Below are 114,841 nucleotides of genomic sequence, written 5' to 3' on the forward strand. Positions count from 1 at the left end.
CTTTCAGACGTGATTAAGGGCTATACAAATAAATATGACTTTGTTTTGATATTTCATAAAAAGCTGTCTCCGATTTTTTTCTTGGAAACGAGTATTTGCAAGAATTATAGCTATATATAAGTTCACCTGTTGTTTACTAAACAATGGTAAAAGTGAGAAACCTACTTATTTTCTAATGAAATAGGGTTCAGGCTTTTTTTTTGTATTTGTCCTATGCCTATATACAGGGTTTCAAAAGCCTAAGGCAAGTTAAATTTAAGACTTCTAAAGACACTTTTAATGCCTTTTGAAATCAAATATAAGACCAAGTCCACAATAACAAAAACACAATGAAAACAAACAAAGCAGAAATACACTAATATTTCTTGCACACAATACATTGTGCCTAGACAGCTTTTAGCCATGGCGAAAAACGTTGGTCGGACAGCCACTTTTCGTTAAATGTACAGTTTCCCATGGTACAAAGTAAACGTCTCTGTCCGAAGTTGCGAAGTTGTTGTAGGTAGACTTAAAACGTGTCTGCTCTGAAAGGCTCGACTGAAACCACGCCACCGTTATTGTGGTCATACCGTGTTGCCACCAAAGTAAATCGATGAAATATAAAAAGACAATAAATGTGACTAAATCTTTTTAGTTCAAACAAATATAAACCGTGTTCATGAGTTCACATTCTTAAGACATTATAAATTGAATTTAAGATATTTTATTGCCAATTAGGGCCTAATTTTTAGAATAATGAATTTTTGAGGATCGGCGTGAATCCTGTATATAGTTACAGAACTACATTTTCTTCCAGGTCTTCAAAAATTGGTCAAAATGGCAAAAAAGTGTCTGGCACCTTCTTTTCACATTTGAGAGAAAGGTCTGGCATTGAATACGTAAACATGCATATCCGTCTTGAAATAAATATGCATCAGGGGTTGTATTTTCAATTTTGCATAATCAAGCATCACCACAATTTAAAACACGATTAGATACATATTTTTTTATTTTTTTATATGAGGAAAAGACCGCGCAAAATTCTACATGTATCTATTTTTTCATGGTTGAAGTCAGGGCACAGAATCACAATTGCAGATTAAGTGAATGGCATTTTAATGATAAAGATATCTCCCACTGAGTTGGAAGCTGCAGTCTCAAGGTCTTTCCGGATAAGAGGCCTTCAACTTTGATTCTGCAATCACTGTCAGAATTGTGGAGGGCCGGCATGAAAGCAAAATGATTAAAATCTGCGCTCTGATTGAACTTTGCCGACCTTGCTCGAACAAGCATCTTTTTATAAGGTGCGATAAATGTCAAACTATTCCCTTTTCTTCCACTGGAACGGCTGAAGGGTCCAGTCCACAATGTTTCATCTGAACTGCGATGTCAAACAAGTAGTCATAGCATTCGCACCTAAAAAAAAAAGTGACAACAAACGTCATTCAAACATATGCATTTATTAGAAGTAAGATCTTAAGCCCAAGTCGGGCCTAAATGTCAATCATTACGTTCAGGTTTAGGACGGGCTCCTCTCTTGCTGCCTTTTTTTGGTAATTATGCACCCGTCATTGTTTTTTTGTATCACGTATGTCTGTGGCCCTGCGCGAGACGGGGACTGAATCCAAAGCGCGGATCCTCCACCGCGCAACTCGAATAAAAACAATGACAGGTGGATAATTTATTAAAAAAAGTAAAAACAATCAAAAAGTCTGCCAGAGCAGCTTGTCCCGGCCCTCAAAAAAAAAAAAAAAAAAAAATCGTGGGCCTGGGTCAGGCTGAATGTTTTAGTCCCGATGTTACCTCGAGCTCTAATAAAGAGAATTGAAGGTACGGCCAGAAATTAGCTTTTCACATTCTTAAAATCGGGGATGTCGCACATTTATACCTTTAAAATGACAGTGTGCAATATTTGACCACCAGATGTTGCTGTAGTGCAACCAAAGCAGAAAATTACAAACTATGGAAACTAAAAGTGAGCAAATCGCACAATATTTTCTTATTGTTTTGCCCAGGTTTTAGTGGTTTTTTTGGGCTTCGCTTAGCAGCAAGATGGCAGCGAATGTTATGGCAAATGAATACAAATTTCTCAACCTACGAGAAGATAAAAATGCATGTTTATACGACAGTTCAAATATATTTGATTATTATTCAAATCAAGAGTTTTTAATAATAAATTCAGGTTTTTCTTCAACCTATGGGAGGCGATAAATAACACAGTGTCCCTTTAAGGCCAAAGGCATAATGTATTCTTTAACGCATACTTGGGCACGCTGGTCCTCGAGGGCAACACGTCCTCCATGATTTTGGAAGCTTTCTCTTCTCCAACTCAGGTGATACAAAGTTATTAAAGATCCAGTGTCAGAGCAGAGAAACCTCACAAATCAAGCAGGACATGCGTCCCTCAAGGACCGGTGCACCCAGGTCTGCTGTAACGGGTTAAAATTATGGATGACCAATCCTGACATATGTAAAAATAGATGCATGAAAAAATAAACGTCTATATTTATACAATATAAATAAACTAATGCATACATAAATCATTTAAAAATTAAATATAAGTCATAAACACATGTCATGTCAAACATATATGCATTTTATCATGTATTTATTTGGGTATTGTTTTGTCGTGTATTTGATCCCAACAAATTGTTAATCATATGAGGGGCAGGTCAAACTGGCCGAGCCTTTCACTTATAGCAGTGTCTGACATAACGTCTGCCCGTGCGTGCATCTTTTACGTCGGGCGTGCAACTTACAAAACGTCTCCGCCCCAGTATCCGACAACTTCTTCAAGGGGGGAAAAAAAATAAAGAAAAATTTAAATCGAACGTTTGCTTTATTCCGATTTAGAAATCTTCGTTCGGTTTGGAAATTTCTAAATTTTGGTTGGTTTGGCAATTTGCATACTCGGCAGCCAATCAGAAGCCCGCATCGAATAACTTCGTGCTTCCGGACTTTCCCGAGCGTTATAAGGTCGTGCATTTGGATATCATTTTCCAAAGTAAACGCACAGAGAACACAAGAAAAATGGATACGTGGTTAGGAATCAAGCCAAAACCTCAGCCTCAGAAGAAAGAAGCTAACAAAATTGATGACACTACAAAACGTAAACATACATTAAAAGCATCGTGGAAAGAGGAGTTCACGTGGCTTGTAACAGACGAAAGCAACGCAAACATCGATTGAATGAAGATGGGTAAATACAGTACATACTGATGGCAGATGCAAAACAGCAATGTCATATACATGTAATTAATGTTTTAAGTAAATTTATAATAAACTTAATTTTAAATTGTTGTTCTGTTATATATTCTGATTATCAATCCTTAATACTTTGCAACAATGTTTTGTTTTGTTTTTTGCGACGAGTCGTCTTATTGTGTTTCAAGTTATGAAAAATGCAAATTTTCAGAGTTGTCTGCCGTGGTGTCCGGTAACCCTTTGTCCTGGGTTTCAGACACTGCTTATAGCAAATTCGTTCATCACTGATTAACTGATAGATGGAAAGCTCAGGCAATTAGCCTATAACAAAATACATGACAAAACAAATGCCAGAATATAAATAATTGAATACATAGCTTTTATGTCATTTTTTTAGGTAGTTCATGACTTGAGAATCGCTATATAAATGCAGACCATTTATGTTTTCATTTATTGATATATTAGTAGCCATGTGTTTTATTTTCTACATATAGCAACATCAGTCCTCAATATATTTCTAAAACATTCTGTACTTACATTGTTTTGGCTTTTTCCCACGACTCACCCCACACATACACCCCATGTCTTCGGACAAGGACGGCGCACGAGTCGGGGTATTCTTCCATGGCCTGAGCCATGCGATCTTTTAGGTCTTTCTCTTCTGGAGTGTTTTCGATAATAGGCACCACGAGAGTGTCGTCGTAGCTGCGGTATAAAGAGAGACATTACCTGCCAAACAATCATGTAACAAATAGCAAACAGGCTCAAGCATACAAAAAGATTGCATTCTTAGTCATGTCTGTGTGTGTAACATTTGACCCTTGACACCCGCCGAGATCTTTATCGATTTTCTGATTGTTCCGTTTTCATCCCCAGTGTCCACTTGTGGTCAAAGCCACAAGGAGAAAATGTCATTGTCCCTTTACCTCATATCATTAATAAGGATTCAAAAACCTTTATCATGGCCAAATTCAAGCACTTTCGAAGACAATTTTCCAAACTTCTCCAGTACCATTAAAGGAAGAAACTGTGAATCATGTATTTTGTAGAGCCAGAAATTTATCTGCGAATTACATTCGCGATTTATGAAGACATTATTTTTAGATCATGGGTAAATTGTGAATATATTTATTTTTCAGACGAATCCCTCACCATATAAGTGTTAGGTAAAATGACAGTAATATGTAGCATACATTTTCAGTTGCAGGAAGTTTTTCCCTATACAATTCATAACTGGGAAATGCTACCTTAATTTTTTGCATGGCGCATAATAGATACGTAATCTAATATAAATTTCCATAGTGCCCTCTTTAGGTGTAGCATGCATCTTTCCTCTTGATAAGATAAAAACAAATACACAGGTATGCCTTTTGCTTTACTCTCTGCCCCTTGAAACATATGCCACCCTCTCCTGGCTTCAAGTCATGATTGCAGCTTGTATAGACACGTTCCAATAAACTCTTCCTTTTGAGGGGTTCAGGATAGCGTTTGGACTTTACAAGAAGCAGACCTTTTCTTACCATTTTTGCGCTCCACTAACAAATAGAAAGTAAAAAAATACAAATTAAACTGGAGGGACGAGCATGACTTCTCTCTGCAGCGATTTCCCAGCCCCCCTTCCGGCCTGAACGGGTCTGACAAAAGTAACATAAAACCAGATAGGGGGAATGGAAAATAAAGCATAAGGGCTCTTTGAACTCTGCTGGGCGTTGTTAACACATAATTAATAGAGAAAATATTGAATTTCAACTTTTTAAGGAAACATCAAACAACACACCCCACTTAACAAAAACAAAGAAAATCAAATTGAACTGCGATTATTTGTAGGGGTTCCATACCGATAGTTGGTGCCACTGGTGCCTTTACGGATACCCTTTATCATCTCCTGGTGAGTTATTCTGAACTCCTTTCCAGGATACAGCAGGGTTGTCATGACAGCAGCTTTGGAGTGAGTATGGATAACTGCCTGAGCCCCTGCATTTTTCAAAAACAAAACACACTTTTTTTGATTTAAGTTTGTCAACAATAAAGGATGCTACGACCTGATGGAACATTTATTGATAAGCAGTGTTGGGAAAAAGGTGTGAACTTGTTCCTGGAACACAATTCTTTTTCCTGGTATTAAGTGCGGTAACGCGTTATTTAGAAAATGTTGTAACTTAGTCATTCCTAAATGGTGCAGTACAGCATTATTTAAGACCTTTATTTATTGCAGATCATAAATTACACAGTCTTTTGATTGTGGATCACTCCTGCATTACTCACATAGTCACGTATAAGCATTGATCCACCAGCCACACGCTACATGGGGTGGGCATGATTATATTTACCTACAAAAATTCAGCAAAATACAGTTATAGTGGCGCAGTCTCAAGCAGTATGAAGTTTTCCCTTATGGTAATATTCTCCCTACCACGTATACTTGCATCCAAGCCGAATTAAGAACTATAAAAAAAACCTGATATTAGAAGGGTCGGTTTATATGGACATATTTGGTTGTGTGTCACCGGTAGCGAACTGTAAGCAGCGCATGAGAAAGACAGCGTGGCTTGTAGAAGAACGACAAACCAACGGGATACCAATTGGGCAACCGGGAGCATGGGACAACAGAATTTATGGTAAAAGTGAGCAGAAATTTGATATTTTTTGGAGTTAATTGTGTTTTTAATACACCATGCCTGAAGAAAAGGAAAATGTCTGTCCTATAATGCTGACTAAAAGTGATAATGGCCGCTGAAGAAACAAGCAACAAAGAGGCAGAAACAAAGTTAGGATTGGATTAAAATGTAAGACAATGGAAAAGGGATACAATGGACAATAGCGGGAAATGGAGAAGGAGATCTTTGAGTGGTTTGAAGCCCAGGGACAAAATGGATATGGAGTGTCTCGGCTAAGTGGTCGTCTGCAAGCGCTCAAGATAGCTCAAGACAAGAAATATGAGGGTTTCACTGCTTCTTCAGAATGGTTAACACAGGGGGCTCCAACCCTTTTCAAGCTGAGAATGGCTTGTTGTTACTAATTAGCACAAAGGGCACCCAGCTTGAAATGCATGTCTAAAATCACAACCAATCACGTTCTTACTATTTAATTACCAGATTAATTTTCGGATTAAGGTTATATAGGCTCAATAAACCACAAAAAAAAATTGCAACAAAATCACAATAACCTAGCACCTGTGAGCCATTTTCAGAACAGGTCCTCCGGCACCAAAGCTTTCCTTAGGGAGGGACTCTGGTGCCCACGAGCACCACACTGGAGACCCATGGTGTACAGCATTACATTGGTTATCGTGCTTAATGGATGTCAGGACCCCCCGCAAAAATCCATGAAGTAAAAACTTGATTTATTTATTTATTTGTGACTCAAGAACAAAACCAATTCACAGTCTCTAGTTTTTAACAAAGTAATGCATCTCATACAAATAACTTTTTTTACGATCAAATTATAATTTCAGTAATAATGTAGCTGTTTTATTGCGAAACCTTATTATTTAAGGACTCAATCCACTTTACCTTCATCATGTGGACGTTATGAAAAACTGTTTTTACCTTCGGATTCTGTCCTACAGAAACCATATCCATTTTCAAACATTTTGAAAAAGCGCCAGGGAGCCACGAGAACTGCATGTGGCTCCTGAGCAGGTTTAGCGGGTGTAGAGGTCCAACTTTGTTGGTGATAGAAAACATCTTCCTCTGTTTAGCCTATCAGAATGCAGAACACAACGCACGATGAGAATTTGAAAAGCAGTGAACCAGAGATAACTGAAACGCAAAGTAGCAAAGTGTCTCTGTAGACCTTTGCCTCTAATTCTTTTAGCATGTGGCTATTTTAAGCAGTTTAAGGGCTCTGCCTCTATGCGAGAATAGATGGTCATTTGTAACTAAATAGTTTTGTTCAGAGTAACGCACTACATTTTGGTGTCGATAATACGGGCAGTAAATGATTTAATTTTTTAAATGAATCTACTAGTAATGGTAACTAATTACTGTTTTTCAGTAACACACCCGACACTGCTAATAAGTATGAACAAAGTTCCGCAACCTTACCAGACTGCATAGATTGGAGAAAACGTTTTTTTTATTAGTTCATTATTATTATTTCATTAGAAGTTTTAGCTAGATTATATCACTGTATGCATGAAAAAAATGTCACCTCTCATTGTATAAGCGTTCATAAAAAGAGGAGTGCATTGACTCTTCTTTAATTTCTTCCAAGCAGGCGGACAGCTGAGGTCTCTCTCCTCCGCGTCACACACAAACATGTCTTCTGGCTGGGTGAAACAAAAATAAAACACATACACTATAATCTGCAGTAAAGAGTAGCCAACCTTTTTCAGGCTGTAAACAAATTATTTGTTATAGTAGGGCTGTAACCAACGATTACTTGAAAAAATCTGAGAATAATTCATCGATTAATCGATGCAACGGATCTTCCTAAAACACATTTTTAATGAATTCTTTTGGATGGATAGAAAAATAGTGCATAAGACTGCAGAATCTTCTATAATATAAAACAATAGAAAAATCAAGTGTTTGTTAAATAGACTTTCAATAAACAATGTCCGAAGGACTGCATGCTCTCCACCTGCAAATATGTAAGACATTTTTTTATAAAGATCAAACAAAAGAGAGGCACGATAAATGAGAGTACTTCGTCAGATGTCATCTCATTGTACATTGAATGTTTTGATACAGTATTTTGAGTTGCATTTCTCTATCTGAATTGTGCAATATAAATTTGGATTTGGAATAAGATCAGTGTTTCTCGACAGGTCGCGGACCCGTTTTCGATGGGTTACCTGCCTTTGCCTTGTCAAAATAATACTAATAAAATAATAACTGAGGGTCATTTATACCTCTTAAGAATAGATGCGAGAGTGAAAATGATGTGGTGAATAATTCCAAATACCAGTTAAAAAACAGATCGTGCTAGCCTAGAAAACCTTCTATGAATCTGTGGCATTTATTTATATTTTTACCTGAATTCTCTCTTTCTGGACCCCCGACGGTGCAATGTAGATGTGCTCTCTGTAAGTCACAGAACATACGAACCATTAAATAACAGCTGAAAATAATATTTCAGAATGTATAAGGAGAATTCTCAGATTTTAAAAACGTTTTCTCTGTAGCATTTATTTGTAATATATTTCACTACTAAGTGTCGCATTGTGTAGTCCACCGAAAGAGTACAAAGTACTAGGAAGAATAAAAACCGCAATATTTTTCTTCTCATATATTTGCCCAGCTTTCCACAATGTTTTTGGGGGGTATTCTTGACAACAAAATTGCAGACAGTCACGCCAGCTCCTTCAAAGTGAGCCTCATTTTATGTAAAATAAATACAAATTTAGTATTTAAGAAATGCACATTTATCAGAAAGTTCATGTATCGTTTCAAGAAAACTAGCAATAAATGTAGTAAAAGCAAAAGTTATGGTATTTGGGAAATCCCCAAAAACTATCAAAATACAAACTAAGATAGTTAATGTTCAAATAAAAAAAGTGTTTAAGTTTCGCTTTAGTGATTATTAATCATGTTATAGCTGCATATCACATATAAATAGTAAACAATCCAAATTAGCAAAGGACATTTCAGTGATGAGTAGATACAGGCATATAATGTATAGTTGATACACTTTACCTTATTTAAGTTGTTGTATAAAGATGTGGAAAAATACATGAAAGAGTAATATAGAAACGCCTATTCTATAACAGAAAGAAGCCCTAAGGATTGTGCATACGCTGGGTATAAAGAATATTTACTGTTCTAAAATCCAACATGTTAAAACTTGAACGTATAGAGAAACCTAAATATCTTGGTAGAACACAAAACAAGAATCAATTCACAATAAACATCAAACTGTTGATTCTCTACAGAGTAGACTCATCATCTAAGGGAAAGCCATAAATAACAACAAGGTCAAATATTCAAGTACATAGAAAAGCCACTGTGCCAAATGAAAAGGTATTCATCTCATGGAACGATTTAAATGACCACCGCAGCCAAGTGGTTAGCGTGTCCACGGCACAGTTACTAGGTTCTGTGTTCAAATCCAGCTACCAGCCTTCCCCGTACCTGCGTGGGTTTCCTCCAGGCACTCTGGTTTCCGCCCACGTTCTAAAAACATGCATGGCAGGGTAATTAGTGACGCCAAATTGTCCCTAGGTATGAGTGAGCATATGAATGGTTGTCTGCCTCTGTGAGCCCAGCGACTGGCTGGCAATCTGACCAAAGGTAGCCGGGCTCCAGTGCCCCCACCGAGGATAAGCGGTGCAGATAATGGATGGGTACTGTATTTTAGATAAATGTGCTAAAGATGATTAATACACTGCAAAAGACAGGGTCTAGGAAAGATCACAAGTTTTGGGGGCCACAAACTGGTGACTTGGTGCTAATGCTTCACTGGCAGAAGACATAAAACAATTCTTTGTTGCCAGGCCGCCAGCAGCCGCACCAAAGCCACCAGCAGAACTCTGGTACTTCAAGAGTGAGACATGAGCTGAAAACTGCAAACCCCAGGAAGGCAACTGGCCCGTAGGGAAAGTGCTGAGGGACGACGCAGACCAGCTGGCTGGGGTCTTTGTCAACAACTTCAACCGGTCCCTGTCACAAGCTACCATTCCACCCTGAGTCAAGACCTTCACCATCATCCCCATCCCACCATCCAAAGATACTGCAGAAATGCTACAAAAATATGACCGCAGAAATGTGACAAAAATAATTCGACAGTAATACTACAAAAATACTACAACAGAATTACTGTAATACAGAATTACTTATGAATAAATACTACTGAGGAAATACTATAACACAAAAAATCTACAAAAATCAGATTGTTAAAATACAAAAGAAATACAACTACATCAATACTATAAAACTTAATACCAAATTAAGTGCTTAAAACAGGGACCTAATATATTATTTTGCTTTAATTTTGAGCGTTTCAAAACCAAATTTATGACACGTATTTAGTAAAAAAATATCCATAAAGAAATACAACATGGAGATGTCTGCATTCTTATCTATTTATGAATAAAAAAATGTGATAGGTCTCCAGTATCTGCCCCTTGGCCAATTTTCTTAACCCAACGCAGGCCACCACTCCAAATAGTGGGCAACTATTTGGAGTGGCAGCCCTGGCCTACTCCCTTTGGACACATGTTTATGTATAATACTATTGTATTGTGCAGCTGTTTTTTGTGCAAATATTTTGCTGTTTCTTTCAGTTTATTAACGGTTCATGTTGCTTGTGTTTGGAATTAAAAAGCCTCAAACACAAAATATCTCAATGTTTTTTGCTATTACCACAAGGAAGCGCTAAAACATGTGGTTATTAGACAATGAAGAAAATGCTTTGACTGCAAAAGTCTAGAAAAACGCACCCAAATGACCAAGAATAAATCAACATTGTCGATACAAAAATTATCATAGCTTGAAATATTTCTCTAATTTTGTCATTTTTATATAAATGCAACATTTTGCATTCTTTCTAAAAACTGTAAACAAGAGGGAAGATTCATTCATTGTATTTGGTAGCCCTGAATTAATATTGGAAAAACTGATAGCGCAGATCCAACATTAGGCTGTTGGCTCTGCAGTGGATATCAAACATGAACCACCAAAACACTATGAGTGACTATTCTTGCTTTAAAATGTGCTTAATGGCGTGTGTGGAATAACTCGCCACTCACACTGGCAACCGTGTATATTAGTCCATCGGAGGTAATAATAGCTGTGCAGGGATTTATACGCTTGTCCCTTTCAGTCAAAACTCACCCAAGCGGGTCACTGCTGTGTCTGGAAAGCGCATTTGCTCAGAGATGACATGCATAGGTGATTTGACAAATAGAGATGTGTTTTTGTTTCATTGTGTGACCATGCTCGAAGCTCAAAATACTCGCTCCTCAAATTATCTTTTTCCATTGCAATGAATGTCATTAGTCTGTTCCGACCTTCCTCACCAAAATAACGTTTTTTTTTAAAGCACAAAATTATATATAGTCATCCCTTGATTATTGCAAATAATGGGGACTCATGAAACCCATTGCTTATCTCCCGAAGCCGCCTTTGTCCCCCCCTTAAACCAGATAATAATCCACTGAGCACCCACTAGTGATCACCATTTCTTCGCGCTCTTCTGACTTTCCTTAGAGTCCAATTTAATTCATGAATCTCGCTTCAATGTCACGAACCGTCAAAAGCTTGCTGTCGGCATGCTTCACTGTTTGTTTTGCTGGCCACATCTGCTTGTGCTCCCGCCCAATTGTTAGACTGACAGCATAAACCAGCTTATCAGTCGCGCACAGAGACAGTCACGCCCACCCAACACACACATACAACTTGCCCCTGTGATAGATTCTTCGTCTCCTGCAGAACACAATGCACAATACGTTGATATCAATGACATTAAAGACAATTCAAATAAAAATCTGCCGAGCAGTGACCCAGCAATAACTGAAGTGCTAAGAAGCAAGGGTTTACTGTATATATATATATATATATATATATATATATATATATTTCACTGCAATTAAATATTATACTGTATTCCTTTGTGCTATAAGTCCAGACATGGGCATACTACTGCCCGCACACGGGCCCGATAAGATTGTTGAAATATTGTTAAAAACGTACTAATATTTTTTTCCTTTTGCTGCAATGCCCACATTTCCCCAAGACAACACACTCAATCCACATTAAACGTTGTTGAAAGTGTTGGATTATAAAAATAGGTCACCGAGTACGCTGTCACTATCGCATGAGTTTTCCAGCTATATTTATATTTAAAGAATGACCTCAAATGTAGGATTGTGAGTATATTGACTGTCTACAAATAATGTAAATATTTTTTGAATATTTCTTTGGAAATTACCACAAAGCAACACATTTGTGAGTCACTGTTTAGCATTTCGCATTGTCTGTTGGCATAAAGCTTATGTGACTTGGCTATGTGATTGATTAAAACATACAATTCTCTTTATTTTTTTGGGTTTAACAACAACTTTATGTGACATTTTGCATATTGACGGTTTTTATTTTTACAATAATCTTTGGCAAGATACCACTCTTAGTGAAAAGAGCTCGGGAATTATAACATAGATGGCCGGTAAGCCTCGCCTAAGGACTGATACGAATGCAATGCAAGACATTGCATCACTTTTCTCATTTTGTACTGTTCCAAGGGAATACACTAGAATTGTGTAAGGCAATTCAATGGTTGTTTAGTGTGGCATTTTTGTATCTTTGTTTTTAAGTTGTAACAGGCATTAAAGCCTGTTCATGAAAATACTATTTACTTTTCTAATATTTCCGTTTTAACTCAATTATTTTTACCATGACTTGATTATGCAGAGCATATTGGAAACAAGAATTATTATGAATTTAGATATTTGATCAAATAAAACATGCTCCACAAACACAACAACACATTTAGGAGTTGTAAATATAGTAAAAATATTATCCAGAGTGCCACATAACCTGTTGTTGAAACATGTTTATCAGGCTGGTACAGAACTGAACAAAGATAATGGGTTTAATGGAAAAAGTGGTTCATTTCCTGAGAGCTGTAATTACCACTGCCAAGTTCAGAAGCGGAAAGGTCAAAAACAAACCAAAAAATACCCTACATAATGAAATGCTACAAACAGTTCAGATTAGACTTTACAGACGCTGCCCAATTCACGAACAAGATATACTTTGTATGTTTTAAGGTTTATATAAGTATGTTTAAGGCTTGTATAAGTAACCTGGATTGTTTGTACTAAAATAATAAACATTTCATAAAACATTATGCTCTATAAAGATAAATAAAGTTAAGAGTAACTTACTTTTGGAAAATAAGCTTCAAGAGGTCCTCCACCGTGTTAGAGAGTGGCCGAAAAAAACGATCCAACCATTTTCTCAATCGCATCAGGCTTTCTTATTTCATTTTAGTTTCAAAAGAAACGTCTCGCCTCCTCTTTACATCAACCATATTGAATGGATGCACGAGATATTGAACAATAAAAATGTCAAAGTGCGCTGGGGATAGTTTAGACAGACAGGATAGAATGTTTACACACGGACTAGGAAGAAAAAGCATATTTTATTTATTTCAGTGGATGCTGGGTGACCTCTCACAGCGCGACACGCCGGTAGCGTCGGAAAGAAGCACTACAGTAATTTCATGTACTCGGAAAAAGGTGCACACAACACAAAATCCAAATTACAGCAATGTCCGGATATTTTTCGACATCCCGAAAAAAATGATCGTATCTACCGTTTTACATAAGTCGAATGGTCGTAAGTAGGGGAGCGCCTGTACTTTTTATTGTCATAAAGGTGGGATCAATTATTTCAAATCAAATTAATTAAGAACTGCTACACATGCCATTTCATCTGTCACACCAAGCAAAAGAGCAAACACACTTGATCAAAAATGCACTTTTGGCAATTTATTGTCCCAACATGAATGTAACGTCTCTGTATTTGTAGTGCATTGGACCACACTCCTAGTTTGGTATACAGGGACACCTCGCTACTTGGCGCGTCGGTTATAGCTGATTCTCAGCTTCGCAAATTTTTAATTGAATTGTTTTTATTGTCATTGATGAACGTATCGGTCATTGTGTTCTGCAGCAAACAGCACACAGCAAATGCTATCACGGGCGCAGGTTACATGCCGTGTTGGGTGGGCGTGACTGTGTGCGTGACTGAAACAGACTGGTGAATGCTGTCAGTGGGCGCAAATGTAAATGTGTCCACCCAAAACAAAGTCAGAAGAGCGCAAAAAACTGATCAAATGCAGGTGCCATGTGGATTATTATAAGGTTTGAGAAGAAACTGAGGCAGCGTCCGGAGAGAAGGCATTAGTGGCGCTGCAGGTCCGGCCTACCACGGCTAGGCTACTTAACAACTCTCACAAGCTACCCCTCCCGAGTCTTGATCTCATCAATGCCAGCTCCAATACTTGTAAATCGACAAGCTACAACTCATGGGAAACGGATATGGCTAGGGATATGGCTCATCCAAGGACATCCGATGCTAGCGTGCAGCTAGCCAGTCCCTCTTTAAATCGCTTTCTTACACTGAAAGGAGAAGCCCTCCAAGTCCGCTGTACTTTTGTAAAATTACAATAAAGACCATTAGCTTTCTCTTTTGACGCCGCCTCAGTCAATTCCCGGACACGATAACAATCCACGGAACACCTGCTGGTGATCAGAATTTCTTTGCGGTCTTCTGACTTTGCTTAGAGTCCTGCAATCACACTATCGCTATAGCGATTAGATTTCAGTTAAACGTACCGTAATTCCTAGTCGGTAAGGACGTCATCTCAAGGTAAATTTGACCCTTGGGGGCTTTTATCAACTACTTCACGGATTGGCCGGGGAGTTCTGGTCCCCATTAACCCATTCAGTGTCAGATGTTTCTCTCAAAACAAGAAGTGCTGGTGCCAGACGATTTTTGTAATTTTGACTCGTTTTTAGAGGCCTACTGAATATTTACTTCTGTAGATAATTAAGCACGGGACACATCAAAAGAAAGATTGCACCCTCAGCCTTATTGGAAAATAAATTACCGTATTTTCCGCACTATAAGGTGCACCTAAAAGTCTTATTTTTTTTCAAAAGCTGACCATGCGCCTTATATATGGCTCAATATTAAGTTGCAAGGTCTTGCAATTTACGCAACAGCCGCCGACTCGATTTTCCCCCGAACGTGGAGTAATCCGCGGTGTATGCTGGGATTTATATACCGGCGTTTCATTGGCTAACCAATGTGTCGATCATCATTTGAATCGATCGCTATTGGCTGAAGTTATTCGGAGCCTCGGATAGGCTAGAGGGCCAAAACAAACCCTGCAATTGGCCGAAAAAGATGACTGAATAGCAAGCTTGCTAAACTACGCCATAAAGAAACATGTTTCATTAGTCTGTATTTGTAAACATTTTACTCTCCTGGATTTACTACACTCACGGTTGTAAGAAGACCATGATTGCGTATCATTATTGAACGTGAGAACTTAGGTGAGTTATGCGGCTTTATATTTTCCCGGTATCTTGTTTTAGAACGATCTTGATGTTGCTGTGATGAGTTGAGTGAATTAAACTCAATTCCAAGTGTTTATTGTCATATGCACAGTAAAGTTGCGAGCGAAAAAGAAAATAGAAACTAAGGAGTGGTTGGCATTTCTTGAATCCCAAGACTTTAACCTTCCGAATGATATTTGGAACGATGCATTTGAGTGACATCGTACGGACACCCAATCCGCACGTGTCTACGACACGTATTTGCTTCTTTACAAGCTTTGGGAATGTTAAGGGGTAATAAGTTGGACTGAATCATCTGACTGTTTTGTCGACGTTCCCATTGTAGCGCCTTATAATCCGGTGCGCCTTATCTATGGAAGATATAGGACCAAAAACTATTTTTGGGGGGTGCGCCCTATAACCCGGTGCGCCCTATAGTGCGGAAAATACGGTATGCTTCTTTTTGTGAAAGGATGCATTTCAAGCAGAATTTTGGACTAAATGGGCCTTTTACTTGCAACATAACATTTTATTGCAAGAACACTAAAGTTGTGCATAATCGATGCATGAACTTTGCAAGAACTTTTGAGCGCCCATTTTGTTTCCCAGTGAAGTGATCACCTGATTTTTGGTCACCATGGCGATGGTGGACAAAACATGCACAAGACGTCATCCCTCTGTCCCAACGACTTCATCATCATTTTTAGAAAGAATAAAGCATTGTAGCTTTAACTATCTGTACGTTTAGCTTTGCTTTTCTCAATACAATGCTTATCTGCATCTATCTTATCTGCATATGGGCTGCCTTATATGCTGATTAACAAGGGAGTTGGGATGCGTCCCTTTATGAATAAAAGTCTGATCAGTCATTCCTGCCATCTAGTGGTGTTATATCATACAGACATCATTACCAGAGGGTTCATACTGATGGACAAGCAACACCTTTGTAATAGTTTTGTATAACATAACCATACAAAACAAAAAAAATTTTTTACATTTTAGAAATTAGGGACAATGCTTCTAAGACGTATTGTTACTAATTAATTGAGTTAACAATGATGACCCAGGGTTTGCTTGTTTGAGGAATTTTATTTTAGGCATGTGTCTTCTTTCGTGCACAAAAATAGCGGAGGGAAATATAATGTTCACTGCTTTAGATAATATAGACGAGGCATGGGAAAACTGCGGGCTGCATATTGATTCAGGCTGTCAAACAAAAATAGTAAAACGATATTGTAAAAAAGGTACTAATAACAATTTTTCCACTTTTGCAGCAAAGCCCACATTTTCCCAAAAGGTGACACACTCAAACCACATTGAACTTTGTAGTAAACCATCCGTTTCCACCGGAACTATACTAAAAGTCCCATGAATTGAGCAAATAATGCCGCTAAAGCTTCTTTTTTTTTAGTTTTTTTTTTTTTAATTGACGTTCATGCCCTTTATGAAAAATGAGCAGATGAAAGGGAATGCAAAATGAACAGTCCACCAACAATATTGGAGGGGTGACAGAATGATCGGGATGGGGATTAGCAATTGCGATGCACGTAACTTCAAATATGTTTTAAGAGTGCCAAGTATTTGATGGCACACAAGCTTTGTCCCCATTAATGGGATTAAACAAGCTCATAAATAAATCATGCTTATTTGTTGATGACATAAGTTACTTTGTCGCATTTTTAGCAAGCACAAGCCTGTTAATGACATAGGTGTAATTCTTGTCTTCAGAGTCCCATTGCGAACCCTCCCTGCCCCCATAGAAACTTAGTCTTTATAAAGTATCTTAGATACACATCAAAGTTAACTGTCTCAAGGTTTCATCATTTTTCTCATGTTGAAGTTTTTGATTTTTTTTTTCCTTGCCTTCATATAGGTTTTAGATCACAGGATGGTGTAATAATGGTCTGTAATTTTGCAATAATACAGCGTAAATCATGTAATTTGCAGAACCATAAATATATCTGCAATTTAAAAATACACATTTTTAATCTTGCATATGCATTTATCAAAACATATGATTTTTTTTTTATCTAGAGTAAATCGCAAATATATTTTGAGACAAATGTATCCCCGTATAGGTGTTGGGTAACAATTAGACTTATGTGTAACTTATCTCCATTACAATTTACCTGGGAAACACTAATTAAATTTTTTGCATGGCCCAGAATAAATTTCTATAATAGATACATAATGCTTACACTAATACACATATAATATTGCCCTGTTTAGGTGTCCACTTGTGCCCGACCTATTGGGGGAGAGAACTCTTCGTAGGACAATGCCATACAAATTAATGCCAGCTGCCGTTAGACGCAAGGGAATAAGATAAGCAATGATAAAGCGAAGCTACCAGTGAGAAATGTGTAATTTTCACGCAGAATTGTTGAGAATTTCACGCATTTATAAGCATTTTACACAAAATTCAAGCACTTTTCAATCCTTGAATACACAACATTAAAATTCATGCATTTTCAAATATGAAAGGCATACTTAAAATAGTAAAAAAAATATATATATATATGATTTGGCTTTGTTCTTTCAGTTTCAAAATCAATTTTATGACATGTATCAGATCCATACACTACTGGCGTATATTTAAAATCAAATCAATCAATCAAATTTTAGAACCGGATGTGGCCATCGTGTCAAAAAGTTTGCCCAACTGTGCTAGACACTCGTGCATCACTGATGCATGTATTCCTCTCGGATTAATACGGTGAAGCAATATATAATATAAAAGTGATCTGGATTGTTGATGTGTCCTTGGGCAAGACACTGAATTCCTAATGCCCCCGATAAGAAGGTAGTTGCCATGGCTGACAATGCTATCCGTGTGTGAGCGTGTGTGAATGGGTAAGTGTCAAGCACATTGTAAAGCACTTTGGGAGGTCTTCTGTGACTAGAAAAGTGCAATATAAATGCAGACCATTTACATTTACATCTACATCTACTACTAAAATGAGGGAGGCAAATGGAAGGATGATCACTTGCTCTTTCTGCAAAAAACAAATGAAATGAAATGATCTGCATTTATATAGCGCTTTTCAAGTGAAGACTTCCCAAAGCGCTTTACAGTGTGCTTCACATTTCCCAATAGCGGCCGTGCAGCCATGTAAGGCGCTAACCTGCTTATTGGTGGTATTAGGGGTTAAGTGTCTTACCCAAGGACACTTCGACATGTAACACGGAGGAGCCGGGATTCAAACTGCGATCTCTTGATCCTAAGACGAGCGCTCTACCTCATGAGCCACTAAAAGGTCCCAAAAAATAGTTCAATTAATAGTTGTTGTAGCACTATTCACCACTAGATGGCAGTTACTAGAACCTTGCCCTTCTCCCAGCCATAAACTGCATCTAATGACAAATACAATAAAGAAATACAACAACACTGTTTGTAATTATATGAATGAATATAAAAATTATACAAACATTTGTTACACCGATGTCACCTTTATCTACAATTACAATTATTAAAAATCTGGCAAAAAGTCATAACCATATTACAACAAAAGTAGAATTATAGCCAAGTCATGCTATACGAACCCTTTTTTGAGACTGATTCCTCCGCCTGTCCCTGTAACCCATCCCAGTTGGTAGAAAAGCCGGCAGAGCTCAGGAATCAGTACACGAGGATGTTCCTTGTCCTGGAACAAAAGCAATAGATACTTTTTGATCTTCTGGTAGCTCAAAAAGAAAAAAAAAGAATTGATCGACATATCAAAATCATGCAAAATGTTATTATGTGTGTGTGTGTCTTTAAAACAGTACTTTTTAACCTGGGTTTGATCGAACCATAGAGGTTCGGTGGAGCCCCTCCCATGGAGTTTAAGACACACGGACTTATTATGCCTTTATGAGAAAAAAACAAACACTTCTAGAGGTGATGGCAAGTCCTTGTCGGTCACCATTGGCTGCAGATGATCGCGTGACATTGCTTGGCCAATCAACACGGGGAATTTAGCACGCTTAGCAGCAATACGTGTGAATATTTGTAGAAATTGTGAACAAGAAGGATTGATCATATCACTCCAATGTAAGCTAACTTGCTTAAGACTTTAAGGGTCAGTCTGTTACCAACATACAAAGGTTTGCATGGACTTTCCCTCTCTTATCTTTCTGATTTTATTTCACCCTGTGTTCCTGCCGACCTCATACTTTTCTTTTCCCATCCTTACCGGCTGTCTGTCTGGTGGCGAAGTGAGGAAGGAAAAATTGGGATGAGCCAGCGAACCAGCACCTCAACGTGAAGCATGTGATCATGTTTGGACCAGCTGGCACTGCCTTGGACTTCTTGAACCATTTTACATATTACCCATGTTCATTGTTGTTGTTGACTACGTTTTGTATATTGTTACCCAATGCAACATTGATTGCAGCCTGGTTATCCGGAAAGGTTTTTACCTCAAGGTTTCTTATTTTCCTCATGTTGAGGTTTTTGAGTTTTTACTTGTCAGCGTGCCGGCTCCAGATCAGGGGATGGTGCATCTGGAGCCTATGCAGTCCTTTGAGACATTTTGTGATTAAGGGCTATACAAATAAATGTGAATTGACTTTTGTTGACTTGTGTAATTTTTCCTACTGTAATAATAACTTACTAAGTTAAGAACGTCAGCATCCTATCTGCATGATTAGCAATTCAAAGTTGAGGAATTGGAGCCTTGCACTGACAAAATTCAAAGAACACTTAGATAAGCTGCATGGAGTCGGGGAATATAAAAAAAACGCATATTGAATTCAAGGTGAAGAGTGCATGACTCGAAGAGGGCCACTCATCCTCCTTTTGTACCTATGAACAAAGCGATCCTCATAGCCTCGTAAAAAGTTGCGTACTCTATCGCAAAGCAGGGCAAGCCACACACCGTCTGCGAAACAATTGTGAAACCAGCTGCGTCAAAGACGGCAAATTCGATACTTGAAACAGCGGCTGAAGGTCAATTAAGCAGAGTTCTTTCTTCAAACGACACCATCAGCGACAGAATAGATGAAAGGGGTAAAGACATCTTGGCTCAAGTCGTCACAGATTTCAAGCCCGGAAAAATCCAGCCTTCAACTCGACGAGACCATAGACGTTGCTAATTTACAATATACATTTCCAAAAGCTTTCAAATGAATATTCAGTTGAATGTAAAGCTGGAGGTAGTCCAACTTCCACATTTTTCCCTCTCAAAACTTAACTCGATGCTCTGGCTTCGCTCCATGTTTTGCAGAGGAAACCTTTCTCACTCGGAAAAGAACATACTATGACAGCCATTCCATCTCAAATATACAGCTCTTTTCTTCATATTTTGGCCTGGTGAGTGGATTTGTCACTGCCCGTTTGTTTTGCCATGATAAAGTTTTTGCATTTGCATCTCTTAATTCTGCTAGAGTGGCTAGACATTTGTTAGCTTGCTAACCTGTATATGTGCGTGACGCATTTAGCTTGGACAATACAAAAACAATGTAAATGCTATTACTGGCTGCGTATCGCAAGTTAACCTTATCCATCATTGGCTGGAATTGGACACCTATCACTCACCAAGCTATCACCGTAATGAATGTGTTTATTTATTTAGTTTTTTAATGTGTATTTCATGCACTGCATAGATTTTCTTGTGTACATGGATGTCAGACCACTGTGCAATTGCAAAGATGCGCAGGTTAGAGGGAACATTTATATAGAACTTGAAAGAAAACAAACAATTTTATATTACATTTCTATAGGGGTTAGGTGAATGCCCATATGAAACTAACTACAGTAGGGTTACGAACCATTGATTTAAAAAATAAAGTGTTATGATGAAATTGTATTTGTTCTAATTGTACTACGAGACTACACACTATCCTTTGGCGTTTATGCATATATGGCTTTTAATGTATGACACATACCTATGTTAAGCATGCATTTTATGCACTTCAATGGCCAACAAGTTTTACTCTTTGATTGTTGTCTATATTTCTACAACTGATTCAGGGTATTTTGGTACGGTTGAAAATAGCATTGGTTTCTCTGCATCAGGTCAGGTTTGTGTGCTAAGCAGATTTGAATATAAAAAATACACATCATCCTTCGTCACTATATAAGTAAGGTTTTTAAGAAAAACATGTTTGGCCAACAATATATATTGATTACCCGATGGAAACCTTTGATTACTGGAAAATGAATAATCGAAATTGATAGAAGTAAATGTAAATTGCATGTTATATCCCCCATGTTCAAACTTCAAGGCTTCTGCTAGAATCCTTCACACATGCGTGTATGTGAACAAAACCTCAATATGCCAATATGTGCCCGTATTACCATAACTGGACCTGACAAAGCAAACCCAATGTGATTTCTGGATCTAGCACATCCGATTCAGCCTTGATCAACTGAAAGAATGTAGATATAGAATTAGTTGTTGACCTGGGTTAACTTGCGTTTCAGCTAGATAATTCTTAATAATATTACCAATTAATTTTGGGCTTTAGAAGGTGACACATAAAAGGGAACATGAAAGAGCTTATGACAAATTATAATGTGGCAGACAATTATTTAGAAGCTGATTTTTTTAAAGAACCTGTAGAGCGAAGCAACAATAAGAATGTCTTCATACAGACTTTTTTAAGAGGAATTAGAAAAGATGATTCATTCTTTTAACAACGTCCTCTGTTGAACAACCCCACAAAGGTCATTTTTACTGTGTCAAAAATATATTTAAGACCTAATCCCTTCCTATTTTTATGGGGTTTAAGTTATATTCACCTCTTTGTCTGCCCAGTCTTCACCTGCACCTTCGTCACAATTGTTGGTGCCACAGAATGATGACATTTCCTGTTGGAAAATATTTACATTCGGTATACGTTTTATATACAGTATACATATATATGTAAACACACACATAAACACAGGTATTAATAATAACATTTGTCATATTTATATTTACAGATTAGTGCTACAAATGGGAATATAATCTCCAGGTGAGATTGGTCTAACGCAGTGTTTCTCAACTGGTGGGGCGCAACCCAAAAGTAGGTTTCTCGGTGGGTCATAGGCCTTTACGTTGGCAAAAAAAAATGCTAAGAAAAAATAACAGTCCGTTAAGGAGTTTTACAGTGGATGGAGATGATTCCGAGCAACCCATTTCATGTTTAGCATAGCCAAACCCAGATAGAAAAGAGACTATTGACGCTTTGCACATGAAACGTTGCCTTCCCCCAAGGAATGAGGGCCATGACGGACGACAATAGCTCCAAGCGGTCAGCACTTGAACAGGTATTTCAGTTAAAACAAATATCAATCACGACAACAGAAGAATATAGCTACGACTTCTTATGATGGGGATTTATTGCTGTACAGTAGGCTGTGCGAACTGTCAAGTCCAACTTGACGTTTTATGGTATCATGTTTGATCAAGATAGGTGACGACGATGTTGATCTGCTGTCAAACCAGGATTTGCGGCGAGCATTTTTTACCAAGTAGGTTTGTTGTATTTCCGATCAATTTTATGGTGAGTAGGTAAGAGTTACTTTAAAGACACTCAATATATCTACAAATATGTTAGTTAGTGCTAACTAGCTAACATTAGTGTCTTACTTTTGCCATTTCTTACCGATTTCTAATTGATGGATACAAAAAACAACAGATTTTATTGCAATTAAACATTTATTCAAAACAGTAATCTTCCAGATATCACATGTATTGAAAACGTATGTGCGCTACCATAAAACCTTTTATGCCGCAAAGAACTGTCAAATTTTAAACACAAAACTGGACACAAACGTGCAGAAGATATAGTGTTATTTCGGCAAAGTAAATATTTTCAACATGCTGAAAAGTAATTTCTATACAAAAGCCCTGTTCTTTACTGTTCTATTACATTTCCTAAAAATTCAAATACAAAGTAATTTTAGTGAGGTTTGCGCAAGGAGGGACATTTCACGCCGGGAGTACACTTGTTGGCATAACACCGATAAGAACTGGTAAGCATCCAGACTTTTATTAGCCTTCAATACCGCTCTTTGCGCTTCCCAATGAAGTAAACAACCTCATCCGACAGCCTCACAATATTTGTTTAACTAGTCATTGACAATGATGTTGAATATCATAGCTTGTTTTTGTTGTCTACTGTTGACTGGTCTTACCCACTGTTTACTACAGTCTATGACCGTCCGTCATGGTGTCATCACATGATTAGGTCACGTGTGTGCAAAGGGTCAATACGATATATGGATTTTATTATCTTGAAGAAAAAAACAAAGTGAAGCGTTTTGGATTTCATTAAAAATACAGATAATTGAACATTAATGGTAACATTATTTTAAGTTGTTTTGGCATTAATGGTCTTCTTATGTGTAATTATTATCCCTATTATATATATATATATATATATATATATATATATATATAAAATTGCACAATCTTTTAATTCAGTAAATTTGAGAAGTGGATAATATTTCTTTAATAGCGTTGTTTACTATAATCAGGGTGGGTTGGTGGGTTTCCTGAAGTCAGACTAGTTGAAAACCACTTGTCGAATGATTTAGCTGCATTTTTTCCCTACATATTAGAGCTCCTCATCAACGACTAATTTAGTCATCAATTATTTCAGTGTTTTTTCAGCAAGTGTGATGGGGCACACCATTGTGCCGTGAGACCTTGTCTAGTGTGCCGTAGGGAATAGCAATTTTATCTTTCCAAAAAAGCATACCATTATTTGTTTTCTTCTGGTGATTTGCCAAGTAGCTGTAAAATTCATGCATAACAAAAGGTGGCAGCAGATATCCTTTTTTTTCTTTTATAAACAAAATATCCGGTAAAGAGTTAGTACAGGGAAATGTAGTTAAAACTTTTTTGTTTGATGGTGCTGTTAAAGATTGCAGTAGGGAATAGAATCCAAACACATGATGTGGATTAATGTATTGTTCAAAAAAGGAAAGAAACATGTTGGGATGTATTTAAAATATTTTGTTTCACTGGCAGATCATTTTAAGTATTTATTTTTGTGATTTTACTGAAAAAAGACAGAAATACTCAAATCTAAAAAACAGGTTAAAAATAGGAGCACGCCTGCGACTGAGTGGTTAGCATGTCCCCCGGCCCCAAAGCTCAGGGACCCAGGGTACCAGCCTCCTTGTGCCGAGTTTGCATGTTCTCTTAAAAATAGAAATAGATAAAGTTGAAGAGTTTGAGTTTCTCAGAGTGATTTTTAGCAATTATTTTAGCTGGAGGTCCCATATAAATAACATACAATCCAAATTAGCAAAGAGCATTGCCATTATGAGTAGATGCAGACCTATGTTTAACCAAAAGCCCAAGTACAGTTCATTAGGTTTACCTTATTTAAGTTATCGTAGAAAGATTTGGGGAAATACATATAAAAACAATACAGACTTGCTTTTTCGAATACAGAAGAAAGCTATGAGGATTATGGATAATGCTGGATATGAAGAACATACAAATAAACTGTTTATAAAATCCAACACGTTAAAATTTGAAGAGAGGGAAACTGGAATCCCTATCATTAGTATACCGAGCCAGTAAGCACCAACTTCAAACAGATATTCAACAGTTGTTTACCTACATAGTAGACACTCATTACCTCCGGCCAATCCATAACTTCAAAAGGTCCAGTATTCTCACACCACATTGAAAAGCTATTCATTGGATTAGATGATGACCATAATTGCATGATTATATTTTTCACATTAACAATTACAAAAAAAATTAAAATCATATACTATAGGGATTTTGGATAAATGTAATCATTCACGCAACAATATTAGCAATCTGCGATGACATTGTTTGGCACTGTTAGAGTGTTAAATCCAATGCTCAGTATTTTTACATTTAATTCTGAGATTCAGAGTAGGTAAATAATGTTCTTTTTTGTAGACTGTACACTTAAGCGTGTTTTTTTTATTATGAGGGAAAATCTTGAACTTTTTTAAATAACTTAAATAACAATACTAATAATGCAAACTAAAACATATAGCTAATAGAAAAATGTGAATGTTTATTCCAGTGTTTCTCAACCTTTTTTGAGCCAGGGCATACTTTTTATCATTAAAAAATCTCGAGGCACACTTCCAGTGGAAAATGTTTAAAAATGTACTCCTGGCACCAGTTTTAAGTTGTTGTTTTTCAAGCTTAATTTATCATGTTGAATAAATTGATAGTATGTTTTTCTTAGTATTAGTGAAATGAAATGATCTGCATTTATATAGCGCTTTTCAAGTCAACGACTTCCCAAAGCGCTTTACAATGTGCTTCACATTTCCCAATAGCGGCCTTGTATTGCAGCCATGTAAGACGCTAACCTGCTTAATGGTGGTATTAGGGGTTCAGTGTCTTACCCAAGGACACTTTGACATGTAACACAGACAAGCTGGGATTCGAACTGGGATCCCTTGATCCCAAGACGAGCGCTCTACTTCTTGAGCTACTGCCGCCCCATAGTGGTTATTATGGCTCAGAAGAGAATATATTTTATTCATTTAGGATTTTACAATATTTTTCCCGGTTTTTAAGTTTTCTCAAGAGTTTTATGGGGCACAGTATTATGTTATGCGAGTCACCGGTAATACTCTCACATGTTTCCAGGAGTAGGCTTCCTTTCTTTCTTTCTTGCAGGGAAGGTCTATTCAAAACTAAAACTGAGAACAAAATTTTACCTGACACAGAAAAATTAGAAGGCAAAGAAATGACATTTCAAACGTATAATGGTATTGCTAGTGACTCGTATAGCATATAATATCATAAGAAAATCGTAATATATTTATCTTCTGTAGAATATTATTCCAGAATACATATAAGATTTTTTTAGACTGATATGAATAAGTGACATTTTAAGTCATCATTTAACTCGTTCAATAGATCAATGACTTTTTGGGTAGTACAGCTTTTTAATGTGCGAATATATTTGACGTTAAGTTGGATAACGAGTGTCTACTCTGTTAGGAAACAATTATTGTTGGTAGTTAGTGCTTACTTGGTTTGCATACTAATAATGGGAATAATAATTAAATAATAGTAATAATTCTCTTTGAATTCTACCATGATGATTTTTTGCATCAAGCGTTATGTACAATCCTGTTTTTCTGTAACGATTCTATATTGCTTGTAGTAGCACGGCGGCGCAGTGGTTAGCACGTGTGTTGCACAGTTATGAGGTCAAGAGATCGAACCTCCTGTGTGGAGTTTGCATGTTCTCCCCGTGCTTGTGTGGGTTTCCTCCCACATCCCAAAAACATGCACGTCAGGTTAATTGCCCGGTCCAAATTGTCCTTAGGTGTGAATGAGCGAGTGAGTTGTCTTTCTCTGTGTGCCCTGCGACTGGCTGGCCACCAATTCAGGATGTCCCCTGCCCACTGCCCTAAGATACCTAAGATTGGGCTCCAGCACCCCCGCAACCCTACTGAGGATAAGCGGTGCAGATAAGGAATGGATGGATAAATGTAATATTTCACTTTGAATTTTACCCTGTTGATTTTTATAAACAATTTGTTCTTTACATCCAGCGTTATGCACAATTCTAATATTCTATTGTGGTTTTTTCTGTAACCGAATAAGCGATTCTATATAGTTTATATGTTCATGTATATATTTCCACAAATCTCTATACAGCAACCTACATGAGGCAACTTAATGAACTGTGCATTATTTGAAGGATTTCTGGTCAATTACAAGTCTACATCTACCCATAAATGCACTGTTCTTTGGCTTGTTTGCTATTTATATGGGGTCTCCAGCTCATATCATAGCTAATAATCATTTCGAGAAACTCTTTCACTTTTACTATTTAAACCTCATCTATCTTTTTTTGTATTTCAATGTCTTTATTGGATTTCCCAAGTATCATTGTTTTTTTATACATTTAATGATAGTTTGTTTTTGTTACTTATACTTTGTAAAGTTCCTCGGTAATTTCAACTTGGAACTAATGTAGATTTGTGCCCGTGGCTAATGTAGTTTCGTCAGCAAATAGATTACATGATTTTAAAATCTGTTTACGTCTCAAGTGTGTACATTTTACTAATTTGATGATGTCATGTTACTACGCGAGGTAAACAAGTGCACGGTAGAAAGAAACAACATTTACGTCATATAAGGTAAAACATTTCAAAAAACATCAACAAAAAAAAAAACATCAATCGTTTAGTCTTTTCCTCAAAGCTTACCAGTTTGGAGTCGCTCAAACTCGAGAGATATTGAGTTTGATGGATCGAGATGCGCATGCGTCAAATCGTCTTGTTTGTGTACATTTTTGGCAGCTTTAGACTGCTCGTGGCTCAGTGCTATCTCCTGCAGGTTAGTATTAAAAAGTACTGCTTGAGTTTATTCGTGTTAGGAATTCCGGTGTTCTACCAAAACGTTCTCCACTCTCCAGTTTTCAAACAGCTCTTCAGATTGTTTTTGTTGCTTTAACCAATATATTTCCAACTTTTACTGCATTAATTATGCACGAAATTATTTTTATTTTATTTTGAGAGAGGGCCATACCACATATTTTAATAAGAAATTCAGTAGGGTGGTCCTTATTTTTCGACTTTTAAAATTTCATGCTCTGACCCCTTGAATATGTTCCAATATATACAAAACGTAATTAGGCAAAGTTTCATCAAAATCAAAGGATATTTAGAGGTCGCTCAAGGCCTCTGAAATTTTGGTATGAAAAATAAGGATTTTTCGCACATTATATCAGACCTAGTGTACAAAGTTACTTGTAACTTTTCTTGTGTTACAATTATAAGCAATGGACTGAAATTGGATGTTCTAAAACGCCGTACACATAGGGTTAAGATTTCCGTTTTTTCTCGAAAATTGCCAAAATTTTACCATTTTGGGAAATTTCAAAGTCGTTGAGCTACCTCTAAATATTATCCAAATTGTTAAAAATTGCACACAGTGTGTTTTTATCGATATAAGAACATATGCGGGGGGTCAGAGCCCAATATTTCAAAAAAAAAAATTTCGACCCCCATTAAGGACCACCCTAAAATTCAGCAAAACCGCTCTCTGTACAAAAGCTAATTTTTAGCGCATTTTCTTTTCTCTGCGTGACGTTCGAAGAGTTGATCAAATTTATTTAATAATAAGAATGCCAAAGTCTTTATCCCATATCAACAAATATGCCACTTTATACTTGCATACCTGTCAACCTGTACATTTTTGCCGTTCAAAGTATGTCTATTATGCATTTTAAGACGTGTACGACGTACAAGAAAATCTGTACGGAAAAACGCAAATTTGTCAATCATGGGTACCATCCGGTATACACCGACTATCACGAAACGGCAAATCAATCAAACGAGGTAGCCTCTATCTCGGTTTCGTTTTTTTCATTGTAAACGAAGCGAGCGATTTAATGCTACTGTGCGCATGCGTCTGCCGCCTGGGGATTTCCCATCATGCATCATTCCGATCACACGTGAACAGAGCGAAAGCAGAGCAGTAGGCCTACATTACAACATAGTTTTGAATTTTCTTTGGATACAATCATCAAGTCACAATGGCTGAACCTGAATTAAAACGCCTTGAGTTAAATAGAAGAGGCAAGCATCGCAAAGAGTGGGAGCAAATTTAGGACGATACGAGGGATTGATACAAGCTTCGATGAAAGGTGTGGAATATTCGTATTGTGTTGCTTGCAAAAAAATACGTAAAAGTAGCTGCCTTGTAAAGAAAATCAACACAGAATACAGAAAGAGCATGTCAAAAGACACACTTTTTGCCTACTTGCAAGTGAAGATGAATTACCCTGGCAATTGTTGTGACCTTCAACCATCAAAAGATATGCTCATGTCAGCAAAGAAGGCAACAGTGGCATACAATAGAGAACACTGTAGTAATTAAGCAACACTTGTAATTTCATGATTTATTAAGAATATGTACAGAATGATGTACAATATAACATGTTAAACTACGTCAATAAACATGTTTGAATACAAAATATGGTGTAATATTATTTTGTATTTTGCAAGGGAAAATACGACAGTTTGTAAGGCCGTGGAGCCGTGGAGGTTGACGGGTATGTACTTGTCTCCCTACCACAGCTAACTAAAAACATTGAGGCTCATTTCAACCTCCATTTTTTTGTAGAAAATGCTTTGAATATTGACAATTTTAATGTCACCCAGAGTGACTCAGTCAAAATGCAAGTGTCACATTTGACTCCAATCTGTTCTTCCAAACACACGTTAAGAATATTACTAGAACAGCTTTTTTCCATCTTCACAATATTGCAAAACTTTGCTGTCCCAGTCTGATGCTGAGATTATCATCCATGCGTCCGTTACCTCCCGTCTCCATTACTCCAATGTACTACGCTTCGATCTTCCGAAGTCCATCATTAAGAGCCTGCATCTGGTATAAAAGGCTGCAATGAGGCTTTTGACTAAGACAATACAGTTTGATTTCCCTGATTTTAGCTAACCTATTTTGGCTCCCTCTTACCTTAAGATGTGATTTTAAGGTTCTGTTGGTATTATACAAAATCATGCATGGACTTGCCCCCTCATATCTTTCAGATTTAATTTCCCCCTATGTTCCGGTCCGGAGAATTCGCTCTGAAAAATGCTGGTCTACTCATCCCAAATGTCAAGGAGAGATCCGGAGGTTCGAGAGCATTCTCCGTTTGGGCCCCGGTGCTGTGGAATGCCCTGCCCCCTGATCTGCAACCTCAGTGGAACTATTTAAATCTAGGTTAAAACACACTTATTTTCTATAGGTTATGAATGACCCATATTTCCTGTTGACAATATCTGTGCATTATTTTTTATTACAACATCCGTTGCAGCCTGGTCATCTTGGAAGGTGGATTACTTCATGTGTGGTCCCTTCTCAAAGTTTCTTCATTTTCCTCATCCTGGGGTCTTTTAGTTTTTCATTGCCCCTGGTGTAAACAAAATAATCTCAAAACCTTCAACAGTACAAAAAATGCAGCTACTATAACTGTTACAGATCAAAAGTCAAGAAAGTAAAACTAAAGTAAAACACTGTAACTAACAAACCATTTTGTTTACAGAATTTTGCCCAGGAACAGTAACATGCTTACATTTTTGGTTGCAGTTTGTTGCTCTCTGTATACAAATCCCCTCTCAGTATTCAAAAGCAAACTTTCAAAGCAGTCTTTTCTATCTTTCTGAAAATATTAAACAAAACAGAGCTTCATTTAAAGTTTTAGATGTGGCCATCCTTACAACAAAATAACTGCAATACCACTTTACGCTTGCTGGCCTGTGTTTGGGTTGTGGCAAAGTAAGCAGAACCCCATTCCTTGATTTTGTCGGCCCAATAATTTTTCGGTCCTCTTCTCCTGCCCCTTTGTGTTGTGCTTTGGAGAATTATCTTGGTCAGTCCTGATGATCTTGTGACCTGACCATCCCACTGAAGATTTCCTCAGAGCATAGTTGACAACAGTTGATTTTAAGGTCCAATGTGGCCACTAACAGTGTTGCGCACCGTTTTGTTTGTCACATGGGCTATGTAGCTGATGCCTAGAAGTTTCCTGTCACATCAGAGCTCCACCGCCTGGATTTTCCATTTCAGCTTTGCCGTCAGAGTCCATGTCTTGCAAGCGTTGAGATAGATGGAAGTACTCAGTGCTTGCATGAGTCTGTTATTTGATTTTATTGTTCTGTCCTTGTCCCCCCGAATAGGTTTAAGTCTGGCAAGTGTGGCTGTGGTTGAGCTATTTTGACAATGATTTCTGGTTCTGACCCCTTTTCTGATATGATAGCTCCAATACATTTGAATTTGGTGACAGGTTCAAGCGTTTGGTGGCTGATGGTAATGTTTGTGGTGATACCTTGGCAGTTGTTGGGCATTACTTTTGTTATTTCTGTGATAATTTCTATCCCATACTGGGTTAATGCTTTGTGCAGGTGAATGACCAGATCTCTGGGTTCCTGTTCTTCTCCCACCAGTCCGGCAATAACATCATCAAAACACAGTGGCGGGCGGAAGATTTACAACTATGTCTTCAGCTCCATACCAAATTAGTGATGTGTCATTGCCAACGATTTCACAAAAACAACGAATTTTTCCAGAGATGTTTTAAGTCTTGACTCAGCCAAGCCTTGAATCTGTGGGCACCCAACCTCAAGACTGCTGAGGTGGTCCCTGACCACCGCGTTACATGACACACAGGGCGCACTACACGATAGGCTGCGCCGTACAATTTAACAAAAATATAAGACTTTTACTGTGAGCCATATGGTCCTGAAAATACAGAATATGATATCGTTAAATGTTTTGGATGGATAGAAAAATAGTGCACAAACCCACAGAATACAAACTTATATATAATTCCCTAGTTGTGTGTCTGTGCATTTGTATGTGACTTATAGGCTCCGAAAGTGCTGAACTGATTGTGTAAAAATTTACACTGTTGTATTTGAGGCTTATGGTAAACTTTTTAGCCAGGGTTTGTGTCAAAGGCATCCCAAAACAAAATCAATGAACATCTGCTTTCATGTACAAGTGGCTCTTGAGCTGCATGCGGCAATGAGGCTATATGTTACCCCTTAGTGGCTCCCAGGCACTTTTTCAACCATCCAAAGCTCCAACAACCTCTCCCAGGTAAAATACCCAGCAACGCCAGGATTTTATGGTTGTAGACAGTATAAAACAGTGAAAAATCCAAACCTATGTCAAATAGCTTTACAAAAATAATGATGATAAAAATACATTGTACTTCGAAGCACCTTTCAGGACACACAAAATCCCTGTACATACAGTGCATTCGGAAAGTATTCACAGCGCTTCACTTTTTCCACATTTTGTTATGTTACAGCCTCATTCCAAATTGTATTAATTTAATCTCTTATCTCAAAATTCTACACAAAATACTCCATTATGACAATGTGAAAAAGTTTTTTTTTTTTTAACTTTTTTTTAATTTATTAAAAATAGAAAACTAAGAAATCACATTTACATAAGTATTCACAGCCTTTGCTTAATACTTTGTTGATCCACCGTTGGCAGGAAATACAGCCTCAAGTCTTTTTGAATATGATCCCACAAGTTTAGCACACCTATCTTTAGGCAGTTTTGCCCATTCTTCTTTGCAATAAGTCTCAAGCCCAATCGGGTTGGATGGGAGACGTTTGTGCACGGACATTTTCAGATCTCTCCATAGATGTTCGATCGGATTCATGTCTGGACTCTGGCTGGGCCACTCCAGGACATTCACAGAGTGGTTCCGAAGCCAATCTTTTGAGATCTTGGCTGTGTGCTTTGGGTCGTTGTCCTGCTGAAAAATGAACCTTCGCCCCAGCCTGAGGTCAAGAGCGCTCTGGAGCAGGTTTTCATCCAGGATATCTCTATATATTGCTGCATTAATTTTTCCTTCTATCCTGACTAGTCTGACAGTTCCTGCTGCTGAAAAATATCCCCACAGCATGATGCTGCCACCACCATGCTTCACTGTAGGGATGGTATTGGCCTGGTAATGAGCGGTGCCTGGTTCCCTCCAAACATGGCGCCTGGCATTCACACCAAAGAGTACAATCTTTGTCTCATCAGACCAGAGAATTTTGTTTCTCATGGTCTGAGAGTCATTCAGGTGCTTTTTGGCAAATTCCAGACAGGTTTCCATGTTCCTTTTACTAAGGAGTGGCTTTCGTCTGGCCACTCTACCATACAGGCCTGATTGGTGGATTGCTGCAGAGATGGTTGTCCTTCTGGAAGGCTCTCCTCTCTCCACAGAGGAACGCTGGAGCTCTGACAGAGTGACCATCGGGTTCTTGGTCACCTCCCTGACTAAGGCCCTTCTTCCCCAATCGCTCCGCTCGGCCAGCTGTAGTAAGAGTCCTGGTGGTTCCAAATGTCTTCCATTTACGAATAATGGAGGCCACTGTGCTCATTGGGAGCTTCAAAGCAGCAGAAAATTTTCTGCATCCTTCCCCAGATTTGTGCCTCAAGACAATCCTGTCTCGCAGGTCTACAGACAGTTCTTTGGACTTCATGCTTGGTGTTTGTGCTCTGACATGCACACTCAACTGTGGGACCTTATACAGACAGGTGTGTGCCTTTCCAAATCATGTCCAATCAACTGAATTTACTGCAGGTGGACTCCAATTAAGCTGTAGAAAGATCTCAAGGATGATCAGTGGAAAAAAGATGCACCTGAGCTCAACTTTGAGCTCCATGGCAAAGGCCGTGAAAACTTATGTAAATGTAATTTCTTAGTTTTCTATTTTTAATAAATTCAAAAAAAGTTTTAAAAAAAAATTCACATTCTCATAATGGAGTATTTTGTGTAGAATTTGGAGGTAAGAGATGAAATTAATACAATATGGAATGAGGCTGTAACATAACAAAATGTGGAAAAAGTGAAGCGCTGTGAATACTTTCCGGATGCACTGTACAGTAGGACACAAAAATAAAGCAAGAATCAAACAAATAAAAATACATAAAAATGTCTGCTATTCATCTGCACTTATGTAAGATAAGTTTTTATATAAAAGGCACCCTCTGCAGGACCAATGTGCTACTATAAATTTGTCGCCAGATCAAGAAGAAATTCAATGCATTCTCTTTTCTGCATTGAATTAAGTGCTAAGTGACACAAAAACTCCGCGACACAACAAATCGATGATTAAATCAATTTCCAACGCTTTTAATAATCAATTTTAGCTATTCGTTGTTGCAGCCCCGAGCCTAAAATCACACCTTAGTGGTTATACACTTTTAGTCGTCAGCGAAACTTTAATCCTGAGAACATGAAGCCACTTTGGTCTTGAAATGTGCAGTACTTGTCGAAACATGTTTGAATGCGAGTTAAAGGAATCCTTTGATTGTGATTCCTCACAAAGATGTATTGAATGTAATGCATTTTCCTTTCTGTTTTTGAGTCAATGCTGTTTGCAAAACTTTGTGAAATTGGTTCTCTTGTAACAGTTCATGTAATAGAAATGCTAATGACTTTTTGTAGAGGATCCTTGAATAAGAGTAACAGAAGTTTATGAGGTGAAAGAAATTGAATATTCTCACCATGCTTGTATTGTTTAGCACCATAAGCGTCAGTTTGTAATTCTTATATATTACACTTGGTAATTTAAAAATACAATTTTCTGACAAGTGATTTTTCAGCCTTATTTTCCCAGGTTTAATACATAAGAATTTTTGTGCCACCATAATGTCATTTTCCTAGACACCTAGTGGTGGAAATTGGGTTCGCATACGTTTTGTGTTCTATTTTGACCTTCCTGTCTTGCAGTAGCCAACTTTTAGACAACAAGAAAAAAATCTGTATAAAATCAAATAGCAATCAATCATTTCTCACAGCAGGCTCCATGCTTAATATCCATTTTGAAAAACTTGGAAGGTCTCAGCTTGTAAGTTTACTTAAATTATTCAGGCATTCGGATACTTAAACACATTGTTTGTTGGGTTTAAGAGTGCTTTAGGAAGATATTTGTGTTTGATGGAAGCAAAATACTAACAGCACTTTGTTTATTTCGATGCTGAACAGGTCACATGATAAACGTCCATGTTTTCTGTATTTGTTCATGTAACTACTTACATATTTATGTAGTATGTAGATATATCCACCAGCTCGGTGAACTTGGGGGTATGGCGCTCGCCCCGAGACTGGGAGGTTGTGGTTCAAGCCTCGGCCGAGTCATACCTAAGACTTAAACCCGTTGCCTTCCTGCTTGGCGTTCAGCATTAGTGTTTGGAATTGGGGGGTTTGGTCAGCAAATGACTCCCAACACCTCAGTTGGGTTGAGCGAGGGGGCTGGGAATCCCCTCCTCTGAATCAATCTCCCAAAAAGAGTCAGAAATGACTCTAGCCACCTCCCACTAGGGGGATATGGCTGTAATATATAAAAAAAGATATATCCATCCATCCATTATCTGGACCGCTTATCTACAGAAGGGTCTCGGGGGTGCTGAAACCCATTCCAGCTGTCTTTGGGCAATGGACAGGGGGGACACTGGGCTAGTTTCCAGCCAGTTACAGGGCACACAGAGACGGACAATTAACTCGCACATTCACACCTAGGGACAATTTGGATCGGCCAATTAACCTGACAAGCTTGTTTTTAGAATGTGGAAGTGTGCCCCGAGGAAACCCACGCAAACACGGAGCGAACCTGCAAACTCCACACAGTATGGTTCGATCTCAGGACCTCAGAACTGTGTCGCACAAGCGCTAACCACTGCGCCACCGTGCTGCCCGTATGTAGATATATGCTGAATGTAAAATGTTTGTTTGTGTTTACGTTTACAGTTTGACAATGATAAAACCGGAGTGCCCGGCGGAAACCCACACAGGCCCGGAGAGAACATGCAAACCCCACATCCGGTAGTTGGACTTTAACCCTAAACCTCTGCACCGTGAGGCTTCCCGCTGACGACCAACTATAGTCTCCCAATTTTTCCCAATTGTCAATGAATTGGGTTTCCTGTATTCTTGTTCAAAATGTGGTTCTCTCCATTACAAATACTTCCTCCACTGTGCACACCCACTGTGCCATTATCTTATTATTACTTTTTTACTAGCTGTCAGTAAAATTTTAACCAGGTACTCATACATTCTCTGTAATACTTCTGTTAAATGGTGCAAACTGAGCACCTTGATTGTTTAGTGTATCCCATATCCCAACATATCCTTTAAAACCAATCATATTCTTTCCCAGTGATCTTGTATTCTTGGGCTAAGCCATCTACCACTCCACATGTTCTCCAGCATAATTGCAGAACCTCAGAAAAACCTCTCCTAATTTTGGAGGTAGTAAAAAAATCTGACGACATTCTTCTGGTTGAATTCCCTCAGATTCCGGGACCTAGTGGATGTGCGTTGTATTTTACATATAATCCACCACTCGTTTTCTGTTATTTTTAAATTCATCTCCTCTTCTCATTTTATTTTAATGCATGCTATTAAACTTTCATAGGACATTGCTTTAAAATGTTTATCTTTATAGGTTCTTTCAAAAATATTGATGACCTTATGACTACTCCCCAGTTTTATTTCTTTGTGATAGTCATCTTTTAATTGAAGGTACTAAAAATAGTCACTTATTTGTAACCCTTTTTTTTTTTTTTCAAATCCTCAAAACTCAGCTTGACATTTTCAACTGTCCTTCATATAGCTGTAATATTTTTGCATGCCCGTCGTTATCATTTTGTCCGGGAATAAATCTGCCTTCGAAGACACACCAGCTCAGAATTCTTGCCTCCCTTTCCAAATTGTATTTTCTAACCATCTTATTCCACATTCCCAATGTATTCTTAGTTAGTTCTCCCAGCTGGTTACATACATTTTTGAACAATTTTTATTTGCTATCAAATTTTGTACCGCCATGTTTGCCATCCATAATTCTTTTCCTTTCCATTTTGCAACCAAACTATCTTTACACCAATAAATCGGTGGTCTAATTTGTGCCTCCATCTTTGGGCTGCAGAGTCTTGTATCGAATTCTGGGTTTATCCGATTCCATTTTTGAAGTAACCCCCACATCTCTGTTTATAAGACAGTGACTCATAACAACTTTGCTTTTGCAAACTGTGACTGCCTTGTGACCTTTTAATGTTTTGTTGAAAATGTTTTGCTTGATAGATGATATTGCAGCATTCGTTCATTGTTACAAAGTGATGGCAGGATTGGACATGTGCTCTCCCGCGCTTGTTGAGCAATTCCAAGAAACGTGGCCAGTGCTGATAGAGCCTGACCCAAAACCGCACACATGCCAATTTTGAACATCAGTCACTATTACATTACAGAAACTAACAGAGGAGAAAATAGTTCCAGACATATAATTCATCTTTTGCTTTTAAGCAGGGTGTTAAACTCATTTGAGCTTGAGGGCCACATGGTAGTAAACCAGCAGATTACAGAAAAAGAGAGAAATAGAGAAAGAGGAAGGAAGGAAGGTAGGATGGGAGGGAGGGAGGAAGAAAGGAAAGAAGGAAGGAAGGATGAAAAATAGATAGGGAGTGATTAAAATAAAAAAAATATATTGAAAGATTGAGAGGGAGAGAGAAAGAGAGAGAGAAAGGAAACACAGAAAGCTAATGAGAGAAAGCTTAAAAGAGAGAGAAAGAGAGAAGGAGAGAGGAAACAGAGAAAGCTAATGAGAGAAATAGAGACAGCTATAGAAAGAGAGAGGGGTGAGAAGGGTGAGAGGGGTGAAAAGAGAGAGAGAGAGAAATAAAGAGAGATCGAAAGAAAAATAGAGATTAAAAAACATTGAAAGATTGAGAGAAACAGAGAGAAAGGAAACAGAGAAAGCTAATGAGAGAAAGACAGATAGATACAAAAAGAGAGAGAGTGTGAGAGGGGTGAGAGGGGGGGGAAAGAAAGCGAGCGAGAGAGAGAAATAAAGAGAGATCGAAAGAGACATAGAGATTAAAAAACATTGAAAGATTGAAAGAAAGAGAGAAAGGAAACAGAAAGCTATTGAGAGAATGAGAGATAGATAAAAAAAGAGAGAGAGAGTGTGAGAAGGGTGAGAGGGTGGGAAGAGAGAGAGAGAGAGAGAGAGAAAGAAAAATAAATAAAGAAAGTGAAAGAAAGAGAGAAGGAAAAAAGAGAAAGAGATAAAATATTTTTCTCTCTCTTTCGCTTCTCTGAACTGTATTACAGTGATAATGACTGATGACGTTTGTAAACTGAATAATTTTGCCACCTGTTTGTACCTACGAGCATAGCGTGAGTCAACATTCTGATTGTTACTTAGATCAAAATTGATACATAAATATCATTGATGGACACTCAGTGAGTTGCTGTTGACTAGAACTAACTTTTCAGGTTACTGGCTTACTGGGTTATACTTGACCAGTTGATGTCTCTGTATTGTGTAATGCAACCAAAAACGAGTGCTACAAAGCACAACAAAGAACGCAAACTACAGAGACTCCAAGCAAAGCCTTTCGTAAGATTTTTTTTTTTGCTACCCGTGGTTTCAAAATGCACTTTTTTGGTAGTTTAGCATGAAAATTGTAAACAAAAAAAAGAAAAGGTCTGTCTCAAACAAGCATGATGGCCCATGACTAATCCAGTAGAGAGTAACACAATTTCTGGACAGTATCTGTAAACTAATGTTGTCTTATTCTTAACTGTTCTGTCTTATTTGTCGGTAAAGAAAAAGTAAATATTGAAGCGTGTTTATCTGCTCGCTTATCTAAACCTTTATTCAAAATTTGTGTGATCAAACATCTAACATTGTATTACCCTGCTCTCCGGTCTTCCCTAAAAGAACTTTGCCAGCTTGCAGCTACTACAATATTTTACCAGCACAGGTTTGATTATAAGGTGCTTTTACTAGTTTATAAATGTTTTATTGGTTTTGGGCCATATTACCTGCCTGTTATGCTTTCATTATATCCAGTGTTGGGAATAACTGTCATTTTATTTAGTAAAAGGGTAATCTAGCGAAATATTTTTGTGGTGGTGTTCTGTGTTTCATCATCCATCCATTATCTGGGTGTTGGAGCCCAGCTGTCCTCGAGCAGTGGGCAGGGGACACCCTGAACTGGTCGCAGGGCACTCACACTTAACATGCCAATTAACCTGACATGCACATTTTGGGAATGTGGAAGGGAATCAGAGTGCCAGGAAGAAACCCACTCAAGAATGGGGAGAACATGCAAACTTCGCACAGGAAGGATAGTCGCTGGATTTGATCAGAACTGTGCCGCAGACACGCTAACCACTCAGCCGCCGTGCCGCTGGATTCTAAAATTATTTTGTATTTTATCTTTTGCTTTGTAGATTTATAAATATTTTTAATTTTACTTCCTCTATTTTTCAGTTTTTAAAATTTTATATAACATATACATTTTCTTATTTTTTCTGCTTTTATCCATCCCCCCTTCGTTATTGTATGCTTTTCTTTTGTTTCTTTTTAGATTTTTGAGTTTTTTTCTCTTTATCTTTTCCCTTTTAAATAATTCCGTGCCTAATGTTACATAATAATCCGCACTGTATGAAATCAAGCAACAAAAACAACCTGATGAGGACCTGAAGGGCCGGCTCTATTCAACCGACTCAAATACTGGTCAGAAAACTTCAAATTGTTTGACAACTTACTTTTAAAGTAAGGTAAATAATGTCTTTCCCTGGTAACAAGTTACTTTCACTATAGAGTAGTTCACTTACTCACTCAGTTAGTTTTGGGAAGAAGTAGTGAGGAACTATAAGAAATTATTTTTTTTAAATAAAGTTCACAACACTTATTATATCCTCCCTCTAGGCCCCTGAGGTCCTCTGAGAGGGGGCCCACGCGGGTAGAGTGGTGTTGAATGGCTGAAAATGCTGAGGCGATTTTCTGCAGGGTGGATAAGCCCCCCTCAGGAGGGGATTGTATTTTTTATTGTACAGTGAATGTTTTGATACAGCAGTTTGAGTGCAATTTATTGCCTCGAACAGCTTTACTACTAAATTTGAATTGATTAAATATTGAGTAATACACATGTGCCCTGCCTTATGCGTCACAGATATTTCACAATTTTGATAATTATGTCAGTGAATAATTGGTGGAAAAGGGACATGGGAGGGGGTCAAAACTCAATGGGCTGACATGGAACGTAAATCCTTAGAAAATATTTTGCTTGCAAATAAAATAAGCCCATTCTTTCTTAACGTCTTTCTTTGTCCCTTGGAGGGAACCAGTATTTCTGCAGCTTGCACAAAACGATGATTACTAAATGATTACTAAAGGAAATTCTACACTCCAGCAAATCAACGTTACAGTTTGCTCTTTACAAAGAGGAAATGAGCACATGGGAGATTTTTGAGGAAATGGGTGTGTTCACAGGTGTGCCAGCCATTGTTGTACTCACACATCACTAACCTGCTGTTTATAAGAAGCCAAGTTGTTAATTGTTATAGTGAAAAGGTCGGATCACAGGGTGCTCAAAATTCTAAGGGGCACTGAAAGAAAAAGTTTCAGTTCTCAGCACAAGGATGATGACTTCTCGTCTTTTGGGGATTTTTATCGGACCTTGGGCCGTGTTCTGTATCACTCTGGTCAATTGTAAGTGGCTAATTAAGGTGCTGTTTTTTGCTCTTCTTTTATTATGAATTTAATTGATTGAACTAAGAATTCATACAACTGTATGATACAGTTGTATGAATTTTAGTATGGTTTCACATCTTATGTTAATTTTCATTTGAGTTGACTCGGTTGATTTTTGTCATTCCCAGTCGTTTTCTTTTCTTACCTAATGAGTCATTACATCCAGTGCTAGTGATTTTAATCTTTCACACTTCCTCAAGGACCCAAGCGTTATGTGTAACTATAAATTAGTGGCTCAAGAAGGCCCCTGTTAAAAAAGACCTCATATTATGGTCTCGAAAAGAGGAAACCTACGAAAAAAACTTCTCTGAGTATCTCATGAGAAGCATTAGAATACTATGAGACTAACACAAAGTAAACGTACTGTAAAATTGCTGGAAAGTTGTTTATAAAACAATATGATACATTAATCCGATTTACTGATTTTGAATCACCTTCTGTATTTGAATTACAGTCTTAAGGTATGACAAATGTTGATTAACTGAAGCGCCAGTGAAACTTCCTCTCAACCCACACGCATATGAGTAATCACTCATAGAGGTTAATCATTACTGCCACACCTTTACAAAGGAGACGACACAAGTTTATACAAGAATTGAAGGCTGAGCATGCGCTCCTCTAAGGTCACAGATTACTTTGAAGGCAAAAACTTTCCACGTCAAGTCTAGTAGGTAAATATTTGTGGTGATTGTTGTATTTTTCCAACTCTTTCTCCAGCTCTGACCCAAATTCCTGTAAAACCTGAGGAAGATGTGCTCAGAGAGGCTGCGAGGGATGGCTTCCTTGTTGAACAATTTCTCCCTCCTTCACTCAAGCCCGAACTTCTGCATGAAAACGTCCCCACTCTACAGTCCGACCCAACACTCTCCGGCGGAAAGGATAGTCGCAATCAAACTTTTTTGACGGGCATCGCCGAGGGCAACAGGCTCTCCCAGCCCAGGGAAGAAAATTATACAAGCAGAAATGAATCAGAATTGTCGAGTCCAGACTCATTTATCACTTTTAATCCTCTCTATAACCGGAACTCATTGTCAAAGTCAAGCAACATAACCGAGTCTACTGTGCTCTCTCCGATGGAAGATACTGAGAGTTTTTATTCAGGATCTGGGAGTAACAAAATCCCTGACCAATATTCAAATGCACCAACAACCGTGACCTACATCGGAGGGGATGAGCCAATACCAACTATCATTAACACACAACAGGAGGCTCGAGAAGATGACGATTCGGGCTCTGGATCAGGATTTGGAATGCCTAAGGATAAAGGAAAAGCAAGAATCCTTGAGCTTCCATCTTACGAAGGTGAACGCCTTTACAGTACACATTAGGCTACACTGTATTTTCAAACCTATACTTTTCTCTTGAGTTTAAGTTGCACTAAACCAATACTAGGGGATATACTCCGACTCATTTTTCATGAATTGGCTGTTCCAAATATATATATACTCCAAAGTGAACCATACATTAAAAAAGTATGAATTTTTCAAATTTCACACACGGCCTAGGGATCACTCTACCACAAGGTAATCAATCGGCTTATTGGGATAGGAATTGGTTACATTTTAATGGCCGACACAGGTTTTAGTTTCGTAAAAGATTAACAAAATGAAAAGACATATACTGTCAATATTCTTTGTAAGGATGACTCAAACTACACTGCCAGATATAGAATGAAGGGTTGGGTTTTTTTTTGTGAGATAGTAAGTACAGGTGGGGTCAGCAAAAGTTGCAGGGCTCCACATACAATCTATTCATGTATATCTTTCAAACCTACATTTTTGTGCTAAAGCCAAATATGTTCCTTTAATCCCACTTGTGAATAAGTCATACTTTCTGACATTTTTTTTGTAACTATGCAGAAGATTTAAAAAAAAAAAAAAAAAAAAACAATCTTTAGTGCAGAAGAGGCTAATTTTCAGCTTACAGTATGTCACAAAATTGAGTACACCTCTCGCATTTCTTTAGGGATTTCATCATAATGTTTAATTGAACAACACTGAAGAAACTTCGCTTTGACACAACGAAAGGTAGTCCGTGTAAAGCTTATACAACTGTGTATATTTATTTACCCCCCCAAAAACTCAAAATGTAGCCATTAGTCGGTCACAAATTAAAATTTTCTGAAGTTCAATATTTCGTGTGGCCACGATGATTTTGCAGAACCACATTAATCCTCTTGACCAAGGTTTCACCAGAGCCTCATAAATTGCCATTGGAATACTCTTCAATGACAACATGACTGCTAGGGGATGTTTGAGATCTTGTGCTTCTCCACCTTCCGCTTGAGGATGCCCCAAAGATGTTCTATTGGGTTTAGATCTGGAGAATGCTTGGCCAGTCCACCCTCTTTACTCTTTGCCCCTTTAGCCAAGCCTTGGTCATCTTAAAGGTGTATTTGGGGTCATTGTCAGGCTGGAACATTGCACTGCGACCCAGTTTCTGGAGGAAGGGGATCATTCTCTGCTCCAGTATTCCACAGGACATGATTGAGCCTGTTTTTCCCTTAATGAAATGCAACACTCAAATTCCAGCCCCAAACCATGATATTCCCAACACCATGCTTGACTTTAGGCACGACACAAACATGTTTGTACTCCTCACATGGTTGCCGCCACATATGCTTTACACCATTTGAGCCAAATAAATTAACCATTGTCCCATCAGACCAGAGGATATCTTTCAAGTAACCCACGGCCTTTGTTTACATACTTCTTTTCATTGAATCAAAGCGATGTTTCTTCAGTGATGTTCTGTTAAACATTGTAATGAAATTCCTGCAGAATCATGAGTGATGTACTCACTTTTGTAACATACTGTAAAAGGAGGAAATGGCAGCAATCCAAACCTAAAACAACGGTAGTTTTCCACAAATGAGGCAGTTTCTGAGATACAAGAAGCTCACTCTTAGTTGTCAAAGGATGCTCATTTTTTACTCAACACACATGAACGTGTGTCTGTGACATGTCATGTTATTTTTGTGATGCATAAGTCACTCTGGACTTTACATTGCAGCAACAAAGTATGAAAAGGGTCTTATAGTCCAGTGGTTGGCAATTCGTTCTGTACCACGAACCAGTTCAATGTCTATTATTTTCACAACCCAGCCCACTAATAAGATCGTAATAATGACAATCACAATATGCACAAAATGACTTTGTTATCACTGGATCATCAGAGATCTATAGTCCACAATATATTGTAATTGACATAATTTTACTGTCATCATAAAAGTGATTCAAATGTTTTAATATTCTCTTATCTACTTTTTCGTATCACAGGTGGAGAATTTTACCAAGTACCTCAATCTAATAGTCCTGAAACAAACGAACATCACAAAGGGCATGTGACACCAGGTGATGCCCAAAGTCTAAATTACTGCAGGCTCTTAGAATCCGAACCAATCGTAATTTATTCTGACTCTGTTTTCAGATTGGATCATCATCTTGGGTTTTATTGCAGGGGTTGCAGCACTGGTGTTGCTTTGTCTTGCTATCGCTACCAGAGACAAGTGAGAACTATAACACCGTAGAGAGTTTAAATCCAAATGTCTTAGGTATCATTGTAAAAACCAACTATCTTTTTTTTCAAGGTGGAATGGTCCCAGGCAAGCATTAAGTCCACAAAACCGAGTCGAGTTCTTGCAGCAGGAGAAGACAAAGAACGAAGCCTTCCTGAGGGAAGACACTCGTGAGGAAATCGAAAAAGCGGCTGGGTACACCGCTATTCCATTGGATGAACTTTCAGAAAATCCCTCACACTCGGACAAACATTTCCTTCCATAAACGTACTTTGCGTAAAAATTGCCTTCTAACATTTATAAATATGTTGCCCATTAGTACTTATCAAGTCTTCTTAACGACCAATTTTAGAGTTAATGAAGAAGTTATAATAATTCTTCAATACCACCACGTATTCCTTAATATCATTCTCAGGAGTGTTCATTTTTATATTTTTTTCGAAGTATAATTTCATTGCAGTGTAATTTGTTTGCGCTTTATTTCACTACATGATTTTTGCATGTTTACTTTTATTATTGTTTTTACTTGAAATGTGTAAAATGCTATCCTGATGACTTTCCCCTGAATATGAAATCACTGAATCTACTTTTGAGATGTTGCCATTCTGTATTGTATGTTGGATGATCTGAGAAGAATGCTGAGGAACTCAGAAATAATTTATTTGTACATATGATATTTTCATATACACATTAAAACAGTACACAAAAATTGACAAAAGTGTTTTTTCTTGACAAAGCTTCGTCCCTGATTTTGTTTTACATGCTTGAAGATTCAGAGATTCGAGGTCAAAAGACAATACAATCAATGTTGGACACAAACGATAAAGGAAATACAAAATATATAGTATTTTGATTAGAATTTACTAAATATTTAAACTTTAAAGGACAAAAAATCACTACCATGTAAATAAAAGAAGGAAATACAAAAGAAAAGTAGTGATTTTAGAATGTCACACTTTCATTTTTAACTGTAATGGATTAGTCCTTCAATGACAGTTGTGTTAGTCAGATGTTGAACAAAATTCATACATGCACAATGGAGTGGTGAGTTCACGCTTCACCCTATCAACCAAATAACATAATCCAGTCTCACTTGACCCTTGTGTACCCAAAGGTTTGCACCCTAAAAGAATGTCAATAAAAGGATGTGTGATACATGTAGTCATTTGATACACAGCTAAATCCTGAGTGTTGAATGAACACTAGAAAGTGTTGGATTACTCACGTAGCTGCCACCAACTTTTTCCAACATATGAAACTGTCTCCCATTGTTCATGACATTAAACCAAACATATATACAGTGGCCCCTCTGCATACGGACTACTTTAGTTACGAGAATTTCAAAATACACGTGGTCCTTGAGCAAAAATCTTGCCTGATATACAAGAGAAAATCCAAGTTACAACCACTAAAAGGCTCGAATGCTCGAGATCGCTCACTACTAGCATCATCTCTTTCCGCGCAATTGTGTTGCATTTTCTTTCTATGGATCTCTTTCAGGGCAGCACGGCGGCACAGTTCTGAGGTCATGAGATCGAACCTTCCTGTGTGGAGTTTGCATGTTCTCCCCGTGCTTGTGTGGGTTTCCTCCGGGCACTCCTGTTTCCTCCCACATTCCGAAAACATCCAGTTCAGGTTAATTGGCCTGTCCAAATTGTCCTTAAGTGTGAATGAGCAAGCGAGTTGTCTGTCCCTGTGTGCCCTGCGATTGGCTGGCAACCAGTTCAGGGTGTCCCCTGCCCACTCCCCAAAGACAGCTGGGATTTTCCGTTCAATTTCTATTTGAATGCATTTTTAGTGATCAGAAAGATGTATTTCATAGCTATTTTGGGTTTAACTGCATGATTGTGGGAGGACGGGAAAGGATTAATTGGTTTTCAGTTGTTTCTTATGGAGGAAGCTTGAGATATAAGAAGTTCAAGATACAAATTCAACCCAGGAACTAATTAATCTCATATGTAGAGGGGCCACTGTACAACAAAATTATTACGGCAATCTGTCTCTAAGATCCTAAAATGGAGCACAGTTCATACTCTAAAAATATTTTCATAATAAAAGCTCTCAAACCAATTAAATACTACCTTTCTTACACTTGTAGTGTTTCTAACTATTATACAAAGCATAACAAAAAGTTCCGAGCACTATACAAGTTGTACACGTTTAACTAAAGAGAGCATATTTACACAAAGTGCAAGGAGGCACTATAAGCAAGTATATATGTATATGTACATATATATATATATATATATGTATTTCTTTTTACATTGGCCGTTACTTTATGAACAAAAATGGAGTTGGAGATATGACAACGTTTATTAAGTAACGCATGCGATGATTACACTGACCAAACCGATAAAACAAATTTCTCTCGGGGCGGAACTCAAGTGTTTGCGGATAAGGACGGCACAGCCATCATTTCGCCTTTACGATGGAGGAAAAATAATCTCCTAATTTCACGTGAGTCCCAGCATTGACTAGGAGTTACAGATTTCTCAAAACCATGCATTGTTCAGATGATTTTTTCAAGGCAAGTAAAAAAAAAAGAAAAAAAAGAAAAGAAAAATAGAAACACATAAGAAGTCATTGACTTTAGTAGTCTTATCTGCCATGTTTCCCTTTCCTTTTACGAGAGAAACAACACTACATGAACGCATACATTCTGAGATTTTTCCGAGCAGAAAAATCAATGTTTCAAACATTACAAAAACATTTATAAAACATGAAAAAAATATCTTTTAGTACATCTTCCCGCTCTTGTTTCACAACAACACATCATGTGCTGGCCGCAATTACAGGCCACACCTTCTCCGCTTTATGGTCTAAGACGAAAGCTTTCGGCTTAGGTTTGACGTGTGTGGGCGACATTGGGCTGTAATCCTATTAGTCAAAAAGTAAAAGGTATTGCCTGTCTTCGTTTTGAACTATTGACTTATAGACGCTTTATGTTACCTCGGTTTCATTAATCATGGGTGCACATTAAAAAAAGAAAATCCCCATTTGCTAGCTCTTAACGTAGCAACATCTCGTTGCTGAAGGTAAATATTTGTCAACGAAAACTATTGTTAATCAGTGACCTTGAGATTAGTATCGAGCTCAATTTGTTCTTCCTGTTTATTTGCGGCTCTCTATGCACGTCAAAGATGTTGAATACAAAATCTAATAGAAATGAGAGGTTATAAAAAGTTGACGCTTGTGAAGTTTGCGGCAGCACCAAGTAAGGCCCTGAGTCTTTTCGACCAAACGTCGTTGGAACTTGTGTTTGTTTTTTGCAAATACACAATCAATCTGAGGTGACAATACAATAACTGATTTTTTTAAGGGCAAAACACTGATTTTTTTGAAGGGCAACCTCCTGATCATTTTCCAGTACAGTCTGTGTGGTTAACGTTTCTCGTTTTTTCATCAGAATGTAGAGCTCGTGGAACTCGGGGTAAGGCGCAGCAGCAGCAGCAGCAGCTTCTGGTTCTGCTTTACTCGCATTTCCAAGGTTCCTCTTCAACAAGACAGAAACCTGCAGTCTTGCCGTTTTTGCCCATGGTGACCTGAAAGCAATTACCAAGAGTTCCTAATTGAGGGCCCAAGGCACCATAATAGCAAACCATTAGTGGTTGGAGCAGAGAAGCCAAGCTTTTGACTTTCAGGCTCTTGTCCTCAAGGTGGGAATTGATTTGGAATTTTACAACATATATGCTGTACAGAGTGTTCTAAAAGTCCAGAGCACATTTGACTTTGAATATCTCAAAAATTGTTAAGAATACAAAACACTTCTGATAAATTCAGGAAGTTTGTAGTCATAATTTTTAAATGGAATTTTCAAAGATGTTCAATGAGAGCACCACGAGACACATCAAGTCAAATTCTTGCCAGCCTTGCATTGTCAATAGCATCTGTTAATCAGCTCATCCACGTCTCTTGTAATAGGTGGCACAAAAAGAGTTCACATGGTGTGAGATCTGGGTGGCCAGGACATGAGATCTTCATTATTCTGCCCAGACCGCCCAAAAAATCTGTCTGGCAGTGTTGTGTTCAGAAACTGTCAAACCCTGAGGCTCCAGCGTGGTGGTGCCCCATCTTGATGGAAAATTTGTGTCACCAGACTCTTTCATACTCAATTATTCCATGAACCAATTTTCCAGTATGTCGAGGAATGTCCCACCATTGACTGATTATCTTTTAGAGAAGCATGGTACGTAGACAGCTTTTTTGAACAGAGCACAAAACAGTAAAACACGAATAACAGAAGCTGTTGCAACCATTCACAATGCAATGCTTTGACGCGTTTGGCAAGAATTTGACGATCAGCTTGATGTGTGTCATGTAACCAAAGGAGCTCACATTTAAACGTGCATCTATCTAAACATTCCATGTCAAAATTGAGATTACATGCTCTCTGAATTTACTAGAAGTGTTTTTATAACCTTAATAATTTCCGAGATATTCAATGTCAAAAGTTTTATGGTTACAGAAATACATCCAAATGGGGTTAATGCATTTAAGTGTTGGCCATGTATATCATGGATTCTCTGCCCAACCTAATTTTGTTATACTTGTAAATCATGTACAGTGCAATATCAAAATAAGGTTTATTATCATTAATTTTTGAATTAATCATAGTGAAATAGCAGTTTTTATGTCATACCAGATTCATCATTTGCATTTCTTATTCAAAATGTGATGTCAATTTACAGGCTTGTCTGGTTGGGGCTGCCTTGAATACATAAATACATGTCCAATTAACAAAAATTCTGAGTGATATCAGACAACTATGCATAAATGAATTATATGCGTGGACAATATGATGTACTAGAAATGAAACAAACATCCATTCATTTGGATATAACACAACCGGGTTAACCTGGTACCACAAAACTGCTTTTCCATTAGATTAACAGGGAAATGCAAACAAAAGAATTGTCCAACAGATATTTACACATACACCACCAACTTTTCAAAAAAGTCCAGACCAAACAAAAACACAAAGCATGGGGAATCTCCTCTACATACAAGTCTCTATATCTGTTAACGTGAAATGTACCTTGCAGTCATCTATCAGGATTGAATTGTGGTGGGCGTACACATTCTGGTTGGTGTTGTTTTCAAAAAAGGACCTCGATTTAGTCATCTCAAAATCGTCCATGCGGGTTTGTTGGGCATCGAAGGAGTCAAGCTCATCTTTGGAGAGGTGATAGACGATTCCAGCTCCATACGAGTCGCCAACCACATTGACTGATGTTCGGAAGCGATCCCTGCATGTTGACAAGTTTGAAGTAAGTCCAGTTAGAGGGACAGGAAAGACATTTGACAAAGGTTATCTTTAACGCATCCATCTATTCTGGAGTCAATCCCAACTATCTTCGGGCAGTGGGTAGGGGACACCCTGAACTGGTTGCCAGCCAGTCGCAGAGCACACAGAGACAGACAACTTACTTGCTCATTCACACCTAGGGACAATTTGGACCTGCCAATTAACCTAAAATGCATGTTTTAGGAATGTGGGAGGAAAACAGAGTGCCCGAAGAAAACCCACGCAAGGTCCGGGAAGAACATGCAAACTTCACATGGCCTTGAACCCTGAACCTCTGCACTCTGGGGCTGCGCGCAAACCACCCAGCCAGAATGCCGCAATCAGAGGCAAGTTTTAATAATAGCACAAGCCTATAAACGCAATTCAAAATTGTGAGCTTATTGAGTGTCAACAAACGAGAAGGAAACAAAGCTTGCACCAAAGAAGGGCGGTGCATCACTTGCTTGGACCTATTAGCACAATGTCTGACCATTTCCTTTTTCTGCACTATGATGTCTATGTTTGCACCAATGCATATGCTGACTATTTTTTTTTGCACTATGATGACCTTGCACCAAATGCAATATTGCACAACCCTTACGATGCCAAAGGTATCACGATAACACTGTATGTAACATCCCACATGCCGACATTTCTTGTGTAAATACCATGTAAATTATAACTATAGCCTTATCCCCCTTGTTTTATAACCTTATCTTCTCTGTTCCTTTATCTTCTTGGCTCATACCTCACTGTGAATGTGTAAAACTGGAGTGTCATGCCCAATTTCGTTGTCACAATATGTTAACCCATTTTGTAACAATGACAATAAAGGTATATTCTATTCTATTCTATTAACGCGGATTCCAAGGGGGCGCCAGCCTGCAAAAGTTTGGGAGCCACTGGTTTAGACTAAGGGGCCGGTCACACAGCCGGTTGCGGCTGAATCACGGCTAAAATTTTGCGGTTTTTTTTTTTTTGCCCGTGGTTGCCCGCGATGGAAAATGCGCAAAATTGGCCAACCCGCTGTTTATCGGTGGTATGCCCCCGAAACAGACGCCGGCGACTGTTCCGCTTCCTCATCGCGTCATTTCTGCGTCATTTTCTCGTGTGGACCACGGGTATAAAAGCTCCCGAGCCGGTGTTGTGCCCAAATCTGACTCCTACGCAACACCCCGACCCCCCACCCCCTCGCGTGAACGCACATTCTGCTGCGATCGCTCTTGACTTTTTCATCCGCGTTAACAAGCGCATTTTGTAGAATACGATCGCACTTTATTGTTTAAATAAACCCGTTATATAGACTAGGATCTCCCAATTGTTATAATAAGCTCGCTTTATTGTTTTAATAAGCGTTTTATATAGAATACGATCGCTTTTGTTGGAAGCGCAGCAGAATGCGCGTTCACGCGAGGGGGGGAGGATTTACCGTTCGATTACGTTCACAACAAAAACAAAGACGGAATGGTTTAAGTTGTATTACATTCCCAACAAATGCAAGACGAAGTGGTTTTGGTTATATGTTCGCCATTACATTCCCTAAAAGTGAGATAAAACTAGGTAAAAGTGGTTGTAGTAGCGAGGGGATGCAAATCTCGGCAGGGATGCATTTCTCGGAAAACACCGGGCTGTAGAAATCATAACCACTCAAGTCACAGTCCAGTGAAGATCAAGATTTCAAGCTATGGCATCATTTTTATTTTATTATCTTGAAAAGAAATGTCAAGAAATAAAAATGGATTAAGACGAGGTCACTACACTGACGGGGATCCATGTTCACCCCCTTGACATCTCGAGCACAACTGACGTGTGCTCGGCAAATCGCGCTGTATATACGCGGAGAAAGGCGTTTGACTGTCACACGCGTAACACGCTAATTTCACGTAATAACACCGCGATACAGGCGCAGAACATGCTATTACCATGCTCCACCCACGATTACCCGCTGAAATTTCCCCTCCTACCCATGTGTAACCACGCCCTGGCCGCGGCCAGAGCATGTCGTTCCGCGTCATTTCCGCGTCATTACCTCGTGTTGACCACGTGTGCGGCACGCGGTTTAACACGTGCTCAAAGTTTTGAGCAGCTCAAAACTTTTTCGCGCGGCCAACCGCGTGTGAATTTCCGACCGCGAGTAAAGCACTGCTGTATCTCGTCTATATGGCGGTCTCAAAACGTCCAACAGCGCCCAACAGTGTCTGCTTCACGGCCAGAAATTTCTGGCCATAATTCAGCCTCGATACGCTCGTGAAAGGCTGTGTACCCGCGCTCTGAAGAATTAAGCAGCGCAAAACTTTTTCGCGCTGCCACCCGCGCGCGAATTTCCGACCGCGTGTTAAGCACTGCTGTATCTCGTCTGTATGGCGCTCTCAAAGCGTCCAATAGCGTCCGCCTCACAGGCAGAAATTTCTGGCCGTGATTCAGCCGCAAATGTCTGTGTGACCGGCCCCTTATATTGCATCCCAAAATAAGGATTTTGAAAGATTATTAACAACAAATCTTACCCAAAACATGTTTAGTTCAGCAACATTTGATTGTATAAAAAATGTCCTTTGAAAAAATGTTCTTAAAAGAAAACCTAAACATTCATCCCGTACAAAATTTAGCAATTAATAAATATAAAAAAACAACTTGCAATAATGTAAAATATCCACTGTTTTTCAGCTATTGATAAATATTTGGCACCATCTTTGAGTCATTCAAATTAAACCCTTAGATCCAATACCTGGATTTTACGATTAAGCAGACTTTCAGAAAGTAAATTTTAAAATGATCAAACCAAATCTATATTATTGCCCAGTCCTTGATTGGGTAGAAACAGGATACTTTTTTGGGGGGGGGGGTTCTTTCTTGGCGTTTGTTTTTTTCTATATTCTAAGGCCGGAAGTAATTTTTATATTCAGGAATGACAAATAAAGTGAAACAAAAGACGCCATTAATACCCCACACTAATTTATGGTCTGGAAAATCCAATCCTCAGGTTAAAGTCTTTATTATGAGAATTTGGTAGTTCACAAGGCAGCATGGCAGTGCAGTGGTTAGCGCGTGTGCGGCACAGTTCTGAGGTCATTGGATCAAATCCAGCTACCAGCCTTCCTGTGCGGAGTTTGCATGTTCTCCAGGCACTCCGGTTCCCCCCACATTCCACAAACATGCATTTCAGGTTGATTGGCCGGTTCAAATTGTCCCTAGGTGTGAACGAGCAAGTTACTTGTCTGTCCCTGTGTGCCCTGCGAATGGTTGGCAACCAGTTCAGGGTGTCCCCTGCCCACTACCCGAAGATAGCTGGGATGGGCTCCAGCACCCCCGCGACCCTACTGAAGATAAGCACTGCATGTTTTTACTGATGTCTTGACCTATAGCGCTTGATGATCTTCGAATACATCGTGTATGTAAAAATAACTATCTAGCCTTACTATTCAAAACGTTTTTCTCATGAAATCAAAAAAATGAACTTCTCCCCAAAAATATGAGTCATTTTGAGAAATTAGACGAGTTTGCTTGAGGCTGCAATTCTAAACTGTGTGAAACTTTAGAGGAGGTTGACAGAGATTTTAATGATGCCTGTTGAGAATTCAAAACTTTTGTCAACTGTCATTTGAAATGTCGGCGTTTGGTGCAGCATGAGTAAATAGTTCCGGTAAAAAAGGCTGTTTCCTTAAAGGTACAGTGTGTATTATTTTCAAAAACTTAATCAGGAAAACAAATATAATATTGGTTTGAATAATAAGCGAAAATATATGCTTGTAACTATGCCTTTTTCTTTTAATATTTGGCGGTCGAGAAATTTACATTTTTTTGACAATCCTCACCTAGAGAGAGCTGACAAGACTGTTGATCATCTTGCCGCCAAGGCTACCCTCAAAAATCTGTTTTTTCTTTTCTTTCTTTTAAAGATAATTTTATTTACAGCAAATGCTGAAAAAAATGTTCCATAGTGAGCTAATTTTTGATCATAATATGTAGTATTTCTATAATTTTTCTTGTTTGCTCTCTTATTTTTTCTTCTTTCATTCTTTTTTCCCCTTGTCATTTTCATATTTTCTTCTTTTTTTCCCCTTTTTTCTGGCTTTTTCCTGTTTTTCTTCTCATTTATTCATTTTTATTTCTCATTTCCCTTTTATTCTTTCTTTTTCTTTCTTTCTTTTTGTGTTTTTCTCTCTTTTACCTTTTTGATTTTTATCCTTTTTCCTTTCCCTTTTTTTTTTTTTTTCTTTCTTTGTGAAAGGCTAGGCAAAAAGTGAGGGGAAATAATGCTCTGTCTTGGTCACTAAAGAGTTTCTTTAGTTTGTATTCCTTATTCTGCCCTTAAACACTAGTTTTTGGTTGCAACACCAAAAAGAGACATGTAGCGCTCAAATATTACAAGTTGAACCTTTACCAGTCCAGAAAAAAAGTTATTGACAGAAGTTGATAAGCAAAATAATGATTATGGTGTGTTTATAATATTGTTTACAAAACATTTTACTCACAAAAGCCAGTCGACAGCAACAAGAAGGCTGATGTCCTGTGTGGGCAGCCCCACTGCTGTTAGAATGAGCAGCATGGTTACAAGTCCTGCACTCGGGATGCTGGCTGCTCCAACGCTTGCTAGGGTTGCTGTCATGCTGTAAAGGATTCACATTTGAGCCTCAAGGGAAAAGGGCAGGTATGTCTCTTTTCAATTGGAAAAGTGTTCTGTACAAATGCTATTTTTAGTCAGGGCCTGCAGCAAGGCCTTCTCTGCCAGGCTAAAAATAGATGATTCATGTGATGTTAATTCCATTTTTTTCATAAATACTTATTGAATAATTTCAAATCGTCTGTCAGCTTCCTTTCGTTGCTTATACTCCGGTTGAGCTGCTTTCAGACGTGTGCTTTCACATTTAAGCATTGAGCCGATCACATTTCAGCCATTACTTGTTTTTTGGGGTCCGAAAACTACCAGATCTCCCTTACAATCAGCTATGCAGCCCCTGAGGCTTAAAATAAGTTAAGATTAAGCTGCTGGTTTAGCCAATCAGATTCTGAGTTGGAGAGCCAACGACTGTTAAGAGGCGTAAATAACTGTCATGGCTTTCACAAACTATGATTGGCTAGGGGGCGGTTACAGAAGAATTACAACAGAAATGTAACGAAAAAAATCCCTGTGTCCACTGCTTCTGTCAGACCTAAATCGAATAAAAATATATGACAAGACAAGCTCAACTTTTAGCATAAGCTTTTGATGTTCATAGCAGAGAAGTTCTGTACAACAAATCTTCTGCTGTAGTAAATGTTTTATAGCCATAAAATAGTTGTTGAGGGTTGGATCCAGACTTAGCACTACTGAAGGCGTGAGGGAGTTTAGACTGGAATGGGCACAACAGTAGGGTGCTCTCAGGTGACCCATGTCAGTTGTAGAACGATATCATCTGTAAGCCATCGCTCCGCACAAAAAATATATATAAATACAAATGGACACTCAACAGTCAAAATAATAGGACAACCAGATATGAAAGGATAGGCATATGGTTTGATGGCATGTTATGACTGGAGAGATAGTAAGCTGAGGCAAAAGACAGGCAACAAGAGGAATTCGCTATTAGCAAACTTAACAGTCCTTCTCGTTCTGTTGGCAGCATTTAGCATTGGCTGCGCCCACTTCATGAATATTAATTGGGTATAGTGACAAAACTGAAAAAGAAAGCAATAAAATGTACGCTAAGAAACAGGAAAAACATTAAGACGACCAGATATGACAGACAAGGCAAAGGGTTCAGTGGAATGATTACTGCTAGTGTTTGCCATTGATTTCCACAGAGATCGCTCGTGCAGGATCCTCACCTTACGGTGACTATCTGGCCCCAGTCGAGAACGATCCCATTCATCTGAGCAATGAAAATGGCAGCCACGGCTTCGTACAGCGCTGTGCCGTCCATGTTGATGGTGGCCCCAACAGGGAGGACGAAACGCGTTACTCGTTTGTCAATTTTCAGGTTTTCTTCCAAGCATCGGAATGTGACAGGCAAGGTTCCGGCACTAGAGAAAGATCGGAATCAATAAATAAGAGTTTGTGTTGCAATAAAAATCTCAACAATCCCATCCAATGTTTTATTTTGTGAAACTAGAAACGCCATGTGATGTAATGGTGAGTGAGTGGTCTTTGAGGTTTGAATACACAGAAGACTCACAATAAATCGCGGGAATCTTGATTATTTTCAGTCATGCGCCACACCGAGGGAAGAAATATCAATCCAGTATTGGTTTTGATTATTGTTTGCCTTTTTGAGTTAATCTTGTATTTCTATCTTTTATTATATGTAATCTTCTTTGCATATAGTTCCCTAGTTTCTATTTTTACGCTGGCAACTGTGTAGACAGCAGAGTAAGAATTTCATTGTGCAGGGAAACGTTGTTTTGTACTGTGCATATGACAATAAACACTTTGAATCTTGAACATTAGCTCATATTCTTGTTACCATTAACGGCAAAACCCGCCGACCTGTTCTGTAAATAGCTCACCAGTGCTGGGTCATTCTGATTTTCTAGTCAAATTATTTTTTTTGCGTTTAACTTGTCATGATTACTCATAGCCCTCACCTGTGCCCGCTCGTTTGTCGCCAGCTGCTGCTCGTTGCCTGATTGATTCACCTCCTATTTAAACTAAGTACTCCAGTCACTCCTGGTCAGTCCGTCAGCGAGGCAAGCACTTTGACTCTGGCTCCCGTCTGACCCATCTTCATCCGTATCCTGCTAGTCTGTTCCTGATTTCCCGATCGTCTCCGGTTATTGACCCATTTTTCCCCTGACCACGCTCCGATCTCCCGCCCCGTCAAAACCACTCACTTCCGCATTCCGATGACGCTCCGATCCCGTGAGCTGCTTGCTCCTCCTGTCCAGCGATCACCGGATCGCTGGCGTTTGTTTCCTCGCACCTGACTTCCTCGGTATCCCAATAAACGTTTGGGTGAAACGTTACGCTTTTGGATCTACCATCTTTTCCGGTTTTGACATGACGAAGTCTTTTCAGCCCTACTCCCAATAATTAACCGGAACGCAAAGTCCTAAACCGGATAAAGAGCTTATGAGCCTTTGATATATCACAAAAGCAACGGCCGTATTCGCCACAAGGTTTGTTATTCAACAAAAATATGAAATCTATAAGTGATGCAATACGTATATTACAATGTGATAAATAATTTCTCCACAGTATTTCGGGATATACGCTGTGTTGCAATGCCAAGGTCTGGCTCATCTCTGAAGAGCGGGATGGCGATCTACACCAAAAATCAACGGCAACCAGATGATGAAAGTGCTGTATCTGAATCAGATCACTGGTAACCATAGAAACCAGTACTAACAGTTTCCAAAACTTGTGATGTTCAATCATCATTATTTTGTCATTCAAAACTTATATAGACTACTAATTAGACAAACGTGATTCAAGTTAGGACGCGGAAAGAGTAAAAATGTAGGGTGTAATTGAACAGCTGCAATGTTTGTTTTGTCTGACAATTAGTACTTCTTGTAGACGGTGGAGGAACGAGCTGGCACGAACTTAAAAGGACTGAGCTCACCTCAGGAGGGGAATGAGGACATCTCATGTCATTAATTAAACAGAGTAAATGAAAAATATCCCGCATGGAAACAAAGTTGGAAGTTGCTGCTGGCATGAATATTTTAGTTAACACTTTAAATAAAACCTTCCGTTGTTATCCTGTGTCACTTTGGAAACAAGGCTAAATGTACAAGCAATACAGTAATCCCTTGCTGTATCGCTGTTTTGACATGTTGCGAATTTTCACCGTGCATGGAGTTCTGTATTCCGATTGCATAAACAGAAGAAGACGCTTTCTATCTCCAACATAGTTGGACCTCTCCACTTTGCTAAACTTGCTCTGGAGCCACATGTGAATTTTTGCCGCTCCCTGGCGCTTTTTCAGAAATGTTTTCTGTAACGTCCGCATGATAGTAGCAATGTATCATGGAAATTAAAGTTGATCAGATCCTTAATCCATAGTTGTGCAATAAAACAACAAGATTATCTTTAAAACCATAATTTGACGATACATTTTAAAAATACTGTATTTGTATTTGTTAAACAATTACACGAGACTGTTAATTGGGTTGGTTATTTAGAATAAATAAACAATTAAATAATGCCTCACTGTTGTATGTTGTTTTGACTATTGCATCAATGTCGCTATCGGTAAATCATAATGCTGTTCTTTGATACCCACGCCATTTAGGGCTGAGATGTTTTTTGTAACCTTGAAGATTTCATCAAAAGAGGGGGCTCAGAGGAGGGCTTTAAGTGATGTCAATGTCCTTCCTGTCCTCCTTACAAGTTAAAAATCCATTGCTGTCTTTTCTCCTTATTTTGAGTGTTTACTAAAGTTAGAATGGAGTAAATCGTATTGAAGGTTTATTGTGGGCAAAGTTTATCTATAAAGACAAAAGTAGCTAGTATAATGACAATAATAATAAACATAAGAAACAACTAAACTGGAAGCTTTCACACAAATATTCAACTATGTCCGCTAAAGTTTAAACTTATCAGTCTGTCCTTCGAACCAGATCCTATTATTTCTACTAAAGCGGGACATTTTTAATGCAACCCCCGCAAAACATGAGGGATTACTTCATTTGTATCCCAAAAAAAAAATGTCACATATCGGTTTTTAAAATCAAAGTGACATAAATACCTCGATGCCGTCCCAAGTGCTGTGACCCAAGCCTGGAATACTCCCATGAAGAACTTGAAAGGATTTTGTCTGACTATCACAAAATATATCAAAGGAAGGAAGATGCCTCCGTGGATGATGAGCCCCACGATGACGGTGATCATGTACATCCCAAGCTGCCGGGCAACCACCTCCAAGTCAGCAATGGAGATGATTTTCCCACAAATCAGGCAAGCGATTCCAACAGGGGAATACCTGAAAAACAAGAAGAAGTAACATTTCAGTTATTGGCAGCTGCTGTATGTGGCGATATCCATACATATACATACATATATACTGTATATATATTATATACATTTAATTTATAAATGTGATTTTTAATCTTGCATTTACGGTTGCAGAAGGTTCTTCCCATCACAATTGACAACTGGAAATGCTTATTTTTTTTGCATGGCCCGTAATCAATGTCCATAATTGATACGTAATCCTTGCACTATTACACATTTAATTATGTTTGTTTAGGTGTAGCATGCACCTGCCCTCTTGAGCATGACCTGTCGTGGGCAATGATGCTTCATAGGACAATGCCATACAAACCAATGCCAGCTGCCGTTAATCATCAGGCACAAAGGAACGCAATGGCAAAGCAAAGCTTCTGTGATGTTTTTGGTTTTTGTTTGTGTTTTGTGCTTCTCTGTATTCCTGTTATGATGAGACACACCTGCCACTAATCAGCTCATCAGCGTCCTTAAGATTTGCTTCAGGATTCTGCCCAGCCCGCTCCCTGCCCGCACCGCTTGCACTGCCAGCGTCACCTGCACCGCCTACACCGCCTGCATTCATCTTGTGATAAACTCTAACAGTTCTCCTCTCTCTGGTCTTTGCATTTCGGGGCCTAGCCGTTTAGAATAGATAACAGCTTCCAGACAGCAGTGTCGGCATCATTTGTAGATGACTTAAGAAACATGGCAACAATTTCAAGCATTTATTAGCACATCACCCAAAATGTAAGCACTTTTCAACCCTTGGAAACACATCATTCAAATTCAAGCACCCGTACGAACTCTATATTTTGTTAACTACATAACTATCAAAGCAGTGGCAGTAAACTCAAGCCAAGTTGGTGTGAGGTGCACACACAAAAATCTAAACGGTGTAAGTGCAAGGTCTGTATCATTGATATTTTCGCTGCCACCTTTTTCTCGGTTTTGTTTGTGGTTGCCGTCTTCTACCATTTCTTCTTTGTGGCCACTTAAAACATTTTCATTTTCTTTCTCTGCTCAACCGGTCAACCTCGCACAATTATTAGGAGTCATGAGAAGGTAGCAAATCACTCCTCAATTGAAAGACCAACAGTTCGATGTTCTGCTTACATTAAATTGTTCAAATGTCAATTTTCTGTTGGGAAAATTGTTGTTAGCGGGTCCATTTTGTTTAACTCAAACCTGACCACCGAAAAGAAAGAAGTATCGCTCAACGTAGTTAGTACTAACAAACATAACAAACATTACATGCATCGCCATCACCATATATTCCTATTGTCATTTTATTTTCTGCCCCATTAATTATTACATTGTATAACCTTGAAACAGTTCACCCGAGACCCGAACACCACATAAGGGTTAAAAAAGAAAACAGTGCTGGCGTTAACTGTTCCATTTCTGTTTTTTAGGAGTGTAACACTTACCACATAATTGCACTAACAATCCTCATGATGATCTCATTCAAGACGTTGAAGAATTCGAGCATGAGTTTGGCCTTCTCCCCCATTTTCCCCATAATGACACCGAAAGCAACAAAGAAGCCAATCAAACCTTGAAGGCAAAACATAAGTACAGATTGAAAGGTCATGTCAGAATTCTTTTAAAATAACAGGGTTTTTTTTCCATATTAAAGGAATAAAAGCACGAGCCTACCAAGGACATTCATCCCGCCTTTGAACTGAAGTGACCGCTTGATGGTGTACTGTGGGGGTGCTTTGGTTCTGTTTGTAGGTACTTGCACTTTTGTGGTCACAGTTTGGATCTTCAAAAGAAAGACAGACCAAAAAACAAGAATTATTAAGAGACAAAATATCCATTGATTGTCGTAGCTTCGTGGTACAGGGAAGCAAATGAACTTGTTCGATGCCAGAAGTTTCTTTCAAATGGAAAAAGCCAATCTTTGCCATTTTGACTCATTTTTGAAGGCCTACAGAAATTTTGTCCTGTTGCTTTATAGGCATGGGACATATACAAAGAAAGCCTTAACTATCAAACTATCAATGTGTAGAGTTTGTCCAGACCTAAAAATACTTGGGTGTGCAGCTGGACAATAAACTGGACTGGACTGCCAACACAGAAGCTCTGTGCAGGAAAGGACAAAGCTGACTGTACTTCCTCAGAAGGCTGGCGTCTTTCAACATTTGCAAAAATCTCCTGCAAATGTTCTATGAAACTGTTGTGGCAAGCGCCCTCTTCTATGCGGCATTGTGTTGGGTAGGCAGCAGTAAGAAGATGGATGCCTCTCGTCTTAATAAACTGTTGACGAAGGCGGGCTCTGTTGTGGGCACAGAGCTGGACAGCCTGAAGACTGTAGCTGAGAGACGGGTACTGAACAAGCTGCTGTCAATCATGGACGATTCATCACATCCACTACACAGCATCATCTCCAAACAGAAGAGCAGGTTCAGCAACAGACTGCTGTCACAGTCTTGTTCCATGGACAGACTGAAGAGATCATTTCTTCCTCATGCCATGAGGTTCTTCAACTCCACCCGGGGGAGTAAAAACCCACATTAAACCCCACCCCCACACTTGCATATTACCCTACTCTTATTACAGTGTGTATTTTCCGTAGCGCTATTGAAATACTCTATATCAACACGTTATATTAGGTATTTTTGTATTCTATATTTTTTATTTTATTATTTTATTTTTCAACACAAGGATACTGCTGGAAGTGTGAATTTCCCTACGGGGATGAATAAAGTATCTATCTATCTATCTATCTATCTATCTATCTATCTATCTATCTATCTATCTATCATAAGAAACATAAATAGGTGTTTAGCTTTCACCATTGTGTAGTGAACAAAAGTTGAAGATTGCTACATTTCTTGAAAACACTTGTTTCCAAGAGAACAACTTTTGTGAAAGGATGCATTTCAAGCATCGTGCTTTTTTCTTACTTGTTATACCTCCAATATCTAAACAATGCTTTCACGAACACAATGGCACTTCACTAGCAAAATAACATTTAATTGCAAGAACACTAAGTGTTTGAATAAACAATGCATAACTTTGCAGAAACCTTGGATTTTTTTCGCTGACGTGATCACATGATTTCAGTCAGCATAATGATCATGTTCTTGCGGAAGTGCAAAAAACGTCAATCTCTCTCCGCCCGACGATGACGAAGGGACTTACTTATCTTTTGTAGAAAGGAAAGCTCTGTGGAAGCTTTGAATACTTGTCCATATCTTTGCTTTTCTCACCACACTGCTTCACTACGCCTACTACCTATATGGGCCGCCTTCACACGCTCAATCGCTGGGTACAGGAAGCATAACCGGGGGCTTCCTCGATGTGTGACCAAAGGTTTGATCAAAGACACTCCCGCCATCTAATGTCAAGTCCTGTTTATTTGTATAGCCCTTAATCAAATCATAAAAGGTGATTTTTTTTTCATCCTGAAATAATACCCAGTGGCTTGATACTTACTGATGAGGTTGCTCCGTATTTTTTTTTTAATAAAACAACAACAAAAGGGTATTTTCACGTGTCAGCACTCAGAGACAATGCTTCTGAAACCATACTCATATGTTATGGCATTGAATGAGTTAAACCTCAGGTGTCGGCAACATACCTGTTGGAAGCAGGCTTGAACCAGGTTTTCCGGAAATAGATTTCGGATGAGATCAAATAACGCGTCCATACTCGAGACGTCGTCGTTCTTCTTGCCCTGTCCGAGATTAGCCCTTAGCTTGGGGTTGCCGGGATGAATGAGCAGCACTAAGATCACCCCCAAGACAGCCGCAATTACTGTGGTGGTCATGTAGTACACCATTGCTCTGGTGCCCAATCGCCCACTTGACTTTGCATCCAAGCCAGCCAGTCCTGTTACAGAACACATTTCACAAAAAACATATGCTCCATTTTATTTGGATGGAGTCAATTTGATAAAATTGAAGAAATGCAATAAAGAAATACGATTTTTGATGTCATTTTCATTATGAGAATTCGAAAAACAAAATGAAATGAGCATAAACGTTTAGTTTGATTTCTGTGCAAATGTCAAAAAAGTAAGTGCATGGGTGAAACACCGCAGCAGAATCTTTTCTCTCTGTCTCGATACTAAAAGCGGCCATCCTGGGGCCTGGGCAACAACATAAAAATTTCTGGATTTTGCTTTTTTGTTTATCTCTCTCACAGTGGACATGCACCTACGATCAAAATTTCCGACCCTTCCATGATTTCTAAGTTGGAGAAATAGAAAAACAGCTGGGTGATCAAATACTTGTTTTTCTTCACTGTACATAATATTCCCAAGTGTCATTCAGATTATATACTGAAAAAAAATAGAAATTACTGAATAAAAATAGCTATTTTGTTACAAAAAAGTGCTTTTGGCAGCATTGTCCGCTTATCTGTTTAATGTTACTCCTGTGTTGAAATTAGGAGTGCAGCATTAAATTGCGACGCTTTAAAAGAGGCTCTAACAGGAGAGAGGATACAAGCGAAGGAGCTGATTTCCCTGTCATGTCGTAAAATAGTTATGTAGTAACACCCAGAGTTAAAATATAATGTCTATTCTACACATTTTTACAGCATTTGGATAATGTTAGTTAGTGTCATGTTTGTCCGCCTATATTATTTCCAATACACTATGCCAGGAAGAGAAAGAAAATGTCCTGTGCAGGACCTAGAAATGGGTAAGTAAATCTTCGAGTGGTCTGAAGCCTAAATTGATATGAAGTGTCTCAGTTAAATGTTAGTTTGCAAGCTCTCAAGGTTCGACAAGCCAACCAAAGAAATATGAAGGTCTGTGTGCAGATTTTCTTTCGTTTCTTTTATTATAAGGCTATTTTAAAGCAGTTTCAGGAGGTCGGTATCAATGCGAGTATATACGGTAATTCGTAACTAGGCAGTTTCTTTCAGAGTAATGCGCTACTACTACTAATCTGGGGCGTAATTGATTTAATTTCTAAATGGAGTTGCTAGAAACTGTAACTAATTACTTTTTCCCAATGACCCACCACTGCCCAGGGCATGGTGTGAGTTCTGACAGAATTTCCAAATGGACCCAGCCAGATGTTCCCTGCAAAACTCCCTTCTGGGTCTCTTTCCCGCTCAAACTGGGACCACACACCACCAGGTGGGGATGAGTTGAAAGCAAAGACTGACATTCATCCTGCCTGTTGGCTGCAGTTCCAACACAAATTTGATGATCTAATGGTGGCCTCCTTTGTAGATGATTTAATACTTGCCATAGATTCCCGAATTTGTCAAAAAAGAAGCGAGTTTCTTGGTCATTTCTACCTTAAGTATCGGATCTGTATTGATCGAGACTCCCATGTATTTACTTGAGTTGGATTGATACGACAATTCCCAGTATCACCAACCCCCAGTTTTACTTAAATTGATAAGCCTTTGAGGTATTTATTGTAGGTAAATTATCTGAAAAATGTTGATTTTGACAGCAAAACATGCTTGGGAAAAAACATAATCAGCATTTTTAAGCTAGCCTCAACTCCATGCCTTCAGGTTTGCCATAATCATGCTTTTAAAAACAGTGTCATCTCAAGCTCTTTATCCCAGTGTTTGCTGTTTCACCTGGAGGCTCCCGACTCGAGGCTGCCTACCTTCGTCGGGAACAGAAAACGCACAAATTGGATGTCGCGTTTGCATCCGCTACTTTCTTTTACCCACCTGTGACCAGACTTGAAACAACGAGAGGCAAAATAAGCATCTTCAACATCCTCATTAGGATTTCCCCTGGGAAGGCTATGATCATAATAACATCAGGAGGCAGAGGCGATATGTGCCGCAGCAGCATCCCGGCGATGGAACCCAGAAAGACACCTGCATCAAGCAAATAGGACAAACAAATGGAAAATGTGTGCCCTGTTAGCGCTATGAATATCGTCTTGTTTTGTTTGTTTGTTTGTAGCTTTGTAACTACATAAAATATTGATTAACAAAAGGAAGCAATAAATGATTTGCACACAAATAGCTATACAATACAATAATACAGTAAACGTATTCTGAAAGGGAGTAGGCCGAAGCCAAAGCTTTGAAGTCCCTAGGCCTGTTCCATTTTTTACCTTTGGAGGGAAGACAAATTCAAAACCAAAACAAGGAAACAGAATTTCGCCCCGCTGAGGGAAATAAGATTTCAAACTTGTAATAGTATTGCCAGTGAATTATATAACATATAATGCCCAAAGAAACACTTAATCGATCACTCCGCTTTAGTATATGTATCCAAAACGTGTATAGTATATGATTTTTTTTAAGTGACGAAAAATAAAAGACATTTTTAAGGTCGTTATCTAAATCAGAGGTGGGCAACTATTTGGAGTGGCGGGCAGCATCGGGTTAAAATATTTAGCCAAGGGGCGATCCTGGAGACCTATCTATTTTTTTAAATTTATGACTAAATATACATGCAGACATCTACATGTTATATACCTATATATTTGTTCTTTAAATAGATTAGTTGAAACAAATTGGTTTTAAAACACTTACAATTAAAGCTAAATAATATATTTTTAGGCACTAAATCTGATATTTAGTTGTGTAGTATTACTGTAAATGTATTCTTTTTATTCGGATTATTGTAGTATGTTTGTAGTATTTTTGTATTTCAGTATTACTGAAGGATTATTTTTGTAGTATTGCTGCAGTAGTTTTTTGTAATATTTCTAGAGTACTCCATTGTGGTATTTTTGTAGTATTTCTTTAATATTTTTGTAATATTACAGTAGATAGAGTTTTTAGTATTTTTGTTGTAATGATTCTGTAGTACTATTTCTACATTAAAGTATTACTGCAGGAGTATTTTTGTGGTATTTTGATAGTACTGCTTTTTCTTTTCAGGATTAAAGTAAAATAATATATCAGGTCCCTGTGTTTAAAGCACTAAATTTGATATTTAGTTTAGTAGTAATCATAGAATTTCTGTAGTACTATGTTTTTGTATACACACAGTACTTTTATGTATTTTAATTATATTTTGACCATTTTTGTTTGGTGGATAGGATGAAAAAGCCTAATGGGCCACAATGAGGCCCATGAGCCATAGTTTGCCCAACACCGAACAAAATCGTTTGATAAATGAACACCTTTATGGTATAGAACATTTAAGTCTCATCATTAAAAAGGATATGCTTGAATTTTGAGGATACATTACATAAGTCATTTATAAACCATAAAAACAAAAAAGGTCCTTATACAGACCCTTGAGGGACTCCACAGCTAATGTTCATAAGACTTGAATTGCTATCACCAATCTGTACGTATTGAGATCTATTTGAGTGATTTGAATTTGTGTGTTTGTGTGTTTCTTTGGCAACTGGAGGCCGATCTAGTTTAAACTCACCAAGAATAGTCAGCGTAAGAACCATGTTCTTCATAATTTTATCACATATGATGTTACATGTGCCTTCACTTGTTTCCACCGTGGGCTCCAAGTGGCCCTCATCTATCCTGACTTCCACTTGTTTCTGCATCTTGTTGGCACTGCAGCAAAACAAACAAGGAGAAGCATTTCTTACAACAGGATGAAAGCAATTTGATTTCCACTTTAACTTTATTGTCAAATATGCTATATGTACAACATACAGCACAAATTAAATGACTTCTTCTTTTCTTTCCCGCATGCAAACATGCAATAAATAGGCACAATACGAATAAAAAATAGCAGCAAGGTTAAAAAAAAAAAAAAATAATAAAAAATTATAAAAAAGTATAGCCGGAATCTAAACATGTCACGGTCGCCGTGACAACCAGTCTGCCGCGCCCCCGAACTCAAGCTGTAGCAGATCAGCTGATTGCTGGTCTGCTACGTAAGGCTGGGTTGTGGGTTTGGCGGGGGCTGGCTCATTACACATTCCCCGGTCTGTTATGCCTTATCCTGTTTTAGTTTTAAACATTGTCCGTTCTGTTATGCCTTGTCCTGTTTAGTTGAGTTGGAAGAAACGACTGTTTGTTTTGTCATGTCCCAGAGTTTTGGACAACTTTTATTTTGGTGAATAAAAGTTTTGGATCATTACGCAATTGAGTTCTCCCTTCCTGCCTCCTGCCTCCGTTCTGGTCCGGTCACCCCTTCCACTCCACCACGCCTCGTGACAGCCCCCTTCCCTTCCACTTCGTGACAGAATGAGCCAGCCACGACAAGAACTCAGCGAACGATCCCAGCGCGACTTGGGGAGAGCTGGAGAACGCAGTTTGGCAAGCGCCCACTGAGGTAACCTTCCCTGCCCGTTCGAACCACGGCCCCGCCCGTCGTGGCCATTGCTGTGCCTCGAATGGGGTCCCGGGAAGAATTGACGCCTGCCTGTTCGACTCTCATGCCTGCCTGCCCGACTCCCGTGCCGATTGCCTGCTATTCCGTCTCCCCTGCGTGCCAGTCCGACTCCGACTCCGCTGCCCGCCGGGCCGACTCCGACTCCGCTGCCCGCCGGGCCGACTCCGACTCCGCTGCCTGCCGGGCCGACTCCGACTCCGCTGCCTGCCAGTCCGACTCTGCTGCCTGCCAGTCCGACTCCGACTCCGCTGCCCGTTGGGCCGACTCCGACTCCGCTGCCCGTCGGGCCGACTCGACTCCGCTGCCCGTCGGGCCGACTCCGACTCCGACGCCTGCCGGGCCGACTCCGACTCCGCTGCCTGCCGGGCCGACTCCGACTCTGCTGCCTGCCGGGCCGACTCCGACTCCGCTGCCTGCCGGGCCGACTCCGACTCCGCTGCCTGCCGGGCCGACTCCGACTCCGCTGCCTGCCGGGCCGACTCCGACTCCGCTGCCTGCCGGGCCGACTCCGCTGCCTGCCGGGTCGACTCCGACTTGGCTGCCTGCCAGTCCGACTCTGCTGCTTCTGTTTTGCCGGTTCTGATTTTGACTCGCCTGTTTTGCCGGTTCTGATTTTGACTCGCCTGTTTTTGCCGGTTCTGATTTTGACTCGCCTGTTTTTGCCGGTTCTGATTCTGTCTGTCCTCTGTGTTCGCCGGTTCTGATTCTGTCTGTCCTCTGTGTTTGCCGGTTCTGATTCCGTCTGTCCTCTGTGTTTGCCGGTTCTGATTCCGTCTGTCCTCTGTGTTTGCCGGTTCTGATTCCGTCTGTCCTCTGTGTTTGCCGGTTCTGATTCCGTCTGTCCTCTGTGTTTGCCGGTTCTGATTCCGTCTGTCCTCTGTGTTTGCCGGTTCTGATTCCGTCTGTCCTCTGTGTTTGCCGGTTCTGATTTCGTCCGTCCTCTGTGTTTGCCGGCTCTGATTCCGTCCGTCCTCTGTGTTTGCCGGTTCTGATTCCGTCCGTCCTCTGTGTTTGCCGGTTCTGATTCCGTCCGTCCTCTGTGTTTGCCGGTTCTGATTCCGTCCGTCCTCTGTGTTTGCCGGTTCTGATTCCGTCCGTCCTCTGTGTTTGCCGGTTCTGATTCCGTCCGTCCTCTGTGTTTGCCGGTTCTGATTCTGTCTGTCCTCTGTGTTTGCCGGTTCTGATTCCGTTTGTCTTCTGTGTTTGCCGGTTCTGATTCCGTCTGTCCTCTGTGTTTGCCGGTTCTGATTCCGTCTGTCCTCTGTGTTTGCCGGTTCTGATTCCGTCTGTCCTCTGTTTTTCCCGGTTCTGATTCCGTCTGTCCTCTGTGTTTGCTGGTTCTGATTCCGTCTGTCCTCTGTGTTTGCCGGTTCTGATTCCGTCTGTCCTCTGTGTTTGCCGGTTCTGATTCCGTCTGTCCTGTGTGTTTGCCGGTTCTGATTCAGTCTGTCCTCGTGTTCGCCGGTCCAGTTTGCCTGCCGGACCCCCCCCAACCCTGCCGAGCGTCGAACCATTCCGGGGCAAGAGGTAGTATTTTTTTTATTTTTATTTTTTTCCTTTTTTGGGGACCTCAGGAGCTGTCCCTTAAAGGGGGGGGCTCTGTCACGGTCGCCGTGGCGACCAGTCTGCCGCGCCCCCGAACTCAAGCTGTAGCAGATCAGCTGATTGCTGGTCTGCTACTTAAGGCTGGGTTGTGGGTTTGGCGGGGGCTGGCTCATTACACATTCCCCGGTCTGTTATGCCTTGTCCTGTTTTAGTTTTAAACATTGTCCGTTCTGTTATGCCTTGTCCTGTTTAGTTGAGTTGGAAGAAACGACTGCTTGTTTTTTCATGTCCCAGAGTTTTGGACAACTTTTATTTTGGTGAATAAAAGTTTTGGATCGTTACGCAATTGAGTTCTCCCTTCCTGCCTCCTGCCTCCATTCTGGTCCGGTCACCCCTTCCACTCCACCACGCCTCGTGACAGCCCCCTTCCCTTCCACTCCGTGACAAAACAGAGCAGTTTTGCATTTATTTGGCATAAGCAGAGGGGTAAGAGGAGATAAGACAGGGAGAGAGTTCATAGTCATGACAACCTGATGGAAGAAGCTGTCCTTGAGCCTGCTGGTTCTGGCTCTGAGGCTCTGAGACATGTCACCGATGGCAGCAGTTAGATTTCTTTTGACATTCAAATTTAGTTATTGAAATAAAAATGTTTCCAATAAATGAAAAGGGAGTTCAGATGAAGCTTTACATTACCAGAAAATCTAAATTTTGCTCTTTGCTGATGTATAGTTTGGACTTGTCTCTTTGTCATTGATAGCATCGTAATGAACATTTTTTGCAGCGGGATTAGACATGGCACTCCAGAATGAACACATAATAAAGGCTTAAACAAATAAGATAAAATATCAGGATAAATAGGCAAAAATATGTATATTTACAAGGTATTGCTTGGTTACTGGCCTGAGTTGTAAACATATGATGTAAAATAATGAAAAAATGAAAAAAAATACATGAATAAACCGATTCGGGTTGTACTCAAAATCCATTACAGCATGTACTTGTTTATGTTTTGCCTTTCCTTCCTTAAAGGGGACAGTGTGTATTATTTAACACCTCCTAGTACCGTTTTTTCCGCACTATAAGGCGCACCGGGTTATAGGACGCACCCCGAAAAAATAGTTTTTGGTCCTTTATTTGACATACATAAGACGCACCGGATTATAAGGCGCTACAATGGGAACGTCGACAAAACAGTCAGATAGTTCAGTCAAACTTATTACCCCTTAACATTCCCAAAGCTTGCAAAGACGCAAATACGTGTCGAGAACACGTGCGGATGCGGTGTCCATACGATGTCATTCAAATGCATAGTTCCATCATTCGGAAGCTTAAAGTCTAGGGATTCAAGAAATGCCAACCATTCGTTAGTTTCTATTTTCTTTTTCGCTCGCAACTTTACTGTGCATATGACAATAAACACTTGGAATTGAGTTTAATTTAAAAAAAGACCCATTACAGAAACATCGATGTCACTCTGAAACAAAATACTGGGAAAATATATAGCCGGAGTAGCTCACCGAAGTCGTTGTGTTCAATAATAATGTGCAGCCATGGTCCTCTTATATTCGTGAGTTTAGTAAATCCAGGAGAATAAAATGTTTACAAATACAGAAAAGTAAAAAATGCTTTCTGTGTGCCATCAACCACGTGCTATACACATTCATCTTTTTCGGCCAATTGCAGGCTTTGTTTTGCCGCTTTAGCCTATGCCAGCCTGTAAATGATAAAAAGGATCCGCTCCCTTTGCCTCCGAATAAGTTTAACCAATAATGAGCAATTCAAATGATGATTGACACATTGGTTAGCCAATGAAACGCCGGTATATAAATCCCAGCATACACCGCGGACTACTTCGCATTTGGGGGAAATCTAGTCGGCGGCTCCTTGCATTAGTTGCAAGACTTTGCGACTTAATATTGATCCATATATAAGGCGCACTGTATTATAAGGCTCATGGTCAGCTTTTGAAAAAAATTAAGACTCTTAGGTGCGCCTTATAGTGCGGAAAATACGGTATTTATTTTTGCTTCCATTCGTGAAAGGATCTGTCATGCTTACCAATGTGATGCACCTGTGTGCGCTCCTTTGGCGCCAACGGACTCTGATTGGCTCCCTGTCCCTATTTAAACCCACTCCTTTCTGTCACCTGTTGTCAGTCCGTCTGCGAACCTTAGTTTACACTAGGCAAGCCTTTTTCGACCCTGACTCCCACCTGCTTTCTGCTCCCGTCTGTTCCCCGGCTTCGACCCTTTTTTGATCCTGACCACGTCTACTCTCCTCTCCTGGCTTACGACTCGTTTCTGACCCCGACCACGTTTTTGCTCTCCTGTCCCTACTGACCTCGACACCCCCATCGCTCGCCAGGGAAGTCCCACTTCCACGTTCAGAGCGACCTGCTGACCTGATCGTGGGTGCAACCCTTTCCTTTCTTACAATAAAACTGAGAGAAACGTAACACAAGTGGGTCCTGTCTTCATTCTGGTCCTGACAGGATCTGTACAGTATGTACTTACTTTTACTCATATAATTATGAAGATGATTGCTTTTTACTTCTACTTGAGTAATATTTTTTTGAAGTAATAGTACTTTTACCTGAGTAACACACTTCGGCGCTGCAATTCGGCGCTAAAGATATATTTTTCAGATAACTCTATCGTAAAGAACATACTTACCAAACTATTAGTTGAACTCCAAATCACGAAAGCCAAAGAAATTTTCATCCTCAGCGCCACAATAAAAGATGCGCCTCTTCCTTTTTCCACCCTTTACGTCGCTTATATCAGATGTCCTTTCCGCTTCTCGCCAATAGATTGCAAGCTTTACAAACTTTCTTTTTGCTTTTCGGACAAATATTTCACTATTTGTAGCTTGGGATCTGCAACATATGATTTTCTTTGGGCGGGTTCAGGCTTATATACCCACGGGCCGGGTCGGGTTGGGAAGGATTTTTTAGGGTCGGGCATGATCTTACTTCAAAACTGCGGTATCATAAAGTGAGATGCTTGTGTCTGTTTACAAGATGTCATGTATTCTGGAATCCACGTCAGTGTTTGAACATTTCTTACTCAGTATTCCCTCCAAAACAATCTGGTCAAATATTACACACTGTACCTTTAATTCTTATAACATTTTTTTTGTACAGGAAACAAAAAAAAAAAAAAAAGACCAATCTCGTCTGATCTCGTCATTGGTAGCAGACAGCAACGTCATCATAGATGGCTAATATTGTCCTATTACTCCCCAAAGTCTGTTTTGCAGTGAGTAAATAGGTGCTGCGATGTGTTCGTAAGGTTTATTATCGCTTAATAAGGAAGATTTTCTATCATTAATACAAGGAACCAGTGGCTGAGATTGAGGGATTGATATAAAAGTGCTTATTGTAAGCTTAAAATTAAAGTTACTGTACCCTTAAATGTCTTAAAGCATAATGTTTTAATATTCTGCCTGTAGTAGTTTGCATGCTCAAACTGGAAGAGCTTATGCTGTCAGTAAGCAGTCACGGAGTTAAGCGGTTTGCATTGGTAGCATTTGGGACTGCTCGTGAACAGAATTTTTTCTCACATAGCGAGTTAGATTTTTGTCAAAAAAAAAACTATACCGAAATTCTTGTGTTTAGAGGTGCTTGTATAAAGAAGTTCCACCATACATAAGAATTGACAATAGAAAAACGCTATGGAATTTTGTGTCACGGTTGCCATGGCGCCCAATTGGCCCGCCCGTGTGGCGCCAGCTGCGGCTCGTTGACAGATTGGCTTCCCTGCTATTAAAGCTCAGTGCTCTCACTTTCCTTTGTCAGTCCGTCAACGAACCTCTGCCCCGCAAGACGTGAGTTTTGACTCGGCCCTGTTTTCTGTTGGTATTTCCTGTCCGGTATTGTTCCCGTTTATTTTTGTCCTGTTTAATATCAGTTTCCTTCCCGTCTATTTTGGTCCCGTTTTATTTCGATACCTTGTTTCATTATCAGTCCTGTCTGTCCCGTCCTGTCCAGTATTGACCCCGATATTTACTCAGACAATTGGTATCGATCTCGTCGGCCTCCGACTTCCTATCATTTCACGCCAGAATGCTGCCTAACATGCATAACTCCCAATTTCCTGTGAAATAAAAGGTTTGTGTGAGAAACGTCACGGAAATGGGTCCCGATCCTGTTCCAGTTCATGACATTTTGAGAATCCTCTCACCTATCTCGACTCATATCCGGATCATCTCTGTCACTGGCACCAGACGACAATGTCATAATAGATTTTTCTAATATTGTCGCGGTACTCTACATTGTCTGTCTTGCTGAGAGTAAATAAGTGAAGTTTCCTATCTCTTAGAATATAAGGGAACCAATTGACGTTTAACAGGTACGAGATCGAGAGACTGTTGATGACACGTAAGCACTTACTATACACTTAAATCAAAGTTAAAGCAACTTGAAATGAACCTACACGCGAAAGATTTCCGGAGCAAAATTGTATTTTTTTGCCTGTAGTGGTTTGCATGCTCAAACTAGACAAGCTTATGCTGGCGTTTAGCAGTCTCGAGGGATGAGTGGTCCGAGCGGTCTCTAGTGGTAGCCTCTGTGACTGCTAAAGAACTGGATTTTCTTACATGTGGGCTGAAAAATAATAAACTTGCTAGGTGCTTGTTGAAAGAGGCACCACTGTACAGCTCCCTAACTCCCTTCAAACTTTCGAAGTGTCTGTTTTGTCGTTAACAAATCTCACAGATTAGTGCTGACCTCTCGTCATGAAGCTTCATCTTGCCACTGATGCAACACGTTGGTTTGTTATGGTTTGCCGTAAAGCCTCTTGGACAAGATCAGCTCTCTGCTCTCCTCTGCGTGGCCTTTAAATCTACTGCAGAGCACAGACGTCCGCAGTTATGTAACAGAGCTCGTGTCAGAGAGACTCTTGACCTTCTTGACTTAACACCTGGATTAATACCTCTGACTGCAAGTACAATATGGACACTCCTTAATTTGGTTTAAAAAGACAACAATTACAGAAGCTAAACTTACAGGCTCGGTAAAATTATGCAAAAAGGTTGAAAGACGAACGCTTTTAAATACAAATCATGTTAAATAACAGATCCACCACACTAGTATCCAAGTAGTGAAGTATAGATAAAAGAGAGATAATTCTACGCATTTTAAGCATTATTGTGTACATCATTTGTCGTGAGTAAATGTAAATATTATTTTTGTTTATTCTCCCTGAAGCTCAAGCTCACGGACCATTGCTATCAAGACGAGTGCTTATCCGGGTGAGCTAATTGGCCTGTGAAGCACACTGAGGTTGAGATTATTGTATGGAACATAGAGCTGAAAGTAAATGGTGCTACTGGAAATATGCTCAAGCAGATTGGTCAAATTTAAATTTCCAGTTAACCAGGCTGTACTTGCCCAGGACAAACCACAAGAAGTGGAGCCCTGACAACCCTGAACCGTGATACACAGATTGATTACTTTGATGGTGATGGATATTTTTGAAAGTTGGAAGAAGGTTTTGAACCCGAAACCCTTCGTTTACCAGCTGATGCAAAGTGCCACTGCACGAGATGTATGTAAATTAAGAGGGGACGTTTGAAATCTGTTATATTTTGAATGAATAGGAATTTTTTTTAATACCCATATTTAAAGTGACATGCCTATCAAGGTGCCACAAATTATATGTTATTATTCTTTGTTTCATTTTTGCATCAAGTTTGATAAATTTGGACAAGTGCAAAAGAGGATTTCATGGGATACTAGTTGTTTATTTGGACTCTCTGTGTTTTGTTGTTTTGACTATTGCATTAATGTTGCTACCGGCCAATCATGTTGCCGTTCTTTGATATCCACACCCTTGGGCTGATCAGTTTTTTGTAACCATGAAGATTTAATAGAAAGAGGGGGCTCGGAGGAGAGCTTTAGGAAGGGATTCAATTTTTTTTTATCTGAGGGCTGTTCTCCCTGTCCTCCTTGCAATTTCAAAATACATTGATGTCTTCTCACCTTTTTTGAGTGTTAACGAAAAATTGAGCTTAATAAGTTGGGAATTAGAACAGAGTAAATTGAATTCAGGGTTCATTTTCGCCACATTTATCTATACAAACATGAGTAGCTTGGTATAAGGCTATTAATAGGAAACATTAAAGCTGGAAGCGTTTATACAAATATTCAACTTTAAAAATGTGTGTAAGATACTTAGGTTAGGAAGAGTTTATAAGCACTTTGTAAGGTTTAAGGAAATAACAAATCAATTTTCTCAAATTACTGTTCAATACTATTGGAGGGACATTTAAGGTAAAGTGAGCGCTGCCAAGCCAATCACGCCTGTCTGATACAAAACGCTCTAGCAATAATGAGGCTTAAGTCTTTTCAAGGGGATAAAATTAGCACCTCCAGTACACAAGTAATTGCGTTACGTAAGTAAGTGCAAAGGGCCTTCTTTGGAAAAGTCAAGGTGCCACCAAGGTGTGCCTGCTGGATGGAGTTGAGAAGATTACCCATTTGAGATACGTAGCACTTTTTTAACATGACTAGTAATACTCTGAAAATGCTAAAACATGTCAAAGTCAAGGTTAAGGTTATCATTTATAGACAACTATGAAAACAATACCAACATAAAATTTACAATGTATTTATTTAATGTCCTTCACAGTCCGGTTAATCTTCAGATACACCTAAGAATTGTTTCTTAGTTGTGCTTTCTTTGCTTTATTAATATTTTTCTGGATGACTTTCTGTCTTCTCTATTTTCTAACATTCATCTCTGGTACTGTGAATAAAATAGTGTCATACTGATATAAAATGTAATGTGCGTTACAGACAAATAAATACAGTACTCTTGCCCACGCAAACTACCCTGAATTTAATTCAAACGCACCACCTCAAACGCCTGATTTAGTCAGGTAAATCTCACAATTAACTGCCACCACCATCTCAAAACATTTTCTCATCGGATCTATACAATTCACGTGGGTCACCCTTTTTTACTTCAAAACATTTCTAAAGATGAGAGGTCTTCATGCATGCAAATAATATCGAACTGAAAAATACTGGGCCAAGCTGACCATATTTCAACACAATGCAACACATGGATTCCAAAACACTTACCCTTTGATATGCGAGCTGTTATGAATGAAAATAGTGCGAGAGGACCTGCCCACAGTCCGTCAGGTGAACATGGACAAAGCCATGGCTTGTTTGTTCATAGATCCAGTTAGAACCCCCACCGCCCCCAAAAAATGTCTGTATATCTCTTCAGAATGGTGATCTCAGCCTTGAGAAAGTTGCAGGACAGCGTGCAAAATATTAGAAGATTCTCAAGATGCGTGTGTATGCAGCCGCAGAGATTTGCTTACAGGTAAACTGGCTTTCCTAAAGCTCTGAAAGAATCCGACCAGACTGAAAGGGTGGAGTCAACCTGCCAAGATTAGTTATAGAATCCAATCCTTGTGTTAGGTTTTGTGGAGGATGGACTCGTGTAGCGGAAGCACAAAATGGAGGCAGGGGTAGTCAAGAAGAGGTATGTCATTTAATAACATGAGAAGGTGCAAACGAGGGTTCACAAAAGAGCAAAATGCTCAAACAAAACCAACCCTGACAAAGTTGCAACCAGAAACAAATACCGAAACCGTAAATAAAACATGTGACGGATAAGTTAACAAACTCAAGAACTAAAGATCCCAGAGGGATGCTTCCACATCACTGTCCTAGGGGCAGGTTTTAGTTTTCTGTCTCTGCCGTGAAGAGAAAGCTCCTCATCCACATCTGCTCCCATTCACGGCGGCAAGGAAAAAGCCCCCAGCCAAGCCTGGTTCCTTTATCTGCGGCAAGGAGAAATCTCTTTCGCCGGGCCTGGTTACGTTCTCTGTGACATGGAGAAAGCCATTCATGGAGGCAAGTAGAAAACCCCACGGCCACGCAAGGTTCTGTTCTTGGCAGCGAAGGGAAAGCCACTCGTCTGTGCCTACTTCCTGTGTTGATGGCGAAGAGAAAGGCCCATCGTCCGCGCCTGATTTCCTGTCCTAGGGGTAAGGAGAAAGCCCTGGGCCACGGCAGGTTCCTGTCTCGGCAGTGAGGAAAAGGGCCCTCGTCCATGCTTGGTTTCCTGTCCTGGCGAGGAGGAGGAAAACCCCTCGGCTGCTCTGGTTTCCTGTCCTGGCAGCAAGACAAACCCACCTCTGCTGATTTCATTTTGTGGCGGCAATAGGCAAGGACCTTCAGCCATTCAGTTTCTGCTTACCCCACATGGGTCCATCACCCCCGAAAACTTGCTGCTTTCTTTTTACACCTCGATTCTGACCTTTTTTACAATAAATAAAATGTGTTGAGATTTGGTTTTAATGTCTTCATAAGCTAACGAAATGAAGAATGTTGTCGTGTTACAAACTAGTGTTTATCAGATGATGTTGATGCATTTTAGTGTAGTTACAGTAGTCTGGGAGCAATATTCCAAATTAGGATGACTGTAAACTTGATACTTAATTGGTCAAATTTATTGTTAATAGACATGTTGTTGTTAAAGTTTGTTTTTTTTCTCGTGTTACTTTGGAAACCAGGGTTCATACACCTTGTTTATAGAAACATTCAAGGCCAATTCCTCCAGGACCATTAAAGGAAAAAAATCAGGTGGGAATTATTGCAGAGTCACAAATAAATCTGCGAATTTACTTATGTGATTTTGTATCTTTCGTGTGCATTCATCAAGACAAGTGTATTTTAGATCTTGAGTAAATTTCGACAAATTTCTACCTTTATCGTTGTTGGGTAAAAACGATAGTACATTTTCAGTTGCAGGAAGTTCCTCCTATTACAATTTACCACTGAAAACACTCTTAGTTTTTTTTGCATGGCCCATTATAAATATCCATAATTGAGATGTAATCCTTGCGCTAATATTCATTTTATAGTGCCCTTTTTAGATGTACCATGCACCTGTTTGTGCACAGCATTTTTCAGATCTTTCCACAAATGCTGCAGTCTATAGGGTTGAGGTCTGGACTTTGTCTTGGCCATTCTAACACCTTTATATTGTTAGTTTAAAACCATTTTAGATTTTGCTTTATGTTTAAGGTTCTTTTCCTGTTGGAAGGTGAACCTGCCCCCATCCCAAGGTATTGTTTTATTTGTTAGGAGGAGGAGGGCTGGGTTTTTCTTAACTATACACCCGTAATTAGTCTTAGTTTACTTCTCTTTGTGGCGGATGCCGCGGGATCAACTGTACCACATTTGGATTTGAGCGAGAATTACATATTTCCAGGGTTGGGTAGGGTTACTTTAACTGGATTACTTTCAATTACTTTTAGATTACTCCAATACCAAATATGCTAATAAAAGACAAAAGTAACTAAATATGAATAAAATTACTACATTTTGTGCAGGCTTGGGGAATACGGAATACATGGAACAGCAAAAATGATGTTGGCAAGCTGTTTGGATTTATTTTCATTTGGTTTCTGTCGCATTTTATGTTAGTTTTGCCGGAGATCAAAAAGATCAAAGCCAGGAGAGAAAGCTTACCACGTGTGAGTCATAATTCTATTCATATTTAGTTTCTTTTGTCTTTAATCGGGATATTCCGTATTGGAGTAATCCAAAAGTCATTGAAAGTAATCAAGTTAAAGTAACTCTACCCAACCCTGCATATTTCTCTAACAAACAAACAAATAAACAAGTTTATAATATTTGCTGGCATTTCTAACGGCTGGATAAATTACTCAAATGAAGTAAATGTTGTCCTGTTTTTTTTTGTTTTAGAATATGGACTTCATAAAAATATGTGCAATCTTCCTGGAATAACGGGGTAATCTAAAAAGTCATTATTTAATGCTTTTAATATTTATACATGTTTGTATTTCAAAATTGCAAATATCCCTAGGAGTGCCTTCACGCACCTCCAGGGGTACATATACTCCAATTTGACAACCACTGCATTGATCCTTCCGCTCACCCATTTTTTTCCCATCAATAGTTATCCATCTTTTTATCTGTTAATCCATCCATCTGCACTCACTTTTTTTCATTAACCAATAAAAGTCTAAATTATTTTATCTGGCACTCCAACGAAACTATTAAAAAATGGTCACGTAACGGGCCCATTCAAAAAAATTCCTGTGAATCCTAAAGGTACAGTGTATGAAATGTGACCACTATATGTCATGGGCTCAGTCCCTCAAAACAAGTTAATCGGCCGGGCTTGGGCTGTTTCGGGATTTTATACCCTCGGGCCGGGGTGTTATTTTCAAGACCCAGTCTTACCTCTTGACTTTTCCCCAAACCAACCCTCATCAAGTTTGCTGATGACACCATCGTGATCATACTCATCTCAGGGTAAGATCTCAGGGTAAAATGAGTCCAACTACAGGGATGAGGTAAAAAGACTAACAGCGTGGTGTTTAGTGAAGAACCTCCCACTTAACACCACAAAAACAAAGAAGATAATCCTGAACTTCACTAAGGGCAGACCAGACCCAGCCATGTTTCACACCAACAGGGAACGCGTGGAAAAGGTCCACTCTATCCGATTCCTGGGCGTGCACATCTCCTGGTCGGCCAACACCACGGCGGTGATGAAAACGACCCAGCAGAGACTCCATTTCCTGTCAGTCCTCAGGAAGAACCACCTGAAGGAGAAGTTGCTAGTGAGCGCCCCCATAGAGAGCATCCTAATATAGTGCATCACAGCGTGGTACGCAGGAAGCTCTGCAGCGGACAGGAAAGACCTACAGAGGATTAGAAAGACAGCCCAAAAGATCACCGCCAAGCCTGGAGGGCATTGCCAGCTCTCGCCACTTCGGCAGGGCTTAACACATCCTGAAGGACACCTGACACCCCAACAACTGCTTTTCCGAATTGTTCAGATCAGACTGAGAGGTAGCCTCTTCCTCACAAGCACACATTGCACACGTGGAACACAGTTTTGAGCGCAATACCCTGAATGTGTAAAGTTTTTATTTTAGATGTGAATTCCGGAGTGCAACTCTAATTTTTTTGTAGCAACTATGATAAAGCTATTCTGATTCTGATCCTCCTTCTCTTATCGGGTAACATGTGAATTGGGTAAGCAGTCGCCTTCTGTTCACATAACTTTTGTAAACGAGGAAAAATGACCAACAGAATAGCCAGTTCTTAGTTTCTTCCTTTTAAACTTTGTGTACCAGAAGGGAAAAGGTCATGATGTTAAGTAACACATTTATTGTTTGTTACTTTGTTTTTTGGACCATAAAACTGCTTATTAATTATTTGTTCCTGTGACATAAAAAGGTAGGCAAGATAGGTAAATCATTTATTCTGTTTTTACTATTGAAAACCTGCAAAGAAGTTTGCTAAGGATGCATGGGTAGTTCACTATTTTGCACTTGTGTTTGTTAGTTTGGCTATTAAAAAGAAAATCTTGGGACAACAAATTGAAGCTGTGTGGGATGTACCTCCAAATATGAGCAAATGCAAACAGCTGTTTCCTTCATTGCTTGCATTCAAAAAAAATAATAGTACACTCATGTAATATCACACATACTGTACTTTGCATCACCATAAAACGAGTAATTTTAATGACCTGCTTAAATTGCTGTAGTAGTTGGCGTAGTTGGTATTTGCCTAATATTTATGCAATTTGATATGTGATGATCTCTTAGTATAAGCTAATGCGGGATATTTATGTACAATAAATGTAAGAATAAATGTGAACATTCAGGTTTATGGAGGAAAAAGTGTGACCAAAATTATATAAATGAAAATACTGTACCAATTACCCTTGAGGGGATTAGCGGTTCAGAAAATGAATGAATGAATGAAAGAAGTATACCTGTACGATGATTTACTTATCATGGTTTTGGTACTTCGCGTATTTGCATCTTGGATTGTGTTCGGCATTCTGATCAGCTAAACAGAGGCAGATGCTTTATATTGACAACAAACTTGGACCGCTTCACCCTCTAACATCATTATAACAATAATTTGTTAATCTGTTCTAAAAATGATTACATTATTGAATCACGATATTGACATTATTTTACAGTTTCTGAAAAATTATTCTTTTCTCTGACAACAATATAGTGTGCAAAACCTGTGACAAACATGCAATGTCCCCTCTTAATTTACATACATCTCGCGCAGTGGCACTTTGCTGGTTCAAAACCTTCTTTCAACGGCAACTTTCAAAGATATCCATCGCCATCAAAGTAATCAATCTGTCTATCATGGTGAATACAATTATAATGTTTAAAGTGGGATTGTATGTGCACCGAGAGTGAACCCCAAGAGCCCGACCAGACCATGTAAGCACCCGCCCAGCCCCCCTCCCATCGCTTTTTGCAGATCAGAAAACATCATCCTGGGTATTCTCCAGTGTCATGTGTTTGGTGCAAAACCATATTTTGACATCTCGGCGTTACTCACACCCAGAGCCATATCGGTGTTACTCTTGCCAATGTTGCTCTGATAAGCATACTGTATTAACAGGTCAAGCTGGACATCAGTGTTGTATCTTCTTGGGAGGCCAGTTCACCCTCAACACAAAGCCCTTCAAAGGCCCTGCACCCACCCTGGTGTCACATTCCAACCCCACCCCGAGAAACAACAAGTCTCTATAACTTTGTCCTGTTCTTTTTAGTGAATTTTAAAAATATTTGAAAATGGGGGTGTTTTTACTAAAACTTTTTTATGGCCCGACCTCACCCAGACCCTAGCTCCAATGGCCCCCATGTCAATTAAGTTTGAGACCACTGCCTTATTCGTTTGGTGGAGTGTGTCTGGGGCAAGTACAGCTTGGCGGGACCCATCCCTCTCCAGGCTAAAATTAGGAAGGCATATTATGAAGGATCTTACCTAAGGACCCTTCCTCGCTCTATATTCTTGTATATATGCTTATAGTCTGTAGAATTAACCACTGTACTAACAGCTGATTGACCCTTGTTCCAGCTGTCCTCAGAATGGGAGGTTGTGCTTGACTATTGGGTGAAGTGCTTGTAAATACTTGAAATTGTTGCCATGTTTCTAAACAACTATCCCTAAAAATGACACTGCTCTCTGGTGGCCTCGCTTTACCATTGTGTTTCTTTTCCCCTCCTGATATACGGGAGCTGGAATTACTTTGTGTGGCAATGTCCTAAGGAGTGTCATTGTCCCCCCCAGGTCTCACCCAAGAGTAAAGGATCATGCTACACCTTTACAGGGCACTATGAAATGTGTATTAGTGAAAGGATCAATATTTAAATGCAAAAGCAAAAACAAATATGTTAGAGTTCCCAGTGCTAAGTTGCAATGGGGAAAAACTCCGTGCAACTGAAAATGTAAGCTACCTATATGAAGATGAAATGTTAAATGAAATGATCTGCATTTATATAGCGCTTTTCAAGTCAATGACTTCCCAAAGCGCTTTACAATGTGCTCCACATTTCCCAATAGCGGCCTTGCAGCCATCTAAGGCGCTAACCTGCTTATTGGGGGTATTAGGTGTTCAGTGTCATACCCAAGGACACTTCGACATTTAACACGGGCGAGCCGGGATTCGAACTGGGATCCCTTGATCCCAAGACAAGCGCTCTACCTCCTGAGCTACTGCCGCCCCGAAGAGAGATTTGTCCCCAAAACAAATATATATATGTATATATTCATGATTTACTCAAGATCTTAAAATCATATGTCTTAATAAATGCACACGCAATATTCAAAATTACGTATCGGTAAATGGTCTGCATTTATATAGCCCTTTTCAAGTTACTGAAGACCTCTCCCAAAGCGCTTTACCCATTCATACACACCAATAGCCAGAGGCAGCCATGCAAGGTGCCTACCTGCCTATCAGGGGCATTAGGGGTTCAGTGTCTTGCCCAAGGACACTTTGACATTTGACTCAGAGGAGCTGGGAATCGAACCTGTGACCCCTCAGTCCAAAAATGAGCGCTCTACCTCCTGATGTAATGTAACAGAATAGAATAGAATAGAATAGAATAGAATAGAATAGAATAGAATAGAATAGAATAGAATAAAATAGAATAGAGTGGTTAGCGCATGTGCAGCACAGTTCTGAGGTCATGAGAACGAACCTTCCTGTGTTGAATTTGCATGTTCTCCCCGTGCTTGTGTTGGGTTTCCTCCGGGCATTCCGGTTTCCTCCCTCATTCCAAAAACATACACGCCAGGTTAATTGGCCGGTCCAAATTGTCCCTAGGTGTGACTAAGCGAGTGAATGGTTGTATGTCCCTGTGTGCCCTGCGACTGGCCGGCAACCAGTTCAGGGTGTCCCCTGCCCACTGCCCAATGATTGCTGGGATGGGCTCCAGCACCCCCGCGACCCTACTGAGGATAAGCGGTGTAGATAATGTAATGTAATGTAATGTAATGTAGATAATGGATGGATGGATGTATTAGAAGAGAAAAGAATAGGATAGGATAGAATAGAACGTAAGATGATATCATATAATTTGCAGATATAACTGTGGCTCTGCAAAATACATGTCTCACATCGTATTTTTTTTCTTGTAATGTATTGGAGAAACTGGAATATTGCCTTTTGAAAGTCCTTAAAAAGGTTTTAAATTTGGCAATGAAAAAGATGTACTAACCCTTGTGCTTTTATGTGAAGGCACTCTAATTGATGAAGAGTCAGAGATTAGAAAGTGAGATAAGTGACACGCTCGGAGCACATGGCAAAGCATTTGTCCCTGCAATTCCACACATCGACCCCCCCCCCCCCCCCCCCTCCTACTCTCCTCCTTGCACCACCACAACCTCATGCCGCAACACCTGACAACACAAACCACGCTTAGACACCAAGTGCCTATAATTACCTAATCCATCCTGAGCCATCTTAATCCAGCACACACAGAGATGGATCAGACACACCAGGAGCGGACTTGCGGGTCTAGTATTTTAAAGCACAATTATTTGAAACAAAGCAAACCCACCGAAGACATCTCGGGTAGGGCTGCAACTTATGATTATTTTCATAATCGTTGAATCGCTCCATTATTTTGCCATGATTTCACTGAATCGGACTTTTAAACAAAACTATTTTAATTTCCTCCTCTTTATCCAACGGGAAAATAGTGCACAAAACAACAGAACATTTACAATATATAGCAATAAAAATCCAACTGATTGTGAACGAATAAAAATACACACAAATGTATGATATACACCGGCAAATATGTGAAATACTCTTTTCAAGTCACATTTATTTGTATAGCCCTTAGTCACAAAATGTCTCAAAGGACTCCAAAGGCCACCATTACACCATCCCCGGATCTGAAACCGACATGCCGGCAAGGAAAAACTCAAAACCTCAACATGAGGAAAACAAGAAACCTTGACCATCACAAGTGGTAATCCCTCTTACAGGATGACCAGGCTGCAGTATATGTTGCATTGGGTAACAATACACAAAACATAGTAAAAATCAATAAAAAATAAAAATAAACATAAGGATTATGTAAAATCTGAGAGTCCAAAGACCCAAATTCCACCTTATCCAAAGATTATATTACATTTGGACTGATGATACTAAACAAAAACAAATAAACAGAAATACATTTTATTTTATGTGTAGGAACTTTTTTATTCACAAAAAATATGTATAAAAATTTTTCTCAACAAATTAGTTGTTTGGGGGTTAAATATGTTAAAATAATAAACATTCCCAATGTGCAAATGATATATGTTTAAGAATATTTTCTGAAGGCAGCACGGCGGCGCAGTGGTTAGCGCATGTGCGGCACAGTTCAAGTCATGGGAACCTCCTGCGTGGGTTCAAATCCAGCTCCAGACTTCCGGTGCGGAGTTTGTATGTTCTCCCCGTGCTTGCGTGGGTTTCCTCCGGGCACTCCGGTTTCCTCCCACATTCCAAAAACATGCATTTCAGGTGAATTGGCCGGTCCAAATTGTCCGTAGGTGCGAACGAGTGAGTTGTCTGTCCCCTTGTGCCCTGCGATTGGCTGGCAACCAGTTCAGGGTGTCCCCTGCCCACCGCCCGATGATTGCTGGGATGGGCTCCAGCACCCCCGCGACCCTACTGAGGATAAGCGGTGCAGCTAATGAGATGAGATGAGATGAATATTTTCTGATTTATTTTTTCCTGCAGCACTTTTTTTGAAAATTGTTAACTTGGTAGTGTTTGACGGTTTAATGACAATATTGTTTGATGATGCAATGTTCAATCATTTTTTTAAGATACTTTTTTGTATTAAAACTGTCTCGAGGCCCCCCTTGTCTGACCAGAGAGGTACTACAATCCTCAACGTCACAGCAAAATTTAATGCACTCTTGGTTGCATTTATTTAACGTGCTTATAGGTCCATGAATCATGCGACACAACAAATCGATAAAATTCGTTGCTTTTATTGATTTTGGCAATTTGTTGCTGCAGCCCAAATCCCAGCCAATCTGGGACGCTGTAATGTCACATTCAGACTGAGGCTAGGGTGGTCTCTATGTATAGCGAGGATTGTCAAAATGAATATTTAGACAGGTGAAGGCCTGAAACTGGTGTGGAACCATGACAAAACACATTTATTTTACACGGTCTATAGATTGTCCTTTTTCGTGGACATTCAACTCATTTGATGACTGCTAAGGGGCGTTATTGATGAGTATTGCCGGCTTCATAGTGGGTATCTTGATTCAGACTGATAATGATGTTTCTCTGATGAGTATATTTTGAAATATCATGAATCCCAAGAGTTTAAACTTTCCAATGATATTTGGCCTGACATATTTCAGTGACTGGTGATATCGTACACGAGCCTGGCCACGTAATCGAGATAGTATTTAATTTAAAAAAACACAGTCTAAACAGAGAACAAAGCAACAGAATGTCAGAGTCATGGGCAACAAAAGCAAGCATCAGTGAAAAAGCAAGTCTTAAAGTTTTGACTTTGACAGCTGTAAATTGAAGCAAACAATTATCTTTGTTCATTTTACAGTCTTTCTGGGTTGTATCTGATTTAGGTATCGCCCCATCTTTCTTTGCCAAACATTTCAATGAAACACATAACAAATTCCTTCAATTAAAATGAGTTTTGAATTTGGATTAACTACTACTAGTAAACGTGTAGTATAATGAAAATTGAAAAGAATCAGAAAATCATTGGCTGCTCGTTTATAATTGGTCTGGAAGACATTCCTGGCTAGCAATACCTCAGTAGCAAAATTATAGAGGACTCCTTTTACCCAGGCCACCACCTCTTTAACTACTGATTCCTGGTTGATGCTACAGGTCTCTTTAAACAAAGACTAACAGGCTCAGAGACAGCTCCTTCCTCAGGGTTATCACCAAGTCAAGTCAAGCCACATTTATTTATATAGCCCTTAATCACAAAAATGTCTAAAAGGACTGCACAGGATTACAATTAGAAGATTGCACAATTGCCTGATCTTAAACCAGCATGCGGGCAAGGAACAACTCAAAAACCTCAGTGTGAGGAAAAACAAGAAACCTTGAGAAAGGACCTCACATTTGGTAATCCCCCTTCCAGGATTTACCACCTTCAACAAGCACACACGACTGAAAAGAATATGTATTATCTGCCAATGAATAGAAAATGGATATTCTTATTTTATTTCTCGACTTCGTCAAGAATTCTGTTGATGCGCTATTGTTCAGATGCACCTTAAAATTGGGCCAGTCTTGTGGATATTTGCCCATTTATCATTCTTTTTCAATTTTTTTAATTTCAATTATTGTTAGTTTTTCTTGGAGTGCCACGTCCGTATGTCTGCGCATTCATCCATTTTTCTATCCGTCTGTCTGTCTATTTATCTATTGCTCTGTCTCTATCTATACATCTGTCTGTCTGTCTGTCTATCTAGTTATCTATCCCTGTATTCATCTATACATCTATCTAAATGTCTGTCTGTCTGTCCATCCATCCATGATCAATCTAGCAATGCATTTGTCTATGCACTTATCTATTCATGCATCTGTCTATTCATGCATCTATGTATTGATGCATCCATCCATCCATCTTCACAGGCACATAATTGAAATAAAACATCAGAGTACTCCTTCTGGTGGTAGAGAACTCTTTTCATCACATACGGGACACCAAAGACACTTCATGACAAGAAAGGAGAACTTGGAAATAAAGATTTGAGTTGAATACATTCGATTCACACGGCCTGAATCAAATGTATTGGAGAAACTTTCTCGCTGCTTATGTGTATCCACAAAATTGTCCTCAAAACCACCACACCAAGGGAAACTGTTTTACCTGCTGGATGTATCTTCTTGTCTTCTTTAAAAGCTAGTTTTTCTACTTAAAATGACTGTGGCAGCCCTTTCAAATTTTGGGGGGTGGGCAGGATGGGAGGGTTGGGTTACACCAAGGAATGACGTCGCTGATTAAGCAGGCTTATTATCACAACTGTGCAACAGAGATCTTCACACCTCTCATTAGCATGTGTACAGTTTCCCGGCACATGCCCTTCGGACGGAAGGCGGAGAGTTCAAACGTGGGCACGGTGCATCTTCTTGTAGTTCTGCAAGAGGGATTCACTCACGATCTATCACAATTCTTTCAACCCAATTAGAAGACTGCGATTTATACAGGATGAACTAAACAAAACAATTTAGCTCACAAACAACAATTAAAAAATCAAACCACCGTTATATTTTTGTAGTACAGATAGAAGATGTGTATGTGTGCAATCAATGACCTTGTTGAGCACCCGATTTCCGATGATTTACCTCTAAGTTTAAAATTTTCAGGTTCAAATGCTGCATCCAGCTCAAAGCTGCAATGGAAGGTGGCAGGTGTCTGCATCTTAGTAGGAGGAGCTATGTTTAGCAAATCCTCTCAGTGTGCTCCTCAATGACGTCGGGTGGCGTGCGTGGGAACTCACCAAGCCTGACACTGCACGTGTAAACTCGCCTTGTCGCACACATTTTGTTCACGTTTATACTGTACGATAATCCCTCGTTTTTCGCAGGCGTTATGCTCCAAAAAAGAACCCGTGATAGGACATTTTATTGAAAGCCTACTGTCATCAGCACAGGACCCGTGCGCATTGTTGACCCAAAACAGCGGGAGGAGCAGTAAGAGTTAGAATAGAATAAAGGAAGATTTGTATGTTGAATTACTTTGGAAATGTCCCAAATTACAAAAACAACAGCTGTTGGGTGTACGGGTGCACAAATCTTGAGGAACACACAGAGTTTGTACGGGTGCTTGAAATTCTTGAAAATGAAAATTTTAATGTTGTGTTATCAAAATATTGAAAAGTTGACTTTTGAGATGAGGTGCTTAAAATGTTTTTGGATTGTTGCCATGTTTCACTACAAGACTGCTTAAGAATAATTCCGACGTTCTGTTGGCTTCGCTTTGTCATTGCATTGTAAGGCATTATTCTATGAAGCATAATCTCTCCTATGGGTCTCACCCAAGAGGCCAGTAGCATGCTACACTTAAGCAGCGCATTATGAAATGTGTTTCAGTGCAAGAATTACGTATTAATTATGGAAATTTATCAAAATTAGGTCACCTAGTATTATTATTAGTTGGTAGTAGGAATGAGTGGAGAGGTGTTGTAAAAGGATAGTGGGGTTTTTCGACGCGTTTTAATGGATGGACAGGGCACCCGTATGATGCGGCAGGGGTAAACCAGTGAAAGTTGTCGGGCCCTGCTGTTGAACGGAAGAGTGTGTTGTGTCACCCTGATTCTCTTTCTTGTGTCCCGTTTCATCTGGAAAGCATGACCAACTTGGGTGCCGAGGTGCTTAACTTGTTTGGGCATTTAATGGTCAATCTAACATATAGTTAACTTAAATCTAAACGGCTGCTAATCTGACTTTTTGCACTACTGGCAGTTTTTTTTATAGCTTGCCACTCCTTGCACATTGCTCTCTGCACTATTGTAATTACAGCGTTATTGTTACAGTGTTAATGTTACTGTGTACCTGACTTGTTAACCTGACTGCCCATTTTGCACATCTGGTTAGCTACTCTTCTTGCACTATCGGCACTATGGTAAAATACTATACGTAGCCAAAATACAATACAACATTATTTATATCTGTACATTCAAGGAAACTGTGGGGGTCAGATGCATCGACATTTCGTTCTGTATACACGTGTACTAGAATGACAATAAAGTAGATCTGAATCTGAATCTGATTTGGGTTGGCCATGGTCCAAAAAATTTGGTGTGGTTTTTTTTTGCTACTTTTCCCCTTTTTTAAATTTTCTTTATTTTGTATGTGTGTCTTGCTGTTGGTCACCCCTCTCAAGGGATATGGCCAGGGTAAATAGATCAAAATTAAGGTATTTCCAGTAGTAAATTGTAAGAAAGAACTCTCCGCAACTAAACATGTAAACTACATGCTGTTATAATTTTTACCCAACACCCATATATGAGGGACATTTGCCTCAAAAACAAATATTTAATCAAGATCTAAAAATCATTTGTTGCGTAAAAATAGCAGATGTAAATCGAATGTACAGTATATATGTGAACAACTGTGGGTGTTGTGCAAAAACAAAATATTGATACATTTATTACTTTCGTTGAATTTAGCCTCAAGTCGCTTGCATGAAAGCAGGTTAAATTTTGCCCGTCTCAGTTTCTGTGGTGGTTTATTCTATACAGCTAGCTTCTGAACAGGCTAACAACTAGGCTTATATTACCCCCACGGACAAATACGAACTTTGACTGTCTCATGTGTGCATACGGGTAACATACATACAATAACATACATACATAACATGCATACAAGTTGCATACGAGTAACCTAAACTTCTTATATGTAATAACTTGTGAAGCCCTTAGAGACCAATTGTGATTAAGGGCTATACAAATAAAAATGACTTGACTTGACATGTGTGAAAAATGAATAATTTCAATAACATCGAAAGGCTAGGGTGGTCTTCACTTTAGGGTCATGAATAAAACAATTTATGATGGGTGGGCAGGAGTGAGGTATTGCATTGTGTAATTTTGAATTAAAAGTTGTATTTTATCCAAAATGTCTGTACAATTAAACTAGTTAGATGTGACTAGGGAACCTCCTGTATGGGTTCAAATCCAGCTACTGGCCTTCCTGTGCAGAGTTTGTATGTTCTCCCCGTGCTTGCAAGGGTTTCCTCCCACATTCCAAAGACATGCATTCCAGGTGGGACGGGCTCCAGCACCCCCGAGACCCTACTGAGGATAAGCGGTGCAGCTAATGAGATGAGATAAATAAAATAACTCAATTTTGCTTAAGATTAACGAACAATGTAGCATTGACAAAAAGAATTGGAGGAAAACAATAGTTGCAGTCCAACAAAAAACTGCTTAAAATGTAACTTTTCATAGCTTAACCACACAAAAAAAAACTAGCTTTCTCATGGCAGACAAGATATATATAGATTTTGGTTTACAATAAAGGAACAGTGTGTAGTAATTAGTGCCTCCTTGTGGTCCAAAAAAACTTTTAGTAAGAAAATCAAACGTTGGTTTGAATACTAGGCAAAAATATATGAACAATCATGCTAAACCCAATTTTGATATTAAAAAGAATATTATTTGAGAAATTTCTATTATTTAACATAGTGGAATCCATACATAGTAAACACTGTCTAGCATCTAGCTGCTTTGCAGTGATACTTTGGCAGATTTTTGTTTCCATTAGACAACAGTGCCATCTGTTGGTCAAATGTTACACGCTAGGGCCTTAAAAGATTTAGAACCCCAAATTGCTTTTAAAAAATGGTATTCACTTTTCTAAATTTCCAACAAACTCTAAGATGTCTCGAGGAAGGTTTTACTTGTTTGAAGTGGGGATGCCAAACCTCATGACAATATACAGATTTACAAGGCTAAGGGAAACGGTGTTCTAATAGTGATTTTGAAAACCAATAAACTGTAAAATACAAAAACATGGAAATCATACTTACTAAATGTCCCTGAACGCATCACTAGCGGACAACTGCCCTGCCCTCACGCCAATTCAACTACATTGAAATTATGAGAAACAATGAGTCTACTGGCACATTATGTATATCTAAATACACTTTTAAATCAAAAGTGAAGGAGAAGTAAAATACAGCCAAAAAAGCGGTGATTTTACCTACAGATATTACTACCACCTGCAAATATACTTTTGACTCGAATAGTAACTCTGCAGAGTAACCCCTATTTTGACTAGATGTACCTGTAATTGGATTACGTCTTTTTTCCTGTAACAAAATACAATCACATTTTCCGTATCCTAATTACCTAATGCCGTTACATGTATTCCCACTTCTGTATTTGAAAGACAATTAAAAAAAAAAGAATCTTTTTCTCCCAACGATAAGTTTAATTGTATTGTATTACATTGCATTTAGGTAAGAAACAAATACTTTATGTAAAGCAATCAATAAATACCTCAAAGATACATCTCAAGATCACAACAAAACTAAAGTCAGGGTCTCTGTCACGAGGTGGAATGATTCCATTTAAAATACGGTGCTAGACGAAGAGCGTGGTGGTAGAAATATATAATGTGTCGAACTTGTGCGTGGGCGAGATCGAGGAAGGATGATCAACAGTGTGTGTGCGCCACAACGCAACATGATGCACATTAGGTAACCTTGCTAACTTCTTAAGCACAAATGCAAACAAGAGACGAGCGGAGCTTCGGGTAAAAGGGGTGGTAGGGGTTGGCTCCCTTGTCTCATCAGTCCTCTGCCAGCAACCGGTGGAAGTGATCCTTCCTCTTCTTCAGCACCTCCCGAAAATCATCCTGAAAAACAAAAACACAAGCTTGTTCCCTTTATCTAAAGGGACAGAGTGTAGGCAGAGCTCAAGTATGAATACAAATGGAGGAGTCAAAGTTTATCTAGCTGCAACTCTTTTTTTATTCTTATTTTTTTGGCCAAAATTTTGCAGAAAAAAAAACAAAAAGACAAAAATAGAAAAAGAAAATGATTAAAAAAACTGGCGAAAATGATGAGAACTACAAAAAGAAAGTGAAAAGTTTGGGGGATAATCCACAAGGGGAACAAAATCATGAGGAAAAGAAAAAACAACAAATAAAAAGAGGAAGAAAAAAAAAATCAAAGGAAAAATGTAAAAAAGGAAAAAAGAAATCCAGAAAACTGGAGGTAAAAAAGGAGGAAAAAGAAAGGACTTAAAAGAAAAACATAAAAGCTAAAAAAAAGAATAAAGAAAAAAAAGAATAGAGGAAGAAGAATAAATGAAAATGAGTTTTTAGGTCATTTATAGGCGGTGAAAGGAATGGGTATTTTTCCAACTTTCAAGTACCTGAAACAAGGCCCCCTTGTTCATGTATATTTTGTTTAAAAGTAGATATCATTTTTTTCCTATGAATGAAACTTTTTTTAAGGCGTTAAATATTGCACTGCCCCTTCAAACTGAGACGAGGAGAGCAAAACTATCTGATCTTGGAGGAAGTAATCTCGGGGAATAAGTGGCCAACAAAAGTCGTGAATACAAAAACAGACAAACCGCTGCAGAGAGTTTCTCCATGTAGGGGATGAGTTTTAGGAGTTCTCTGTCATCTGACTCGCCAGACCAGCTCTTGATGGGGAGAGTGTTCAGCAACTGCAAAATCAATCAATTAAATACACAATCCAAAATGGCTTTGTCAATATTTCTAATACTGACCTGGTAAGGGTAGGCATGGGGAGCCTTGTCCAAAACCACAGTTTTAGCGAGATCTCTCCCCAAAATGCCGAGATCTTTGATGTAGTGGCCGAGGACACAAGCGCACTCGTTCTGATACAGACGGTGGCTGCAAAGAAACATCGGTGGACAGAGTGAGCAAACATTTCTTCCAAATAAAATGAGAAGGAAAAAAAATGTACCGAAAAAGCTTCTTTTGCGGGTCTAGGATGTCTAGAATCTTCTCTGCGTACTCCCTCTTTGAACAGGTGTAAACAAAAAGCTGCAACACACAAAACTTAAGTCAAGAGACATGAAGAAATAGACAAATCACAGAGCACAACCATTTGCTCAACGCCCCCCCCCCTACTGTTTCCAAAGTGCAACTTCAAAGGCAGTCGGCAATCAGAAAAGCAGTCAGTTGAATCAACTTTTTGGTGTGCCCTTAAAACACAGCCATCGTGGTATTTCGCTCATAACACGTGTATGAGAAATGAAGCGAACTCTTGGCTAATGTTTTGAATTTGGGATTATTTATTATTTCTAATTAGTGATTTACAATAGGGGTTTCAAGGTCAAACGGATAGAAGGTCCAAAATGGGCTACGTTGTCCTGTTGAAATATGAATATGCGCCCTGCTCTCATCTCACTTCCAGACTCAAACAGATGTGCCAAAGTCGCCCTGTATTCGGCTCTATTTCCCTGTTGAAGAAAAGCAACCCCAGCGCATGATGCTACCACCACTTTGTTCGACAGTGGGGATGGTGTTTTTTAGGATAATGTGTGGTGTTACTCTTTTGCCAAACGTCTAGAGGTATGGCTGTCAGTTATGAATAATTTTCAAAAGGGCACAAAAGATGGACCTCGATATAAAAATCCCCATTACATGACCTGTAGATAAAAGAAGCCAGTATTATTTAGGTACAGTTGCCTATATCTTAGCAGACATGGGATAAAACTCGCTTTAAAGACAAATAGCAATTTTCTATCATTCAGTAAAGTGCAAGGTGAAGAAACATAAGTGAAAACAAATATGCCATTCCTGGTTTATGATACAATAATGAAACGCAAGCTTCTCAGGGGCTGAAGAAAATCTGCTCAGGGTCGGATGTTGAAATATGTGACTTCACTTTGACCTTGAAATATGGGGTTTACATAATAAATCCAAGAACCATAGGCTCAAACCTCATATACTTTTGCCATGGACTCCAGGAACTCCTTCAGATGTGGTCTGATGGTCATGTTGACCTGTAACAAAACAAAAAAAAAACGCCTTTACTGACATAACACTGCAATCTTTAAGCTGCAGGAATCAACCACAAGCCATTCGGCTTAAATTAATCACTTTGTGAAGGCAAAACAATTTCATCATCAATGAATAGAGGGGTTTTGATAAGCCACCACACACAAGACAGGGTTCCTACAGCTGAAAGCAAGTTAAATTTAAGGCTTTAAGACTTCTTTAATGCCTTTTGAAATCAAATTTAAGAAAATGTCGACCCAAAAAAAACAAAAAAAAAACAATGACAAAAAAATCCCCATATGAATTAGAGGCAATTTTAAAGAAACATTTATTTGAATTTGTTTTTAAATCACACTTTGGTCCATTTGAAAGCTTTCCCTCTGAATAATACAATAGAATAGAATATACCTTTATTGTCATTGTTACAAAATGGGTTAACATATTGTGACAACGAAATTGGGCATGACACTCCAGGGTCACACATTCACAGTGAGGTAAAAAGCCAAAAAGATAAAGGAACAGAGAAGATAAGGTAATAAAACAAGGAGGATAAAGCTATAGTTATAATTTACATGATATTTAAACAAGAAATGTCAGCATGTAGGATGTTACATACAGTTGGTATCGTAAGGGTTGTGCAATTTTGCATTTGGTGCAAAGCAAATCTCTATAAGAATAACAGCTCTCTCCAAAGTTTTAACATGGAAAAAAATAAAAAGGATGTTTACAGTACATCATAGAATCCTCAGTCAAAACTGCCAGATAACTACTAATTCCAGAGAACTCTTCTGCTTCATTGATAAGCACTTTTATCATGAATCAAAAAAAAAGACTTACTAAATCTTTTTACTTCAAAACAAATATAAAATCCTATGTGTTCACATTTTCAAGGATCCGTGGGAAGCCTGCCTGATCATTTTTAGACAAAATACCCTCTCTCTCAACATCGACAGCTCCTTAGTGTCCCCCTCCCCCCAGGTCAAGAGTCTGGGTGTCATCCTGGATAGCATGCTTACCTTCCATACACATATCAACACCATCACCCGCACTGCTTATTTCCACCTCCGCAATATTACCAGACTCCGCCCTTCCCTCACCCCCCGCACTACTGCTATTCTCGTCCACAGTCTTGTCACATCCCGCCTTGACTACTGCAATGCTCTCCTCTTCGGCCTTCCTCAAAAGTCCCTCCATAAAATTCAGCTGGTTCAAAACGCCTCTGCTCGCATCATCACAAAAACATCTTCCCAGCAGCACATCACCCCCGTTCTCCAACAGCTACACTGGCTTCCTGTTCAGCATCGCATCAGCTACAAACTCATCTTATATACATATATGGCCATTCACAACCTGGCTCCTCCCTACCTGTCCGACCTTCTCCAGGTGCACGTCCCCACTCGCTCCCTCAGATCCTCGTCCTCCCTCCGACTGTCAGTGCCCCCTGCCCATCTGAGCACCATGGGAGCCAGAGCCTTCAGTCGCGCTGCTCCCAAGCTTTGGAACAATCTACCTCCGGACCTCCAAAACTGCACACCTCTCTCCACTTTTAAGTCCCGTCTAAAAACACACCTGTTCAGGACTGCCTACAACACATAGCTTCTCCATTTCTTATGTTTTTATGATTTTATGTCTTGTTTTTATTTATTATTTCGTTTACAACTTTTTAAATTGTATTTTTTCTTTCATTGTTTGTACAGTGTCCTTGGGTGGCCTGAAAGGCGCTTTTAAATAAAATGCATTATTATTATTATTATTATTATTATATCCACAAGGAACAAGATTTACATCAATATAGTCTTAACATATTGTACCGTTCAGCTCAGGAGGTAGAGCGATCGTTTTAGGATTAAGGGATCCCAGTTCGAATCCCGGCTTGTCTGCGTTACATGTCGAAGTGTCCTTGGGTAAGACATTGAACCCCCAATTACCCCCAATAAGCAGGTTAGCGCCTTACAAGGCTGCACAGATCACGGCCGCTATTGGGAAATGTGAAGCACAATTTAAAGCGCTTTGGGAAGTCATTGACTTGAAAAGCGCTATATAAATGCAGATCATGTCATAATCACATTTTTTAGTGGAAGTACAATGTTGGCAACAAGATTCACTTGATATAATTGGAAGTTATTTGAATGCAACAGAAACTTTTTCTTCTTTTTCTGTGTTTTTTTTACTTTTTTTTTTAATTCTATTAAAAGAAATCTCATTGTGTTTTTTTTTCCTAGCTGTTACTTTTTTTCTTTTTGTTCGCAATTTCCTTTTTTTCCTTTGTTTTTCTTTTTTCTCTGACTTTTTTCTAAATTTTTCCTTCTTTTTTCTCTCTTCCTTTTGTTTCTTTTTCTCCTTAGCTTTTCATTACTTTTTTATTTTGGTATTTTTTTTCTTTTTTGTTCTGTTTCCCCTTACTTTAAGTCATTTTGTGCATAATTTTACATAATATTTGGTCATGTTGGGATTAAAGAAGCAAAAAAAAAAAAAAACCTGAAGAGCCGTTTCGGACCCGAAAGAGCCGGTTCCTTTTAGTGAGCCGAACTGAAGAAGTCAGTTCTTGAAAAACTCTTCTGACTTTACTCAACTTTGTTCTACTTCGATCTTGACCTCAAAATACCGCATTTAGAACACAGCATCAGGGGAACCCGTGTATTTTTACCTTCATGCACTCCAACTTTGACTTAATTCGCTTCTTAATTAGCAATTTTGAGCCCTCATTTTTGTGAGCTGGCTAGATTTTCTTGTGCGGGCAGTGCGCAATTGCGCACGTGCGCAGTTTAGAAGGAACATTGGCTGTAGCTCTGAAGTAACGCGAGAGCGGCCTGGCAAAAGACCCGTCCACTTCCAAGGCACGCTCTCAAGGACATAACGCTAACGAAATAAACAAGAGCCAATCATCTGCTCACTTTAGGATCTCTCACTTGATTGACATACAGGAGAGCCAGTCTGACATCTAATCATTTCGGACACTTGGGTCAACACATGTGCGCGTACAACACGGCCAGAACGTTACGAGTTACCGAGCTGTGTATACTACACCAGCAAGCGTTATGCAGAAAAATGCTCAACATGAAAGAAATAACTAATGTGTCAACAAAGACCGCCTGTTCCATCTGCACCAGATCTCTTACGAGGTGCTATTTTGTGCGCATCTGGGCAAGGACGATTCTGTACACTTTAAGCTGTTGCTACACTGACGTGAGATGGCTGAATAGAGGGAAACCCCTAAAATTATTCAGAGGGCTCCGTTCGGAGATTAAGGACTTTTGCCGTGAGTCTTAACATGCAGAATACAACCAATTAAATGTCAGTGTCTGCTCGACATAGCATTTTTAACAGATCTGACCAACATGCTGCAAGGAAAAGACAAAAATGTGATCATTATGGTTTAAAAGAAAATAATGCAGCGTCTCTCCTCCGTGTTGGAGACAAAACCGAAGGCATTTGCGCGCTACACAAAGCAGATTGAGAACCGTCAGTTCGAAAATCGCACCGAGCGACAGCAGTAAGCCCTAAAATCGCGAAAAAGTAGTCATTAAGATGCTCTTATTTAGCTGTACAGCCGGGGTCTCCAACGTGGTGCCCGTGGACCTGTTCTGGTCAAGTCATGTTTAGTGGTATAGCCCTTAATCATAAAGAGTCTCAAAGGGCTGCACAGACCACAAATTATTGCCAACTTCTATTACAGAATATTATGACACCATCTCCTGATATTGTCAACATAAAATATAGGTTATTAATATGCTATAGAATAGAAGCGTGTATCAAACTTGGATTTAAACATTTCCACTGAGGATTGCAGATCGAATCTCAGAAGGAAAACCATTCCACAGCACCGGGGCCCGGATGGAGAACGCTCTCTAAGCTGCGGATCTCTTTTCGGCTCTTGGGATCACTAGTAGACCAGCATTTTTAGAACGAAAGGTCTTAAAAAATCCTTACCAGTGCTGAGTCATTGTGATTTTCTAATAAATTATTTTTTTGGTTGATTGAGTCTATTAAATCCTACTTCCAATAATGGTAACAACTTTGTGATAAAATGCCTAATAGACTGGGTGCCCTCTGCGCTTATTAGTAACAAAAAGTAGCTCTGAGCTTGAAAAAGGTTGGACACCTTGTGTCATTGTATGCAATATTAAGCCAATTTTATCATAGAGGCATATAATGCAGAGGCAAAAAAATTGACGATTAACAGTCTTTAAAAATTCTTAATTGTGACAGCTGTAGTTGTGTGTAAATAAATTTATAAAATTACTTTAAAAAGGTCATCAAAATGGTTCTAAAATCCATAATTGTTGTCCAGTCTTTGCTACCTTATACTGATGATCCTGAAACGCTGCGCGGAAGGTGTATTCAGCATTGTCGATCGCACTCAGGGAGCTGAACATTAAGGTTTCCTCCTGAAAGCAAAGACATTTGGCAATGGATCAATGTTTTATTTGGAAGACCGTTTCAAAAGTCTGAGTTGTATGCTATAAAATCAATGAGATTTGGATATACTTTTGAGCCTATTTGGTCAAAGGCATTTTGCGCCATATGGAGGATGACCAAGCCTAGGGGTTGGCAACACAAAATATTCAGCCATATCGGACAAAACAAAAAACACAACCTTTTGTTGGAGCTGCAAAAAAATGAAAAACGTTGTACAAACTTTATTAGGAAGGCAACACATCCTGTGTTTGTTGTGAGAATAACACACACACACAAAGAATTATTTTCCAACTTTAACCATATCCTCTTCCATTATCTAACATTTATGAAAAAGCGCCATGGATCCCCTTAGGGTGCGCCAAAAAGCCATATACGGCTCAGGAGCCACTTGTTGCTGATCCCCCTGGCCTAAAAACACAAGGAAATGCTGGACTGGACCTCAGAGGGTGGAACTCACCAGGTCAACAACAAGCGTTCCTTCTGGGGTGCTCCTGGTCTTTGGGGGGATATCAGGCATTCTGGGCTGAGAATGCTGGGACTGCGATGGCAGGTTTTTGATGAAAGTAAAGCTGAGGGGGAAAAGGTTAAAAAAACAAGAGCTTTTTTTGTTAAATATTAAGACGGTTCGAGTGATGTTTAGATACAGACATTGTAAAAGTAAAATGGATGAGACTTCACATTGTCATCTACAAATGAGGACGTGCTAAATAAGAAAAGGCGGAGCTCAACACTCACGGATTGAAGATTTGGTTGTCCTCGTCTTCCTCCAGAAGATCAATGGAACCATAACCAAACACTCCTATTTCTGGGCTCATCGACATGTTGCTTCCTGGACTCTGGAAATCTCAATTATTTAAAAAAAATATATATATTAATATATAAATATATATAAATATATATTAATATATAAATATATATAAATATATATTAATATATAAATATATATAAATATATATTAATATATATATATATATATATATATATTAATATATATATATATATATATTAATATATATATATATATATATATATATATATATTAATATATATATATATATTAATATATATATATATATATATATATTAATATATATATATATATATATATATATATATTAATATATATATATATATATATTAATATATATATATATATATATTAATATATATATATATATATATATATATATATATATATATATATATATATATATATTAATATATAATATATGAGTGTTTTGCTGTATTAATAATAATAATGCGGCAGAGAACCATAGCGTATGCTCAACAGAACTGTATTAAACTGATGCGCGTGTGACATTACGTCACACACCGCAACACTGCCGCTGGGGCATACCGTTGCACGAAGGGGAAGTTTCACACTCGCTCACGGGCGGCAGTATGACAGTGGCTTAGCCTAGACAATGCCATCGGGTGTAATCCGGCGGATATATTAACAAAACTTGGACTTAAGATCTGATCAAAGACACTCCTGCCATATAGTGGTGATCTATCATACTGAAATAATTTGCTGAGGCTTGATAATTACTAAACAGAGGCGCCAAAGCCTTTAGAAAACCTTTTGTTTTTTTAAATACAGTGGAACCTCGGTTTTCGAACGCCTCTCAGTTCGAACAAATCGATTCTCGACCAAAAATCGAGAAATTCTTGCTTCGCTTTTCGTTCAGAAAAATCGGAGTTCGAATGCCGGTACGCTAGGGTGAGATGCTGAGCGGCGTACGGGTGTAGATTGCCCCCACCCCTCGTGAAGAACTGTTATGACGTGCGCACGCACTTCTTTTTGCTTTAAATAGCGGTGAACGGAGTGTTTCAGCCCCTAATTATGCCTCTGAAGAAGGTCGGTGCAAGCAGCAAAGTTGCTACAGGCGAAAAAAGAAGGGTAGTGCGTACAACTATTGCATTTAAGAAATTATAGCAAAATATGAAGAAGGTGTGCGAGTTTCCCTTCTTTCGAGGGAATAGAGCATGGCTTCTGCAGATCACCACAAAGGTAAGAAATCCTATTCATAATTCTTTTCTTTATCCTTTAACCGCTCACCACTTTTTGTGGAGACCCGGATGCTAAATGACGTGTAAACGACCTGATTTTTTTTTTGTTGTACACGTTCATGTTAGCGTAATCTTTCGTACAGAAGATTACGCTAACGCACGATTAGCCTGGGTTAGCTTCATGTTTACGTTCATGGTAAACATTCAGGGTGTTGGAACGGATTAAAATGATTTTACATTACTTTTAATGGGAAAATCGGTTTTCAAACAAGGTTCTGGAACGGATTATGGTCGAGAACCGAGGTTCCACTGTATACACATTTTTACATTTTGGCACTCAGGAACAATGCTTCTGAAAACATATATATTATGACACTGAAGGAGTTAATCATAATTTGTGCATTATACTTGAATAAATATAGTTAAATACACAAAGAAATGTTTGTAACATTTAAAGTATGAAATATAATTCACCCTATTTCAGCTCAGAATAGCACCAGAGAAGTGGCATTGTGCAGGAAAAAAAAAAAAATCACCCAAATCTGATCTGCACAATCTGATGCAAAGTAAGGACACCTTATTTTAGCGCCTCAACTTGTCAGGTTTTACGTTTTGACATCGCTTTCTTATAGTTGAGACTTACCAGTTCATTGCTTGACAAAATTGATGAAAGCAAAAACACAACGTACTACAGACATATTCATAGGTTGCATCACTCCTGAGTGCTCTAAATTCCGTGCAGCATTGAATGGCCAAGCAATATCTGCAGCTAGTAATGGCCAAGCGGGACATGTCATTGCGTAAACACATGACGAGTCCAGGTGTCTTGAGCTCCACAGAACTCTGAGGACTTACTCACTGAATCGTTTGAATCCAGATTCAGAACTACTGGACTAGAAGGAAGAAGGGTCTTCTACTTACTCTCTTTGCTAGGTGTGAGGAATCGGACGACAGGGCTATAGATCCTTCTGGACGCTGAATTGTGAGGAGAGGCAGAGTTCATCTCAGACAGAACGTGCTTGCGGCGCAAGATGGACTTGAGTGGAGTCTTGAAGTCGGACTCTAGAGGACCGGTACAAAAAAGTCAAAACCTATCTCGATCGTAATTAGGCCAGCATCTGTATATTCTAAATATTCAGAGATGGGATATTTGAGTTTTTGCCATAATCAGAAAAACAAACCTTTATATTACGGTTGATTTATAATGAATCACGAATGTATGAAATTTTGTTTTTTACTTGCATTAAAAAAAAGAACTTTCACTTCACAATACCCAATTTTTCTTATAAAAGTCCTGTATATGTGGATTCAAATTGATCATTTTCACCATGGGAAATGAGGGCTGTCACGAATATGACATATTCGTCTCATCACAAATACTTTTGATATTCACCAATATTTTTCACAGTCACAATTAGTCTTTTTACGTTATTATGTACCAGTTTTCGTTTTCAAAGACCAGGAACTTAATGCAAAGAAGAGATATGTATCTGTTGCTGTTCGCTGCATTGACTTTAAATAGGTTGAAATCTTAAAACTTGAAGCGAAGCAAAGGGTCATTTATCTGCTCCGCTGCTGTATTCACTTTAAGTGTGTATGCTGAAATTAGAGGTTTCCCGTCTGTGCATCTCATTTTTGCACTTTATAACTGAAAAGTAGAGTAAAAAGAACTTACAACCCGTTATTCCACCTGTGCATTGCTCCTCAAAAGGTTTTAACCTAACGGGCTGCACTGTTCCGGGTTGTTTTAATGAAAAGAACTGAATGTTAAGCTGATAATGATTATTATTTGTTGCCTTAATTTCTTGACCAATAAATTGCTCTTCTTTATTAGGGTGTACAATATATGTAATGTGAATCTCATATGATAACAGTAGCATATAATGCAGAAGGGCAAAAATATACATGTGTCAATGGTGATTAGTTGTTTGACAAAGAGTGGCGGTTCGACAATAAATTGAGCCCCAGATGTCTTGATAGGTTTCTTTCTATCTGTTTATTTTCCACTCGTCTTGAACCTAAACAGATGACGCGCACATTTATAATAAAAAATATTATTCTTTTTGGAAGTACTTGTGCCACCCCCAAGTGTCATAGTAAAAACGACGCCCCGGTTTTCGGCCCGCCTCGCGCACGCCTAAGACCGCCACTGGTGACAATAATTGTTTCCAGAAATTCCCAATTGTGAAAGCCTTAATGGAAACAAAATAAAATGGAGATATCCCAGGAAAAAAGCAACAATCAATACACTGGAGGCTTGTTTAAAAAGTGTGCTCAAGTTATTTCTTTGCTACAAGTCAACAGATCTTCGTAGGACCAAAAAAAATCACCAATTAAAAAAAAAATCAGCAGGCACAGCAATATGCGAAATTAGTCGTAACAGTTGACTATTCCCTTCCCGTCAATGTACCCGGTAAAATTACCTGGTTCTTTGGCAACCCGAGCCATGGCTCGCTTCCTAGGCCGCCCTCGGGGGAGCATGCGTCTGGTCATCATTGGAATATCTTCAGCATCAGATGTCACTTGAACCTTGAAAGCAAAAGATAATTGCTGGCCACTAGCAGATAAATTATTTAAAACGGTAAACGTGTCTTAACTTGCATAATTAGTTTTCATAAGACAAGACCAAGATTTATGACAGGTTTGACCAAGAAGAGAAAACTAGACTAAGTAAAAAATTGAATACAAGCACAAGTAGCCCGTTACAATAACAGATTTTTGATGGTCAAAAATTCTGCAAAAAATTTCGGAGTTCGATCCTAATCAAAACATCAATGAAACCATTTCTAAAATGGACAGACATTTAGTTTTACAGGGATGAAATGAAATGATCTGCATTTATGTAGCGCTTTTCAAGTCAAGACTTCCCAAAGCGCTGTACATTGTGCTTCACATTTCCCAATAGCGGCCGTGCAGCCATGCAAGGCGCTAAACTGCATATTGGGGGTATTAGGGGTTCAGTGTCTTACCCAAGGACACTTCGACATGTAACACGGAGGAGCCGGGATTCGAACTGCGATCTCTTGATCCCAAAAGCGCTCTACCTCCTGAGCCACTGCCGCGATAGAACCTTCAACAAGATACCTCTTTTCACATCAGCGGTTCTGTATGCTTGCGGCCAGCTTAAGACCCTCTTCTCCATTGCAATATTTGAGCGCTATAAGTATCTAACGCAGTGGTTTGCAATCAGCAGGGTGCAGACCGGTACCAGGCCACCAAGAAAGAAAAGTATAAGCGTTTTAAAACATTGTGGAAAGCTCTAAAACCAGCAACATCTGGAAAAAATAAATAAATACAGCCATCTCTTTCGGTGTTCATTTTACCTCTGAAAAATGATGGGTCCCGAGGATTCGCATGCTCAAAAATCTATGGGTCCCCAAAATTTAGTGTTATCGGGGTTGAAAATTTAAATCTGCGACAAATATATAATATAAATTTATGTATTCATTCAGTTTCAATCATCACAGTTTATTGGTAATACAAATCAGTTATCACTTCAGATTTTTCAGTTCACAACAATATTGTACATTATACAAAATAATATTGCTTAAATATTAATCTATATATCCATGCAGTTTTAATCATCAGTTAATTGGTAATACAAAGCAGTTATCACGTCGGAATTTTCAGTTCATATTTTTTTTGTGGTCTGCTGTCCCGTCACAGTTGTAATGCCTTCTCAAGGTCCAATCCATAATCATCCTCCTCAGAGCGTAACCAATATAATTTAGTCCATTTTGGCAGAAAAGTCCTTTTCTTGCTAGGAGTTTTCTTTTGTTTATTTTCTTTCGTCGAATGATTCGCTTCAACACACGTGTTTTCCTGCCTCCGCGATCTTCCGAAGAATTTCTCCACCGTTTTTTCGTGCCGGAATTATGGCCGTTGTTATCAGTTTCTGCATTATGTTTCAACTTATAATTGACACTGAAGGAATTACCAATTTTGTGTTGATGTTCACCTAATACTAACGTTTTTTTTCGGAGGCAGACTTAGCCTTCACCTTCCCTCAACGACAAGCACCACAACAATGACGTAATCTCGGAGCAACGAGATCTCGTTTGCCGAGATCGGCGTGCAGATGAAAACTTGAACCGCAAGACCAAAACAACAATTGCGGATCAGCCTGACGAAAAGTTTGGAGTGTGGTAAATCTTTGTTTGAAAAAAAAAAGTAATCAGATAATAATGACAATTTTGTGTCAAAAAAGTTGCGTCCTGGGGACGCACGTTGACTTGATACTATGCGTCCCCAGCAAAAATGATGCGTCTAGAACGCAGGGACGCGGGCAAACGAGAACACTGCTCTTTCCCTTTTGATGCACAGGAACTGGTAACCTAAAAACCAAGATGGTTTAGAGATCCATGAATTGACTCACCGATGAGCGAGACATGCCTACCAAGTTTACATGAACCATTTATCATTTACAACATAATTCGTTCAAGCCACATTTACCAGGCCTTGCTTAACAACAATATTGGCAAGTATTCTTCTTTTTCTCCATCTACCCTGGTCATATCCCTCGAGAGGGGTGACCGACAGCAAAACAGACACATAAAATAAAAATAAAAAAGAAAATTTAAAAAAAAAAGGGGAAAAGTAGCAAAAAACACACAACATTTTTTGTACCATGGCCAACCCAAACGCCCAAACAAGTTAAGCACCTCAGCACCCAAGTTGGTCATGCTTTCGTCCCCCCAGATGAAACGGGACACAAGAAAGCGGCCATGACACTCGGGTCAGGGTGAGACAACACTATCTTCTGTTCAACAGCTGGGCCCGACAGATTTCACAGGTTTACCCCTGCCGCATCATACAGGTGCCCTGCCCATGCCTTAGATTTATTCTTACTTAAAGCTAAATACAGTCAGTAACTATGGAGGTGCAATTGTACTCGTTTATGTATTATTTATTATCCGTGATTTAAACCTGTGGTTTTTGAACACAAGGTAAATTGTCAAACCTGTTATCGGCCCAGGCTTACTTGTTGCCACACAAACCACACACACACACACACACACACACACACACACACACACACACACACACCTACTTTACAGTCTCTATTATCAATGCTTCACCCCCTTTTTGGAAAGTTATGAACAGTGGGAAGAGATTTGGCCGTGCCCTTCATTGTGGAGTGGCTTGGGTGAGGACCGTGATGATGGGGTGGCCATTTTAATAAACAGCCCTCGACTCATCATAAAGGGTAGCACTGTGATGAACGAAGGACGCGCAATCTTATTGTGGAAGTTGAACTACTCCCTGCTGGAGGATGAAGCCTTGGCCGCGCAATACAGGGAGCGGTACAAAGACTGGCAGACCCTTCAAGGCTGTTGTTTTTGGACTCTTCATATGCCGGCCGTGGTTTTTGAACTGTGTACTTTATGTTGTTAAATTGAGCACTTTTTGCAATTGGGAGATGGAATAAGAGCTTGCTCTGTCCACTCCACGCATCGGCCCGGCATTCGCACTGATCGCTGCTTGGCCCTGTGGCTAGGACCTTGACCCAGCCTCTCGGCTGAGAGCAAGTGTACCGGCCTCTTGGCTTTGAAGTGTTTCATGATTTGACCGATAACAGGTAATGGATAATTGATAAAGAATATAGAACAATAAACCTCTACAAACCTCATATTGTTAGAATATGATATAATGAAATTGTGAATGTGTTTAATTGCTGTTAAAAGTGTCAATAAAATTGTTCAAACCAAAAAACCTACACACACACACACTCCTCCGTGTTATATGTCGGTCGTTGGTTGGCTTGCATGGCTGACGCTGCTATACATGCCTGTCAACCTGTACGGTTTTGCCGTACAAAGTACGTTTATTATGCATTTTAAGACGTGTACGACGTACGAGAATATCTGTACTGAAAAACGCAAATTTGTCAATAAGCTCAGTTTAAACGATGTGGCATAAATTTTGAAGGCGCAAGGCTTACTTTAGTGGTAAACATTAGGCCGAGGGCACAAATCAGGGTGACTTAAGTTGAGAATCTAATTTACCTTTTCTTGGTGTAATACAGTTTCTGGTACGGATGGACGAGTTCTTCTCGGCGTCGGTGTGGCTTTCTTTCCGGTCGAACGACGGCTTTTCGTCGGTGTCTCATAGTCGGGAGCCACGACTCTCTGTGATCTGAGCATCATTTTATTAACTTTCGTAATATAAATTGCTCAGTGCGAAAATGTGATCAGTCATAACGCCTGTTCAATGTTTTGCTATACTTTAGCTCCGCCTCGCAAATCCCCACTTCCTCTCGAATCGTGCACTCCTTTCTGCGCGTTTAAATACGAGGAGATGCGATTGATTTCTCTGCTCTGTCGGGATCATTGGGCGGTGCTTGTGTCGTTAATATTATACTTCAGGAAGGCAGGCGAAACAAATCATACTCACCGACATTACCATTTATCGTGAAATTGACAATCAATTGTTTTTAAATTGAAATAAAATATTTACTCAAAACTAATATTTTAATCTACAGCTGCTTTATTTTGAAAGGAGACTCGTGATCCTACCGCTCCAACTGATCGCAATAGCTCTGGTAAATGTTTACCACTTCCGTGTACTGTAACTCGTACACGTTTCAAAGCAGTCATGTTTTATTTGTTTTAGTATTTTTGATTTCATTTTAATTTGCTATATTGACCAAACACAGAAACATTTCGATACCAACATCTTACCACAGTTTTGCGTAGACGTTGCATTCAATTTGTACAATCAATCGAAATACCGATAAAGAAAACAATTAAAAAATAAAATAAAAAAGTCAAGTCATGATTATTTGTATAGCCCTTAATCACAAGGAGTCTTAAAGGGCGACACAGACTATTGCAAACTACAGACTATTATTCGCAGATATTTAGCTGGGGACCAGGAGAAGATGGGCAGTGACTGGCCATCGCTGCAGGTGTTGTGCCCAAATCCGACTCCCATGCAAAATCCTCTCCCCCTCGCGTGAACGCGCATTCTGCTGCGCTTTGGGCACAACATCAGCCCGCCAACTTGAGGGCGTTGTGGTTCAGGGTCGAAACGCCCAGTGACGGTTGGACACCACCTGATGACATCTTCTCCTGGGTAAAAGCTACATTCACTTTTTTGAGTGACTGTTAAGAGTGGCACTATTTTGTGTATGTTATAATAAAAATAATTACACCATCCCCTGATCTGAAACCTACAGGAGGGCAAGAGAAAACAGAAAAACCTCAACATGAGGAAAATTAAGAAACCTTGAGAAGGGACTACACATGATGTAATCCCTCTTCCTGGATGACCAGGTTGCAGTGGATGTTGGGAGGGCATCAACAAAAAATACTTAGATATTGACAACAAGAAATAAAGGTACCGTATTTTCCGCACTATAGGGCGAACCGGGTTATGGGGCGCACCCCCCAAAAAATAGTTTTTGGTCCTATATGTAACAGAGTTGAAATTTGATTGTTTTGAATGTTTTTTTGAATTCTCACAAAATCTGTGTTTTTGTTGTATTACTGTTAATATTCCGGTACCTCATTCAGTTGTTAAGTCATGGGCGTCTGCGACTGTTTTTTTCGTTTGGCACTTTATGGGCTTCAGCGCTTGCCGTAGCTTAAGTGAGTTTGGAAGCGTTGAAGGTAAGATGTGCCCAATATCAGTTGGATAAAAAAAATGCATATTTTGCTAGACATTTGAGCTGCTTTCGAAATTATTTTTGTATATAAAGATATATAAGTTGTTCTAAATGATGTATATTAAAAAAACACTAAATAAGAAGTTAAGCAATACAGCTTGAAATGAAGATGCAACGTGTTTTGATGCAAACACGCCACGAGGTGCGGCCTTTTGAGTGATGACCCGTTCTTTTGTATGTTTAATGTTTTAGATAATTGCAGTCGTGAACAGAGGCCCCTGACTTTTGTATTGTTTTGTTTATTGAATGCAGGTACGTGTGAAAGTTATGTTCATTGTTATTATCGAAGTTTCATTATTAATGTGCTCGCATGTTGTCTGCTTGCTGTAGCTTAAGTGAGTTTGTAAGCGTTGAAGATAATTGCAGTCGTGAACAGAGGCCCCTGACTTTTGTATTGTTTTGTTTATTGAATGCAGGCAATAAACCCAGAGATTGTGAAACCTTGTGTCGTGCATGAAAGAGGGTCGCTACATATATCTTCCATACATAAGGCGCACCGGATTATAAGGCACTACAATGGGAACGTCGACAAAACAGTCAGATAGTTCAGTCAAACTTATTACCCCCTTAACATTCCAAAAGCTTGCAAAGACGCAAATACGTGTCGAGAACACGTGCGGATGCGGTGTCCGTACGATATCACTCAAATGCATCGTTCCAAATATCATTCGGAAGGTTAAAGTCTTGGGATTCAAGAAATGCCAACCATTCCTTAGTTTACAGTACAGAATAGTAAAATACTGTTATCTCTATGGCGTAGTTCTACCCAACATGCTATTCACAGTCATCTTTTTCGGCCAATTGCAGGCTTTGTTTTGTCCCTTTAGCCTATGCAAGCCTGTAAATGATAAAAAGGATCCGCACCCTTTACCTCCGAATAACTTTAGCCAATAGTGATCGATTCAACTGATGCACTTTCCGGACAATTTCAACATCTTACCTAATGTTTACTATTATGTGTACAGTAATGCTAATTGTAATTCACCCTGGTCAATCCTGGAAGGGGGATTACCACATTTGAGGTCCTTTCTCAAGGTTTCTCTTTTGTCCTCACACTGAGGGTTTTGAGTTGTTCCTTGCCCGCATGCTGGTTTAAGATCAGGTAATTGTGTAATTTTGTAATTGTAATCCGGTGCAGTCCTTTGAGACATTTTTGTGATTAAGGGCTATATAAATAAATGTGACTTGACTTGGGACATGATCGACACATCTTTTTCGGCCAATTGCAGGGTTTGTTTTGCCCCTTTAGCCTATGCGAGCCTGTAAATGATAAAGAGGATCCGCCCCCTTTACCTCCGAATAACTAGCCAAAAGTGATGGATTCAAATGATGATTGACACATTGGTTAGCCAATGAAACGCCGGTATATAAATCCCAGCATACACCGCGGACTACTTCGCGTTCAGGGGAAAATCTAGTTGGCGGCTGCTTGCATTAGTTGCAAGACTTTGCGACTTAATATTGATCCATATATAGGGCGCACTGTATTATAAGGCGCATGGTCAGCTTTTGAAAAAAATTAAGACTTTTAGGTGCGCCTTATAGTGCGGAAAATACGGTAATTCATAAACTATCGAATATGAGTGTGTCTTAAACCTATATTTGAACAGTTCCACCGAGGTTGCGGATCGAATCTCAGAGGTCAGAGCATTCGAAAGCACCGGGACCCGAATGGAGAACACTTTCACAAGCATAACAAACCTGTAAAATAAAAAATGCCAGGGGGAACAGAAAGTTACATAAAATGCCAAAATGTTTGCAGATACTATTAAATCTAGTCACAATCCAGCCCATGTCTGGTCGAGTATAGGTCTTGATGTAGAGAAGGCTGCCCAACATTGCTCTGTATGTTCTTTGTTCTGTTTTGTCCCCATCTGGTGTCAGATCAGGCCCACACTAACAAGATAACCTTCTCATTATCGGACAGTTTAGTGTATGCTGCCTGGGGGTGGACCCCTTACAGCAGCAGGTCCAAAAATTCCTGTATGATGGAAAACACACACACCACAAAAAAACAGTTTTCACCATAAGCACCCATAAGAATTACTTTTATTATAACATATACCCTTATTATTGTATGCTGAAAATGTATGGAAACATCAATAATGATAATGATGACTGTGAGAATAGTGATTCAGATTCAGATCTATTTTATTGTCATTCAAGTACACGTGTATACAGAACGAAATGTCGATACATCTGACCCGCACAGATTCCTTGAATGTACAGATATAAATAAAATGTTGTATTGAGTTGGAGTATAGAGTACTAATAATATACTAAATAATTATGGCTATGTATAGTATTTTACAGTAGTGCAAATAGTGCAAGAGGAGCAGCTAACCAGATGTGCAAAATGGGCAGTCAGGTAAACAAGTCAGGTAAACAGTAACAATAACACTGTAAGTACAATAGCGCAAAGAAACAGATGCAAGGAGTGGCTAGCTATAAAGAACTGCCAGTAGTGCAAAAAAGTCAAACAAAACCAACAGATGTACAGATTAGCAGCAGTTTAGATTTGCTATGTGTTTGATTGACCATTTAACAGTCTAATGGCCAGGGGGACAAGACTATTGTGGAACCTGGTGGTCCTGGACCGCACACTGCAGTACCTCTTCCCAGAGGCTAGCAGAGTAAACAGTCCATGATGGGGGTGAGAGGGGTCCCTGATAATGTTCTTAGCTTGGGATAGGCAGCGCTTCTGGCCAATGTCCTGAATGGAGGGGAGAGAAGTCCTGATCATTTTCTCTGCTGTCCTCGTCACCCTCCTCACACTACCCCAGTCGGAAGCGCTGCAGCCTCCACACCACACAGAGATACAGCTGGTCAGGATACTCTCTATGGTGCCCCTGTAGAATGTGATGAGGGAGGGTGGGGGCAGGTGGGCTCTTCTCATCCTCCGCAGGAAGTACAGGCGCTGCTGTGCCCTCTTCACCAGTGATGCAGTGTTCTCGGACCAGGTGAGTTTGTTTGTGATGTGCACCTCTAGGAACTTGATGCTGCTGACAACCTCCACAGCCTTGTTGTTGATGAGAAGTGGGGCATGGTTGGGCTGGTTTTTCCTGAAGTCGATAATGATCTCTTTAGTTTTGTCAACATTCAGGACCAGGCTGTTGTCCATGAACCAGCCCACCAACTGCTCCACCTCCTCTCTGTAGGCCAGGTCGTTGTCGTCCCTGATGAGGTCCACCACTGTTGTGTCGTCCGCAAACTTCACGATGTGGTTTGTGGCTGACCTAGGGACGCAGTCGCGTGTCAGCCTTGGGGGGAGCCCGTGCTGAGGGTGATGACATCGGAGATGTTCTGACCAATCCGCACTGACTGGGGTCTGTCAGTGAGGAAGTCCAGCAGCCAGTTCCGCAGGGGGGTGTTGAAACCCAGGAGTCTCATTTTGTCTACCAGGTGTTGTGGGATGATGGTGTTGAATGCTGAACTGAAGTCCAGAAACAGCATCCGCACATGGGTGTTCTTCTCCTCTAGGTGTGTCAGGCTCAGGTGAAGCGCAGAGGAGATGGCATCCCCGGTGGAGCGGTTTGTCCGGTAGGCAAACTGAAAGGGGTCGAGTGAGGAGGGGAGACTGGAGGTGATGTGCTCTTTAACCAGTCTCTCAAAGCACTTCATTATGATGGGAGTCAGTGCAACGAGCCGGTAATCGTTCAATGATAAGATCTGGGGGTTCTTTGGCACTGGGATGATGGTGGCAATCTTGATGGTGATAATGATGAAGTGACATGTCTTACTGTCTGGTGTCACTTCTGGCGTCCCTTCAGAGTACAGACGCTCCCCTACTTACGACCATTCGACTTACGAAAAACGGGTGATACGAACATTTTTTTCGGGATGTCGAAAAATAGACGGACATTGCTGTAAGTTCGCTTTTGTATTGTGAACCTTTTTCCGAGTACAGGAAATTACTGTAGTGCTTCTTTCCGCCGCTACCGGCGTGTAGCACTGTGAGAGGTCACCCGGCATCAACCCGCAAGTGAAAAAATCTGCTTTATCATTCCTAATTTGTGTGTAAACATTCTATACTGTTGATACTATGTCTACACTATCTCCGTCGTGCTTAGAACTTTGACATTTTAATTGTTTGATATCTAGTGCATCCATTCAAAATAGTTGGTAAAAAGTGTAAAGAAGAGGCAAACTGTTTCTTTTGAAATAAAAGAGGAATAAGAAAGCTTGATGCGGTAGAGAAAATTGTTGGATCTCTTTTTTTTCGTTCACTCTCTACCACGGAGAAAGACCTCTTGAGGCGCATCTCCCAAAAGTAAGTTAGACGTCACTTTATTTATCCTTATAGAGCATATTATTTCATGAAATGTTTATTTGTCAGGACAAAACAGTATAGGTGACTTATAGAAGCCTTAAACATACAAAATATGGCACTGAAGCAACTTACGAACAAATTCAACTTACGAACGATCGTCCGGAACCTATCTAAGTAGGGCTGCGTCTGTATTTTCTGCCTGTCTTTCCAGTCAGTGATAGTGTAATTACGCACTCTTGATAGTAATCCTCTGATTCATTTGTGTTCGTCTGTGCGTAGTTCTCGGTCACACCCTTTTCAATGAAATGAACCGTTCTGTTTCTGCATCTTTTTCACCCCTGGAAAATGGATCAAATATGCAGGTGAATCACGATCAAAAAGCACAAAAATATAGTTTCTGCATTCAGGTCTAACTTTTTCCTGATTTGATCATACACCAGACACTCCGAACCAAACTTTCTGATCTTTGAAAAATCTGGTCTTTCCCCAGTAAAAAGAAAATAGTGGCCCATCCCAGCCATCTCTGGGCAGTGGGCAGGGGACACCCTGAACTGGGTGCCAGCCAATCGCAGGGCACACGGGGATAGACAACTCACTCGCTCATTCACACCTAGGGACAATTTGGACCGGCCAATCCACCTGAAATGCATGTTTTTGGAATGTGGGAGGAAACCGGAGTGCCCGGAAGAAACCCACGCAAGCACGGAGAACACACAAACTCTGCACAGGAAGTCCGGTAGCTGGATTCGAACCCACGCAGGAGGTTCCCATGACCTCAGAACTGTGCCGCACACGCGCTAACCATTGCGCCGTTCTATTATCCCTTTTTAGGCTTTGATATGTCCCTGAGATGAACTCAGTTCCCTTGTCAGATCGCAACCTCACCTTACCAAAGGGTACTGTGTCTGCCTCAAATTGTTTTGTTGCTTTAACTGTCCTACTTCTGTTTCTCAAAAAGTAATCATACATTGCAACTGAAAAATCTTCAGTGAAGGTAATGTCATATTTGTACCCTTCAAATGAACCAGGGGCAAAAGGCCATCTAGGTCAGTTTGGATGAGCTTTAATGGCTTCTTTTCTCTTTCATCACTCTGTCTGCTTCTACTTTGTTGAGGTTTACCCTGCGGGAACATAGACATTGATTAGGTGTGAGAACCTTGTCTTGTGTTTTCATACCTTCAGCGACAGATTCAAGTTTCACAATATAATCCACATTACAATAACCCAAAATCAAATGCCAAGTTTTTCAAATTGAAAGTGGCATTGTAGGAGTCCTCCATGCTTACACGTTTCTCGCCAACAATGTCCAAGTAGTAAAATTTTGCCTTTACCTTGATCTTGAAGATCGTCCCATCTTGAAGAATTATTCTATTGTCGCTCTTCGGAAAAGTGAACCGTGCTCCTTTTTATGTGGCTGCCTCCACAGAAATGATGTTCTGCGAATACTCAGGGATCAGTAGAGTCAAGTCAAGTCAAGTCAAGTCATTTTTATTTGTATAGCCCTAAATCACGAAGAGTCTCAAAGGGCTTCACAGATCACCACACTATATTACACAGACTATTTTTCAGCCGACGAGAAGAGTAGGTTATTCATATGCTATGGAGTAGAAGTGAGTTTTAAGTTTAGATTTAAACATTTCCACTGAGGTTGCAGATCGGATCTCAGGGGGAAGAGCATTCCACAGCACCGGTGCCCGGATGGAGAACGCTCTCGAACCTGCGGAACACTTCTTTGCTCTTGGGATCACCAGAAGACCGGCACTCTCAGATCGTAGGCTTCGGACCGGGACGTAGGGGCATATCAGATCTGAAAGATAAGAGGGAGCTAGTGCATGTATGATTTTGTACAATACTAAGAGAACCTTGAAATCACATCTATGGCTAACTGGGAGCCAATGCAGGTTAGCCAAAATCGGTGTGATGTGATCGGACTTTTTTGTCCTATTTAAAAGCCTCGCTGCGGCATTTTGTACCAGCTGAAGTGACTTGATTCTAGACTTCGGCAGACCAGAGAGTAGTGCATTACAGTAATCGAGACGGGAGGTGACAAACGCATGAATTATAATTCCCGCATCAGACTGAGACAGTATTGAACGGATTTTAGCAATGTTACGAAGATGGAAGAAAGCGGTTCTAGTAATTTTCTTTACATGTATTTCAAAGGATAGATCAGGGTCAAATATGACACCTAAATTTTTAACTGAGTCACTGATGTGACATTTGTCAATGTTCACAGTAGTTTTTGAGAATATATCACGGCATTTAGATGGACCAATGACTAACATCTCGGTCTTTTCAGAGTTAAGACGCAAGAAATTGAGTGACATCCACTCTTTTATCTCAACGAGGCAGGCCTCCAAATTTCCACAGTTTAGTGTGGGAGAGTCCTCCAACGGAAGATATAGTTGAGTGTCGTCTGCGTAGCAGTGGAAGCTGATATTGTACTTGCGAATTATATCACCTAATGGAAGCATGTAAATACTGAAAAGAAGGGGGCCAAGCACTGAACCCTGCGGAACACCGCAGGTAACATTAAAGGGCTCAGATGTCATTTCACCATATTTAACACAGTGCGTCCTATCTGTGAGGTAGGATCTGAACCACGAGAGGACGGTTCCTGAGAGACCAATCCATTTTTCCAACCGTTCTAGTAGGATATTGTGGTGCACTGTGTCAAAAGCAGCACTAAGATCCAGCAGCAGCAAAAGTGATGAAGCGCCAGAATCCATTGCCAGTAGGAGATCATTTGTTACCTTGATCAGAGCTGTCTCAGTAGAGTGGTTAGCCCTGAATCCTGATTGCATGGATTCAAAAAGGTTATTCTCGGATATGAAAACATTTAGCTGCTGTGCCACTACTTTTTCAAGTACTTTAGAGAGGAAAGGTAGGTTTGACACAGGTCTATAATTACTTAAGATTTCTGGATCAAGTTTGGGTCGTTTCAGTGTGGGTTTAATAACGGCGGACTTAAAAGCTGCTGGAACTACACCTGAGGAGAGTGATATGTTTATAATATTTAGAACTGAAGGTCCAAGGACGCCAAAAAGACTTTTAATAAGTGAACCTGGGAGCGGGTCGAACTGGCAAGTTGTCGGTTTGGCCGCATTCACCACCTGATTGAGATCATCAAGTGACAGTTCACTAAAACGGGACAATTTCCCAGGACAGCCACCCTGTCGTGCATCTGTAGATTTCAGCCCTTTAGTATGTGTGGTATTAATAATTTCTTTAGCAATTTCTTCCTGTATGCATTGAATCTTCTTAGTAAAGAAGACCATTAAGTCATGAGCAGAGTGCGTCGAACTATCTGCAGTAGTCTGTTGCCTTGTAAGCGATGCTACAGTGTCAAAAAGGGGTTTGGGATTGTTCTTTTGAGACGCAATCACCTTCGAAAGATAGGCCGATTTTGCAGAGGCAAGGGCCGCTTTATACTTTAACAAGCTGTCACACCATGTTTGATGGAAAACCTCAAGCTTGGTAGTGCGCCATTTTCTTTCCAATTTCCTGCATTCTTGTTTAAGGGTTCTAGTTTCATCAGTAAACCAAGGCGTGCGTCTTTTAGGACGTGATTTTAGCTTCATGGGCGCTATTGAATCCAGGACACTTGTCAGGGTGGTATTGAACTCATTCATGAGTGATTCAATCGAGCCATTGTATGAAGGAAAGGACGCAACTGCTCCAGGAAGGAGTTCAAAGAGCTCAGAAACTGTGCCAGTGCTTATATTGCGTCCGCTAAATCCTTCAGCTTTTTTAACACTACATTTAGCTAGCACCTCAAATGTAACTAAATAATGATCCGAGATAACGGTAGTACACGGTAACACCATAATGTTTGAGGTTAAAACTCCTCGAGTCGGAATCAAGTCTAGCGTGTTCCCATCTTTATGGGTTGGCAAATCAACCAGTTGATTAAAACCAAATGCATCAATTAGAGACTTAAACGCAATAGTGAGTGAACTGAGTGGGGAGTTCATATGAATGTTAAAGTCCCCCATAATT

The 114,841-nt window shown here is 39.5% G+C and overlaps 4 protein-coding genes across 5 annotated transcripts; 1 reads left to right on the forward strand and 3 right to left on the reverse strand.

Moving 5' to 3' along the window:
* Nucleotides 1-965: 965 nt before the first annotated feature.
* Nucleotides 966-27,444, reverse strand: apip (APAF1 interacting protein). The gene is made up of 8 exons (XM_088334142.1): nucleotides 27,330-27,444; nucleotides 21,915-21,983; nucleotides 18,734-18,834; nucleotides 8,162-8,210; nucleotides 7,336-7,453; nucleotides 5,022-5,157; nucleotides 3,721-3,888; nucleotides 966-1,395 (listed from the first exon to the last, which is right to left on the reverse strand). The coding sequence occupies exons 1-8, from the start codon at nucleotides 27,384-27,386 to the stop codon at nucleotides 1,296-1,298; spliced, it is 798 nt and encodes a 265-aa protein (XP_088190268.1). The 5' UTR covers nucleotides 27,387-27,444; the 3' UTR covers nucleotides 966-1,295.
* Nucleotides 27,445-40,004: 12,560 nt separating this feature from the next.
* On the forward strand, nucleotides 40,005-44,058 carry LOC148367285 (uncharacterized). The gene is made up of 5 exons (XM_088333232.1): nucleotides 40,005-40,139; nucleotides 40,899-41,483; nucleotides 43,460-43,534; nucleotides 43,611-43,689; nucleotides 43,771-44,058. The coding sequence occupies exons 1-5, from the start codon at nucleotides 40,070-40,072 to the stop codon at nucleotides 43,961-43,963; spliced, it is 1,002 nt and encodes a 333-aa protein (XP_088189358.1). The 5' UTR covers nucleotides 40,005-40,069; the 3' UTR covers nucleotides 43,964-44,058.
* Nucleotides 44,059-44,337: 279 nt separating this feature from the next.
* Nucleotides 44,338-75,014, reverse strand: LOC148367286 (excitatory amino acid transporter 2-like). Of its 2 annotated transcripts, XM_088334143.1 has the most exons (12): nucleotides 74,765-75,014; nucleotides 72,407-72,524; nucleotides 65,209-65,348; nucleotides 63,537-63,689; nucleotides 61,474-61,724; nucleotides 59,544-59,652; nucleotides 59,315-59,441; nucleotides 57,649-57,882; nucleotides 54,788-54,982; nucleotides 53,455-53,589; nucleotides 48,734-48,944; nucleotides 44,338-47,240 (listed from the first exon to the last, which is right to left on the reverse strand). In XM_088334143.1, exons 2-12 carry the CDS (start codon nucleotides 72,424-72,426, stop codon nucleotides 47,169-47,171), a joined length of 1,647 nt encoding a protein of 548 aa, XP_088190269.1. In that variant the 5' UTR covers nucleotides 72,427-72,524; nucleotides 74,765-75,014; the 3' UTR covers nucleotides 44,338-47,168. The 2 variants fall into 2 exon arrangements, with proteins under 2 accessions (XP_088190269.1, XP_088190270.1); XM_088334144.1 differs by lacking the exon at nucleotides 72,407-72,524.
* A 14,892-nt stretch (nucleotides 75,015-89,906) lies between these two features.
* ctdspl3 (CTD (carboxy-terminal domain, RNA polymerase II, polypeptide A) small phosphatase like 3) lies at nucleotides 89,907-105,191 on the reverse strand. The gene is made up of 11 exons (XM_088334145.1): nucleotides 104,912-105,191; nucleotides 101,330-101,435; nucleotides 99,828-99,968; nucleotides 97,632-97,740; nucleotides 97,354-97,465; nucleotides 96,779-96,865; nucleotides 92,420-92,482; nucleotides 91,438-91,517; nucleotides 91,238-91,364; nucleotides 91,079-91,174; nucleotides 89,907-90,353 (listed from the first exon to the last, which is right to left on the reverse strand). Exons 1-11 carry the CDS (start codon nucleotides 105,050-105,052, stop codon nucleotides 90,288-90,290), a joined length of 1,128 nt encoding a protein of 375 aa, XP_088190271.1. The 5' UTR covers nucleotides 105,053-105,191; the 3' UTR covers nucleotides 89,907-90,287.
* Between the last annotated feature and the right edge of the window lie 9,650 nt (nucleotides 105,192-114,841).

The sequence above is a fragment of the Urocampus carinirostris genome, chromosome 4 (genome assembly GCF_059441175.1).
Source record: "Urocampus carinirostris isolate Australia breed hairy pipefish chromosome 4, RoL_Ucar_1.0, whole genome shotgun sequence".
Lineage (NCBI taxonomy): Eukaryota > Metazoa > Chordata > Actinopteri > Syngnathiformes > Syngnathidae > Urocampus > Urocampus carinirostris.

What these genes read in the sequence shown, in the direction of transcription:
- LOC148367285 (XM_088333232.1), top strand. Translation starts at nt 40,070, where the DNA reads ATGATGACTTCTCGTCTTTTGGGGATTTTTATCGGACCTTGGGCCGTG. An exon ending in TGAGCTTCCATCTTACGAAG is followed by an intron (nt 41,484 to 43,459) that starts GTGAACGCCTTT and finishes TTCGTATCACAG; the next exon opens with GTGGAGAATTTTACCAAGTA. An exon ending in CAAAGGGCATGTGACACCAG is followed by an intron (nt 43,535 to 43,610) that starts GTGATGCCCAAA and finishes CTCTGTTTTCAG; the next exon opens with ATTGGATCATCATCTTGGGT.
- apip (XM_088334142.1), bottom strand. Translation starts at nt 27,386, where the DNA reads ATGCGCATCTCGATCCATCAAACTCAATATCTCTCGAGTTTGAGCGAC. An exon ending in GAACGCTTATACAATGAGAG is followed by an intron (nt 5,158 to 7,335) that starts GTGACATTTTTT and finishes TGAAAAATGCAG; the next exon opens with GGGCTCAGGCAGTTATCCAT. An exon ending in ACCAGTGGCACCAACTATCG is followed by an intron (nt 3,889 to 5,021) that starts GTATGGAACCCC and finishes TTTATACCGCAG; the next exon opens with CTACGACGACACTCTCGTGG.
- LOC148367286 (XM_088334143.1), bottom strand. Translation starts at nt 72,426, where the DNA reads ATGAAGCTTCATGACGAGAG. An exon ending in TGTTTCAAGTCTGGTCACAG is followed by an intron (nt 61,725 to 63,536) that starts GTGGGTAAAAGA and finishes GTTCTGTAACAG; the next exon opens with GACTGGCTGGCTTGGATGCA. An exon ending in ATTGTTAGTGCAATTATGTG is followed by an intron (nt 57,883 to 59,314) that starts GTAAGTGTTACA and finishes CTTGTTTTTCAG; the next exon opens with GTATTCCCCTGTTGGAATCG.
- ctdspl3 (XM_088334145.1), bottom strand. Translation starts at nt 105,052, where the DNA reads ATGATGCTCAGATCACAGAGAGTCGTGGCTCCCGACTATGAGACACCG. An exon ending in CTGTATTACACCAAGAAAAG is followed by an intron (nt 101,436 to 104,911) that starts GTAAATTAGATT and finishes TTTGCTTTCAAG; the next exon opens with GTTCAAGTGACATCTGATGC. An exon ending in CCTCACACCTAGCAAAGAGA is followed by an intron (nt 97,741 to 99,827) that starts GTAAGTAGAAGA and finishes TAAATAATTGAG; the next exon opens with ATTTCCAGAGTCCAGGAAGC.